Source organism: Metopolophium dirhodum, chromosome 1, assembly GCF_019925205.1.
Source record: "Metopolophium dirhodum isolate CAU chromosome 1, ASM1992520v1, whole genome shotgun sequence".
Lineage (NCBI taxonomy): Eukaryota > Metazoa > Arthropoda > Insecta > Hemiptera > Aphididae > Metopolophium > Metopolophium dirhodum.
The window spans coordinates 144,342,216-144,486,394 of NC_083560.1; the positions used below are offsets into that span (position 1 = coordinate 144,342,216).

At 31.3% G+C, this 144,179-nt stretch overlaps 12 protein-coding genes and 2 pseudogenes across 12 annotated transcripts; 6 read left to right on the plus strand and 8 right to left on the minus strand.

Moving 5' to 3' along the window:
• Positions 1-11,734: 11,734 nt before the first annotated feature.
• On the plus strand, positions 11,735-12,991 carry LOC132937100 (uncharacterized). The gene is made up of 4 exons (XM_061003928.1): positions 11,735-12,073; positions 12,149-12,207; positions 12,479-12,678; positions 12,747-12,991. The coding sequence occupies exons 2-4, from the start codon at positions 12,160-12,162 to the stop codon at positions 12,901-12,903; spliced, it is 405 nt and encodes a 134-aa protein (XP_060859911.1). The 5' UTR covers positions 11,735-12,073; positions 12,149-12,159; the 3' UTR covers positions 12,904-12,991.
• A 4,152-nt stretch (positions 12,992-17,143) lies between these two features.
• On the plus strand, positions 17,144-18,028 carry LOC132933076 (uncharacterized). Its single transcript, XM_060999406.1, has one exon. The coding sequence runs from the start codon at positions 17,144-17,146 to the stop codon at positions 18,026-18,028; it is 885 nt and encodes a 294-aa protein (XP_060855389.1).
• A 3,029-nt stretch (positions 18,029-21,057) lies between these two features.
• On the minus strand, positions 21,058-23,019 carry LOC132933077 (uncharacterized). The gene is made up of 2 exons (XM_060999407.1): positions 22,954-23,019; positions 21,058-22,029 (listed from the first exon to the last, which is right to left on the minus strand). Exons 1-2 carry the CDS (start codon positions 23,017-23,019, stop codon positions 21,058-21,060), a joined length of 1,038 nt encoding a protein of 345 aa, XP_060855390.1.
• Positions 23,020-23,327: 308 nt separating this feature from the next.
• On the plus strand, positions 23,328-24,271 carry LOC132933078 (uncharacterized). Its single transcript, XM_060999409.1, has 4 exons — positions 23,328-23,427; positions 23,482-23,714; positions 23,776-23,941; positions 24,069-24,271. The coding sequence occupies exons 1-4, from the start codon at positions 23,328-23,330 to the stop codon at positions 24,158-24,160; spliced, it is 591 nt and encodes a 196-aa protein (XP_060855392.1). The 3' UTR covers positions 24,161-24,271.
• Positions 24,272-30,166: 5,895 nt separating this feature from the next.
• Positions 30,167-31,590, plus strand: LOC132936242 (uncharacterized). Its single transcript, XM_061002934.1, has 2 exons — positions 30,167-30,550; positions 30,620-31,590. Exons 1-2 carry the CDS (start codon positions 30,205-30,207, stop codon positions 31,456-31,458), a joined length of 1,185 nt encoding a protein of 394 aa, XP_060858917.1. The 5' UTR covers positions 30,167-30,204; the 3' UTR covers positions 31,459-31,590.
• Positions 31,591-36,607: 5,017 nt separating this feature from the next.
• On the minus strand, positions 36,608-37,528 carry LOC132933079 (uncharacterized). Its single transcript, XM_060999410.1, has one exon. The coding sequence runs from the start codon at positions 37,526-37,528 to the stop codon at positions 36,608-36,610; it is 921 nt and encodes a 306-aa protein (XP_060855393.1).
• Positions 37,529-38,713: 1,185 nt separating this feature from the next.
• Positions 38,714-43,158, minus strand: LOC132935915 (uncharacterized). The gene is given in 9 exon segments (XM_061002555.1): positions 38,714-39,744; positions 39,808-39,856; positions 39,858-39,974; positions 40,175-40,368; positions 40,436-40,603; positions 40,701-40,914; positions 41,290-41,454; positions 41,635-41,786; positions 42,207-43,158. Coding segments are annotated over 9 exon segments (1,620 nt in total). The 5' UTR covers positions 42,277-43,158; the 3' UTR covers positions 38,714-39,253.
• A 14,729-nt stretch (positions 43,159-57,887) lies between these two features.
• Positions 57,888-60,352, plus strand: LOC132933080 (52 kDa repressor of the inhibitor of the protein kinase-like). The gene is made up of 7 exons (XM_060999411.1): positions 57,888-57,985; positions 58,061-58,176; positions 58,276-58,635; positions 58,732-59,225; positions 59,352-59,510; positions 59,585-59,680; positions 60,239-60,352. The coding sequence occupies exons 1-7, from the start codon at positions 57,888-57,890 to the stop codon at positions 60,350-60,352; spliced, it is 1,437 nt and encodes a 478-aa protein (XP_060855394.1).
• A 6,139-nt stretch (positions 60,353-66,491) lies between these two features.
• Positions 66,492-67,137, minus strand: LOC132933081 (uncharacterized; annotated as a pseudogene).
• Positions 67,138-74,995: 7,858 nt separating this feature from the next.
• LOC132933083 (uncharacterized) lies at positions 74,996-76,597 on the minus strand. Its single transcript, XM_060999412.1, has one exon. The coding sequence runs from the start codon at positions 76,595-76,597 to the stop codon at positions 74,996-74,998; it is 1,602 nt and encodes a 533-aa protein (XP_060855395.1).
• Positions 76,598-91,074: 14,477 nt separating this feature from the next.
• Positions 91,075-96,071, minus strand: LOC132934241 (uncharacterized; annotated as a pseudogene).
• Positions 91,519-94,790, minus strand: LOC132936746 (zinc finger MYM-type protein 1-like). Its single transcript, XM_061003500.1, has 6 exons — positions 94,679-94,790; positions 94,230-94,304; positions 93,906-93,980; positions 92,980-93,773; positions 92,406-92,805; positions 91,519-92,300 (listed from the first exon to the last, which is right to left on the minus strand). Exons 1-6 carry the CDS (start codon positions 94,788-94,790, stop codon positions 91,519-91,521), a joined length of 2,238 nt encoding a protein of 745 aa, XP_060859483.1.
• Positions 96,072-99,821: 3,750 nt separating the features above from the next.
• Positions 99,822-101,840, minus strand: LOC132933084 (uncharacterized). Its single transcript, XM_060999413.1, has 3 exons — positions 101,799-101,840; positions 100,191-101,135; positions 99,822-100,142 (listed from the first exon to the last, which is right to left on the minus strand). Exons 1-3 carry the CDS (start codon positions 101,838-101,840, stop codon positions 99,822-99,824), a joined length of 1,308 nt encoding a protein of 435 aa, XP_060855396.1.
• A 20,475-nt stretch (positions 101,841-122,315) lies between these two features.
• Positions 122,316-125,617, plus strand: LOC132933491 (uncharacterized; the record flags this gene model as incomplete). The annotated part of the gene is made up of 5 exons (XM_060999762.1): positions 122,316-122,431; positions 124,254-124,364; positions 124,568-124,824; positions 125,241-125,400; positions 125,517-125,617. Coding segments are annotated over exons 1-5 (717 nt in total), but the record flags the coding sequence as incomplete, so codon positions are not given.
• Positions 125,618-144,179: the final 18,562 nt, after the last annotated feature.

Below are 144,179 nucleotides of genomic sequence, written 5' to 3' on the forward strand. Positions count from 1 at the left end.
CTAATTTAAGTGTTTGCAAACAAAGATCTCTAAAATTTTCAAAAACGTCAGCAAGTAAACATACATCAGTGGCTAAATATAAATCACTATATTCTCCTAATGTTTTTAAATTAAATCTTTTCCAAATCTTATGAGCATGGGTATAATCTTCGTCACTAATTTCTTCGTCTCTTAACGAATTATAAAAGGATTTTTTTGGTGGCAAACATGTTTCATTTAATTTACTAGGATGATCAATATATTCATAAGGAAACACACCTTTACGTGTAACTAAATTTAAAGTCGACAGAGAAAATATTTTTAAGGTTTCCCTAAATCTAGTTTTATCATCAGATAAATTATCGGCTAATGAACTAAGAGACTCTGACATAAAACGAAATGTATCAATAAATTTTATACTAAATTTATCTTGAATTGATTTACTAAACGATATATATTTTTCTGATGAATTAGGTATTACATGAATATCATTTTCATTACAACCAAGTTCACGAACAATGAAATGACTGTCATAGGCTAAGTTATGAAAGTATATCGGTAGAAACGAAACGTTACACAATTCAAAGTTACAATTTAAACAAACAACTGATCTAAAACGTCCTGTAAAATGATTATGATCTCTTAATTTAATTAATTTATTTTTTTTAAATGATTTGGAACAGCATTCACATATTTTTGCATTTTGAAATTTAAGCTCTTCGTCATTAGTTAATTTATTCATAGGTATATTTACTTGATAAAGATTATAAACCTTTGTACCTATATCTATCATGGTCTTTAAGAAATGTTTTGCAGCATTTTGATTTCTGTAAACATGAAGTTTCGTAGGAATTTTATATTTTTTTATTAAATATTTAGGTATAATATTATAATCTATTTTCACGTAATATGCATAACTCATTGGTTTATGTTTATGTGTTATCAGTGTTTTAATTTTACAATTTTGTTTGGTGAATTTAGGTTTTAAATAACATTCAAAGTCAGAATAAATTACTATTGGTATTCGTTGCGTTCTTTTAAAATTTTTAAAATAAATAAAATCATCATCATCGTCTTTAAACATTACAGGTCTTCCTAGTTTGTGCTTTCCACAATTTTTTTTATGTTTTTTTAATCCATTAACACCCCACAATTTATATTTACAAGGAGTATTACTAAAAACTGTAAAACATCTTTTACATATAATTAATTTAGATTTATGTTTTGTCTTTTGACTACGAATAAGTCTGTCGAAATTATTAATAAAACAATAATGCGATGTTTCACCACGATTAATCAAAAGCAGATCGAAATGATTTTTACTTTCTACATTATTCATATATAATGGGAAAACAACATTTGTATCATCTAAACTAAAAACATTAACTGACACATAATTTAAACGTTCAAATATTTTAATTTGTTTGACTGGTGTCGGATAATCGATACAGTGAAAATTTAAATCACTTTTCTTTTCAAGCATTTTAAAATATTGTTTGTTAAATTGACTTTTATTTGAATGATTATTAAACTTAGATAAAATTGCATATTTAAAACATTTTTCATCATTGTTTTTTACATTTATAACAGCTTTCTTATTACGTATTGAGTCAGGTAAAATTAAATAACTAGATCCATTTAACGGGTTTACAATATTAATTCTTAACTGTAAGACATCAATTGAGTCTAAACTCCAACCACTCCCTCTAGTGACAAAGTCAGATTCTTCCTTAATAAGTTTATTAAACATTTTTTTTTAATAAATTTTCGAAATTTGAATTTGTAAACGCTAACATATTTTCTGTTTTAAATGAAATATCTCGGCGTTCCTGTGTTAACACATGCACGTAAACACAATCAAGATACAAGTTAAATTTAATACTTGATTGCTGCGTCATTTTTTTTAATTTACAAATTATCATATCAAAACCGTAGTCAAAAAATTTGATAAAGTCTATAAAATTATAATCATTTTTTAAGACATAAGTTTTTGAACATTTTTTAAACCGATCTAACTGAATGAGTCCGCTTCCAATTATGTTCATGCGTGTTTTTTTTGTTACTAAATTTCGCTGCATTTTACTGTAATTAAATAAGAAAAAATTACATATAAATATTTAAATTAAATATTAAATAGTATATGATTATAATTACAATAATTAGCATTAACCATTGAAAGATTAAGGTTTTTTATTAATTTTAAATTAATTTTTTCAGCATATTGCATGTTATTACAAGTCATAATCTAATTATAAATTATAATGTGACTAGCTCTAAGTGAAACTCTGGGAAAGTTGGACTCGCTGAGAGTGGGTACCAATTTTGGAGACAATGTCGTTGGAATTATAAAAGTCGCAAAAGCTGTAAGACGAAAGTTTAGGATTTCTGATAAGGATTAGTGATATGGATTGGAGATAAGGCTTGGCGCTTTGGCGGGAATGTTTAAAAGTTTGAGCGTCTAGCAATCCGTCACGAACGTTGTAAATGGATAGGCTGGATACGATCTCCAGGATCATCTCCCATTTCTCCGCTGCTTTTGGTTGTTAACATTGTTAAAAAGTGTAGAGTCGATAGGTTTATCAATGTCTAGCTATCAGTTATAAAATCACATAGGTAGGCGATCCGACTGCGTCGGATCGCGGACTATATGCGAAGCGTATATCACCAGGTATGCAATCCACCTGCGGTGGATTGCGGACCCCGTTAGTTGCGTAGATAGGTGAATAATCGAAAAAATAGTTGGACCCCTTGACCGTGTTAGTTGTAAGTGAGTACCGATTTTGGAGACACATTCGAATTATAAATGTCGCACTTACACATTAGAAGGTGATAAGAATTTCTGATATGGCCTGGCTCTTTGGCGGTCTCGTTTCGAAGGTGGGAACGTTTGAAAGTCAAGATTCAGTGTCTAGAAATCTCCCATGACCCATGAAAACCGGCAATTCAATGATGATACTACCCCCCAGCGTATGTCCGGTGCTTTTTTTGTACGTGTAAGAAAATGTTAATTCGAAAATCTGCATGTTAGAGTGTCCAGCAAATCAGTCATTACCCATCTAAGACAAAACAAAAATAAGCAATCCACCTGCGGCGGATAGAGTGGTATGTGCCGTCGCATGTCCGGTGGCTCTTTCTTATGTAAATAGTGTAAAGTCAAAACCCGAGTTGGATTGTCTAGCAAGTCAGTCATCTCAAGTCAAAATCGATTAACATCCAATTAGCCACCTAGGTAGGCAATCCGAATTCGTCGGATCGCGGACAATGTGCTACAGCATATCAAGTAGGCAATCCACCTGCGGTGGATTGCAGACCTGACGTTGGGCGGCTATAAGTGAAAACCCTATCATACAACTTACGAAATAATTTAGGAAAAATACAAACTATAACTATAATAAATTGTACCTATTTATTATAATTCATAAAAAAAATAACATATAGATACATAATATTATATTAACCAATACAATACATATAAACATGTACCTGTAATGTATATATAATTATATCAAAAAAAAAAAAAATTCAAAAACCTGCATGTTTAAGTGTTAAGGAAGTCAGTCATCACCGTCTAAGACGAAACTAAAATGAGCAATCCGTCTACGGCGGATTGAATGGTAGGTATGTGCCGTCGCATGTCCGATAGTTTTTCTTATGTAAAAAGTGTAAAGTCGAAAACCGTGTTGGAGTGTCTAGAAAGTCAGTCATATCAAGTCAAAATCTATTAACTTTAAAGTTCGTCAGCTAGGTAGGCTATCCGACTTAGTCGGATAGCGAACAATGTGCTGCAGAAAATAAGTCTAGTATATAGCTTCTATAAGTGAAGAGAAAAAATAGTATTTTCCAAAAACCCAATCACACAACATTCGAAATAACTTACGAAAAATAAAGACAATTTAAAGAAAATAATATGAGTTAAATTCCTAATAATTTAAATAACATATAGGTACATAATATATAATATACAGTCATATAATGTAAAATTAACATGTATATTATTATATTATTTATGAAATATAAAGTGAAAAAAAATGCGAAAAAGTCAATCTTCGGGCGGCCGTGCCATAGAATACACGGTACAGTCGTTGCCGCCCGAAGAGAGCTACGACGGTTTCGAACCCGGACCTACCTATCATCCCATGTTTGGGGAACCTACGCCTAACCTATCGAGCCACAGTTTGTGATGCATATCATGGTCAAAACTTCAACAATTAAGCTGTGTGTATACGGAGCGACGTAAACCAATATATTCGATATACATAATTCTACACACTGTTTAAACTTTAATTGTATTTTATTCACTTATCTGACCGTTATTATGTATGCTTGAATAATACATTTATTTGTGTTTAATAATACATTTAATTGTGTTTACGTTAAGCAATATACCAGCTACGTTATTACGGACCGAATAATACGTCTACAATCACATAATGCAATATTTATTGAATCAAAAACAAAACAAAAAAAACAGTATATATTTACTGTGCACTTGTGCGTTGGAACGAAGACCGACTGACATTTCGTGAACGCGAATTTTTAAGTGTACAAACCGCATATTCACGGGGTTCAAAAGAAATAAACTTAATAAATAGAGCACAAACGGCAATTGAAAAGACGAAACGAAAAGCGATAATAACGACCTACGCTGGCGTCGATTGCGATGGCTATGGACCGATATCGCGTACAAACCACGCGGCTTTTAAAAGAAACGAACTATATGTGAAAATGTCTAAAAGTCGAAAAACAGCGTAAAAAGCGTAACGTTTTTCGAAAACGTTTAAAAACCGACCGCCGCCGCCGCTGCGAAGGTACGCGATTGGTCGCGCTATAGGGAATCGATGGGATGGGTCCGGCGGACTGGGGAAACGGAGCGGTGTTTAATTTTTTCAACCATGAGATCCTCCACGAATTCCCTATAGATCAGCTGTTTTTCTTGCGATTTTATAGAATAAGATTTATGATAGTGATATTTATAATATATTCATGTTAAAATATTAAGTTAGGTATAACTCTATAGATAAAGGTTAATTTTCAATTTTAAAGTGCAATGCATACTTTACTTAAAATTTTCTGATAATTATTTTTTGAACATAAGTAATTGAAAATACATTTCGTTAATATTACATCATTAACTGCGTCGTGTATAAAAGTAATATCATGGTTAAGATCACAAATTAAATCATGAGTTTCTTTCAATGATAAATATCTGCCATTTTTATTTATATAACCTAATTTATAGCTTAAAATAGTTTCATTACTTTGAAAATTAACTAATTTTAAATAAAATATTTTATTATTATCAGTATCGTATGCAGTCATATTCAACATTATATAGGTATTAAGACCTAATCTCAATAAAATATTTTTATCTGAACTACCATTCCATAGTAAAATAATTGAATTTTGATTTTTAAAATTAAGATAGTTTTTTAAATAGTTTTTGGTTAAGTTCGAAGTTTTTGTTTCCATAGCTAAATTTAATTCATTCAGTATAGTTTGAAGTTGATCTGGTTTCTTTTCAAAAATGTTTAGTAACAAATTTCTAGTTTTCAAATAGGTATAATTATTCATTAATGTTATTCTTCCATCAGGCGATATTATCAAAGGTCGACCTCGCATACGTTCAATTTTTGATTTAATATGAGTCTGTGATATTGCTGCAGAAATAAGTATGAAATCAGTACGCCGATAATTTGTGAATTCAAAATCAATAATTATTATTTTATTTTTCAGTTTTTGTCTGAAAATATAAAACATTTATATTCAACATAAGTATTTTATATTTTCATCTATTTAATATAGTATATAAAAAAGTAAAAACACAAACATAATATTTATTTTTTTATTTGTATTGATTAAAATACATTATAATAATTTAGTTTATTTCAATTTATACTCGGTTTTTATGTATGGTCTCATACCAGTTACAGTAGTTAACCTATAATATATTATTAAAAAATAAAATAATATTTTTTACAATAATTTTCACATTTTTTAAGTTTATTTTTTTTTTATACTAATTTTATTTGAAATTGATCATGATATAGACACTGAATTATTAATATTTTTATTTTATTCAAATTTTATATTATTAAAAAAAATTAATATTATGTTATTTTATATTTTATTAATCATTTAACATTTAACTTACATATTATTGTTGATATGATTCATTTGATTATGGTACAAATCTTCAATTGTTAATGTGTGTTCAGTTTGTCGACGTTGATTAGGCTGTAGTAAAAATAATGAATTGACATATACATATATATGTATATATTTGAGAATTAGTTATATTTTATATTTCATTATTAATCTGATTTTTTATTTCACTGAAATTTAAAAATTATGCGTTAAACATATTTATTTTTATTTGATTCATAACTTACTTATAATAGTAGGTATTAATCTACTTGTTTGCTGAACAAATCTTGAATTGCACGTTCACGTTGAATAGGTAGTAGTTAAAAAATGAATTGATACATAGGGTAAAGTGTACAGTTATTGGCACTGGTATAGTTATTGGCACTACGAAAGTATTTTATTTTTAATTAATGAGCATTTTCACTTTTAAATGATTTTTTTTTTATATATCTGGCTAAACTGATTATGTCGTGTAATCAAATGTTCCCGTCGATAATAATATATCGTTAATTTAGTTATTATTAAAGGTTTCAATCGTCTCAGAGATCTCAAATATTTGGTAAGAATTTACTGTTTTTATTAGTAGACTATACTTAGGAAATAAGCTCTAAATTAAGTTATAACTACTCTAAGTATTAGCATGATGTATATTTCAGTTCCTAAGAACATTTTTCATCAATCAATACAATATTCAATAATTTATTTTTATTATTTTTGAGAAAAATTGGTATGCCAATAACTGATATGTATATATTGGAATTTTTTGTTATTGGCATAGGGTGCCAATTATTGAAATGGACATAAAATGTATTAATTTATTTATTGGCACTTACTTTAAAAAGTATAGAACCTGAGTAAAATTTAACTTGACTGGTCATTAAATATTGCTTATTCTTAAACAATAATGTGTTATTGTTATTTATAGAAATGCCAAAAAAAAGAGAACATTTTTCTCAGTCAAATTTGACTGCTGCTGTTGAAGCAGTAGTTAATGAAGGTATGTCGAAAAAGTCTGCAGCAAAAAAGTTTTCTGTATCAAGATCTACATTACAACACAGACTTAAAAATCCTGATCAAAAAGTGTCATGTGGACCAGCTCCAGTATTATCCGAGGAAGAAGAAAAAACATTAGAAAAATGGATACTGGAAAGTAGTCGAAAAGGATTTCCTCAAAGAAAAGATGATCTTTTAGTTAGTGTAAAACAATATCTGGACAAAAATGAGCGAACTACTATTTTTAAAAATAATTATCCTGGTAATTTTGTGATTTTAAATAAATTTTTATATTATTATCACCATATTCTTTTTATAGGTATTGGATGGTACAAATCTTTCATGAAGCGTCATCCAAATATATCTGTCAGGACAAGCGAACATGTGACAGCTGCAAGTGCCTGTATTAGTGAACAGGATATAAAAAAATGGTTTGAAGGTATTAAACAGTATTTAAAAGAAGAAGGTTTATTTGATATATTGAGTGATCCAACAAGAATTTTTAATGGCGATGAAACAGGATTTTCCTTGTGTCCCAAAACAAAAGCAGTTTTAGCTCCCAAGGACTGTAAAGATGTATATGAAGTCTCAGTAGGGAATTCAAAAGAAAATTTAACCGTTATGTTTGTATTTAGTGCAGCTGGAGTGATGTGTTACCCGATGGTTGTATATAATTACAAGAGAATTCCTCAAAATATTTTGAACTCAGTACCGTCTAACTGGGGAATTGGTCTGTCTGACAGTGGTTGGATGAAATCAGAAACATTTTATGAGTTTATTGCTAATATTTTTCATCTTTTTTTACTACAAAATAACATAAAACTACCTGTAATTTTATTTGTTGATGGCCATAAAAGTCATCTCACATATCAACTCAGTACACTTTGTTCTGACTTACAAATTATTTTAGTTGCACTATACCCTAATTCTACTAGGATATTACAGCCAGCCGACGTAGCTGCTTTTCGCCCACTCAAAGAAGGTTGGAAAAAAGGAATATTTGAGTGGAGGAAACAAAATTGTTCAATGGCGGCTGTAACTAAAGTAGATTTTGCTCCAATTTTACAAAATGTTATTAAAGAAACCATTACACCAGACATTCTAAAAAATGGATTTAGAGCTTGTGGACTATACCCATGGAATCCAAATAATATAAATTTTGATAAATGTCTTGGCAAAAATCTAGTAGCTGCAGTCGATGAGCCTTGTTTGACTGAAAATAATTTGAACTTTGATAAATTGTGTGATATTATTGGTCCAGAAATTGTAACAAAATGTAATACTATTAATGACTCTATAGAAATTACACCTATATCTAAAGAATTGCAAGCACTAATTAATGTGTACAATTTTTTAAAAGAGAAGTCAAATAACGAAGGTGAAATTAGTATTCAACATCAAGGTGATATTATAATTGATAATCTACATCAAGATCGTATTATAATTGAAAATCTACATCACGATGATATTATAATTGATAATCTACATCAAGATCGTATTATAATTGAAAATCTACATGACAATGATATTATAATTGATAGTCTATTTCTAGATGACAGCAATCACGATAGTAATATATTTTGTGTAGATCAAAATGATATTTATGTTGAACAGAGTACAAGTGCAGTTATTTTACCAGAAAATAATAATATTGATATTTCAATTACAACTGATAAAAATGTATTGCAAGAAGACAAAATTATCACACCACGTGCTAACATAAAAAAACTTCAGGTGTCTCCAATTGACACTTGTCTAATATGGCCAATAACTCCAGAACGTAAGGGTAAGAGAAATACTGAGCGGGTTCCATTTGTTATTTCTTCTGATAAGTGGCAAAGACTGTATGAAAAAAAAGAACAATCAAAAAGAAGCATTATTGAACAAAAAGAAAACAGGAAAAAACAAAGACTGGAGAATAAATTAACTAAAACTAAAATTGTGCCTGTAACTAAAACTAAAATTGTGCCTGTAACTAAAAACATTTCAAGAAAAAATGTTGTCAGAAATATTTTTAAACCATTGGCTTCAAATAAAAAACCAGCTGAAACTATCACTAGTGGACTTTTTGAAAATTCTAAGACAAAACAATTTTCTGATGTTTTGACGTTAAACACAGATGAATGTAGTAATAAGTCAAGTTCTTCTAGTGTTTATAAAAATACTGGACTGTGTTTTGCATGTGGGCATAGTTTAAATGATGTTGAAAATGGTTTGACTTGTGAGTTTTGTTCATACATTTATCATCTAAAATGTTTAGATAGAAACGAAATCTGTAATGAAGGATTAGAGGAATCAATTTTATTTATATGTAACTCCTGCCAAAAAAATTTAACCATCACACCAATGTGATTTATATATTTTTAGTTTAATATATTAAGATTTTTTATTCAGTTCTATACTGTCAATATTTTTAAATTTTGTTGAGTAGGTATGAAACTTAAATAATTTAATTGTGTTTAATTTAATTGTTGACTTTTAAATTTAAGAAAATGTTAAGACTTAAATGAGTGATAATAAAACATAAGACTGTTTTAATTATAATTAGGTAGGTAAATAAATATTTTAAACTTTGTACCTAATGTATTTTATTATTTTTTATTATTATAATCAAAAACTTTGTTTTTTTTACTTTATTAAGTTCTAAACTGTTAATATTTTTATATTTTGTTATACAAATTAAATCATGTAATTGTTTTTAGTTTATTAAGTCCTATATTGTTAATATTTTTAAATTTTGTTAAGTATGAAACTTAAATAATTTAATTGTGTTTTATTTAATTGTGAACTATAAAAGAAAATGATAATACTTAAATGAGTGATAATAAAACATAAGACTGTTTTAATTATAACTAGGTAAATAAATATTTTAAACTTTGTACCTAATGTATTTTATTATTTCTTCTTATTATAATCAAAAACTTTGTTTTTTTTACTTTATTAAGTTCGAAACTGTTAATATTTTTATATTTTGTTATACAAATTAAATCATGTAATTGTTTTTAGTTTATTAAGTTCTATATTGTTAATATTTTTAAATTTTGTTAAGTATGAAACTTAAATAATTTAATTGTGTTTTATTTAATTGTGAACTATAAAGTCAAAAGAAAATGATAATACTTAAATGAGTGATAATAAAACATAAGACTGTTTTAATTATAACCAAATAAATATTTTAAACTTTAAAATGTATTTTATTATTTCTTCTTATTATAATCAAATATTTTAACTAAACTATTAGGTACCTGCTTATTAAAGTTGTTTAGCATAATTATTATTGCTGCTAGATGTACTAATTTTAGTTTTTTATAATAGGCATCTGTTTGATTCCTAACCACAATAGAGTACTACATATTGTGATTAAATAAAATGTTATGAATTTTAGAATGAGTTACCTAATTGAAGCAAATAGGTAGTTAAATAATAAATTATAAAATATCTTTACAACACAATTAATTAGTTCATTAGTTGTTTTATTAAGAATTATAAACTAAATATGTATATTTTTCTACAGTTAGGTGTAGTTTAAACTTTGTTTGGTGCTTATACCTATATGTGTTTTCTAATTATTATTTGTTATACCTAAGTAGTAGTAACTATCTATCTAAAATATAGTATAAGTAGGTAGTTTTATTTATTAATTTAACCAAATGAATCGGTAAAACTATTAAATTACATACATAATTTAAGAGGATGCCAATAACAGAAATTATAAAACCAATAACACAATTTTAGGTGCCAATAACTATAATTTTTAGTTTTTTTATACTTGATGGTAAATAAAAAAAAAAGTATTTAATATTTATATATAATAATCATAAGGTAAAATTGATAACAATTTGCTAAATCATTGAAAATGATAATACAAGTTTTAACTATGTTTAAGTCTGAAATATCATGGAATCAAATATACACTTTTCTCAAGAGTGCCAATAACTGTATACTTTACCCTACACAGATTATTTAAGAATTAGTTATATAACTGTAATCATAGACCTAACAAACTCTAGAGTTCAATGAAAAATGAATCTATATTTATATATACTATCATATTTATTGAAAATATACAGAACATCATTGAACCACATTAGCACTAGTTAATAAATTTCTAATATTAGATGACATGCTGATGCAGTTATTATACATAGGTCTTGATGTTTTTTTATAAAAAATTGGAATTAATATGTAGATAAAAAGTTTACAAATATAAAAAATCATTACTAATTATTGAATAAAGTGGGTAATCTAATCAAATGATGACAATGTGCAACACAATTATACATTGCATTTATTTTATTTATACCTAATTAATCAGACCAGTTTACCTGAAAATAAAATAACCATGCAATATTACACCACATCATAATATTAGACTGATTATAAATTTCAAACAGACATTTTTTCATTATATGTATATTTATGCAAAAGTTGTTTAAAATTATAAACTAACATAGGTAATCTGATAAAAGAACCTTTATGTTCAATTAAATGTGGAAAGCCTAAAAAAAATGAGTACACTGCATTTATTTTATTTATACCTAATTAATCAGACCAGTTTACCTGATAATAAAATAACCATGCAATATTACACCACATCATAATATTAAACTGATTATAAACTGCAAACAGACATTTTTTCATTATATATATATGTGTAAAAGTTATTTAAAATTATAAATTATCATAGGTAATCTGGTCAAAGGACCTTTATGTTTAATTAAATGTGGAAAGCCTAAAACAAAATGAGTACACTACATTTATTTTATTTATACCTATAATTATCTGACAATAATACATAAACCGATGATCACTTACACACTCATACAACCTTATTAGATTGTATATAAGCAGTCGGCATGCATTGATTATAGACAGTGTTAAATCTCAACATCATTTACTAGACTTGATGCGTCGTCGCTTCACAACATTACAAAACCGCTACAAGACTACATAACAAGTAATATATTTTGATCTGGTACAAGTTTTAAAAACTAGTATATTAAAAATCTTAACTCGTAAATTTTTATTAAAGGTAAAAATACAATGTCTTCATATACCAATGTTACTGACGAAAGCTCATCAAATGAAGATGTAAGTATTCCCATTTGATTGTGTTTGTGTGTGTGTGTGTGTGTGTGTGTGTGTGTGTGTGTACATTTATTATAATAGATACAAAACATAATTTTATATTTATATTGATATTTTATTAAATAATAGCAGGAAAGTTCATATTCAGTAAAACCTGTTAAACCAAAAATCAGTAAATTCTAAAATATTATACACACATACACACACACACACACACACACACACACACACATTTTTAATATCAATTGAAATGTTACTTTATTTCATATATCAGCAATCGGAATCATACAAGGATATTTTTATGGATTTGATATCAAAAGGGAAAGTTGAAAATGATGTATTGAACACATTAACAATGAAGGAAGGAAATAATTCATACACTTTTAAATGCCCTGTTGCACCACACTGTGAAGACTACTATGTTATTCAGCATTACAAAATTAGTACAATTCAAGATATTCCGTCAGATGAAAGGTTAGTAAAAAACTATGGACTATAACATGTTTAAAATAAAAAATATAAAAAGTGAATTTTTATACTAGATGGAAACATGCGGAAGCTAGTATTAAAATTCATACATCTACTAGAGATACAAAAGATTCGAACATTTCAAACAAAATCAATGACGTTGTTCGTGAAATATTGGACCGGTTTTCAGCAGATCCTAAGAAAAAAATTATTAAAAATACTAAAAAATAAATTAACAACAATTTAAATGTATATACTATATTATCAATATTGCAAATTATAAACATTTATAATTTAATGATTGTATAATAAAAATAGTAACATTATAATAAAATAATTAATCTTGTTTCTATTTTTACAATAATATTGGTAATTTTTATTTAGTATTAATGTAATATTATTAATAGTATAAAGTTTAAAGAGTAAAAAAAAAAAAAAAAATAATGTTAGAAAAGTATAATGTTATGATTATGTGCAATACTTACAGAAATAAATCATAGCACTAAAAACACAAAGGTTGTCAATATAAAAATTAATAATAGTCATATAATATAATATTGTTATAATATAACAATAGTCAGCAGCTGTATGATCGCAACTCGTAAACAACCTGCTGCTGCAGCTGATGATAAAGCAGTCGTAGATCGCAACGTTATATTTTAATATCATTTAATATTATATCTGATGGTGAATTATTGTGGAATTGAAGTATTTCATACATAAAACTAAAATCCTCGTTCTGTACAAAATAATTGCTAAAATCAAAATTTTGTATATACTGGTTTGTAAAATCATTTCGCTGACAAGATAATGGTAGAATATTAATGCTTGATTTAATTAATGAATACACTGTATCAAAAGTTGACTTATATGAAACCAACTTTTTCTGCTTTTCAACAATATACGAATTTATACATTCTTGTAATTCTTTTATTCGATGTAGATCATTATATGATAACGTGATAAATTGGTTATTAACATACAATTTGATAGTAAGCTGATTTAAATTAACTGAATAATACATGATATCTGTTATTTTTATACGTTTACAATTATTAGTATGTAGATTATTAGTTATTGAGCTATAAATTGAATCCGAAATTAGTGTATACCACTGTATTAAATCGACCATTATCATTTTTTTTGTGAAATTACATTGGAGTAATATAATAACATTAAACATATTTTTATCAACCAAAAATCCAACAGTTGCACTTTTCTTGCTAAGAGGTCGTATATCGATTACTGACTTTGAAACAACAATTGGAATCATATTGTACTGCTACGTGTTCTTTCTGATATAGTCGATTTTTTGATAATTTTTTTAAAAAAACGCATAAATGTAAAAAATATTTTAATTTTAAATAACGTGGAATAAAATAACGGATGATCCTTACAACACACATATTTGAAAACTGAGTATATTACTTGAATCCTGTATTATTATATACAAAACTTATGTGGTTGAAATTGATATAAAAACTAAAGTGACCATGAAACCAAATCAAATAACGCGTAGAGAGGGGATACTTACCTGGATCTTTGAACCTGTAACTTTATTGAATTTTAAACCTACTATATTTAATTATGACTTGACGCATTATTCTACTCGGCTACAGGTCCACGACATATAAAATCAATTATTAACACATTTAAGTTGATTAATACAATATTTATTTTTTAAATGATTACAATTTATTGAAGTGTAATTAATTTCTTCAAGTAAAATAACATACTATGAATAAGACTGATTACAATCACAAACATGTGTAGATTTTAAATATTCGTTTTTTACATTTTCTATAAATTCATAACCCTTACAAAGTAAAACAAATATACATTTAGGATTCCATTTTGCGTGTTCAACAAACGGAATGTCATCTTTGGTCCATTTTTGTAAGACCAGTCCACAACAAAAACATTCGACAATGTCAGCAGTTCCTGAATACTTAAATCCGGCCTCAGATAGCGAATATTTATTTTGACACAAAGTAGGTGGAAATGAATTATACGATTTTAATCTCGATAAAAATGTAGTAAAATCTGAATGTACTGGATACGAATTATGTCTTATTAAATAAACCAACGAAGGAAAATCGTTAGAAAACTTCTGTAAATTCATGGTTTTTAATAAAACTAAAAATAATTGGTTGGAAAAAAAATCGAATGAATAAGATAATTTACTAAAAAAAAAAAAAAATAACACAACTTGATTGTACAACGGTTCGATAATAACTGGCTAAATGTTTTCAATAATATCTTGTCTGCCAAATAAAAAATCGTTTTGATTTTTTCCCAAGAAAATTATAGGGATATTGGTTACACTGTAAGGCATACATTCCTGGTTAAACGTTTTTCATCTCCCCGTAAAAATTAACTCAGACTCCCCAACCATACATATTAGAATTTTTAGGTATACGGTGATCAAATGTACTGCAAGTGGGACTTTCCTCCTTGAACATTTTTCATATCCCCGTAAAAATTAACTCAGACTCCCCAACCATACATATTAGAATTTTTAGGTATACGGTGATCAAATGTACTGCAAGGGGGACTTTCCCCCTTGAACTTTTTTCATCTCCCCGTAAAAATTAACTCAGACTCCCCAAATTACTACTACTTTTGTGTTCATTTAAAGAGTAATGACGATGTTTGAATTTAAATAAAAGTTTAATAATAATTATATTATTATAAGTACCTACTTGTTTTTGTATTCACCTATAAGCTCGCCTATAAGTTATATAAGCTTATATTATAATATAGTATAAGCTTATATAGTATATTATAGTAACGTACGGTAGTGTAAAGTGTGCTTGTTCGATTGATATTCGAGTATACAGCAGCTGATCATCGACGTAAGTACTTTTGATATTTTATAAATTATATTATTATATTTAGTTAAATACTTATACCACGTTTATATACTATATAGTATTCCCAGTAAACACAGCACGTATAATATACGTGTATACTAAGGATAATGTTGGTGTATATATATTACGTGTGTACGTAATTAATATTCGTATAATATACGTTGATACTACGTGTAATTATTGGTTGGTCGAACTTACATCGATTTACGTGTAAGGATATACGATTATATTAGGTTTAAAATACGTTGATGCATATTCGTATATTTTCCGTGGTAAAACTACGTTTAATTAACGTCGATCATACGTGTAATATTGGTTGGTCGAACTTACATCGATATACGTGTAAGGATATACGAATATATTAGGTTTAAAATACGTTGATACATATTTGTATATTTTCCGTGGTAAGACTACGTTTATTTAACGTCAACAGTACGTTTATAATTGGTTGGTCGAAGAAACGTGTAAATAGGACGAAAAATATTCGTTTATTTTTCGTTTAAGATAGGTAGAGCTATATTCGTTTACCTTACGTGGTGTATCTACGTTTATTTAACGTCGACAGTACGTTTATAATTGGTTGGTCGAAGAAACGTGTATATAGGGCGAAAAATATTCGTTTAGTTTACCCACAGTGGGCAGTGGCGTATTTAGGAATTTGTCATGGGGAGGGTCCAGATCATTTTCAGAACACAGAGCCGTGGGGAGCTTATAAGTCCATGTAAAATGATTGAGTTTTTAATCATTTAAATATATAAAATCTCGTGTCACGGTGTTAGTGTGTGAAACTGTGAACTCCTCTGTAACGGCTCGACCGATTTGGGTAAACATTTTTTTGTACATCTGGTAATTACTCATAGAACAATATAGAAGCGAAACTACGAAACTCGATCAGCTGATTCGGTTAAATTTACGTTTACCTATGATCTGAATTCTGAAACATGATGTCAGATCACGATTTAATAGTGTGTCAGATCCTTGTTTACCCGTAATCAGACAACGTTTACTTCCTCGTAGGCGGGGTAAGCTACGCGGGGTCCGTCGGTTTACCCGTCGTGTGAAAGTACAACTAGTCCGCCGACAGCGCTGTCGGCGTAGAATATTCTAGAAGCAACTACCTCCCCGCTCACGCCTCACAGCATCTTTGTTCGACGGTCTATCGCCTATGCTGATGTACCATGTACGAGCCGTTAAAGCCGTTGTATTGATTTGACTTTTGGCCGTTGGCGTGACGAAGCATTTCGTCCATACTCCATCGTATTCGTTTATAAATTATAAGAGACGCTGTTTGTTTTTTGTGCTAATCTGCCCAAATTGCCAGTGCCATTGGAAATTCACAGCTGACTATACTGCACTTTACTATACAGTTGTAAGTACCTATATTAATTATTGTTTGAATATATTATAGTTATGTATGTATAAATATTCTAAATACTTATTTATATAGAATTAAAATTTTTTAAATTTTGGTAAAGCAGTAATTAAGTAATAGAACTATAGATTTTTGAAGTGCAGTACGATAACAATTTTTACATTACACTAACAATTTAACTGCTATGTAAAACAAATATATACAATCATGATATTAATATCATAAAATGTACATAACATTATTGTCCACTCCTAGATCAAATAACATCAATATTTTATCTATTGGAGGTGGTCAGTACATTGATTTTGGTATTGTGCATGGATTAACTAATTTATATAAGACTGAGCCAAATGTGAATCAATTATCTGTAATTGAATTATGGTTCAATATTGATGGATTACCAATAGATAAGAAAGGATCCTCATTTTGGCCAATATTGTGCGGTCTATGTATAAATGACTCTATAAAGCCTTTTATTGTTGGTTCATATTTTGGAATAAAAAAACCTTCTAGTGTAAATGAATATTTATCTGAATTTGTTGAAGAACTTAATGAAATATTAACAAATGGTTTACAAATAGATGATTTAATTTTAAATGTCCGCATTAAAGGTATAATTGCCGACGCTCCTGCTCGTGCATTTATAAAACAAGTAAAGGGACATTCTGGGTACTTTGGATGTGAAAAGTGTGAAGAAGAAGGTGAATATTTATCAGGAAGCCTTTCTTTTCCTGGATATAGAGCTCAATTACGGACTGATGAGTCTTTCACAAACCGTTATAATGAAGAGCATCACATAGGAACGTCCCCATTATTGAGAATAATTGGTCTTGGACTTATCTCTTTTATTCCACTGGATTATATGCATCTGTGTTGCCTTGGGATAATGAAAAAAATACTGCAGTTTATTCTTAAAGGAACTCGAGTGGAAGATGCTTGTAATTATATTAAGTTGTCTAAAGACCAGGTTATATCAATAAATCAAAAAATGAAAATTATTAAGAAATGGATCTGTTCAGACTTTGCTCGAATTCCAAATGATTTAAACAATTTTAATACTTTTAAGGCTACAGAATTTAGACAAATTATGCACGGGACCTTACCTTTTTAAAGACATAGTTAGCATTCCTGTTTACAACAATTTTTTTATATTCCATGTCATTATGCGTATATTAAGCTGCAAGACTACAGTTTATACTCAAAATGAGTATGCTGATTCTTTAAGCAAGCATTTTGTAAAAACATTTTGTCTGATTTATGGCCGCGGAAATGTCTCCTATAATGTACATTCTCTTATTCATTTGTCACAAGATGCCAAAAAATATGGGGTTTTAGATAACTTTTCTTCTTTCCCATATGAAAATTATCTTCAACATATAAAAAAAATAGTACAACCAGGTCGATTTCCTTTAACCCAACTTTATAATCGTATCACTGAAGAACGTGCATGTGAATCTTCTATTTTTAAATCATTAGTTAATTATCCCATTTTAGATGGTTATCATTTTAATGGTCCTTTACCTGAAGATATTTCTTGTGATTCAGTTAGTCAGTATTCAATTTTGTTTATTAAAACATTTACCATACGAATAGAAAATATAAAACGTAGGTCTAACAAACGAGATGATTGTATTATTATGGCCTCAAATAAAGTGGGCCTAGTTAAAAACGTCATAAATAGAAATGGTGACATATTTATAGTTTGTTCTATATTTGAGAAAGTTGTCCCAATTTATAATTTACCATGTTCATCTATGTTTGTTGGAATGTATGAATGTAGCAAATTATCGTCTACTTTAAAATTATATCATGTGAATAGTATTAAATTTAAAGCCTGTTATTTTCCAACTACTAATATAATTCCACATTCAACTTTCAATGTATGTGCATTATTACATACGAATTGTTAATCAGGTATATTTAGTTAAGAATAGAAATAATGTTAACATAATATTGTGGTTATAATGAATTAGTTTTTTTAGTAGTTAATTATGACGAATGCCATTTTGTACTTTATCATTGTTTCCCCGGGTAACAATGAAAACATCCTAACAATCGTTCCAAAGTCATGGATAATAAATAAGGAGTCAGGAATCCCTGTAGTTGGAAAAATGTACGAATGGTATTGGCCAACTGAACATGGAACTAAAAAAGCTGAACAAAATGTTTAAGTCGATTTTAATTGGGATAAAAAAATTGGACAGGTTCAAGATATAACCGGTAAATTAATTTTATTATTTTTATGATAGTTTTATACATTATTTTTTGATGATGAATTATTTGTACAAAAATCATATATTTTTAGTGTACCTATGTTTATTTTCTCTCATATTTTTTAGATTCCTATTTAGAAGCAAATTGTATTGTAATCAAAATTAAAATCAATCAAAGTAAATTTGCCATAGTTGAATTTTTAAATGAACAATCTATTGAAGTGGTACCTTGTAGTTGGATTAAAGTTGATCATATATCAAAGCGTTTTATTTGTTGTTGGCCTGGTGGCAAAAACATGTCTAAATTTGCTTTATCACAAAAAAAAACCTTTAAATTCGTGGGAAGAACACGACTGTCTGCCACGTAAATTTTTCGGTTGGTTATATTATACAATTATTGTAATGTTTAATTTGATAAACTATTTTATTTTACTATTGACAGAAACTCATGCATTGGCGAAGAAAAAATTATTAAATTTCTGTTATACCAGCTCAACAGAAATAGAAGAGACAGAAAACCGTAGAAAACATATAAAGAGGAAACGTTTTAACTCATATAGCAGTGATGAAGACCTTAATAATGACTATAAAAAAGAAAAAGAGAAACTGAATACCCATTCAAGTAAATTTTTTTTATTGTGTTACAAATATTACCTATATAGTTAAAGGTTAGGTTTAATTGGTTTATTACATTTTTAGGTAAAAAGAAAACACAAAACAAAAAAGTAACTATTGATTCAAATTATAGTGATGAAAGTGACTCAATATTCAACACCAAATTTAAACATGTAGATACAGTTCCACAACCAACAGGTATTGTGAAAATAATTACCGTAAAATAATATATTTTTATGTTTTTAGATTCATTTGATTTATTCAATTGTGATGAATCTGCTAATGAGTTGGAATTTATATTAAATTCATCAACTCAAATCACTGTCTTACCAAATGTGGAAAAATTAGTTGAAGATAGTCAGCCATTAGTAGAAGATTATATACTCCGACCGGAATAAGAACGTACCTCGTCGCGCAGGCGGCGACCGGTTCCCCTCCACCACCTTGTCTATATTGGGTGCCGACGATATTGCATACAAAGTGATGATATTAATCAACTATTAATTACTGTAATTATTATACAGGGCGCTCAAGTAATGATGCATAGGTGTATAATGCACAACAGTTTTTTTTGTTATCTGCCATATTATAACTTAATATTATAAACATATTATTAAACTAAACATATTATAACTTAATATTATTATTTACTTTATTAAATATTTTTATTGTAATACATATATAATTATATAATATAATTTAATACAACTACATTATGTAATATAATATACTATATATTAATTTAACATGGAATGCACTAATTAATGACACTATTAAAGACAAAAAAACATTTCAAATAATTTTTTTTAAGAAAAAATTAATTTAAAATTTATCAAAAAAATAAATATTTACAACAATTAATATTCTATTATTCTAAAGAACAACAACCGAGATCGTTGTCCTCGTCATCGGCATCGTCGGATGAGTCGGACGTATCGCCTATGGTTAGGATGTAATTTGGATTTGTCTCAAGTTCATCGATCATCTCGTCACATATAAATTCCATACTCCATAATTTTTTTTCTTCGGTTATCACGTGAGATATGAAGTTCTGCCAGTCTCCCGGTGTTACCCTATCTAAGGCTTGGTAAAGCAAATTCTTTACATCAGTTAATTTAAAAGTCGTGTTGTTGGCTTTGACATATTGCTTCACCATCGACCAAACCAGTTCAATCGGGTTTAATTCGCAGTGTAGGGGGGCAGTCTTAATATTGATTTTTTGGCTTCTTTTGCAATATCGTCAATTACGTAAGTGTTATACCTAAAAAAAACATTAATTAGCGTTTTTATTATTATTTGATTTGTTTTATAATTACTTAGGTTTGAGACGTTTCACGATTTCTATGAGGTCGCTTTTTGCCTTATTGGTGATATCAATTTCTTCATCTTTTAATAGTATCCAGTTAACAATATCTGCCTTTTTCCAACTCATATTTGGAACCTTTTCTGATTTTACCGAATGATATGGTGCGTTGTCCATCACCACAACGGCGTTATCCTTGAGTAGAGGCAATATTTCTTCAAACCATTCTTTGAATGTCTGCCCGTTCATTTCGTCATGGTAATCGGACGTATTTTTTTTAGATTCAAAACATAACAATCCACGTTGTAAGAAACCATCGGTAGACCCTATGTGAAGGATGATCAAGCGTTTCCCTTTGCCTGTTGGATTTGGTGCACCGGTCGACAGTCCCTCCAGGAATGCCATTCTATGTGATGTGACCGTTTGATCAACCCACACTTTGGTGCTACAGTCCCCAACATTAATCCACGTTTCATCCAAATAATAGATTGGTCTTCCTTCCTCTCGAAATTGACGAATTTGTAGCAAATAATTTCTACGCCAAGCAACCAGATCACTTCTTTCTAAAAGGAAACTATTTCTTTGACGTTTAGTATATTTAAAATTTAAACTTTTAAGCACTATTCCTAAAGAAGTCTTTTTAATATTTGGCAAGGTTTCGTCTTCATTTATTGCCGATAATAACTTTGGAATTGTTGGCAGTTCTTTGTTGAACCAAAATGAATGAACTTTTCTGCGTATTGCGTTCTTATCAAATTCATCTATTTTGTCAACAATACCAGGCTTTTGTCTTTTTCGGTTAGGTGATTTCACACATTTTGTAGTATTGTATTCTGATATTGTTTTACGAACTGTGTGGTAACCAATACCAAGATTTTCAGAAATGTGAGTGATGAGCTCACGAAACTTCATCTTGCCGCTATTGTTCAATACCGACTTGTAGTGGTTGATAATGATCAATTTCTGACCACTACAGACAGGCTGAAAAGTAAGAACCATTATTTAATTAATATTATTTTTTATTCAAAAAGATAAGTAATATGTTTGTTATTCTATAATAAATTGAAAAGTGTTCATAAATACATCTCTTTTCTCTATACTTGTTTTACAAGCGTGTAACGATAAGTTTTCGACAAAATAATCTGACTAAAAATGATATAAAAAACTAATATCGATAGAAATACGATAATTGAATGAAAAATTTCGCAAACTTTCAAAATATATAAAGGCTTAATTAATATACATTAACAGGGATTTTTATAATTTTTTATAATTGTCAAATAATGCTGAAACATCCAGTGTACAGGGTGTAACAGGTCTATTTGATTAATGCATTAACTTTTTTAATATTCAATAGTTTTAAAATGTTTTATTATATTATTATACATGAAAAAAATCATGTGGAATCGTGTATACTTAAATGTAATATGTGGAATTTTGTAATAGCCGTTTCATGCAGGCACGTACTGAACACCTGTATCTCATAATAAGAGGGGTCATCTTAACGGTCGAAAAAGGAATGTTACGAAACCTATTGTATTGAAGGTAAAGCAAAAGAAACGGTAGAAAAACGTACGTTATATTACACCATGTAACCATTTTATACGATTTAGATGAACATCGTTTAAATGAAATATATAAAACTCGATTTACACTTTTGATGTACCGATACTATTTTGAATGATTTGATTAATATCGCAAAAGACACACGTTTTATTATGGTAGGACTTAATTCATACGCGCTAAGCTTTTCAAAAATATTTTATATGCTTCTTGTGAACCGGCATTAAAAAAAATATATATTTTATTGCTAGTTTAGCTAGGTTAATGGTAGGTTAATAGTATGTGATAATTTTCTTGTAAAAATTTGTAATAATTAATTAGAAAAAAACAATGTTAACTTACTTTTCCTTTAGGATTCTTTTTCTTTGGAGTCATAATTTGTGGTGTTTTTTCATCTGAAGAACTCATAATGATGACAGTATCACTTCAAATAAACAAATCGTAGTATAAAATAAAATCAACTAAATAGCACTATAGCAGCAAACGTTGTATGCTGATGAGCAGCTGAATCACTACAACACGGTGTATTATGTGGTAATTTGAGACAGCGCTGTATACCGATGCGACCGTAAATGTTTCAGCCAATCAGAGACGACCGGCGCACTACAAACCTGATTTAGTCCGCCGCCCGGGTACGTTCTTATTCCGGTCGGAGTATAGTCAGCCATTAACTATCTGTGGTAATAATCTATATTATCATCATTAATCAATTAAATATGTTCAACAACTGTATTTTTGATTACTTACTATTTATAGATGATCATGTACCAGACACTACTCAAATGTTGATGAATATTGGTCATGTCTTAAAAAATGGTATACATCACAGTTTAAATTATATTTATTTTAAATACAATTTGTTTTATTAAGCTCTTTTATCAGTTGCAGGACAGATAAATGTATTAAAAAAAGACAACGAAACATTAAAAGTAGACCTTGCCAAAAACCAAGAATATCTTGTTGATTTAATCAGAATGGTAAATAACAAAGGATTTAATAATGAGGATAAAAGCTATTTTGATAGATCTAATTTAAAAATACCAGTAAAAAATTTTGAAGAATTAAAGGCACTGGAATCAAATGATGAACAAAAAAAAATTCTAGTAAGTTTAAAACAAATATAACATTATTATTTTATTGAACAGTTAATTAATTATCAAATAGGCTCAAGTACTTCGCAGAAATGGGAAATCATTTGATTCCAAGCGTACTACTTATCAAATGCTAAAAATATTAATGGACAATAGAGTAGCTGAACTTTTAAATGTCGATGGCAAAAGGGGCATAAAGTTAGCATTTGTTAAAATGGACTTGTACACTATTTCAATTGGTAAGTTAATTAATTTATATTATTAAATTAATACTATATACTGATCAGATGATTGATCGATGTCAAAATTATAAAATCTATTCAACTTATTATACATTTTTCATCTCTATATACAATTCTGTTATAGATAGTGTGAAACACTTATTTCCTGATGAACCTGTACCACTCATAAAAAACCAAATTAGTGATTGGTTAAAACAAGCACCAAGGAGAAAGTGATACATAATATTGTTTTTTTTTTTTTCATTTATATATAATATGTAAACATATCCATATAGGTATGGAATAAGTTTTTTAAGTTTTTGATTTTAATACATTTACTGTATTGCAATATACAGTGAAATACTTAATACGTAATTATTTATTTATTTATTAGAATCCCTTCTGTTTTAATATCTATGTGTATCAGACATGATATGCAATACTGTATAATATTTTACTATATATAATGTATACAACATTATTTAATATAATATTGATTACATAATTTCAGATTTGGTATGGGTAATATACATTTTGTATCTATACCAGTTTTATATGCAAAATATACGTGTAAATATTTGAATCTATACCAGTTTTACACGGAAAATATACGTGTTAAATATTTGGATCTATACCTCTTTTAAACGAAAAATATACGTGGTAAATATTTGTATCTATACCAGTTTTACACCGAAAATATATGTAAGAAATGTTTGTATTTATACCAGTTTTACACGGAAAATATACGTGTTATATTTATATATATATACTGATTTTATACGAAACATATACGTCAAATCTATACGTAGGTTATACGATCAATAAACGTATAAACTTAATGTTTATTAAACGTATAATATTCGTGAAATATCTGTCTTTTGACCCAAAATATATGCCACAATTAAACTATTCTTAAACTAAATATGTACGTATAATATACGTAGGGTTAGTTTAATGTATACGTATATTATACGTTTTATATTCGTATAAATGTTTACTGGGTTACCCTATATAGGGTAATATATAAGACTATTCTGTGTGTGACAGCACGCAATGTACTCACTGCCAATAAAGTTAGTGTTATACCTACCCATTGTAATTATTAAAGGTGGGATTGGAGTTAAAATCAATTAAATATTATCGAGCTATCTAACTACATAGTTAGTTTGGTACCTATTAGTTTTTATGAAATTTTAATAAAAACAAATGTATTTATACAATTATAATAATAACTATTTTATTGTTACTTATTTTAAGCTGAAAACAATTATAATTGTAGAAAATTGTTATGCTATAAAATATATAAACAATTTTAAATAAATTCGTGTAGTACATAATTTTAAGACTAAAACAATAGTTAAACAATTTGTGTGTGATGTATAAGTGAGCGAGTGAAGTAACTTTGATAGTTATTTTAAATCATTGAAAGAAGTAAATGCCCATAAATATAGGTAGTAAATTAGAATAATATATGTACCTTCTAAATGTTGTCCAATAGAAACATGGAAATCAGAAAATGTTTAAAATATGTTAGTAGGTACTCATCATTAGTTAGGTAAAATATAATTTATGTAGGTAACTTAACAGTTTTTAAGAATATTCAAAGACGTTTGTTTTTAAAAAACAAATTTTATTATGTTTAAAAAATAATATTAGCCTTTTTAGTTAAGTAAATTGTTGTATTATTATTATATTATAATATGTATATTATTATTTATAAAGAATACCTAAGTCTTTTAGCCAATTATATTTACCAATTAAGTTAATTAACAAGCTAATTCTTTAAAATCCAATTATTACAATCAGTTTTAATTTCTCTGTACACAGAATTTAAATTTTTTCTAACAATATATTATTTAGACTTCTAATAAATAACAATACCCATTTAATTAAAGTTAAATCTTATGGTATTATATACCTACACAATTAAATAATAGGTATGACCGTAAATTATTTTATTTTTTTTTTTTTTATTAGCTATATTATTACAAAACTATGGATAGCTCTCAACAATTAATAAGTTATGCATGATACAAAATTATACATTACATTTTAAAATTATATAATAAAGCCAGCGTCCAATATAAAAGAAATTACAGTTTTAATGGCATTTTTTTCTTTTGTCAATAAGCAGTATTAAAAAAGCAGTATTAAATATTAATCCATTTTATATAGAGCCACATTTTTGTATAAGTTAGAATTGAAATAAATTAAGCTAAATAAATAATTAGTTTTAGTAATTATTCAAATGTTTGTTTTTTGATCGATTCATTTTATTTTAAAATTTAAGGAAATGCCCAAAATTGCTTATAAGCCCAGTAGCTGCTTATCACAAGTTTCTAAAAGACGGAGAGAAAAGGTTGTTGAAATCAATTATTTAGTCAACAACACAGATAATGTTATTTCTATTCAATCCAAACAAGTCGAACCACCTGAACAATTTTCCCAAATAGATTCAAGCCTTAATACGTTACCAGGAGTTATCGAACGTTATTCTAATAATGAGCCTGAACCATGTTTGGAACTTAGAGAAATAAATATTCTTCAACATGTACCCGATTTGAATACTTTTGATTTAAAACTAGCCTCGTTAATAACTAATTCTAGACTTCCAAGAAGTCGTGCTTCAGAATTATTAAAATTATTGAAATCTGTGGATAATTTGGAGAGCTTAAAATCATTGCCAACAGATTCCAAGACCTTATTAACAACTCCCCGATCTGGAAGTGTAGAAATAAAAACAATCACTGGTGGTCAGTACATCCATTTTGGTATCTCCAATGGATTAAAACATTTATTAAATAGAGATCCACACGTTCGTCAACTAACGGTCTTTGAATTATGGCTCAATATTGATGGGTTGCCAATTGACAGAAAGGGCAAATCATTGTGGCCTATTTTATGTGGTATTTTTGTTGATAATTCTATAAAACCTTTCATTGTTGGTTCTTATTTTGGAGAAAAAAAACCATACAATGTTCATGAATACCTCTCTCTTTTTATTCTTGAACTTAATGATCTCATAAATAATGGTTTGCAAGTTGATGATAGCAATATAAGTGTACATTTAAAAGGATTAATTGCTGATGCACCAGCTCGAGCTTATATTAAACAGGTTAAAGGGCACTCTGGATACTTCAGTTGTGAAAAATGTATGGTCGAAGGAGAGTATTTGCATGGTAGTGTATCATTTAATGACGAAACTGCTCAAGAACGAACTGATGATTCATTTTTAAACCGTACTAATGAAGAACATCATGTTGGAATATCTCCTTTATTAGATATTACTGGTATCGGGCTTTTCTCAAATATCCCTTTGGACTATATGCATATTTGTTGCTTGGGTATTATGAAAAAAATATTACATTGTATTGTAAGAGGGTCTAAAGTTGTTAATTCATGTGGTCAAATTCGACTTTCTAAGGATCAAATCATCTTAATAAATAATCGTTTGAAAATTATTTCAAAATATCTATGTTCAGACTTTGTTCGTGTGCCAGACAACTTAAGTGACTTCCATACCTTTAAAGCTACCGAACTACGACAAATAATGTTGTACACGGGACCATTTTAATTTAAACATATAGTTAGTTTACCTGTGTATAACAATTTAATAATGTTTAATATTGTCATGAGAATTTTGAGCTGTAGTAAAACTGTTTATAGCCAAAATGATTATGCCAATGCTTTAGCTAAACATTTTGTAAAAACATTTTCTCAAGTATTTGGTGGAAATGTTTCATACAATGTACATTCGTTTATTCATTTGGCAAATGACTGCAAAAAATATGGTGTAGTAGATAATTTTTCAGCTTTTCCTTTCGAAAATTATTTACAGCATTTGAAAAAAATATTACAACCCGGTCCTTCTCCGTTAGTTCAACTTCATAACCGTATCATAGAAGAACGTGTATGTAGTTGACGCGGCTACGACGGTGGTGGTAGGTGGTCCGCGGAGAGCCGGTCGTTGATGGGGTAGAATAGGTGGTGTTATAGGTTTGAAACGAATATGACAACACAATTTCGGTGACAAGATTTGTATTTATTGACGTATATAATTATAATGAATATATGTATACGAAACGATATTGACGAAAAAAGAAACAAGAACCACAGACGGCGGCTATATGAAATAGGTATGTAGGTTGTGGTCGTTACGTGTGTCTTTTTGACTAGAGACTAGTCTACGACGGCCGGTACTCGTTCTACGCGACTCGCCTTCCCGTCCCACCTTGTGCCTTTGTGACGTGGTGGGGGAGTTGGCGTTGTCGCGCTGTAGCCCGTAGTGGCGGTTGACGAAAAATGTAGACTGGTCGCTGCGGTACCTGTACTTTGTACTGGTGGCCGCTGCGTACCGTGTCATACTCCCCCGCCAAACCGTCACACGGCAGGCGCGGATCCAGTGGGGGGCGGTAGGGGCGGCCGCCCCCCCCCCGTCAGCCGTATCAAAATGTGTTGTATCGAATTTGTTGTACTATTAAATTACATTATTTTGTGTTATACCATTCTAACGTATTGTTAATTGTTATTGTCACAAATGTTTGTCTTTTATTTTTATAACATAAACATATGACAACAATATTATTGCGACCGTATGAGCGACGACAACCACCAGCCGGCCAGCCCAGCCGAATCGTAGAGTTTTGTCCTAAAAATAGTATGAGATTACATGTTTATTTTGTTTACAGATATTAAATCTTCCTTATTCTCGACTGCCTGAAATATACATATTTATAATACAGATATCAATTTATTTCTAGCAGTACCTATAATAGTAATAATTGTTGTGTTGACTGTTGACATTAGATTAGACACTCTTTAGTCTTTAGTTTGACAACCGCAGATATACACGCGTACTCGTATTACGTATAATTTCCTTAATAATCGAAATTATATTTCTCGTAATACGCCGTTAAAAGTGACCGCGATTTATTCTTTTAATTTAATTGGTGACGTTTGTATTATAGTTGTAAGTTGTTATACTGTAATTATTTCATTTTATTCGTTTATTGAACAAAAACATAATGTCTAAGAGGAAAAATGTCGATATTACACATTTTTTTAAAAAGAAAAGTGCAACTAGTGCAAGTACTGTGGAAAATGATGATCGAACAACTGAGGAAAATAAAAATCGAATTGCAGTGGATTCAAGTGAGTCGTCTTTATCATCCAAAGAAAAAATTGAATTAAATATTTGTCAACCACTAAACACTGAAATTAATTTAAATAAAAAACTAGATATTGGAGATTTTTTAAATTCAAATTTACACATTAATAATATTTTTAAAAAACAACTTCTTGAAGATCATTGGAGACCCCTAAATAAAAATAATTTTCCCTTTTCTACTCACAAAAAATGTGGTAGTATAGAAAAAAGATACGTAAAATTAGAGCATTTGGAAAAATATTTTTGGCTAGTGATATCAAAATCTATGAATGGTTTATTCTGTGTTTATTGTTCAGTTTTTAATCACTCTAATACTGGCACAGGATCAAAAAATACAATGCCTCTTAAGTGTCTAGTAACCGAACCTTTAACCAAATTTGCTAAACTTCTTGGAAAGGATGGTTACCTAGAAACTCATAGTAGAAATATTTACCATAAAAACGCCGTTCAGGATGGAAAATCATTTTTACATATTTATAATAATCCACAAAATAAAATTACCAATAAACTAAATACAGCTCATTATGAACAAGTTAAAGAAAACAGATCTCGGTTGAAACCAATAATTGACTCGTTAATATTTCTTGGTAAACAAAATATTGCTATTCGAGGACATCGCGATGATGGCAGTATATTTGACGATTCTCAAAAGCCTACAGAAAATAATGGAAATTTCAGGGAATTATTAAATTTCAGAATTTCATCTGGTGATGAGATTTTAAAAAATCATTTATTAAGTTCCGAGTCTAGAGCCACTTACATTAGTAAAACGACACAGAACGAACTTATTTGTATTATAGGAAATTTGATACTAAAAAATGTGTTGGAAAGAGTAAAACAATCAAAATTTTATAGTGTTATTTTTGATGAAACCACCGATGTATCAAATATTTCCCAGTTAGTCACTGTTATTCGATATGTCCATAAAAATGAAGTGTATGAAGATTTTATCGGATTCTTAGACTGTCATAAAGACAATTATAAAAATACTGGAGGGGAAGTAGAACCTAAAATGACTGGTGAAATTATAGGAAATTCAGTTTTGAGCATTTTTAAAAAACTTGATTTACCATTTGAAAATTGCGTCGGAATTACAACAGATGGATGTAGTGTTATGCTATCCGAAAAATGTGGAGCAGTTAAAACACTTAAAGAAAAAATGAAAAATGCAATCAAATGCACTTGTTTTAGTCATGCCTTAAATTTGTCTATTATGAAAGGGTGCAAAATTAAATTTGTAAGAAATGCTTTCGGAATAATGAAAGAAATAATTAATTTTTTTAATTCATCAGCAAAAAAAAACTATATTTTGAAAAATACTTTAAAATCATCATTACATTCATTATGTGAGACAAGATGGGTGGAAAAACATGACTGTATTTTACAATTTTTCACTGGCCTAAGTTCCATAATCGAGGCATTAGACAAAATATCAGATTGGGATGATATAAATACCGCAAGTAAAGCATCTTACTTATCTAAATCAGCATCGACTGGAGAATTTATTTTGACATTAACAACTGTTTCAGAAATTTTTACTTTAACATCTCCAGTAAGTAAATTATTGCAGTCCAAAAGCCAGGACAAATTTTCAGCTACTACTATAATTAAAAATGTAATTTCTATTTTGAAAAAAAAACGAGAAAATAGTTCCAACTGTTTTAACAAAATATTTAAAACCGCTGAAAATCAGATGGCCAACTTGGGGATTTCAATCGGAATTAACAAGCCAAGATTATCTGAAGTAATGAAAAACAGAGAAAATCCTCAAACTCAATCTGTTGAAGAATATTTTAGAATAACTCTTTTTATTCCCTTTCTCGATAATTTACTATATGATTTAGAATCTAGATTCGATGAAGATTTAATGTCAGTTTTTGATCTAGACGTAGTGTTGCCCAACATAGTTAAAACAAAATCCATTTTTGATGACAAATTTAAATTAGAAAATAAAATAAAAAACGTGATTAATCAATTTGGTGACTTAGTAGCTCATGAAATAAATATACCTAGAGATATTTTTGAATCTTCAATAATTGGTGAATTTGAACTTTGGCACAATTATTGGTTGCAAGAGGAACAATTACCTTCGTCACCTTTAGAAGCTATCAAACAATGTGACCCGGACCTTTTTTCTGGAATAAATGTATTGTTAAAAATACTTATCACGTTACCGGCTACAGGTGCAACAGCTGAACGTAATTTTTCATCACTACGACGAGTCAAAACATGGATGAGGTCGAGAATATCAGAGGAACGATTAAATGGACTGGCATTATTACACGCTCATCGAGATGTCATTATAAACCACGATGAAGTTATAGATATATTTGCTCAATCTAACAGAAGATTGGACTTTGTAATTTGATTCATAATTAAAATGTTTTAACTTCAAAATTGTTATATTATATTTTATTATGAATTTTAAAAGGTATTTTAAAAGAAAAAGATAGATTTAAAAATGTAATTTAAATAATTAAATAAAGAAATAAAGAAATTTAATGCAGTTTATGTATTCATTATAAATTTATAAATAATCAGGAATTGCATTCTGTACTATTGCATTTATAACTATTTATATATATATATATAATAATAATATAATATACTCGTATTTAGCAGTAGGTATCTAAATATGTATACTTATTTATAATCCGCCCCCCCCGTTAAGGTAGGCTGGATCCGCGCCTGTCACACGGGGTACACTTGTACCGGTGTCTGTGTGCCTTTATGGGACGGGGTGGCTTGTACTACCTCTGGCTTTCACTTGAGGTAGACTTGCCCGCGCCCGTGTGTGTTACTGGGGGTGTTTTGGGGACCCTACCGGAGTGTAGAACGAGTGAGTGTCGTCCAACTCCGGCATCCCCTCGAACGCCACCAGGCAATCTGCCTCGGTTATGTCCACCGTGGCCTCTGATTGGTCTGGCGACTCCTGGCTGGTGGGCTGTCCCGGCTCCTCGGACTTGCCGTCCTTGGATGCCGGTTTGTCCACCTCCATCGGTGTTGGTTTGGCCGGAGGCGTGCAGGCTGCTTCCGGGTCTGAGGTTGGCGCGGGTTGCTTGGCAAGCCGACGTTGTTGGCTTGCCTCGCTTTCCCTGGCCTTCCTCTTTTCCTTCAGCTGCTGGAATTTACGGCAGTTCCGTGCCTGCTGCGCCTCCGTCCTCACCCTTCCCGTTGGGCCGGGGAGTACCCCTGTTGGCCTGGGTACCGGTGCCGGCTCCGCAGGTGTTACGGGGGCAGGTGTCGTTGCTGGGGTTGGTGGCCTTGTCAGGGACGGTGTGCGGTTACCGGGTGTTGATGTTGATGGTGGTCGGTGTGGCCGCAACCTCCGCTGGATGTCCGTCGTACGTTCCTCCCAGCCCCGGTTGCAGATGGCCGCCCGCACTGGGTCCTGCAGGAGTTGGCGGGTAGTCATCCTCGCGCCCTGGGCGGCTGTTCGCGGCTCATCCTGGCCACCGGATACCAGCCCCAGCCGTTGTATGAGTTCGGCAACCTGCTGCCACTTCTCCTGCTGTTGTCCGGTCATGTTGTCTGTAAATGATTGTTATTACAGATAATTGTTTATTTAATGTTGGCCTATCGGTGCCCGTTTTAGGCATGACACATGTATTTTCCGCGGCGGTTGTTGGTCGGTTTGGAAGACCCCTTTCCCGACCTGTATCGCCAGTCTTACCGGTCCCCACCACTTTGGTGCGAAACCGGCGTGAAAATCTTTGTGTGCCTTAGATAAGTGGTATGCTTTGTAGTAGACTACGTCGCCCTTACCGAACTTCACCGGTGTGCCGGTGTTCGTGCTTGGTTTTACCACTACCTTTTTGCCTAAAATACGTTTTTCCCGCTCTACCCTCTCTTCATGTGTTTTTTCGATGTGTACCGGTGCCGCTTTAGACAGCGCCCAATCTCCGGGTCTCTTGCACTCTCTGCCGAGGACAAGGACCGCGGGTGGGTAGCATGTCTGTTCGTTGCACCTGTTCCGTATCGAAAATAGGATTGAGGGTAGTTTCGTGTCCCAAGATTTATGTTTGCCCGTTACTAGTTGTGCGCGTAACCCTTTTTTTAAATCTTGATTACGGCGTTCGACTGGGTTGGCCCTCGGGTGGTAGACTGGGGTCGTCCAACCCTGTGCCCTCCAGCGTTCTAGCGCGTTCATCATTTCGTTTGACACAAACTGTGGGCCGTTATCACTGGGACACACGCGGGGGTAACCGAAACGCGAAAAGAACTCGCGTTCTAACGTTTCGATTATTGTTTTAGAGGTTGCTGTTCCTAAGGGGTAAGCCTCGGTCCACCTACTAAAACAGTCGGTTGCTACCAGTATGTACGATTTTCCCTTACCAGAACTCGGGTATGGGCCCATGAGATCGACACTGATAACTTCCCATGGTTCACGGGGGGTTCTTGGTTGCATTGGGTCGTTTGGACGTGAGTTTAGTGGTTTCGTGCACGCACATACGTGGCACGCACCGACATATAACCTGACGTCGTTTTTTTGACCTTTCCAATAGTACCGTTGTCGAACCGCCCGGTACGTCTCTTTCCAACCCGGGTGGTTGGATAAGACGTGATCGTGACACCTCCAAATGCATGTTGTGCTTTGGTTTTTGGTATCACGACGGGTGTGTGGGAGCCTACGTTTACGCGTAAGAGACCTTCGGAAAAAACGTATGCGTTTGTTCCCGATTTTGTGCTCCTAGTGTTCCGCGCTGGCCCGTCCCACCTGTGACCGGCGACTACTTCGCGGATTGTGGCGTCTTCGGACTGCCACTTTCCGAGAGTCGTCGCGGTGATTGGTGTGTCGTCACTAACGTGGTTATCGAACATGGAAAATATTCGGTCAGGTTCGAGGTCAACACTGATCTTCGTCTACGGGTGTGCCCGGTGCCGGGTCACGAGATAACAAATCTGGTGCTTCGTTTTGTATTCCCGGGACGTGTACCGTACTAAAATCTAAATTAGCTAGTTGTAGTGACCAATGTGTTAATTTTGAATTTTTGTCTTTAGCCCTGTGTAACCATGTTAGTGCCGAGTTGTCGGTTAGGAGTTCGAAACGTCGGGTTTCTAGGTATGGACGGAATTTGTCTGTCGCCCAGATTATCGCTAGGCACTCGCGTTCGACCGCGGCGTACCTTGTTTGCGTTTCGCTAAACTTTTTGCTTGCGTAGGACACTATGCGTCTTTCCTCCGGTCTGTCACCCCGTTGGAAAAGTACCGCACCGGCTCCTATTTCGCTCGCATCTGTTTGCAGACAAAACGGTTTGCTATAATCGGGTGGCGACAATTTTGGTGATGTGACTAGCGCGTTTTTTATTGTTTCGAACGCGCGTTGTTCTACCTCTGTCCATTTCCACCGTACTCCCTGTTTTAATAAATTAGTGAGTGGTGCTATGGTATCCGCGTAATTATCTACGAACTGGTTGTACCAGTTGCACACGCCCAAAAATTTACGTACGTCCCTAACCTTTTTGGGAACCGGAAAATTGTCAATGCATACCAATTTTTCCGGTTGTTTTTGTATGCCCTCCGAGTCTACGATGTGCCCTAAAAATGAAATTTCGCGTAGACCGATTTTACATTTTTTTTGTGTTGCACGTTAGTCCAAACCTCTTGAGCCGCTCGAGAACCTTGTCTAAGTGGGCCTGGTGTTCGTACTCGTCCCTTGAAAATACTACAATATTATCCAGGTAAACTTGTACGAAATCATCCTGGTACCCCCTCATGACCTCGTTCATGAGTCTCATGAAAGTCATTGGACTATTCTTTAGACCGAAGGGGAGGACTCTGAACTGATATAGACCTCTACGTGTTCGGAATGCCGTATATTTTCGTGCATTTTCGTGTAGCGGAACTTGCCAGTACCCCGACTTAAGGTCAAAAATGCTGAATATTTTCGCGCCCCGCATTTGCCTAATCATTTTGTTGAGATCTGGCATAGGGTACGCGTCGGATTCCGTAACGTCGTTAAGCCTCCTGTAGTCGACACAGAGACGAAAAGTTCCGTCTTTTTTCTTTGCCATTACTACTGGTGCGGCCCATGGTGAGGAGCTTGGTTCTACGAGCCCCTGGAGTTCCATATCGCGTACCATATCGTCGATAGCAGTTTGCTTCTGCTGCGGATATGGGTATGGTTTGAGCGCGATTGGGGACGGGTCTTTTAGCAGAATTTCGTGTTCAATTAATTTGGTACGTTCTACTTTTTCGCTGAATACTACAGCGTATTAATTTAAAATCTTGGTTAGTTTCGCGCGTGTTTCGGTGTCGTTTCCGAATTCTAATTTTGACAGGTCGGGACGAGTGGCGGGTGGCTGAGATTTCCCTTTCCAACATGTCGACGTACGAATTTGCTTACCCTTGTGAATTGTGCACGCGGCGTAATACCAAGAGACTTCATTGTTAACAAGAAAGTCGTGTCCTAGTAACGCGTCGCAATACAAATTGTCTAGGATGGTCGCTTCGAATTTTATATCGAGTGCACCTATCCTAGCTTCGAATGTGGAGGTGCCACTGATTGTTGCAGTGCGACTGTCCGCCATCCGGACTGTGTTTGTTGGTCCGTGGGTGGGTGTTTTGCCGTATTTACGGGCTACTGTCGGGTTTACGTACATTTTTTGTGCCTGCGAATCTAATAGGGCTGTTACGAAACCTGACGGAAATTCGAGTTCGACCGAGGGGGTCGGAATTTTGTCTTGGCATGTTCGCGTACCGTTATTAGTCGTATTGCAATTGGTCGAGCGGGACAACTGGTTCTGAACCGCGATGGAGACTGTCTGGTCGGTGGTGTTAACCGCCATGACCACACGGAAAAAAAAATACTGTTATAATTATCAGAATATGATTCATACTACCAGAATTTTTGGTTGCACCCGTGACAACAATATGGTCAGTTAATATTACAATAAATCTTTGGTTAACTGTATTCGATTACAATTACCAAATCAGTTGTTAAAATTACAATACAATATTATGTATCCATTACTTATATAGTTGCTGCCACCACAAATAATCTCTGTTATAGATAATAAGTAGTTTGGTTGAAACAGTTATATCTAGTATGATTCTAGCAAATATTTCAGGGACTATAATAGAAGGCCATATAGTAACAACTACAAGAATAGTTGTTGATATGAAATTACATTGTGTTCCAATGACACATAAATATATGTAAATTTTACTTTTCAATCTGTAACTTGTACAAGGTATATCATGTAGTTATTACAAATTATTAGGTAGGTAGGTCCTTGTAAGTAATTGTAGGAAATGCCAAATATAATAATATGCACTTGAGTACTTCTAAAAGTGATGAGTAGGTAATTAAATCAAGTAATTAATCTATAATAAATGATTTAGAGAACAAGAAATTAAATTATACAATTTTTATTTAAGATAGCACATTACAAATAATACATATCAACTCATATTTATAAATATGTTAATATTAGCATAATATACATAAAATATAATTTATACAATTTCATGAACATATAGATAATTAATAAATAATGAAAATACAATATAACAATCTAAATGCTGCTTCTTAGAGTTACATAACTACGTCCATTTGGTAATACACTGATGTTATTTGGAATATAAGAAAGCAATGCATGGTGATACACAAATGTACATTTATCATCTAGTTTTACCTCATATGAAAATACATGATCATCAAATATAACAGTATTAATGTGCTTACACTTAAAAATTATCAAAGTATCATTAAATAAAAAAATGTCTTCTATTATTCCAAATATAGGAAGATCATTTTCATACATATCTAATGTAAGTACTAGTTTTGGCTTATATTTGGTGCCTTTTATAGATATCCAAGGACACTTAACAATGGACTCTACGGAATTAAATTGAAATTTTTTTTTTAAAACTTCCAATTCCAAGTCACTTAGGATATTAGGAGGACCTGTTTCAAAATGGGAAGGTAATGAACCTTTGAAAAATAAATTGTTTAATTGCAACTGATGTTTGATTGCCAAGGTTTTACATATGTTTCGTCTATTACTAGTAGTGTTCGCAGCTATTTTTGATATTCTATGTTTTGCCTCAAATCTCATTGACCATAATGCTACAAGGGGGCCAAATTTTTTTAACATTGTATGGTAATGTAACATAAAATGATGTTTCGGCTTAAGATTTTGTTTACTAAACCTAAGATAAAGGTCATGGTGTTCAGTTATTAATATTTGTAAGAGTTCACACGAATCTATTTGCAATGACATAGATGTAACTAAATCAAGAATTTGTCTTAAAAGTATATATAAGTGCCACACTGGATCATTTTTGGGAACAAAATCTCCAATTAATAAGCCAAAATACCGAACTAATACCAACATTTCAGATGCAGACAGACGAATATTATTTTTATGAATATTCTCTATTTTTAACACGGGGGGCTTACTGCTACTATCTGGCCCATAATCAAAATGAATCATTCTTTCATTAAAAATTTGTAAAGAAAAAATTTTTAATTCATTAATATAATAGTTTAATAAAAATGCCATATCAAACTTGCAGACCCCTTCCAATAAATCATGCATAATGTCCATACCACTTTGATCCAACACATTGAAACCACATACATCATGCCAAACACATACGTCTTTAATTCCACTAGTTGTAACATCACATTAAAAACATCTAGGTTATATTGCTCCAAATTCCTAATTAAATTAATATCAGCGTAGCATTGTTTTTTCATATCCTCTTTCCTTATTTTACATACCCTGCACGGATAATTCGAAGAAAAACTTTCCACAAATCCAGCAATGCTATGAATACCAAGATTATCTCCGACAATTAAACCTAATTCAAATTTAATATTGCCTTCAAACTCGTCAGATTCAATCTCAATACCAGTTTCCTTTAAATAATTCAACTCATTGATAAGGGGCCTAAATATTATATGATTTCCAAATTGCTGTCTGTCGGATGAATGAAACAATAAAGCTAAAAAAATATTGCTCAAGGAAGATTGTAGGTGAATGGGTATGCAAGGAACAGTAAAGTAGACAGCTCCTAATTTGTGTATACCTGAATGACTACCCAAGGGGTTACCCACCTCATAATCATCAAAAAATAAAAATATAGGCAAAACAATTTGATTTTCATCATAATCTTTCATTTTTTTTTCCCAAACACTACCTTGAATAAAATTCATTAACACAGCATCGCAACTTTTGGTTTTATTTACATAGTCAATTGTATCTTTTAAAATATCTTTTAGTTGGAAAAATTTTTTCAAAACATCACGCATAGGAATAAATTGTTCAGTACAATGAGTCGGAATGATGGAAAATGTATTGTTATTTCTATTTTCATTCAGTCTTTGTCCTATTATAATCTCAATGGGCGAAATATAAGAACCACAATCTGTATAATATTTTATTCGCTTATATTCAGTATTCAAATTTGAAAAACGACATTCAAAGTCTTGAAATGTAGTGTTAATATGATCAGAAATATTTGGAGGAATTCCTGTAGCGCAATTCACCAATGACCCTTTAATACCTCTTATTATGTCACTTACACCTTCAGTAACTGTTTGTACAACACTACGTGGAATTTGAGAATTTGCATATAACGAAGCTAAAAATTGTTCAATTTGGTTACTTGGCAAATTAGGATTATTAAAGTTATCAACCGATAAAGACTGTATAGGTGGCATTTCAATGGAAGTAGGTGTATTGACAAAACTTGTTGGACTATTAAATGATGCCAATTCATTACTATGAAAACTAGTCGTAAAAAGGTTTTTTGGAAGTTTAGATGTTTGAGAGTAATGAGTTGCAGCAACATGTTTTTTAAATGAATTTAATAAATGAAATGACCGGTTACAATGATTTTCTATACAGATATATTTAATGAAATCATGCTTAGCGTGCTTATACTTAAAATGTTTACATAATAACCCAATATTAGGTGACTTTTCTTTACAAATAAAACAATAAGGCATAATGTAAGTTTTAAGAACCTACAGGTATATTTAAAATTTAAAAATTACAATTGTATAACTTCATGAATGATGTTATTAAATGTAATAAAAGCACATTGATTTATTTATTTAAATTTAAAAATTAATATATGAATAATGAATACAAGAGTTATTGAACAACATAATATGTAATTGAATACAAATTACAAGGAATAATGAATACTGATTATAAAACATTAGTTATCCCTATATCACTTATAAGTGAATTTACTGATACAAACTCAGTGTCCCAAACAGTTTTAATTTTAAAAAAAACCTTTTGAATAAATGTCCAAAGTTGTAGGCATTCTAATGGATATTCTAAATTTAACGCATGAATAACTTTGAAACAACAATCAATTGCCCCAACAATTGAGTTTAGAATATAATAAGTGTTATCAACATAAACATAAAATTGTGCAATTTCATTGATGCTTGGGCCTACAATTACGATAAAAGGCTGCAAGGTGCAACCAAGTTGAGCATACTTGTTTTTTCTTCTTGTTACTGTTTCCTGTAATTCACTGTAGGATTTTAAATGTGTTATAAAACCATCTTTCATCTCAATCTTCGAAGGTTTCCATGAACTATTTTTTCCTTTCTTTCTTTTGGTAGAAGCTGGACTGAAGAGAAATGGCAAAATAGAAAACGTGGCTATAGCTGATGCTTCTTCGCTTGCTGAACAAAAATTAATGATTAAATAATAAGAAACTACTTAAAATTTAAATTTGCTTTATGTACCTAATGACAAATCAATATGTTCATTCAAAATTCCTTTTATGGTATTGTCCTCTTAATTTTAACAATGCAGTTTTTGCTAATTCTAAAATTTTTGTTTTATACAATGGAAATGTTTCATAAAGGCTGTTTATTTTGTCAGGATGTATGAAGTTAAAATCATCAATCAACTAAAAATATAAGAAATATTTACATGAATACTACAAAATATAAATTATTACATTTATTAAGTACACATTTTATTTAGACTTTTATAATAACATTATTCATGACCAATATTAAAATGTTTTAAATATTGATCATGAAAAAAGCAATTGCAATAGATTAAAACAGCATGTGAAAATTTATATTATAGTTGATTAAGCCTTACAAGATTATATCCTGCTGGTTTTTGTAATGCTGGATACTCCTTCATGTAATCACCTATGGATATCTCTTCAGAATTTGAGTCCAAAATTTTTTTTAAACGTGTGGCTCTTGTAATCGACCAATGTTTTACAACAAGATCCCATGGGTCAGAAGAATTGTGGAGCCACGATAAAGATTCATCAACATTTTCACTATCTATATATGTATATAAAAAAATGTAAAAATAAGTATTTTGTTTTCTATAAAAAATTGAAATCTTTACCAGTATAAACAACTGGTTGGGTACTAGCTAGTAGTAGTGCTGATTTTGGGAGTGAATGGTCTGTATGCTTAGGAGAGTTAGCAATTAATCCCACTTTCTTATATTCCCTCCTCCTGTTGTTAAAACAGTCTAAAAGTTTCCCTTTAGCAGACTTTTTTAACATGGGACCTGTTGAATAAAATATAAATTTAAAAAATCAAGTTAAAAGGTACTTAAATATATAAAAATATTTTACCATAATTTATGTATGGAATAAAATATGTACTTATATGTTCGCCTGGAAAAATTTTAACGATTTCTTGTGAAAGACTCAGTAAACGTGGAGTTTTAAATTGTTTTTCTGGGTCGTCTTGTAGTTCCATTCTTACTATAATACTGCACAGTTTTCTTCTGGCAGCATTGTCCAGTGTCGTTTTATTGGATGCCAAAATAGCACGACCTTCAGAATTTTTTTTTAAATAATCTAGTAGTGGAAGACCCTTAACATTTAATAATTGTATTAAAACCTAAAGAAGTAAATCAATGTCTAACTTCAGGTTAATAAAAATAAAGATACTTTTAAAAACAATTTTTTTTAGAACAATTATACAACTAAGATACAATGATATTATTTAATAAGAGAACTTCATGACTTTGAAATTAAAATATCAATAAAAGGCTATGAAATGACAAATTTAATATTCTAATACTTAAGTTGTATAATAGATCAATTCACTGTAATATTAAAGCTAACAACACAAATGGTTCTGCTAAACTCAAGTCTGGTATGTACTAATAGTAGGTACATTTATAATATGGAAACAACACATACTCTACATAGGTAAAATAAGTAATTCAAAAAATATACTATCTACCTCATCTGTTTTACTATCTATAGAAGAATGTGTTGATGTTTCGCTATCCAAAACTACAGATTCATTATCAGTGTTTGTAGTTAAAATATTTTCTTCAAATTCAGGAATAGTTAATGGTGGTGTAATACTTATATTTAGATCTTGAGGGTAATCATTTGAAATATTCTAATAATATAAATGAATACATTTTTAATGAGTAGCAAAAACAACATATAAGTACCAAAATAGTTAGAAAAATATATGGAAATATTACAGGAAACTAATAAAATAACTAAAAAATTCAACCATGAATTTAAAATGTAGTAATTACTAAATTGCATTAAATAGAAATAGGTATTAACTTACCAAAAAATTTACTTTATCATTGGTCATATCTAATATCTTACGCCAATCATTAATATTTGATTTTAGCTTGGCTCTATCGCCGATTTTTGGAACTATTTCTTTAAGCATATTTTCGTCAAGCATACTTAAACAAGATACATCTATTCCATGATCTAACACATAGTTAAAGTAAATTAAAAAATATGTTTGGTATTAGTAAGTATATCAAAAAATTGTAAATTGAGTTCAGAAAAACAAGGTTTCATATTAGACCTAACAATTTATACCTAAAGGATTGCTGTTTGGCAAGTTTATGTTTAGAAAAACATAACTTACAAAAGCTGGTGTAACAATCAGTTTTAAATATTGAAGAAATAAGTAATACCTACATAGTACTTATTAGTCCTATTCGGGGTCCTATTATATAACAAACAATTGTAAATACACACAATTTACCAACAAGGTAAAATAGATCACTTATACAGTCCAACTAGGGTATATTCCTATATAGGTAGTCTATATTGCGTCATAAAAAACAATGGGTTTTTAAAAAGCCAAAAGTGTTGCATTAAATAAGATTATATAAAACGTACCTTTAAAAACATCAATGTAGCTTGACAATCCCCAAGCATGAAGCATATCGACGACGTCGGAATCAGCCATAATTATTATATTAGTATATTAATATTATAAAATATTAAAACGGCAATACAATTTAAGTAGTGTGTGGATTAACGAGTGATGTGGACACAGAACAGGAAAAAAAATAATGTCAAATGTAAAAAAATTTTAGTAAGTGACTACAGTGAAACGTGTTTGTCGTTTACTCAATGGACAATATTACTCGTTTGAATTTTGTCTTTTGTGGTTAGCCTTAGCACAGCGCTGGGTTTTCCACATAATTGTAGAGATAACGAAAACTAGGTAACGGACAATCCAAATAATGTTATTTTTAACGCGCAATTGTTATTGGCGCAATTCGTTTGGTTAATACAACCAAACAATAGTGAGTACAACATTATTACTCTCAAAGTTAACAATACATTGAGTTTAAACAACTAGTGACTATTAACATTAACATTTTCTTATGTAAAGTATACACTATACAAATTACAAACGTTTGCAACAATAATTGAGTAAATACAACATAATAGATGTTTCATTCAACTATAGTATTATATCAGCTCCACCACAAAAATGTCATATGTTACCAGTACGATAGTACCCTAAGTGGTTGGTAGTTTTAACATCACACTTGGTAGTTTTTACAAAAAGGAATAGTAATTGCTACATAATCATTCATCTACGTTTACACAATTATTATATTTACTTTTTATTTTGTAACAGCTACATAATTATGTGTTATTTTAATCATGAATATGGTTATATCAGAATAATCACGGTTAACAAAATTAATTTTGTTGCAGTTGTTATTCACTTGAGTATATTATACAAATTTTTTTGTTCTATCAACTGAATTATGATTAACAATACCAATCAATACTTAACATAACTGTTTTGTTGAAGCTCACCTAGTTATTTTTTTCCGTGCATACTGTCAACATCGGTTGCCTCGTTGCTCGCCTGTTGCCTTACGTGCGCAGACTGACCTAATGCGGGGATAAGCGCGGTCTGTGTGCTTGTGTCTCCGTCACCCGTGCGGGTGAACACCCGTGTCTCTGTTGCCTTTGTCCCTACACCTGTGGCTGCCCCATGAGCCGGTTGTTGTTGAACACACGTGTCACCGTTGAGGTGAGTGTGTTCAATGATGGGGTGGTGTAGGTTGGGGGTCTGTGAACGGGTGCCGAGTGGTGATTGGACGGAAAAAAGGTTCGTAGTTGGTTGTTCTGTGTGTTGAATTACCGAACTACGCGCTTTTCGATTACGCTTATTTTTTCCGTGTGTACTACCGAGAGTGGGTGGTGATGAGTCGATGAGGGGGACTAGTCCTCGTCGACTCCCCCGCCGTTTCCCGACGTGGTCGGTCTGTTTGGACATTTACTGTTCCAATGGAGTTCCCCACAATATCTGCACGGCCCCGGTGGTGTATTATCAGTTGCTTTCGCAAAAAAAATTTTTTTGACCGGGGGGGCTGTTTGTGGGGTTTCCACCCCTTTTTTAGGTTCAGGGGCCCATTGTTGTGGGGGCGGGTTGGTGTTGTCCGTTACCGGGTCCAAAACGCCTGCGATGCGTCGCAGCTCGCTGAACGTCAATGGCCGGTGTAGACGTATGTGTGTACGGAAAGTGTCACGCGTTAGTCCGGCGATAATACCTACCAACTCCGATTCGGATAGGCCAGTATTTACGCGGCGCGCCAGCTGGTTTTTAATCAGCACAAATTCCATTAACGACTGTCTGGGCGTTTGACGTGTTGACACGATGTCGGCGCGCAATCGAGACTGAATTTCGGCGTTATTGAAATTTTCATAAAATTCCTCCCTAAATTCTGTCCAGGATAGGTCGAGTGCCCTGATAGAATTGTACCATGTACTCGCCGTTCCTTTTAATTGCGGCTCGACCACCCTGCACCAACCCGATGGGTGTATACGAGCTTGCGTCAAAATCGACTCGGTATTGTCTATAAACCGTACGGGGTCCTCGGCCCTAGTTCCTGTGAACTCGGGTAACGAGGCTCTTGCTGTACGCAAGTCCTCGTACGGTATTAGTACCGAACGTTCATGTACGCGTGCTTCGTATGACGCGTGTTGTGACGCGCGTGTGGTGTGACCCGTATAGTCGTGTTGACTGTCGCGCGTGAAGAACGGTCGGTTGTTCGTGGCGGCAGTGTGGCTGGCGCTCGGCTGAGCGCCGGCTTCGTTGCGCTCATACGACCTACCCGACTGGTAACTATCGTGTGTACGAGTTGTTATGTGTACGGTGAAGGGTGGTTGGTGTACCGCGGGACTGCAAAGTCGTGTGGCTGCTGCGTGGCGGTCGTGCGCGATTCCGTAAAGAACCGCGTCATGCTTGCCTCGAGCGCCATTAGGCGTGCCTCGAACGACGTTTTGTCGTTCGTTTGTGGCAACGCCAGTTTTAACTTTTGCAGTTGTTCCGCTGCGGTTTCTAAAGTGTCGGTATTAAATGGGTGTGCGGACTGGCCCTGTTGCATGGTCAGCTGGTTGTCGCAGTCCTCTGGCCGATCGTCCGTTGGTCCTTGACTTGCCGTATGGCTTGTCGAGATACCCCTAGCCGATGGTCCGAAAATCTGACTGACGTCCGTGCTTAACAGCGTTGATCGAACGTGTGGTTGTTGTCGAGTACCGTCCCCCAGAGGCGGCTTGATCATGCATTTTGTGGTTCACTGAACCACCAAAAAGTTTGGGGTGGGTGTCATTTTAATAGATGGGTAGGTACTTGGTCTTGTTCACCGGTGGTAATATGAAAAATGGTAATTTGATAGCCATGTCAATGTTAGCAACAATGAACAAATAAATACAATCATTAAAGACTGAATAACATAGATTAACGATTAACTTATAAACAGCTCTATAAGTTATGACGAAAATAAAGTCACGTTTTGTATGCAATAATAAGATATTATTTGATTATGTGCAAATCGCAATTAATCCTATGTTAGAATTATCATTATTATCGAATTTCTTTCTAATTCAGGACATTTTTATATTATAGGCAAATTCTAAAAATTATTTTATTGATGATAATATTACTATATAGGTAATATTATAATATATATTATATATTGTTTAAATTTTAACTGACTTTGGTTTAAACCAAAAAAAAAATAATTATAATTATATATCGGAACTACTAGTAAAGTACCTAGTAACTAATAAAGTAATAATCCGAATCCCGATTATCAAATACCCAACTACCAACGTTTCGGCCGTTTAGCTGATTCGCGATAAAACGAAATCGTATTTCAATAGTTCAACTATCATTAATAACAATACTAGAATGGGAATATATAATGAATAGTCATATTACTATATCAGTGAGATAAAAATAGAATTTCGTGCAGAGCATCGGCTGAAAATGTGTGTGTGTGTGTGTGTGTGTATGTATGTTGTCGTATGATTTATTGATTTACAAAAATACTATAAAATATTATATACAAATAGTATAACATGATATGAATTTAACAATTATTATCGTTACTGTTTAATCCTGCTTTTCCTATTTTCTGTAATTCAGTCACTTGTCAGGCGTTGTGCCGTTGTGGACGTTATTTTAGTGAATACTGAATTGTTAAAATTATTTTACTACGGTCCGTAATACTGTTGGTTCATTTTGTAATATCTTTAATATGAAGTGCTCACATTGTGGACGTGAACGGGATTTAAAAAAAATTAACTCCACAAACTGGAATCGGCATGTTAATTCATGCAAAATGAAATTTAAAGGGGCTAATAAAAGCCTGGACACATTAAATTTTTTTATTAAATCAAATAAACCTTGTACCTCAGGTAAGTGTCTAATTTATAATTTTAATTTTTTTTTAAATATTTAAATTTTAGTTTACAAATTTTCTGAATGACTGAAATAAATTCTATTTTTCTAGTACTTACCTATTAAATTTAGTTAATAAAAATGTATTAACCTTAACCATAGTTATATTATGTACTTAGTTTAGAATTATGTTAAGAATATAAAGTAAATTTATAATTTTTATTTACTGAGTTATATGGTCACTTAAAAATCAAATCAAAATTTTTCTCATTTATTGTTAAATTTATGAATATCAAAATATGTATTCTAAAATAGGTACCCTACATGAAATATGGTTTATGTATAAAGGTATTTATTCACATACCTAATGGTACCTAATGGCTTATGACCTAATATAACTATATTTATTATTCATAAATAATAACAATTTGTAACCGTTATATATAGTGTGTCTAAAAGAACCAGATCCCGATAGCTGTATGGAAGTTGAATATTCAAATGTAGATAACCAAGATCCAGGGAAACCGAATTTACCAGCTATACTGAGTTCTGACAAAACAAGTATGCAACTGTGAATGTTTTTTTCCTATAATTTTAAATTAATGTCAATAAGTTATTAAGATCTTTAATTATCTAATAAACTATTACTTATAGTGTCCCTATTGAAACCAGATCCTAAAAGTTGTATGGAACTAGAATGTCTTGTTGATAATATGGAAGAGGAGCCAGAGAGAAAGAATTTACTGGTTTTACCTAGCTTTGAAAAAGAACCTAGTATGATTATCTGTTTACTTGACAATATATTATATTTAATAATTTTGATAGTTAATGGTAATTTTAAATGTATTAGATACAAGTAGCTGTGATGGAACTAAATATTTAAACACTTATGTAGGAGATAAGGAGAAATTAAATGAATTTACGGTACTTAGTGTTCCTGACAAAACAGGTATGTTTATAGTTATAGTATTTATAAATTATATTCTTTAAGAATTAATAAACATTTTAAATTATAATAATCAGACAGTTAAAAAAAATATATAAATTCAATTTTGTGGATATTGAAAGAGCTTAGTGAAACTAAACTATATACAACTATTATGATACCTAACTAATAATATTGTATAATTTTAGATGTTGAGTCTCCTGATATCTATGAATCTGTTAATAATTTACAATCAGTTTCGCCAATGTTTAAAAATGATCCAGTTTTATTTATGAATAAATCAATCACACCTGGATTAAAGTTAATTCAATTAGAAATGGGTCCATGCCAACCAGTTGTTACCGATTTACCCAATGGTAAATTTCCTAAAGATGAATCAAATCCACCACGTTCGTTTTCAACATCATATTATACAAAGTTGGTTAATGGAAAGTCTGAACATCGATCGTGGATTACATACTCGCCTTCAATGAATAGAATTTATTGCTGGACATGCAAACTGTTTGGTTCTATTAGAGCTCAAAAAAACTCTTTTGTCACTACAGGTTGCAATTCATGGGGACATTTAGGTGGTTTATATGGTCGAATTCATTTACATGAAACTTGTAAAGATCACTTAGAAGCTGAATTAAATAAAATAATGTACATAAATAATAATCGTGTTGATATTCAGTTAATGAATTCTAATAATAAGCATGTTGCAATGAATAGAGCAGTTGTGCATGTATTAATGGATATAGTGTTATGTTTATCCAAACATAATGATGCATTCAGAGGCCATACTGAGTGTTTAACTAATGGTACAAGTGGAAAATTTCTAGATTGGGTCAACGTTTTTGCCAAACATCATACAATTTTAGCTACACACTTGGAAAATATTAAATCATCAACAAAAAAACAAAGATTGACATTTCTATCTAAATCATCACAAAATTCTATGCTCAACTGTATTGCTGAATCGATCCGTGAAACTATTTTAAAGGAAGTGAAAGCGGCTGGAATGTATTCACTTATACTGGACTCTACAACGGATGTGTCAAAGCTCGACCAATTTGCTTTTGTATTGAGATATTGTACAAACGATGGGCTTATAAAAGAGCGATTAATTTGTGTTGATGAAACAGTAGATTCAACTGGAAATGGGATGTATGAGTTATTTTGTAAAGTATGTGACAAATATAATTTAAATTGGAGGCATGATCTGATTGGACAAGCTTATGATGGGGCATCTAATATGCAAGGAGCTGTAAAAGGATTACGCTCATTAATACAAAATGAAAATAAAAGTGCACTACATGTATGGTGTAGTGCACATTGCTTAAATTTAGCGGTTGTTGATTGTTGTGAAGCAACTGAATGTGCACAAGACTTTTTTGGTACAATTAGTAGTTTGGTAACATTTTTAGGTGCCAGAAAGAGAACCGCAACATATGTAGAGTTTCAAAAACAATTATATAAAAACCAACGTATTCGTAGGTTAAAAAGTTTTTCTGCTACGAGATGGACATACCATGACCGTTCTTTAGAAGTTATACAAATAACTTATAAATCAATTATTTTAACATTAAAAAAAATTAGCCTTGAAGAAACTGACAAAAAAAACAGACATTTAGCTAATAGTTTTTTAAAGCAACTTAATTCTTTTAAATTTGTTCTTACAATGCATATGATGCGCAATATATTCTCAATAACTACACCTTTATCAAATTATTTACAAAATCCTGCCATCGATTTCATTCAAGCAATACATTTAATTAAAGTGACTCGACAACAAATACAAGATTTACGAGCAATGAAAACTGAATCTGTATATGAGAACCTATTTACAGAAACAAAATTATTTTGTGAAGCACAAGACTTAGAGGAACATGATTTAGCAGAGGTGCGTACATCTCGCAAGAAAAAAATGAGTGGAGAAATAAGTAGTGATGAAAGAATAACTTCAGCAAATTACCGCTATGTATGTGAAGTTTATAGATGTTCATTGGATGTAATTTTATCTAAACTAGATGATAGATTTAGTGGTTCTGAAAATATCTTCAAAGAATTTTCATTACTACTACCTGAACGCTTAGAGTTAAACAAAGTCTCCCCAAATAAATTTGATTACTTGGTAAACTGGTTGTCTGCAGATAGAATTAACAAAATTGGTTTAAATGTAGAATATGAATTATTTGCTTCTAATTATAAAAACTTTATGAATAGTGCTACAGCAAATGACATAAAAATGCAATCTAAACATTCTAAACATACAATTAATACAAATGATTTAAGTGATCAATATGATACTGACAGTGATGATTCCGAAGAAACAATACATGTTACTGCCATATACTCTGCACTGTGTAAAATGGGAATGGTGCCATTCAAAACTTTGCCACCAACATCAGCAACTGCAGAACGATGTTTTTCCAAGCTTAAACTCATTAAAACAAAATTACGCTCTACTATTGGAGAAAAAAGGTTAGATAATTTAATGTTAATTTCTTGTAACCCTGATATAGAAGTATCAATTGAAGATGCTATTAATAAATTTGCTTCAACTTCCAGTGTTTTGCAAAAAGCATTAATGTATTGTTAACACTTAAAAAATGATGTAAATATATTGACTTTCATTAATTGTATTAAAATGTTTTAATAAAAAAAAAAAATGTTAAGTGTATACCTGCCTACTTTTTAAAGAAAACAATGAAATACAATGCCCCATGATTAATTTAAAGTTAATTAATCATGCAACATGCTGTCCACTAGAATACTAAATTAAACTAATTTTATCTTATATCTTTAGGTTTGTAATATCAAGTTGCTTACTTGGTTATTTAGAATTCGGTACTTAATATATCAATTATCAAAATTAGCAAATTTTAGTGTAAATAATAATAGTAAAAAAAAAAAAAAATGATAAAATTAAGTAAGGTTTTGCAGTGTGACTTTTTGGTGGGTGGGTGGGTGGTTTTAACTATTCTTGAACCACCAACTGAAAAATTTCAAACCGCCTCTGCCGTCCCCTAATCCTGTGATTTGGGGCTGCACTGGTTCAAACCTCACGTTCTCGGGAACTAGTCCGCTTTCCCTAAGGTGCTCCTCTAGCCTGACATACACATCCGACTTCGACCCAGACACACTGAGTCCGCGGGCCGAGCACTCGCTACATAGCTCCGCCGACGATAACTGTTGTAACGTTTTACCAGTCATTATGTACGATTAAATTACAAATGCTGTCGTTAAGCTGTTGGTCGGTGGGGTAGCTTGTGTTTTGTGTGTGTACGTGGTTAAGAGGCTTTTTTTTTTTTTTTGACGTAAATATTGTGCGCAGTTTACGGAAGTTTATTAGCGATTACGTTAATTGGTCAGCTGTTAACGGTACCGCCGTTGCGTTCCCAGAATAGCCGAACTGGGTCGACGTACTTGGCGGCGGCAGTTGACGGCTGCAACGGCTGAAACCTGTTTTGGCCTGCGCGCTGTGCTGTTATCGACGGTAATGTCGCGGGACGAATGGTAGGCGTTGCGGAGGGGTGGCGGTTGTTATATAACTACTTCCCAATCCGTATCACGGTTATGCACGGCTGCGCGGGATTCCCTGTTACGTGCTAGAAATAATTCTTACGTAATGTTCACTGGGAATCCTAGCTAACCGGCAAACACACTCCTGGCTAAAAGTCTTAATATTAACTTAATAAGTAATCTACCGAGGTATGTGTCAGCGTGAAAAACTCTTACCTTTTCGCTGGCTTGAGGCGATGATTCCTCTGCGGGGAGCCAATTTGACGCGGCTACGACGGTGGTGGTAGGTGGTCCGCGGAGAGCCGGTCGTTGATGGGGTAGAATAGGTGGTGTTATAGGTTTGAAACGAATATGACAACACAATTTCGGTGACAAGATTTGTATTTATTGACGTATATAATTATAATGAATATATGTATACGAAACGATATTGACGAAAAAAGAAACAAGAACCACAGACGGCGGCTATATGAAATAGGTATGTAGGTTGTGGTCGTTACGTGTGTCTTTTTGACTAGAGACTAGTCTACGACGGCCGGTACTCGTTCTACGCGACTCGCCTTCCCGTCCCACCTTGTGCCTTTGTGACGTGGTGGGGGAGTTGGCGTTGTCGCGCTGTAGCCCGTAGTGGCGGTTGACGAAAAATGTAGACTGGTCGCTGCGGTACCTGTACTTTGTACTGGTGGCCGCTGCGTACCGTGTCATAGTCATACTGATATTTCTGAAATACCACTGTACCCATTGTTCGATGGTCATCATTATGAAGGTCCATTGCCAGAAAATATACAGGCTGAATCTGTCACTCAATATTCTATTTTATTCATGCCAACATATACTCTACGAATTCAAAAACTTAAAAGAAGAAGTACCAAAAAAGATGATTGTGTGATTATGTCATCAAATGTTATATGCATTGTTAAGAATATTGTTGAACGGAACGGAGAAATTTTCCTTGTATGTTCTACATTTGAAAAAGTTGATCCTTTTTACAACACCCCTTGCTCTTCTATCTCAGTTGGAATATTCGAATGTAGTAGAATATCATCTACAGTTGAATTGTTTCATATTAATAGTGTTAAATTCAAGGCTTCTTATTTTCCCTTTTCCGATAAAGAATTACAATGGGAACAAAATACATTTTATGTATGCTCATTGCTTCATATATATAACTAGGTAACAGTTAATTATATTTAACTAATTTAAAATAAGTACTAGTTTGTAATAAATAGGCATTTATAATTACAAGTTATTTATGTATTTTATTTGTTTAGTATGGAGACCAAGTCTTATTGTATTGTTGTTGCCACGGACAACAGAAAATTAACAAATTCTATTCCCATAACATGGCTAAAGTTAGAGATTGGTGATCCTGTTCCTGTTATTGGTCAAATATATGAATGGTATAGACCATTCGGCAATACAAAAAGTAAATCTGAGAAATATGTTCAAGTAGATACACTGAATTGGATGACAAATGTTGGACGTTTATTGGCTATTGAAAGTAATTATACTTTAGAGTTTAGACATAATGAATAATTGGCTATTTTGTAATATTTCATATATTAATTAAAAATTTTTCTGATACTTGTAAAAATATAGATTCATATTTGTCAGCAAATTTTGTATCTATTGTTGAAAATGTGAAATTAAACAAGTTTGTTATCATCGAGTTTTTGGAGGAGGAACAGTGTATTGAAATAGTCCCGAGTAACTGGATCATTGTTGATGATAAACTACAAAAATGTAATTGTAGATGGCCTGGAAGTAATAATGCTTCCCGCTATACAGCCTCTCAAAAACCACCAACAAGTGTATGGGACAGATACGAATGCATTCCACAAAAATTTGCTGGTTTGTGATTCAACTTTAAGCATATTATGTTTAATACTAAAATATTAATAATAAAAACTTCTTATATTCATTTAAAAACTTTCAGAATCATATGAGGTAGCAAAGAAAAAATTATCTACGTTTTGTAATACTAGTACAACCGAGGTGGAAAATGTGGATAAACCTAGAAAACGCAAAAAAAACAGTTCTTTGATTCTTCTAACAAGAACGATGGAGATACAAGGGATATTGATTTAAGTCAAAGCTCGAGTAAAAGTAAGTTCAGAAACGTGTAATCAGTTGTTTTTAAAACTTAATTATTAACAAAATCAAAATAAGTTATGTTAATACATGTATATATTTAAAAAGTTACACATATAATGCATGCTTACTACTCAGATTGATTTTTTGATGACACAACATTCAGTTTTATAAATGTATTAATTTTAATATTTTTCTGGTATAAAATTAAAAAATATTTAAAAATTAAAAGTTGTTACTCATTTGGGGTAAAATCAAGGTGATAAATATCATACTACTGAAGTAACCAAGATTTAGCTATTTGAAAATAATTATATTCCAAAAAAGTTAATACTTTTTAAAAAAATGAGTGGTATTTAATTAAAAAATCACCTTGTATATTTTTTATTATGTTTGTTTAATAAAATATTATTGATTATTTACAGCATAACTTTTAGATAATAATTCATTTAATTGTAATCTAGGATTAAAAAAGAAAAATAAACAAATCGATTCAGACGGAAGTGATTCAATACTTCATCGGAATTACTATGTATCGTCCTTGCATTTGAACAAAGCTCCAAAACCTTCTGGTATTTCTATAATTTAGTTTTGTATTGAATTTTTTTTTTTTTAAAGACTAAAAAGGGCCGTTCTTATTGTGTCTGGTTAAGTGCTGGTAAGCACTATAACTGGTAGAATTTAACTTGCAGATAACCACCATGGTACAATTAGTGCTAACCGCACTATACAACACATTTTAAAAACGGTTTTAAGCATTAAAATGTTAACTAATACTCTCATGAATCATGGCTGTCAACAAGACTAAAAAATGTTCATATAAGCGTTAATATTGAGTTCTAAATTCTAGTTTTCTGATCATGTTGTTTATGTATAATGGATAAATGTATTTGCAATTGTCTGAAGTCTTAATCGTCGAAAAATTATATTTTTTTTTAATTTGAAATGATGTACCCCAACAATGAATAATGTTAATATTAACGTAATAATTTAGTTCTAAATTCTAGTTTTTCTGATCATCTAGATAATGTATAGTGGATAAATGTATTTGCAATTTTCTGAAGTCTTAATCGTCAAGAAATTATATTTATTTTTAATTTGAAACGACAACTAATCTATCTATAGGTGACTAATGTATTTGCAATTGACTAAAGTCTCATTCATCAACTTATTATGTTTTTTATAAATTTGAAATTATGTAACCCATAGTCCCTAGTCCAAAGGCTGTCATACGATATTAATACAAAATAAGAAGAACTTGTTTAATTTTCCTAAATGTAATGTTTATGTTTATTTATGTTTTATTTATTTCAAAGCTATTAATAGTAATGATAATAATAATAATAATTATAGTGATAATAGAATTATTAGGTACTACAAATTACTACAACTGAATTTATTTTTAGGCTTATTTGATATGTGCAGGAGTAAAGAAAACTCACCTGATATAGTGGAGCAATCAAACATAAATTATGATGAAGAAAATTCTGAACAATATACTGGTAAACTTGATTATATATATATATATATATTAATAATTATCATAATAATATTCTTATGTTAAACAGTATTGTCCCAAAATTTACAACAAAATTTAACAAATACAAATCCAACATCTATATCAAGTGATAATAATATGATGGATAAAATGCAATGTGTCTGTCATACAGTAATGAAAGGTAATAAAAATGATTGAATTAGTTGAATCAATAAATCTTCTGGACCTTATTTTTGTATTAGAATATAATTTGTATACAATGAAAACTAATTCAGTTGTTTTGACTTTATTTGAATAATACAAATACACAATACACAATACCTTCAATTTTAATGTAAATTTAATATAATATACTACTAATAATCATATTGTATTATAATTTTATTGTAATAAATATAATATTTTTTTAAAAATCATATGTATGTGATATTTACAATATTATATTTAATTTTGAATTACTTGATTTGAAGAAATTATAGCTCTATTGTATAGTTAAAAATTAAAATAATCAAGTAGGAAGTAGATGACTCTGCTGTCTGTTAAGTATTTTGGGACGATTTTGAGGAATTGGTTGAGATGAATCAATTGCAAGGCTGATTGGGTGGTTACTTAAGGGTTTGTGGTTACAAGTGTAAAATTTTGTGGTAGATTCTGCAATTTTTTTATTTGTTTGTCTGTGTGAAAACATAATAAATTATATTCATAATAATTCATAACTAAGAAAAAACAAAGAATTGCTAAATACATTTTCTGCTCTGTTTAGAATTTTAAAAAATTGTAGATTATTGCATTTTCAGTGTTTAATCAAATGGTTTCCCTTCAAAAGGATGTAAATGTTATAAAAATTGATGTGATGAAAAATCAAAATTTAATAGCAGAAGTAATTGACAGACAAAACCACCAAACAACTCAAAATCAAACAGTTGAAAACATAACTCGGTCATTATTGATTTACATTAATATTAAAACATGATTTTTAAGATTATATATAAATACTAATATATTTATATATTTTTTTTTTTTTAAGGCCTTTGCCATAGAACAAATCCTTTCCCATTCTTCTCTATTCTCCGCTACTTCCTTCCAGTCCCTGTGATCATATTCCGCTCCGCCAGCACTTAGGAAATCTTTTTTTATTCCATCTTTCCAGTGTAGCCTTGGTCTACCCAGTGGTCTTTTTCTCTTTGGGTTTTCTTGGAGTACCCTTTGAACCATTAAATCTTGCTTCCTAACTGCGTGTCCTGCCCATTCCAACTTACTCCGTTTGATCTCGTTCATAATATTTGGTCTATTGAAAAGCTCCGTCAGTTCTTGATTATGTCTTTTTCTCCATCCTTGAAGCTCTTGATCATATATAGGTCCATATATTTTACGAAGTACCTTCCTCTCAAAAACTGCTAATCTTTCCTCCTCAGTCTTTCGTAACGTCCAACATTGTGAACCATACATGACTATTGGTCGTATGATTGTCAAATACAGCTGAGTTTTAACCTCTTTTGACATGACTTTCGACCTTAGTAGTTTGCCTAGTGCATAGAAGCATTTATTTCCCATTTTTATTCTTTGTTGAATTTCAATTTGACATTCATTCTTCTGCGTTACAATCGTGCCCAGGTATTTAAAATCTTCTACTCCTTTGAACTCGTACTGGCCAACTGTTATGGTTTCGGTTTCCTGAAGGTTATCTAGTTCCCTACTAACTTTCATGTACTGCGTTTTCTCTATGTTGAGATGTAGCCCTACCTTCTTTGCCGATTCTATTAACCTGCCGCATAAACCTACCACTTTATGTTCGTCTTCTCCTAGCAAGACTATATCGTCTACATAGGCGAGCAGACTGAAGCAAGTTCTATCCATTCTTACTCCTTCATCTCTTCCAATATTTATTTCTCGGACCACCTTCTCTAATACTAAATTAAAGAGTACTGGCGACAAGGCAATATATTTATATATATAACTAAATATTAATTATCTACTACAATACTTCTATATAAATAAAAAGTGCATTATATTCTACATTTTCTACTGACACCTATTTATGAATCTATTTAAATTTTGAATTTGAATCCATGTAAATTGTAATATTAAAAATGTACATAATATAAAGTTACTACCTAAATATAAACATTGCTTTTACATTTTTATCCACAAATTTAATACTTAAGTACATGTATATGATATACGTATCATATCTCAAATTTGAAATTCATACTACTATTATACTACTAGTATACGTATTTTAAACGTAATTTATATGTTGCTGCCTACACCAAATATACTCGTATATAAACTAAATATACACGTGATATTTACATGTTAATCTACGAAATTTATACTAAAATACACGTATATGATATACGTATCATATCCCAAATTCATACTTCTATTATATACGTGTTTTAAACGTAATTTATACGTTGCTGGCTGTACCAAATATACTCGTATATAACTGATTATAAACATGGTTTTTGCCACTAATATATACGTATTTATACGTATTTAACGTTGAATATACGTTAGAATTTACGTTTATTACACACATAATATACGTTGAATATCTATCTTTTGACCCAAAAATATCCATGATTTCTACCTATCATCAACTAAATATATTCGTTTATTATACGTAACTTAGGTTATTCATATCCGTATATTGTTTAATATATGTATATTTGTTTACTGGGTTACGTTAAGTTATACGATGGAACAAAAAAGGAAAAACACTTTTGCATCTTATTTTGTCAAAAAAAAACAATTCATGTGATAAAATTGTAGTTGATGATCATACCAAGGTGAGAATGACTAAATTATACCTACTCAATAATCTATTTTCTAATTGCTTGGATGTGATTATTATTTATTAGATAATAGATTAATGAATGTTTTTTCCAGGAAATTACTAAGTTGATACATGATACTTCTTTAAATAAGGCAAGAATTTAATAACAATTAATGCAATTAATATACTTAGGTAATACAATATTGTAGTATAAGTACATTATCAATTAAATTATTCAAATTGAGACAGTATGTATGAGTATGAGCTTATATGAGTTAGGTATTGTCTACTGGTGTCTGGCTTACAAATGTAACAAATACATTTTTGACTTTATATTTATTATTTGATTTAGAAATTTGTACTTTAATTTGAAAATGTAATTATTGCACATTCATACCTATGTAGTATGTAATAAGTAATAACCTATTTATTTGTATTGTAAATTACATATTTTTAAGATTGACAGCTTAAACACACTTCATTGCTTCAATGATATTGGTTACTTTGTGAACCAAATTTATTTGTCTGATGCTGATAAATATTTAGTAAGCTTGCTTTAAAATTCTCTAAAAAATTAAAACTACTAGGTACTACCCTAGTTGGTAGTCTTTAATAAAAAAAATAATTACACAAATATAAACAGTTACAATTTTATTTTATTATAAAATAAAATTGTAACTGTTTATATAATAATGTTTATATTATAAGCGTCTTATTTTTGTAGATACTTACAAATTTGTGGGTACCACCTTCAAATTATACTTTTCCATTGAGTCAAAAAAAATGAAAAGCGTAAGCTGCAATTTCAATTTAAATGGCTTTTGGAATTTAATTGGTTAGCTTACTCAGAAGCGAAAGGTGGAGCATTTTGCAAGTATTGCACGATTTTTGTAAAAGTTGGTGGAAAAAATAGGCAACCTTTAGGAAATTTTGTGAAAACACCTTTTGATGCATGGAAAAAGGCAAAACAGGTTATTATCTTATTTCATTTATACTTGTCGTAAAAATAAAATATGCATTGCATTTAGGCCTTTCGTGAACATTCAGAAATGATCTACCATACATCCTCTACTCTGGATGCAGATCATTTTTTAAAGGTGTACTCCAAACTTGAACCAACAATAATAAACCGAATGGATTCTAGTAGGTATGTCATATAATTTAATTGATGATAATTGATGATGTATAGATAATTAATTATATTTGTAAATGTCTAAATTAGAGTAGAGCAAATCAAAGAAAATAGAAAACTTCTTATTCCCATAATTGAATGTATTATTTTATGTGGCCGCCAGGAAATTGCCTTACGAGGTCATAGGGATGCTGGCAATATTTTTAGTTAGTAAATTTTATCTAAGATTATTAATAATATTAATAACCCTGTATGTTTCAGTTTGAATATGTTAATTTTATTTTTATTTTTAAATTGTATTACAGCTTATGACACAGCTAATCAGGGAAACTTCAGGTCAATTTTGTTGTATAGAAGTAACGGTGATGAACATTTAACCAGCATACTTCAAACACCTGGTCGTAATAAATATATTACACCACAAATACAAAACGAAATTATTTCATCTTGTGGAAATATAATATTACAAACCATCTTAAAAAAAGTTAATGACTCTCAGTGCTTCTCGGTTTTAGCTGATGAAACCACAGATATATCTGTGACTGAACAGCTTGCTCTGTGTGTTAGGTATATTGATAAAGAAAACAATGTTAATGAAAGCTTTCTTAAGTTCATTCAAGTGCATAGCTTATCTGGAAAAAACTTGGCAGATTCTATTTTGAATGGTAAATTGTATTTGGGATTTGAGTTCATAGTATACCTATTACCTACTTAATGTTCTAATTTACTAAAATGTTACTGTTTTACAATTTTATATATAGGTTTAATAAGTTGTGGAATAGATTGTGATTTTTTGTATGGGCAGGGTTATGACGGAGCAAGTAACATGTCTGGTCAATTTCAGGGTGTACAAGCACATATAAGATCCAAATACCCTAAAGCACTTTATGTGCATTGTGCAGCCCACTCTCTAAATTTAGCAGTTTCAACTGCTAGTAATATTAAGCCAGTTAGAAACTGCTTAGGAATTATTGAAAAATTATATGTATTTTTCAATACTCCGAAACGAAATGCAGTACTTTTGTCAGCTATTGAAAATAGCAATACTGATCAAAAAGTTAAGACACTTAAAAGGTTATGTGCAACGCGCTGGGTACAGAGGTATGATTCTGTTCATGATTTTATTGAACTTTTTGAATTTGTAGTAAACGCTTTAGAGTGTATAACTGAATGGAATGATTCTTCAGCTACAGATGCAACATTACTTTTAAAATCATTTGACTCAGAATTCATTATTTCTGTTAATATTGTTCAGGTAAAAAAAAAAATATTTTATTTATAAGTATTTAAAATGAGACATTATTTTGGTAGTTTAACCTTGGTACCTAACTTTATAATAACATAAGCTTTAAATTAATTTTATTTTTCATAATTTTTTTAGCTTATGTTTTCATTCGGATTACCCTTATGTAAACAATTGCAAAAAATAAATATTGATTTAAAGGAAGCTATCAATTTAGCACAAGACACTGTTGATGAATTTAAGACAATTAGAAATAATTGTGATGATGAATTTAATAACATATTTTCAAAAGCAAAGGTAAATATACAGCGCATTTGTTTAATGTTTATGGTATCTACTATGTGTTTTATTTTATAATCGTTTTTTTATAGAAAATGGCTGATAAGGTAGAGGTAGAGTTAAAATATAAAAGATTGGGGAAAAGACAAACCAATCGAGCTAACCCATTAACTGATCAAACCATAAGTGTAAATGATTATTTTAAAATAACTGTGTTTGTTCCATACATTGATTTTTAGTAAGTCAATTAACTGAGCGATTTTTATCACATTCCAAAGTATTTAATGGTAAAAATTCTAAAATATTTTTGAAATTGTAAATTTACTAATAATATTTTTTTATCAGGTTTTGGATGTTTGTTTTCAAGTAATGAGCATTTCACAGAAGATCATCAATTACATTTTACGCAGTTAGTTGAATTTTATTCTCCTCAGGTAGACAAAAATAATTCATAAACAGAGTTAAGACTTTGGTGAACAAAACTCAGGAGAACTAGCTGTATACCTAAAACTGGGATTGATGCACTTACAGAATGCAACAAAGAGATATACCCTAACATTTATTTATTATTAAAAATATTGTGTACATTACCCGTATCTAACCACTACTCCTGAACGTATGTTTTCAGCTCTAAAAAGAGTTAAAACATACCTACGGAATACTATGACTGAAGTAAGTTGCTCTTAAAATTTGATTTATATTTCAAATTAATAATACTGACAATTAATTATTTAAATCATTTTTAGGATAGGTTAAATGGGTTAAGTATGTTGGCGGTCCATAGAGACATTAAAGTTAGTCCTGAAGATGTATTAGATGATATTGCTAAAAGACCAAGAAAATTGGATCTAGTTTTGTAAAATTATTCAAGCTACCTAAAAATATCATAAATACTTAAATTGTATATTGTATAATATATTAATATAGTTATAAAATAAATAATTTTCTAATAAATTGTATTTGTTAATAACTATAATAAAAAAAAAATTTGTTCTGGTGGGGTGATGGGGGGGGGGGTTACTGTATGAGGTGTACAGATAATGCTAAAACCTATTATCCCCCCCCAAACCAAATTCCTAATTACGCCACTGTATAAGACTTATTAGTAGTAAGTTTTTGTAGTCAAGAACCTTATTGAATTTTGACAAAGTTGATGATAAAAAATTATATCAGTTAAGTTAAGTTAATAGTAAATAAACAATATACTAAATAATAAAATGCTTAACTCAGTTAATTAATTAATTTTTTATCACCACCAAGGTGTGAGTTAAAACTGTACTATTGATATGCACATAGCTAATAAAAATTAAATAACATAATATAAGGAATAAAATTATATATTTTATAATATATTATGTATTATATTGTTTTATTAAGTCTTATATGCCATGTACATAATATGCATGGGGGGGGGGGGGGGTGTGTGTGCTGTACCTTCTCGTGGTCCCCCCTGTCTAGTAGTGTTGTTAATACCTGTAAATCTGAATGCCTACGCCCTAAGATATCACAATTATGACAACACGAAGCCAAACAGCACAAACCAGGCGGCCGAACGTCGAAAGACCTCCCGGCCTTATTGGTGAAAATAGCCCTTTTCAGGGCTACCCAACTGACGATCGTGGAACACATGTGGTAAATCGAAAAAAAAAACTCAACAAAAAAATGTACAAAAAATCCAAAAAACACAAAAAAATACATGACAATCAGCCACGCTGTGATACTGCAGGTACTAGAACGGTAGAGAACAATTTCAAGATAGCCCAGATTAACGTGGAAGGCTTGACTCGAGCCAAGGCTGACATTTTGGGAAAAAGATTTGCCGACATGGACGTATTGGTGTTACAAGAGACCCACATACCTGATGGTGAAACGAACCGCCTAAAAATAAATGGTTTCAATCTGGTGCATCACATTGGTCATAATAAACACGGTTTAGCAACATACGTAAGCCAAAACAAATCGTTCCTAGACATTGAACAAGTGACCAGTAACGAACATGCGGCTGGTATCCGCATTGGTAACCTAACCATCTTTAACGTCTATAAACCCCCTCCCAGCAAGTGGGCTGCTGCCGTTTTACCAGTCAGTGAACACCCTGTAATATACATCGGAGATTTTAACTCCCAAAATACTGAGTGGGGATACTCCACCAACAATGAGGAAGGTGAAAGACTTTCGGACTGGGCAGCAATTAACCACCTTAAACTGATCTACGATGCCAAACAAGGAGGCACTTTTAAATCTGGTAGATGGGGCACGACGACGTCGCCGGATCTCTGTTTCGTGTCCGAGGACTCTAAAGGGCTACCCCTAACTGTAAACAGAGAAATCAAAAACTCTTTCCCAAGAAGCCAACACTTGCCAATCACCGTGACCATCGGTCTTATAATCCCAACCATAGACAAACCTTCTATGCCTCGATGGAACCTGCGCAAAGCAGCATGGCTAGAATTTTCAAAATACGTTGATGATAACATCAACCGTATTGACCCCATTCCGGACAACTATGGCAGATTCATCAAATTAATAAAGACAGCTGCGAAGAAATCGATACCTAGAGGCCATAGACATAACTATACCCCCTGCTGGACTAAGGAATGCGAAGATCTACTAAAAGAATATGAAAGGGATGGAAATGAAATAAATGCCGACAAACTCATCGCCCTACTTGACGAGGAGCGAAGGAACAGATGGACACAGGCTATGAATGAGATGGATTTCACCCACTCGAGTAGGGAAAGTTGGTCTCTACTAAGGAAACTGGGGGCAGCTCAAACCTCATGGAAAGCTAGCAAAGTTTCACCAAACTCCATCTCAACCATTCTTCATAAGACCGCTAATATAAAACCCAAAAAACCCGATAAGATGAAGGTGAAAGCCGATTACAAGGAAGAGCTTCAATTATGTGCAGAGAAATCCGAAAACATGAAGGACTTTGGAGTGGAGGAAGTGGAGGCTGCCCTAAGACTCCTAAAAAACGGTAAAGCTGCAGGCGAAGATGGTATACTTCCGGAATTCCTTAAACACATGGGCATTAAAGGGAAATTTTGGCTAACAAGACTTTTTTCAACAGTAAAAAATAACAATACTCTACCAAAACAATGGCGGGAAGCTAAATTAGTTGCAATATTAAAACCTGGTAAGCCTGATGATGACCCAAAAAGCTACAGACCGATCTCACTGTTATCCGTTGTATACAAGTTATTTGAAAGAGTACTCCTAGTAAGAATCCAAACGAAAATCGAAGAACACCTACCAGCAGAACAGGCGGGATTCAGACAGGGAAGAAGCTGCAGTGAACAAGTACTATCACTGACGACGTTTATAGAAAACGGGTTTCAAAAGAAACTAAAAACGGGAGCTGTTTTCCTAGATCTGTCTTGCGCCTACGATACGGTGTGGAAACGTGGTTTACTTTTGAAGTTAGCCAAAATTCTAAGATGTAAAACAGCATTGCGACTAATTGACAATATATTGTCAGACAGAAAATTTAGAGTACACCTAAATGGAAAGGTAAGCAAATACAAATTCTTTCAAAATGGTCTCCCTCAGGGCTCAGTACTCTCCCCCATCCTGTTTAATGCCTACACAGCAGATATCACAAATACCTCGTCACGCAAGTTCATATACGCGGATGACGTGGGGTTAGCAGCTCAAGCTGAATCATTTGAAAAGGTTGAGGATATTTTAAACGAAGACCTAGTAAAAGTACAGAAATACTTCAAATCCTGGTTCCTCACTCTTAACCCCAATAAAACCACATCCATAGCGTTCCACTTGAGCAACAGAGATGCTAACAGAAAACTTAACTTGACAGTTCAAGGAACCAAACTAATGAATGACGATGCTCCAAAATATCTTGGGATCAAACTGGACAGAACGTTAACCTACAACCAACACCTCGAAGATGTAAAAAATAAACTGAAAACAAGGAATAATATTATTAGTAAACTTGCCGGAACAAGCTGGGGCTGCCGAGCAAATGTACTACGCATATCGGCCCTAGCCTTGGTATACAGTGTCGCGGAATATTGCTCCCCCGTTTGGGAGAGAAGTGCACATACAAAAAAAGGTTGACACCCAGTTAAATAATACTATGCGAATCATCACAGGCTGTGTCCGGGCTACCAACCTACAGTGGCTTCCAGTCCTTTCGAACGTAGCTCCCCCGGCGATTCGAAGGCATCTCTCAACTGTCAAACTGTCACAGAAAATCAATAAATTAGTGAATCTCCCTGTATATAACGACATAAACAACGCACCATCTAAAAGATTAAGATCAAGAAACCCAATCTGGTCAATAGAAAATAGTTGTGATATGTGGAAACAACACTGGGAAAAAAGTAATGCAATAAATAGACATCTGATAAGCGACTCAACCCAAAGAGTTCCAGGATTTGACGGCCCGAGAGCCTTGTGGACCAACCTAAACAGGATACGAACGGAGCAGGGTAATTGTAAATACCTTCTACATAAGTGGAAGTTAAAAAACTCTCCCTTATGCGACTGCGGGCAAATACGATCCATCAAACACATTGTGGAGGAATGTCCTCAAACTAAATACAAGGGAGGAATAGAGGGACTTCACAAGGGCGATGACGAAGCAATGGATTGGCTGTCTAAGACCAATGTTCGCCTTTAAATATATTATGAGCTCTTCTTATTATTATTATCTTTGTTATTGTTAATTTTATTTATTAGTTTATTAGCTTATTGTAAATCTATCTACTCTAGTACTCGTTACTTTGCTAATTTAATGTTTAATGTTTATTTAGTTTTATTTTATGTTTATTTAATTTTGCTTTTCACCAATAAACCTACGCCATATGCAAGAAAAAAAAATAATATGCATATTAAACATAGTATAGTTATAATTAGGGCACGGATGATGTTGCATTTGCAACTTTTTTTCTACTTTTTCAATTAATTGCTAAGTAAGTTTTAAATACGTTTCATGTAAGTACGAATTCAAATCTAAAAGTTTTAAGTGCAATTTTTTGCAATTTTTGGGATTTTTTCAATTGTATTGCAATTTTGTCGAATTTACTCATTTATACAACTATTTTAGCAATATTTTACATTTTTACACATAACGGTCGTATGGATAAGATTATACCATAATATCTGCAGCCATAAAACCCAATTAGTAGTATAGTATACACTACACAGTAATAGTGGTATCTTATCGAAATAAAGATAAAATCAAGTCGATAGGTATTCAATATAATACAAAAATAATTTGTGAAATGTGACTGACTGTATAATCTGTACTTCAGTCACTCCGTGAATTTTGAACGATTGTGTTGTTACAGTGTTAAATATGCCGAAAATTAAACCAACTATTTCTACCGTTGTTAAAAATTACGTGTTAGAATTTGGAGAAGATGTGTTTTCGTGTGGTGAATCTGTACTTTTTTGTAAATTGTGTGAAACAAAAGTAAGTGCTGAACGGAGGTATACAGTTACACACCATATTGAAACTGCAAAGCATAAACGGGCAGTTAATCGAAAAAATAACACCAAAACCTCTACATCCCAACTTCAAGTAACGTCATTTTCCAAAAAATCAACATTTAATAAAGATTTGTGTAAGGCAATGTTATCCGTCAATATTCCATTACATAAAATCAAAACGAAGATTTTCGTTTATTTTTGGAAACATATATGAAAAGAGACATTCCGAATGAATCTACATTGCGTAAAAAATACGTGAACGGAGTGTACTCAGATACGTTAAATAAAATAAGAGACAATATAAAGAGAAACAAAATTTGGGTCTCAATAGATGAGACCACAGATGTTAATGGGAGATATGTGGCTAACGTTGTGTTCTGAACACTCTAAACTGACCAACCAGGAAAAGTGTATTTATTAAATACAGAAGTTCTCGATAAAGCAAATTATTCAACAATTACCAAATTATTCGATGTGCAATGATAATATAATAAATTTATAATGGCATGATTGTAATGTAATATATATATATTTTTTAATTATTTAGAATTTTAGATTATAATTTATAACAGTAAACTTAAAACATTTATAACAAAACGTTGTTATTTTTTAGTGCATTTTTAATATTTTAAGTGCAATTTTTGGTATTTTTTAGTGCAATACTGCAATCAGTTTTACTATTTTTTTAGTACTACAACATCCGTGCCCTAGTTATAATATAAATACAAACAATAATAACACATTTCTTTGCAAGAATTAAGGCCGGGCGCACACTGATAGAGCAAAACTGTTCCGAGCTATAGTCCGGCTGCCGGTAGAACGCTACTCGCTTGCGCATCCAAATGATCGAGCTCCGCGGTTTCATACCCAAATTTATCCTACTCTACCACCTAGTCGCCGCCGTAAATTCCCCCACTCAGTACGCAACGACCGGTGGCTAATTTCACAGCCGCCGCCGCTGAGCAGCAAACGGTGGTTGTATACACCTGCACAAGTAACACACTATGAAAAAAATAATACCCAGTGTCAGGTGTACCTAATCGCAATACGAGTTTTTATTGTCTTTTGCGTATTCGTTAATCACGTATTTGTCGTATGTATCTTTTAATTTTCTCACTTCTTTCATTAAATCATTTTTGCAAATCGGATGGGTAACAATTTCACCTCTGCTCTCAATCCAATCTACGATTTTTTGTTTTTTCCAAGACTTGTTTGGTATTTTACATTTCTTCACCGAGTGACACGAGGCATCATTCATCACAATTATGGCATTTTCTTTTAATAATGGCAGAATACGTACAAACCATTCATAGAATGTATCACCATTCATTTCATCATGGTAGTCTGTAGAATTGGTTTTCGATTCAAAACATAAAAGGCCCCCCGGAATAAAACCATCTGACGACCCGATGTGTAAAACGATTAGACGCTTACCTTTTCCGGAGGGTTCCTTTTGTCCTGTAGTTAGAGAATGCAACACGTGATGATTTGACCGTCGTGTCGAGCCATGTTCTGCTGTGTGTCTCGCCTGCGTTAACCCATGTCTCATCTAAATAGTATATCGGTCTGTTTTGTGCTCTGTAATGCTTTATTTTGGTTAAAAAATTTCGGCGCCAAGTTATTAAATCCTCTTTCGAGAAGTGCGCTATTACGATTTTTTTTCAGGTATTCAAATTGCAAATCTTTTAACACTGCCTGGAATGACGTACGTTTCATATTAGGCAATGTTTCATCCTCATTAATGGCTACCAACATTTTTTTATTTGTTGGTACTTCACGGTTCCTCCAAAAATTGTGAATTTTTTGCATAATTGCGTTTTTATCAAATTCGTCTATTTTTTCAATTATTGTAGGTCTAAATCTTTCCTTGGAAGGCGATTAAACTGTACCTTGACTTTTGTACTCCGACAATGTGGTTTGTATTGTACGTTGTCCAATACCCGACGATTTTGAAATTTCTAATAACATTTGTTTGTAGGTCAATCGGGGGCTGTCTGGATTTTCAGACTGTTTTTCAACGAAATATTTGTACAGATTAATAACAATTTTCCTTTGACCAGTCCCAATATACTAAAGAAAAAATATATATTTAAAAATTAAAAATTTTCAATAAGAAAATAGTAATATAAACACTTACTTTTCCTCGTGGATTTTTTTTAGCTGGAGACACAGTTACATGTTCGTTGTCCATGTTTTATTTTTTAAAAAACGTAAAAAATAAAAATAACGGTTTGCTAAAACACGCGAAAACTGTGTAAAAAACTGTGTGTCCGAAAAAACAAAAATGTTGTGTATCGTGTATGTATTCAATAACGTAAAATATCGGAAACACTATGAAACGCTCTGTAAACAAATACTGTCACCGTTTCCCGGTCGGCGGCGGCGTCGGTGGGCGGCAGCAGATGCGCGACGGTGGCGGTGACAGCGTCGGCGGCCAGCGTTTTGGATGGTTCAGTGGTGGGAATGCGCGAGAACGGAGGAATTTTTGTCATCGCCCAGTAGCGTTCTACCGGCGGCCGGACTATAGTCGAAACATTTTGTTCCAAACAGCTCCGGAAAAATTTCATTCATACTGACAAAACAAAACCGAACAAGACAAAATAATTTCCGATTCGTTTTTTGTTTTATACACCAGTCGTTGAGTTCTGATGAAGATGATGTTGTTATACCGCTTTTGTGGCGATTTTTGTTAAATAGTGAAATAAATGAAAATAATCGTAAACGTAAAATTTGGGTGCACGAAATAAATAAAAACGTACATAAAATAATACAATTTTTAACTTTTTGGCTGAATTGCGTAAAGATGAGTTAAAATTTAAAAATTTCACTCGCATGAGTTCAACTTTTGACTTTATATTAAATGAAATTGGTGAGGTAATACGATCACAAGACACAAATTTTCGTCAAAGTATAGCTCCTGCTGAAAAATTGTTAGTAACCTTGAGGTGAGTTCAAATAATAATACTATAATTATATACTAGAAATATTTATTAATCAAACTTTAGTAAGTAAGTGAAGTAAGTGAAAACCAAATTTGTACAATACAATTTATAATTTTTTTTTATATGGACGAATTAGGTATTTTTAAAGAATCCAATTTTGTAAAATGGATATCCGAGAGAAGTTCATGAATTATTTCAATTCAGACATTGGTTCAGTTCCATGGCAAAATATGTACAATTTATAAGTTTTAATATAATATTTCTTTAAATTTTAAAATTAAACAAATAAAATATTATAAAATTATAATACTATAAATAATTAAATAGCTCAAAAATGTAAATGTATAAGTAGTTTGACTATTGATTTAATTTTGATTTATATTACAGTTTTGAAATATAGAAATACACTACGTACTCATGTAAAAAGTAAAATTATTTTAAATTTAAATGTTTAACTAACCCGATGTTTCCATTTCTGTGCTGATTTCATTCCATAATCTGTCTTGGATGATTCTATTGCTATGCTCTTTATCGGTAAAATCGTAAATAGATTTTCTTAATAAAACAAGATTGATCAATTTCACTGGATCGCATCCCATATTAAAATAATTATGAAATATTTATGAAGTATAGTATTAAGTATAAAATCATAAAAATCTGCGAGTAAATTATACTGATGTACCTACTGATACACTAAACAGTATTATTAAATAAGTTTATTTTTCTGTAATTGAACAAAGTTAACAAAGAAATCGTTGATGATCCTGGTCAAACGTCTAATGATCAATTTCCCGCATCATCTTCAAATATGGTACCAAATACAACTCCAACTACAGCTATTCAAAATACAACTCTATCATCATTTTTCAAAATCCAACTTCATCAACATCTATTCAAAATTCAATAGTTCATATTCGCAAAAGAAAATAAACTAATATTTTAGAATACGTACCAAGAAAAGTGACATTCGACAACAAAAGAAAATTGACGATGTCCTTATCCAAACATCACTAAAGATTTTCAACCATTGAAGATGGTCGAAGACGAAGATTTTAGGCATTTTGTTCATCTGCTAAAACCTTCATATAAAATACCAAACCGCCATACATATATTTAATGGAACATAATTTAACAATATTTTAATAACATGTTACCGTTTCATATTTCCTAAAACATCTTAGAAACATGCTTCTATAATATGGAAGAAACTATTTATTTTCAATAATTGATAGAACATACGTTAACAAGGTGTTCAAAATATGATTTCATAACATATTTCCAAGAACACTTAAAACACATATGACTAAAATGTGCACATGTTCTGAATGCTGTGTGGGGCGTCCTGACCAGGGGCGTGCTCATACGCCAGGGGCGAGGAGTCCGGCCCTGTAGCTGGGGCCGTCCAAGAATTCAGCGACAGTACTCCCTGCTTGTCATAGGAGGTGACTAAAAGGGAACTGGCCAGACGGGGCCAGCATCTGGGACGCGAACACACCGAAACCTTCGGGGACTAGGGTGTTGGAGGTTCTGATTGCGGTCTCAAGAAGAGCGAGTTGATCGCCTCGGTGATGCCTCTGGGAGGCGTGTTAAAGGCTACCGAGCCTCTAACTCGGGGGTCATGACCGCCGCTGGTAAGGCCCCACCGTGAGCCCGTGATGCACGATCCGAATCTCGGTAGGACCACAGCTGAGGCTCTCAGCCGACGAAGCTCGGTCCGACCATCCCACCATTGATGGGCCCTCCTAACGGTGGTGTAAATGGTACTTCGGGACGTGGGGGAGCCCGACAGCGTTGAGCAATTTACGCCGTGCCCTCGTACGTTTCAACCAACCGCAGGAAACAGAACTATGCAAGGAAACAGAAAATCCAAGGACTCAAAGACAAGTTACCCGAGAAAATCTTCACTATAGAAGTGATGAGACCATAGAAAGCGCCAGAAAGTCAATCTGGTCGGATATCGTCAAGAAAAATTCAGCTCCTTAATTCACTGGGCAGAGAGTAATTCAGAAAGGAGACAATAAAATCATACGAATAGTAGCAGGGGATACATGCTCAGCACTTAAATCCATCACGGAGGAAAGATCTGATATTCAACTTCAACCGAGTAAACGTCCGATGATTTTGATCTACGATGTTGATAAAACACTCTGCCTGGAGGAGATTTCAGCAAATATACCATCACAAAACACGGGTCTGGGAAGCATGTTAGGCGCAACAGCTACAAATGCCATAATACCATAATTTAAAAGAGGACTAAGAGAAAAGGAAACAGTGTGGTTAGGCCTGGCATACATGCCAAACTGCTAACAGCAGGAAGAGTGTACATAGGCATGTCAAATTGCAGAATCTCGGAATATTTCGATTTTCAGAAATGTTTCACTTGTCTAAAGTATGGTCACTCAGAAAAATTCTGCAAGGAAACAACGGAGACGTGTGCCCACTGCGGAGCCAAAGGACACAAAGACACGGCTTGTAATAAAAAAGATGACCCTCCTGTTTGTGCAAACTGTAAGGGGAATCACGTAGCTCACTCCAAATTCTGCAGAGAAAGGAGAAAAGGAGAAAAGGAATTGACAATGTCGTAAGAACCACCTTTAAGAGGTTGGCATATTCCTGGACTAGACACTGTCCCGATTGGAACGATAATGGGAGGGGACTCCGATTCAGGTGCCGCTATCATTGTTTTTAATCCGGATTTGGAACTACTTCTAATCTATAAATTATCAGAAAATAACATAGTCGTCGCCACAGTTAAACAGAAAAACAGATAATTCAAAACTTTCATTTCGGCAAATTTTAAATTTACATAGCTATCTCAGAATTCATTATAAAATTGACTAACATATTGTCAATACTAGAATCTGGAACTATTACAAGAGTCGATTCTAACGCTCATTCAGACATGTGGCATAGCCAAGGAAAAAACAACATGTGACGTACCGAAGGTAGAAAGGTTGAGGAAATGATCAAAGACTTGTTCCTCATAGTACACAATAAACCTAATCAACCAAACATTTACAGCAGGACAGATATGGGTTCATCAAAAATCCAGTTTTTGAATCTTGCATGTACCTACCTATAATATATTATACATATAATACTATTTTATTATAAACATGGTTTCGGGAAATTATGTAATATACTTGTAGAATATTAGGTACTTGAATAATTTCCTTAAGTTGTCCAAACATGTTTCACATTCTATTTATATTTTATTTAAAAAAAAAAAATTTTAATTATATTTCCGTTTACAGTTGATGTCAATTGATGATAATTGCAGCATTGTGAAAAATGTGTCACCTTATAGAAGAAATAAATATACCCACACAGCACAAATATATTTGTTTAATGTTTATTTAACATTTAAAGTTAATTAAGCTCGTTTAATAAATATGAAAAATTGATTTAGTATATACTGTTTTAGGTTGGTAAAACACTGTATAAACATTAGTTGAACAGAAAAAAAATGTTGATATTAATTTTCAAAAAAACCTTTTATGAATATTTACAACCAATGTTGATTAAATGTTAATAATTTATGTATTTATTTAATCTTATAAATATTGAATCGACCTTGATGATAGGTTAATTATTGGCCACAGAGTGTTGGTTATAAATATAGGCCGTATACCTACAGCATAAAAACAAAGAAATAAGTTTTAAATTAATACATTATATTCTTTAATACTGCATTATATTAACCAATATCAAACGTACCTATGTTATTTGTATTAAATTAACTGTATTGGTGTCAGGGGTTAAAGTGGGAAAAAATTCCAGAGGGGACTAATGTCTCCACATGGTTTTAAGCGTTCCATTTATATAATTTTATGTATAATGTCTAATGTATAAAATCCCAATTTGTTCACCAATGAGTTGGTGAAATAAGTATACATAATTTTAGCACTTTCTAAAATGTAGCACTATTTGCATACCTATAAGTATTTACTATATTTCTTTGCATTTTTACTTGTTTTTTAAATCAATACATTTGTTTAAATTATGAATTAAATAAATTATACTTAGTGATAGGTATGTTTTTAAATTATAGTCTGTCACAGTTACGTGTCAATGTATCATAATTCGATTCAATTTCAACGAAATATAAATTGTTACACTGTTCACTGCAGCTGTGGTGTCGTCTTGATTAAGTTTAGGTAATTAATTAATTATTTTTATAGCCCTTCAAGATTCCAATTTTCGGAAACCTATGTATTTTAACGAGTCTTAAACGATGGTTTAAACCATCGAGTTTAAACCACCGAGCCACCAATTTGAAAAAACATCGTACAGTGATGCGGTGCTAGCGGCACTCGTCGCTACGCTCCTCGGCGCCGTCGCTCCGCTCTGCAAATCGAAAACATCCCCCGATTTGCTGTGCAACACCTCCCCAAATGGGTCACAGGGTTGAGAAAATTGCATTTTTATTGCACCGAGCCACCGAGCGGGGTCACTCGCTCACTACACTCGCTCGGACAATTAAAATCGAATCCTCCACGCGGCATTATAGTAGTGTTGCGCGCATGCGTATAAACGTAAAATCGTTAACTTTGGGAGGCTATAACTTCCAAAATAATGGTTTCCGCAAATTTCTTTTTACACCATCGTTTAAGACTCGTTAAAATACATAGGTTTCCGAAAAAAAAATCGAAAAATTCAAGTGGCCGCTAAACTAGAATTATGCCCGTAAAAATATGTAAGCTCTTTATACCTATTGTCTTGAGTTTTTCAAAGGGGGGGGGGGGGGGGTCCAAATTTTTTTTAACATGGAAAAAGTATACAATCAGTGGTTTGCACCTTAAGGATTTTAAATTCTGTCAATAAAATGTATGGGGTTCCAGACCCCCCCACCCTAGTTTACACCACTGATGTAGCAACATAATTATATAATATATAAATAAGGTATGTAATTATGTAAGGTGCATATAGTGTTTTCTGCACTTCGCGTCTCTGCGCTATCTTGGCCTCGGACGCACACGTTTCTATCAATAGATATGTATAATATTATTACAGAATAGATTAATCATTGATGATATTATTATAATTTAATATCAGACAAAATACGGAAAACCCCGGCGTCAATATAATTATGTAATAGGTACGTATATACATTATACGCGGCAATACCAACATATTTTCCTCATTGCCCATTGGATGTGCTGAACAATGAACTTATTGATAAAATATTTTATATCCCCGAGTCCGCGAGTAACGACAAACGAGAAACGACCGCTGTCACTGCGTTATGCACTTATGCCAGTAATAGCTGGTATACTGTATACGTTTTTGTTTTGTACGTCTTGTGTTTTTATGACTGTAGTTTGTGTAATTGTAGGCAGGTGACAACCATTTACTTATATTCAAGAAGAACTTTAAGCAGTCTGCACGAGTAACGGTAATTAATGCAATAAGTATTATATATATATAGGTACGCAGTAAGTACCTATACCTATACCTATGCTATTACTTATTTTTAATTAAGAGGACATTCGACAGGTAGGTATTTGTTTTATCCGTCTTACAAGTGCGGATAAGAGAATATTTCAAGCTCAGCAATTGTAAATTGTTTGTACATCTTAAATACTCATAACTCACTTTAAAATTAAAATATAATAAAAAGCCTATGAGATGCCCTAGATAATAATCTAACTTTTAAATTTTATAACAGGTCAATTCACTCTAATTTTTAAACTAATGGAGGTAAACGTGATCTGCTAAGTGTAAAATTTGCTACATGATACGCACTTATAAGACGGAGACAACAAATGCCTGTATAATGTTCTCTTAAGTACATATAAATACACTATATATACTTATAGTATACTATATAATATTATAAATAATAAAATACCTAAGAACATATTGTCTAAACCGAAATGTTAAAAACTGAAAATGTAGTCTATATTGCTAATGCCTAATACATAATAAGCAAAATTGGAGGAAATTATTCTTAAGATGTATATTTACAGTTTTATTTATTTCAAATAATATTTTGAATTTGTTGGTGAAATATCATGCAACATATGTTTTCAGATTCATTTATCCAGAAATATTCTTATGTTGGTTTCAAAGGTAAAAACAAATTTTCTGGACTGAACTGCTGCAAATTACTATTTGGTAAGAATGGCCTACAGATACTTATTTTGTCTGGTATAGTGCATCAATATATATTTATGAAATAATTTTATATGGTTTTTCTCCTACACGGCATGTCAGATAGTACTATTCCAACAAATAAGGATAATAATTTAAAAATCTAATTCATAAATTAATGTTTTTGCTTCCATCAAATTAATAATAATAATGTTACACATTTTTATAAAAAAGTATTTTGTTCATAGAAGCCATACGGAAAAATAAGAAATTTGAGTTATTGCCTGATATGGATATTTCATCAGCCGTTTCAAAGTGGATGGCCCAAGCTGCTAACCGTATTAAAAAAAAAGAAGAAAAAATTAATAACTAACATTATTATTTAATTTTATTTTAATTATTACATATTGAATGTACTTATATTGTAACATCTAACAGTTTCGTACTTATAAGTATAATTATTATGTTTTTTTTTTGTTTTATTATGATGGAAATGACTATAGTAAAATTTTTTTTATGGAAATTGGCCATGAATTTTCTTTTTAGTTTTGATTAACCCGGCGTTAGTCGCACTAGTGTATATTGCGTAGTTAGTCGCACCGCGGTCTTTTCGACCGCGTTATAATTTTCAAGTAAATAATTATAAAAAAACGTTGTTTTATAGGTATATGTTTAGTAATTTTATTGAAACAAATCAATTTTCATATAACTTTAATAACCTATGGTTTTATTTATAAAAAAAAAATCAAAACTGAAAGTTATTTCCTTGTACATAAATTAGGTACCTAATTTTAAAAAAGTAATGTATAAATTGTATTTAAATTTATATACTATATACTATGTATGTATGAGTTATTTAAATGAATAAATGAAATAAATAATAATAACATAAATAAATGAAAAATATAATAATTGTATTAATATTCTGAATTATCTGATGAATGTTGTGCATCTTCGCAACATTTCTGGCAATACGTTACGGTATGTTCCTTACAAATATAATTTTCACAGTTTTTACATTGCGTTTTTTGTTTTTCTATTTTTTTTTCGATCACAGTAGTAACATCTTCCTTCACGAGTTGGTCCAGCGTTAGGTTGTTCTATGTATTTTTCACGCAAAATTGAAGCAATTTTTCGTTTTACCTCTATTGGTAATGTCTTGATATTTATACGTTGTTGTAAGTAGCCCATTGTAAGTTGCTTACCAAGTGTTTGTAAGAACTCACGTCTATTTATATTACAATTATTGTTCGCTTTGTATATAAGTTGGCTATTAATTCCTGCGATATTCAAAAGACTGTAAAAAATTGTAAGAGGCCAACGACGGCTTATTCTCGCAACTGAATAGTCTTTTAGGTCATCAACTACATCTACACCACCTTTTGTCATGTTATAAAATGTAATAATTTCAGGTTTATTTAAATTGGAATCTATGGCATTATCATGGTGCATCGTAGACAGCAATAACACAATTTTACTTTTTTTGGGCACGTGGGAAACTAGTGTCATGTCTTTAGTAAATCCAAACATATTCGACTGTATAATTTTACCACGTGTATTACAAAAATTTGGAGGTATTTCCCTTTTGTTTTTTCTTATAGTCCCTACCATGGTTATTCTGTGTTTTTTCAGTAATTCAGTAGCTAGTGGTACTGAAGTAAACCAATTATCACATGTGACATTTCTCCCTGTTTTTGAAATTGGTTTTATGAGTCGCAATACAATTTCTTTCCCACTATTTACAACTTTATATGGTCCTTCTTCCTGCTGTCCACAATAAATTTCCATATTTAGGGTATAAAAAGTACGACTATCAACTAACGAGAATATTTTTATACCATATTTCGCTGGTTTATTTGCAATATATTGACGAAACCTACATTTTCCTCTGAACGACTCGAGCATTTCATCAACTGTTACATATTCACCAACTGTATAATATTTTTGACAACGATCAACAAAGCCATCAAAAATGTTTCTTACAGGAGCTAATCTATCGGTTTTTATCCGAGTATTTCTAGAATTGACGTCATCAAATCTCAAACATTGTAATATAAACCGAAATCTTCTTATATTCATAGTCGCGTGGAAATAATCGACACCTAATCCATCAGTCCTCCACAAATCACATAAATTTTGATGGGACGATCGTAAAGAACCAGATAAATATAGTAAACCTATTATTGCTTTCATCTCTATAATATCGGTATCTTTAGCATCTCTAACTCGTGAATAATGTTCTCTTATTTTTTGAATTTTTATGTTTGTAAAATTGACTATTTCTGATATTACCTCATCGGGAAAAAATAACTGCCAAGAATCAATTATAGTTTTTGAATTTTTTGCAACACCTTTGACACCTGGTAAATGAGTTACCAAATTATGTGACCTAGTTCTACTATTTGAAGGCGGCATTTGTGCTTTCCACTTAGTCCCATCCTTTCCTAAATAATTCTGATCACTAGATTCATTTTCATCACACGATAATCCAGACTCATCGGTACATGTATCATGTTCACTTTCCACGACAATATCAGAATCTAAGTCACTGTTACTAAAATCATCATCTGATAATATTTCCTCGTCTAAAGCATCAATTATAAATTGTTGATCCATATTACAATCAATAAAAAATTACAAATATTTTGAGTATGTAAAAAAATATGTAATACGCACTAGAAAATCACATGTATCGTGTGTCACGTCCAACTCATAAAAGAAAAATATAAACCTTATGTCTGTGTATGAACTAAAACTGATACTTTTGATAAGATAAATAAAAACCCGAAAATTATTTCTACCTTCATAACCAGACTGGCAATGTTAGTCGTAATAATAACCTAACCGGCAATGTTAGTTGTAATAATAAAGATAATAACATCATTAGTCGCGATTCGGTCGAAATGACCGCAATTTATGATATCTCACTTTTATCTTAGTTTATTTTATATATATGGAATTAAATGTACTTAGAATATTATTATATTATTTTAAATAACATTATTGAAAGGTATACTGAGTATCAATGGTTGAAATATAAAATATAAATGTTTTATTAAGCATGTAAAAAAAGTGCGGTCATTTTGACCATAGTGCGACTAACGCCGGGTTAATACACCCATATTGAGTATATCATTATCATATCATACTATTATAGTGAAATATAATGGTGTCTAAATAAAATATACAGCATGAAATCATTTTTTTTTTTGTTTTGGGTTACGAATGATGTATAAACAAATCATTGTTTTTTCATAAACTTATTCAAACATATTATTATATAAAATGTATATAATAAAATGTATACATATTATATTATACAAAGCTAGCCGTGTATATTGTAGCTAGGTAAGTAATATAAAATAGGAAGCTAAATTAAAAGATTATTTAAACATTGTGGACATGTATGGAGGAAAATATTCATGAAATATATGTAGGAATAATATTGGAGAAATATATTTCATAAAATATTTAAAACAAATTGTCACCAAATATTTCGGCAATATTGTAATTACATATCTTCAAAATATGTTAAATATATCATTGTAACAATGTGAATTTGAACATATTGTCTCAATGGTGGATTTTTCTGCCATTTGGTTATTGTGCAAACATGGTGAGAATATTTTAAACATCAGAAAATCGTCATAAACACATATTGTTGCAATGATAATCTGTTTTCAACAATATTTAATCAATATTACTGAAATATGATATTGCTATCTGGGTTATAATATTACTAACAGTGCCTTGTCTGCATTGTTAAAGTCTTTAAAATCACATAGGTGTTTTAGTAATATTCCAATAGATGCTAGAACTATACTAAAAAATAATAATTCTAAACTTCCAACGGAAATGCAATCTGTTCCCCCGGGGATTTATCATCATTTTGGTATAGCTAAAGGCATAAAATATTTGAGTAATTATGTGCAGTTCAATGATGAATCAATTAAAATATACTTATAGGTATTGATGGGTTACCTCTTACAAAGAGTTCATGTAGTGTATTTTGGCCTATTCTCGGATGTGTTCAGTTGTTTAATTCTCATTATGTTTTTATAATTGGTCTGTATTGGGGTTATGAAAAACCTCTAGAAAGTAATTTATTTTTAAAAAGTTTCATAAATGAACTCAAAGAATTGTCTATGAATAGTATATTTACAAATTTTGGCCAAAAGCGCATTAAAGTTCATGGATTTTGTTGTGATGCACCTGCTAAAAGTTTCATTTTAAAATGCAAGGGTCACAATGGTTTTTTTTCCTGTACAAAATGTACTACTGAAGGTATTTTTTTTGAAAGAAGGGTTTGCTTTCTTGAAACAAAATTTATAAAAAGGACACACTTAGATTTTTTAAACCGAGTTGACGAAGAACATCATATGACAGATAAAATATCATTAATTACTGAAATTCCTAACGTTGATATAGTTAATGACTTTCCACTTGATTATATGCACCTTGTGTGTTTAGGAGTAGTAAAAAAAACTTATTTTATTGTGGTTAGGCTATATGAAAAATTCTCCCTTATCGGTACGATTACAAAATATAAAAATACAAACAATTTCCAGTCATCTTTTATCAATAAAACCTAATATGACTTATGATTTTTCTAGAACTCCTAGAAGTCTTACAGAAATTCTAAGATGGAAGGCTACAGAATATAGGTTATTCCTTTTGTACACTGGTCCGGTTGTTTTAAAAAATATTCTTAGTGATGTATGTTACTCACATTTTATATGCTTACACATTTGCTTCAGATTTCTTTTAACACAAAATGTTGACATAAAACTGATTAATTTTACAGAAAGATTATTAACATATTTTGTAGATAAATTTGGTGAAATTTATGGAAAAAAATTTATGAGTCATAATATCCATGGGTTGTTGCACATTGTTGACGATTACCGTAAATATGGATCGCTTGATAACTGCTCATGTTTTCCCTTTGAAAATTATTTAAAGTCTTTGAAAAAAATGGTACGTAAATTTGAAAAGCCTTTAGAGCAAGTTGTCAATAGGTATGAAGAATTTTTAACCTTTACTGAGCCTAAAATTTCATAATTTTCAAATAAAGAAATAGTGTTCAAAAAACCTCATAATGACGGGCCATTAGTTGAGGATTGTTCTGGGCCTCAATTTAAATTATGATCATTAAGCATGAAACTTGTTGTTTTTATCTATTTTAAGTAGGAATTGATAAATTATACAACAATGGCATCCTACTCAGTAGTACATTTTATTAATGAAAACTCGGTCGAAGCAGTACCAAGCACATGGATTAAGAATGGTAAAAAAATTGGAGTTAAATTATGTGCTTGGCCCAACAATAAAGCTTGTATTATGAAGTACATTCAAAATAAACACATGCCTAATGAAATTGATTTTAAGTATTTCAAAGTACGAGTAATGAAAAAAAATTTAGGTAACTTGTTTGAAAATATAATTTCAGTGTTTAAGTTTATTATTTACTAATTGTTGATCGTATAATTTTATATAGAGTCACTAACAAAGGCTAGATATATAGCAGATGGTGCTAGATGTAGGTCAGATTTTACAAATACTGATGATGATGATTTCCTTAACTTCAGCATGAAAAATAGAAATATTATGAATTCGCCTGCATCATCAACTTCGTCAATGCCTATTTATGGTAAAATAAATATATGGTAAAATAAATATATGGTATACATAGGTAATAGTTAACTTTTTTTCAAGCTATATTTTATTTTGTATTAAGATGAAAAAACTGATGATAAAAATGTTCCAAATAACGATCAACACTCGCCATTAAAAGACTCACCAATACAAATAATTAAACACACAAAAACTAAATTGCATTACGGATGGTCACCAATTAAACCTCTATCATCTTCAAAAGAACATGAAGGTAATTTGTATTTTAAATATTATTTAGCTCATTTAAGTACTGTATTTAAATTGACCTAATAGTTCTTGATTTTTCAACATATTTTTGAAGTTTCAAAACACAAATTAAATGAATCTACTGATCAAGTTAACCCAAGTATTTATGGCTATAGTTCATCCAAAAATCCAAAAGGTAATTATTAAATATTAAAAGTATATTCATAATAAAAAATATGTACATATATATATTTATTTTAAAAATGCTATTAATATTGCATATTTTACAAAGAAAAACAAAATCGTGAGGCAACTTTCCTATTTCGATAAAACGCCCACTACAATAAAAAAAAAATGAACAAACGTCACGTGAGTTGTTGTTTACTATATAACAATATTTGTACCTTACTATATATAATATAATATTGGCTAAATGGAAAAATGTAATTTTAAATAATGATCTACAAGTAGATTTCTTTTACTTTTTTTATGCATATAATTCAATACTATGATAATTTTATAATATATAGGTACCCCTGTGTTGGATCAGAGTGCTATTTTTGATGAATTGGAAGAACCTCGTGAAGTTCATACTCTTCATAACACAAGTAGTGGTAACTTTCTAACATAATTATTTTATATTATTTAGTAATAGCTAATATATCTGTACAATATTTACAAAATGTTTTCAATAGTTTAAAAACATCATTACTAATAATTATTTTAAGTATTATTTATTATATAATATATGCAAAATTAAATTTAAAAATCAATGGCTTAAATTGTTTATACACTTCATTTTTAAGAACAAGACTATTTATAATTTTGGATTGTGTGGTTGATTACAGTTTGATTTTGTATAAATAAGTCTTCTGTAAATTGATTTTTCATTACTTTTTGATAATTTTAAAGTTAATAAATTTATAGGTATTTTTTTTTTAATATCTTTTTTTTAGATAACCAACCATATGTTTCGAAAATAAGCGTTAATGTTTCAGAAGGCTTTTTGTCAAATTTCAATTCTAATACTGGCAAACAATCTGTAGGTAATATATCTGGGCCTTGGGTCAAAAAGGGCCAATGTCACTTTTTTGTGAAAATGAGTTATATGGCCAATCATATAAAATTTTATAAGCTTTTTCTAGTGGTAAAAGGGCTTATCTCAATAATCATTACTATGAGATTTGAGAAGACCAATGTTGTTATAAAAATTACTTATGCAATATCAAAAAGGTCCAATCAGACTTCAGCCGTTATTGATATAACAAAACTTCAAAATCTATAGGGCTAATGTAAACATTGGCCCTTTTATAATTTAAAAAAAAAAATGTTATTTTGTAATTGGCCCTACTGTATTTTAAACGTGATAAAAATTATAATCATTAATAGGTTATGTTACAATATTATAACACCTAGTTTGCCGCTAAATATTGTTTATTAATTATTATCAATTATCATAAAATAACATTAAACAATTAAACCAATTAAATGTTTTATAGTAGGTAGTCTAGGTAGGTATTGTTAATTTATAGTATAAAATGTAATTATTAAATATAGTACAATGAATAGCAGATCAAAACGGCTTGTAGCAATGTGCAAAACTGTTAAAGGTATATTATTATTTTAAAAACTATGAATTTACTTAGTGTATAATATTATAGAAAATTATATTATTTTAGTTACCTACCTATTTATAATGTTTAATGTAGTTTCAAGTCCAGAACCATTAAATGATTCGGCTAGTGATAGTATTTCTATTGAATACGATGATTCAAGTGATGAATATAGGCCTATTAGCACAAAATTTGATAGTGAAAATTCTTCCAATGAAGGAAGTCATGATGATAACCGAATTAATAGCAATGGTAACAAAATGTAGCTGGGTTGAGTAACTTTGTAAACAATTAATTTTGTATTGAAATATTCTTTAGATTTAGCAGAAATAAATCCTCAAGATGTATTGATGAATATATCTGACACCTCAATACAGTATGAAGATAACAATAATAGAATTGAGGAAGTTGAAGTAACTTATGGGTCTAATTCTGTTGTACAATCTAATGTTCCAAATTTAAAAGGTGGAGGTAGAAAAAAAGTTGAAGTGAAAAGCAGAAAACGCAAAAGAAATCCTGAGTGTTGGGTTAAAAATATCAGGAAAAAATTAAAGATCCAAGGTAAAGAATATACAACTATAAAAGGTAAAGTGATTCCTGCTAAGATGATGAAACTACCATGTTCATGTAAGCGAAAATGTTTTGATAAAATAAATTATGCTCAAAGATTAATCATATTTCAAAATTACTACTCACTGACATTAGATGGCCAAAACCAATTTATATCAAGTTCAGTAGAAGATATTAGTAAAAAAACTGAACGTATTAAAATAAATAATATTCCCAGCAGAAGGCAATTTTCAAAAAAATATTTCTTGACCAAAGATAATGAAAAAATTGAAGTATGTCAAATAATGTTCATGAATACATTAAATGTTAGCCTAAAAAAAATAAGGGTTACTGTAGCAAAAAAATCTTCTACTGGTTCTGGTGTATGTTTATCCGATGGTAGAGGACATCATTTGAACCATATTAAAGCTCCTGATGAAGATAAAGACATCATAAGAAACCATATCAAAATGTTTCCTGTTAATAATAGTCACTATTCAAGAAACCATACTTCTAGAAAATATTTTTTGAATCCTGATCTATCAATAAGTAAAATGTACCAACTTTATAAGACCCATTGCATAGAAAATAACTATAACATGCTTAGTGAATTCATGTATAGAAAAATATTTGTGGAGGATTTCAATTTGGCGTTTAAAAAACCTAGCAATGACACATGTCAATTATGTGACAAATTAGAAACCATAATCAAGTGTTCGGCTGTTAATGAGGAAGTACAAGATGCAATAAAAGAAAAAGATGAAGATTTAAAAATGGCAGATATGGCCTACCGGCTCTTTCAGTCAAGAATCACTAATAGGTAGGAGCGATTTTAGTGGGGCAGATAATACTGCAAAATTGATATTTAATTGTATACGTCCGGCAGAAGGTACTAATATCGGTTTTAATGTGTTTTTTCACTAATACCTACTTAATGTCTCTTATTGTCAATCAATATAAATGGTTTTGCAGTATATTTAATTGAATAAGGATACCTATTGTCCAAAGTGTCTTTCAATATAAATGCCCATTGTGGCTATCAAAAGTGTTCTATATATGTTATTTAGATATTTTAAAGGTATAATGACCGAGTAGACGTCAGTTGTTTTTATTACTAAAATGCATGTCTTAAATGGGTGAAAATAACATCTAGTACTCAAGTGGTCGGGGTGGCCTAGTGGTAATTAATTCGCGTTGGAGCTGGTGGGTCCGGGTTCGAATCCCGGGCGGTAGTTTTGCAGTTTTTTTCACGATAACGGAAAATTAAATGATATCAGTGATAATAATCGTTAACATGTGATAAAATATGATAACGTGTGATAACAATAATATAAGTAACGCACGTACGCAAGCAGCGGGATGAGGATAAGGGTGCGGGCGGTGGAGTGATGAGAGATGAGGTATGAGTGATGAGAGATGAGGGATGAGGGATGAGTGATGAGAGATGAGGGATGAGGTTTTAGAATCGGCTAAAATATAATACTCTAATGGAACACTTATTTCAGTACCTGGTAACTTTTTTAATTCCGGGACATTTAAAGTTGAACGATTATCTGTCAACCATAATTTTCCAAAATTGCTATGTGAAAATATACCACCATCGCTATTGTGTCCGTACGCACCTATATCTGTCATAATATACTTATAATCCGCATCAACTACTGCCATAAGTACGATTGAAAATGTACCTTTATAATTAAAATATAAAGAACCCGATTTCTTTGGACAAAAAACTGAAACATGCTTTCCGTCGACAGCTCCAACACAATTTGGAATATTCCATTTAGAATAAAATTGATGAGCTATTTTATTCCAACTTTCTTCGGTGTTAATTTGTGGCATAAATAATGGTTTGAGTACACTTGAAATGGCATTACATGTTTCTTTAATAATATTACTAACGGTTGATTCCCCAAGTCGAAATCGGTATGCTAAATCCCGAAATGATGCACCGGTTGCTAAATATCTGTAAAACGAAATTAATAAAAGTAAATTAGGAAACCAATCAATATAAAAACATAATAATTTATTTATATGTTATAATAAATTGTAGATGTCAATACAGTAAAAAAGAGATGGCGGTCATTGAGAGATACTTTTATAAAAATGCATAAAAGTCAAAAGCAACCTAGTGGTTCTGGAGGAGGGAAAAAATCGAAATGGTCATATTATTCACAAATGACATTTTTGATTCCATATATAGAGTTTAGAGAGTAAGTTTATAATTTTTTTTTTTTAATTAAAATTTTTAAATTATTTTGCGTAACAATCAAAATTATTTTAAATAATCAATAACTTCGTTATTTTTAATATGTTATAGGACTATTGGGAATTATTCAAGTTCTGAAATATGTAATCAACAAAGAATTAACAGTCCGGAAAGAGAATCAGATATTATTAATGAAGTGTCAACAACTCCAGAACGTTGCAATGAACAAATTGAACATAACATTAAATTACGTATAAATAAATGTTCTTCAGCTACTAAAAAGCGTAAAAATGAAGCACCAGAAGATAATATTGATGAACAAATTTTGAATATTATTTCCAAAGAACATGATGCAGATGAACAATTTCTATTAAGTTATCTTCCGACATTAAAACGTATGACACCAAAACAAAATGCTATTGCAAAAATAAAAATTCAACAAGTTTTGTTTGATGTTGAGTTTGGAAATAATTATTCAAATTCGCCTTTTTCAAGCAACTCAGGGCATTCCACCTACTCGTCTGTTTATGCACCGATTTTAACTCCTCTTAACACAGCAAAATCAGCAATTGATTATTCTCAAAGTAATATGTCGGTCGCGGACAATGGGTTTCATGAGTATAATCATTATTCTTCGCAAAATTAATGGGTACACTTCTATTAATTCTAATAAATTTTTATGTTTATATAATTATATTTAATATTAATCATTATTTAATTTTTTTTTATATATAAAAATAATAATAACTAATGACCATGGACGATTTATGACGAATAAGAAAATAATGTACCTATATACCTACAACTAATGTATAATAAATTAAAAATAAAATAATAAATACGTATCTTACCTTAATGTGACTACAAGTCGTTCTTTAGCGGGTATACTTTTTCTAAAATTTGTATCATTTTTAGAAAGCGAGTTTTTTAAAAGTGTGTATAATATATCGAATTGATCTTTGTTCATTCTGAAGGTATTGAAATATCGATCTAGATATAATTCAAGTTCAACACATAATTTTTTGAATTCTCCGTTTTCTGATCGTATTCGATTCATAGAATGTACCCAAAGTCTAGTTTTCTTTAATGTATATTTTTTCTTTCTTCTTATTAATAATAACAATGCCAATAGCCGTTTAGATCGCGTACATAACGTCATATTTATATTATTTATTACTTATATTTACTTTAAAAATTTAATTGAATAAACTAAATCTTAAGAAGTTAAGACACACACAGAACACGTCTTACCTATTCAAAAATATCTGTTTAGTGTTAATACTAAAAGTAGTGACTTGCATGCAATGGTGATGGAGCAAACAATCAGATAAAGGAATATAGTAGGTAACTGCAGTAATAAGCCAGTAATACATTGTACATTTTGTAATCAAAAGTTGATTTGGTTAGATAGAAATAATTATAATTTATAGTTAGCTTTTAGCTGACGGATAACCAATAAACGCATTTAGTGTGGGACCTGTGTACGTTGCGTTGAACGTATACTTTAGACGTACGTCATCGCAACGGACGTCGACGTATTTAGTGTGGGAAGGTCTTTAGTGTCGTCCGCCACGGAACTGCAGTTGTATACGGAGTGAGTTGTATTATCACACTATCAATTGTTTAATTCCACTCGCGCGTATACGTTTACTCTTGCAATTATCACACAATATTACATTAGTATGTTTTATTTACTTATAATTTTATTCCTTTGCGAATTATTACCTTTTTTGTTTGTTCATTTTGTTATTGTTTAAAATCCGCGTAAAACCACGATGTTTTTATGAATCTCTGTATGCTCGGCGGCCACACCGGCGCCGTCGATCAACGACGGTTTTCGATCACTGTCGGCCAATCACAGAAAGGAAAGAGATCGTCTAGGGGGGCAACTGTCGGGCAGAGATTCGGCTCACGCCGACGACGGCGACTTGTGTGGTGAACTGCCCAGCGTGGGGCCCGGGGGGTACAGACAGCTGGTTTGCGATGTCATTAAGTTAATCAATAATCATAAAGTTATTTACTTCATGCACGTCTTCTAATCAAACGGTTTTTCCTGTGCAAGTGCAACGGGCCCCGATGTCACCACTTCGCAATTATTATATTACCCGTAGTACTGTAGTAGGTAAAGACCACGGTTTAAGATATACCATGAATATATCTCAAATCAGTTAAACCGTGTTATAGACATATAATATAATGTCTATGCTTTATCCAGTATATTATAATCCAGCGACACGGTAGTGTCGCGAGCTAAGTAAAAAAAAAGGAAGGCGAAGCACTCGACCGTGTATATATACAGAAACCTAAACATTCCCATTTAATACGTGTTAATATTTTGGTGTTCTTTATTATTTAATCATTTATTAATAAATGGACCAAATAGTTAGAATGAGGTATCAATCGATCGAGAAAATCATAGGCTACGTGCTTTTATAATTTCAATAGAATCGGTTGAATAATATTTTAGTTATGATCAAAAAACTGTGGATATTTAAGTGATCATTTTATATTACTTTCGCCGCCGGCTGCCGTATTAAACGCGTCATGTGGACGGAGACGGGTGAGGGGATTCTTGCGACGGCGGCGTGTGTCTCCCACTACTATTGCTTCCCACCACCGCTAGACACATACAACACACGGACATAGTTCACTATCGCTTATCGGTATCGGTGCATTCTGTTTTCGTAATTTCGTTCTTTCGTCTCGCGTCCTGTGTACGAGCTTGTTGTCTGCGTTATTGTTTCTTATTCAATCCACGTGGTATCACCTAACCTAACCGTATCGATTGTCCGTCATTCAATCATTGTCCATTAAATTTGTATATAATATATTGTATTAGTATATATATATATATATATATATATATATGCGGTTTCTTGTTATGCAAATGCATCTTTGCAAGTAATTTTCAATTGTACTCGCATACTAAATATCTTAATTAATTCTTTAGAAGACACTGTACTAAAAAAACTTGCATACTCATACACATCACAAGTATGTCAACTAAGTGCATTTAGTATAAGAAATCAGATTGGTCATCCTTACGTTAACATAGAACAGCAAGATGCTGCTGAATTTATTAGTGCACTCATATCTTTATATGAACCCTTACACAATTCTTTGCTTCATCAACTTCAGACGATATTAAAATGCTCTAGGTGTAAAAAGAGTAGAGTACATATTTCAAATAATTATATAATTCAACTTAATGTACCAAATGATACAAAAACTGTCACAATGCATTCTATGTTGAATGACATGTCTAAAGAAGTTACAATAGAAAATATAACTTGTAGTGCTTGTAATACTACTTCAAACCATACACAGACTACAAACATACTCAATACTCATGAATATTTGTTCTTTCAAATTCAACTTTGGAGTAATGTGAACACAAAAATTACAAACTTGCAAATAAATTCATTACCAACCACAACACTTACAGTGGATAGTAAATGTTACACTTTAAACTCGGTCATTTGCCATCATGGTCAATCTATGACTGAAGCCCATTATACAGCAATAATAAAACATCAGAATAAATGGGTAAGATGTAACGATACATCTGTACAGTTTGAACGGTGGCCTCGTGGTGCAAAAGATGTTTACATCATAATAATGGAAAAAAAATAAAAAATATATTGACCCTAATAAAAACTAATGATATCCCAACAAAAACACTCCGTCAACTCCGTGTAAAAAACGCTAAGTAAAAAAAAAAAAAAAATATAAATGCCATAAAATGTGTGATATAAGGTAGAAATCTAAGTAAATGGTCTAATGTGTAAAATGTATTTATTAGTAATTAATTCAAATTTAATAAAATTGGTTATTTATATTAATTTATAATATGAATTATTTTAACTAAAATTTATCCAAATTTAGTTTACTTGGCCGGAACATTCAGCCTAAAAATGTATAGTCAAGTACTAAGTTTATGTAATAAATAATGCAGACCCCATTAAGATAAATAAAAATTTGTTTCCGACCAAGTAAACTAAATTTGGATAAATTTTAGTTAAAATAATTCATATTATAAATTAATATAAATAACCAATTTTATTAAATTTGAATTAATTACTAATAAATACATTTTACACATTAGACCATTTACTTAGATTTCTACCTTATATCACACATTTTATGGCATTTATATTTTTTTTTTTTTTTACTTAGCGTTTTTTACACGGAGTTGACGGAGTGTTTTTGTTGGGATATTATTATCCATGACTATAAATAAGTTAGTAATTTAGTCATGACTCGATTTTATTCAAGTTAGCAGCAATTGTCCAATCTATTTCGGTAGATACTCCGATAACGATGGTCACTGTGTTCGGGGAGACAAATGACGATATAATTCCAAAACGACTGACAATAACAAGTCAATAACGATATGACGCTTGGCTTTGTATAATAAATAATAATAATATGTTACGCAATAGAATACAAAATACAGAGTTTACCTGTTTACATTTGTGTAGATATTATATAGATAGGTATAAATAGTAAAAGAAGAAAACATTTACACAGTAGAATTATTTTATACGCAATTGCGAAATATTTAGGTAGCGAGTACTAATAAATCGAAATTAGACATTTTAAAGAGGAAAAAATGGGCTAATATTTTCCACATATTATTTTATACATTTTGCAAAAAAAAGAGCTACCTCATACCAGTTATGAGCGTTGAAATTTTACGACATAACATTATAGATGTTAATCCATACGATTTCTCATGGAACGATTTCCTTATTAAAAAACTGCGTCGTATAGTTTGTATAAGTATTATGTAGTAGAACCTAATAATAAATTTAACGTAAAAGAATTTTATTACATATTACCATTTCGTATTAGTACGAATGCACATATTATGTTGATATACTTCAATTAATTTAATTTAATTTATCGACACCAAATGTTTACATTATAATTTTCTATAGGTACATGATAAAATTACAAAATACTTTGATTCTTTTTGGGCAATTTTTTTTATAGATATTAGAAATTTCATATTATTTTTTTCATTTTTTTATACATACATTCCAATAGGTCAAAAAGCTTGAAAATTTAATAAAAGGTTCCTCATATTATGTTATATAAAATTATAAAAATACATTGACATGATTTTAATTTTTTCTTCTATGAGTATTTAAGTTCAAATTAAGACATAATGCATCAAATTGAAAATTTGGAAATATTATTTAAAAATGTATAAAATGTTCAATTTTTTTAGCTATAACGATTATCTAGTACAAGAACTACATTATAAATAATCACGTAAAACAAGTTTGTTTTACCTAATTTTTAAAATATTATTTATCTAGAATCTTGACATTTTAAAATTATATTATAACTTATATTGTATTCGTGCAGTGATTATATTTTTAAATGCCATGTTTTTGGCAAAGAATACCTACATTGACTCGCTGCGATATATTATGTATATATGACGTACGTCACACCAGCCCCCCCATTTTCAAAATACCGAAATTTGATTGTTCTATCTTTTAGTATGCTATTTGTACGAATTTGTAAGCAGTGTTACAGAATTTGTATGACCAAAGTGGCTCAGATATATCAAAAACTCGTCGGGGGGCTGGCGAGACGTCACGCCAGCCCCCGACATAGATAAATCGAAATTTTTTTTTTACCATCGCTTTGCCCTCTATTCGTACGTATTTGTACGCGCAATATAAACATTCGTAGGTACGCTCTTCGTTCTGGAGGGGGATATCGATAAACGCGTCGAGGGGCTGTCGAGACGTCACGCCAGCCCCCGACATAGATAAATCGAAATTTTTTTTTACCAACGCTTTGCCCTCTATTCGTACGTATTTGTACGCGCAATATAAACATTCCTACGCTCTTCGTTGCGGGGGGGAAAATATAATAAACTTATACTCTATAGCAGTTGTTGCCTGTATAAGCTGTAATCGATGTTTATAATCAGTTAAATAGAAAATAATTTTAACACAAAATCGTTTATTTATATAATTTATAATGTAACACGTTCTTCTGCTAAGTTACTTCTAAATAATTAACGTACCTAGTTACTCTTGCGTTTCCCAAAAATAATAATAACGTAGTTACCATAACGTTACTGAAAAGTGTAACTATGTTAATTAAATAGGTATGTCAGCCACTCGTGAGTCGTGATATGCATGTCTGTGAAGTAAGCATTTCCTACAAAAATTGTTACCTAGTTGAAGTTCATATTATATTCTATTGGCAATGCGTGTTTGTATAAAGTCAGCTAACGGAATAACATTATTATTGTTTTTTTTTTATCATCCGTACTAATATCAAATATGAGTACCTATTAATTATTAAACTTATAAAAGTATATAAATATTGTACATAAATACCACATACTTTTTAAACATTTTTGTTATTTGCCTTTGTACATATGATATAGGAATTGACAATTGTAAGGTAACATATTTCAAAGTTTTGGTTTAAAATATTATAATTATTAACTGGAGATAGTTTCTTCACAATAGTTACATTGTTGAAGATGTCTTTCAAATGAATACATTAATCTACTATGTATCTAAAATGTTAAATTACTATACATTTGTGATGTATTTGTAGGTACCTACACCATTAAATTTACTGGTAAAATGAAATACTTTATTGTGAAGTTATATAATATTATGTTTGAATAGTAATTATTGCTATTACTACTTTGTGGAAGCAATGTAAAATTAATATACAGATAACAAGTTGACTTATTTTTGTGTAAGATAGGTATTTTTTATATTCAGTAATTTGAACACTGTACAATTAATTTGTATCATGGTAAAAAATAAATCCTTTTATTAATTACAATGTTTAAGATAAATCAAAAATAACAAAATATTTCAAATTGAATACACTAAATATTCACATGGGGCGACAGTTGAATTTTTTACAGGTTTTGTTTTGCTCCTTGTGTCATCAAATAGCTTCCAGTTGTTTGGTCCTCGTTTTCCATAAGCATAATAATGCCCTACAGAGTTTCTCAATCTACTTAACCCTTGTTGATAGCAAAATACACCCAGTGCCGCAACTACACATTACGGGGCTGGTGTGCAAATCTTAATTTGGGGGCCTAAATATTTTTTCAAAATGAATTTACCTATTGTTAATAAAATATGATAGCCGGCGTTTATATTATGAAAGGTTAATATTATAAGGAATATTATGGAAATTATTAAATTATACAGATAATGGTTGTATAATGTTGTATAATTACATTTATAATGGTTATAAACATAAAACATTTGTAAAATTATAGTATAATTTTAACACATTTGAAACTTAAGTTAAAAGAATTGTTTTTTTCTCGCTTTTGCATATGCGAAGTTGTCAATTATTTTCTCTATATCTATATCTGAAGTTCTTCTTCTTTCTATGTTTAGTATAGAAATTCCACATAGCCGTTCTTGACCTATGGAATTGCGCAAATAATTTTTAATTAATTTAAGCTTAGAAAAACTCCTTTCTGCAGATGCTACCGTAACAGGAATGGTTAAAAATATAAGACATGCAGCTAAAACATCAGGAAAACTTGTTGATAAATCCATATCAATTATATAAAAAGCCAAATTCTGTATGGTCTTAAGTTCCGATACAATAGTTTTATCAATTTTTGTAATATGTAACTTAAGACATAATAATTGTCTTGTAAGATCACATGAAACATCTTCTGTATACGAATTTATAAAATCATATGATGATTTTATAATATAATCTTCATTTTGTTCAATAATGGTTAATGGCGATAGAAATTTAAAATTATTTACTATAGTAACCATTCCTTCAAATCGACTATGTAATTGAAACAGTATAGTATCCAACACAGGTAAAAATACTTTTATTTTAAAATTTTCTTCATTAATATCAAGTCGAAAGTCACCATCAAAATCATCAAACCTTTTATTTGCAAATTGTTTACGTACTAAATGGAATAGCACTGTTATGTTCCATTTAGCACATAATTCTTTTGATTTACTTAATATCCCATCATAATTGTTCCTTAATTCATTGATTTGAGTAATTGATTGATTCATAAGTGTAGAAGCCATCTCAATGGAATGATTAACTCCTTGTAATAATTTTGATACGAAATTTAAGATTCTCAAAATATTTTCCCATAAACATAAAATTAAAATAAATTCACTTGATTCCAACTTTTTTTTTAAAGTTAAACTTGAGTTTCTTTCATCTGTTTTCTTGGTAGTTAATGATATTTTAGTTAAGCACTTAACAACATCTATGAACCTCTCTTGTAAACTGAATACTGCATCATGCCTTACTTCCCATCTTGTTGGGCATACTTTTTTTAATGTTTTCTTAGAAACTTTACATGCTTGTTCATCACCAAGAGCTAATAATGCCCACCTTGGTGCACTAGACCCAAAGAAATTAAAAACATCTTGCACTATACTAAAAAATGAAACAATCTTTTGTGAAGTTTTAGCAGCATCAGAAATTACTAGGTTTAAATTATGTGCACAACAATGGACGTAAAGAGCTGTAGGCACAATATTAATAATTCGTTTTTGTACTCCAAAATGGGCACCACTCATTACAGAAGCGCCGTCATAACCCTGACCACGACATTTTTTTATATCTAAACCAAACTTAGTCAGTATTTTTAGCAACAGTTCAGCATAATCAGATGAACCATGATTTTATAATGCAAAAAATCCTAAAAAAGATTCCCTTATATCTAATGTGTGATTTTCATATTCAACAAAGACATACCTAATAATCACGCTCACTTGATCAATTTTAGTTATATCTTGGGTAGAATCAAGCATAATTGAAAACCAAGAACACTTTTTAACCTCATCACATATACTATTACGTACATCTGATGCTAAAATTTCTATAAGCTCGTCTTGAATTTTCCAACTTAAGTATTTTACATGTTTTTTTGAATCATTTAATAAATTATGAACAAAAGGATCAAATTTTGCAAGTAATCTAATAGTACGCATAAAGTTACCTTCAATTTCTTGAAGATTACCTTTCTTCCCTTCGTTTCCTCGGAGGGCAGTATTACCAGATGTAAGAGTTAAAATTACATGAATAACTCGACGAAGAACATTCCTCCAATACTCTGCTTCTTCAGATATTTGTTTCTCTAAATCTGTATCTAATGTTTTATTTTTTTCCCAATATCTTCTAATTTCTGTTGCATTTATATGTTGAATAGAATTTTCATGTTTAGAAATTTGTTGTGATAAATGTTGCCAGTCGTCAACGCCAGAAATCCATTCATATTTAAAATGCTCATATTGCCGGTTAGCAAAAAGCCAACAAAACTCACAATATGCTTTATCTAATATTAAAGAATAACATAACCATTGCCGTGGAATTTTGATACCTGTTTTAGTTGTTATATAGTAATAACCAGTAGAAAAACATCTATTAACATGGTTCCTAGGAAATTTGATTGATGGTTTGCATTGTCCGAATAACAAAATACTCTTTTTTAATGATGTGCATACTTCACCTTCAAAATGTCCACGATCAGTTGGATACTTCAAAGTTAAATTTAGGCCTCCAAAATCTGAAATATATTATGAAATATGAAAATGAAATATATAAGTACCTATAATTTACAACTTATTTGTGCAATATTTATTGTTTTTTTTTAAATAACATTTTTATTTATAAATATACAGGTAATCAATAAACATACCTTCCGAACTATCAGTCTCTTTTATAATTTCATTTTGTGGATCATTTTCAACAGCATCTGAAGTGTTGGATACAACTGAAAAATAATTAGTAAAAATGTAATTAAAAATTTCCACATTCTACAATATAGGTGTCATAATAATGATAATACCTAATAGACTAGTTTTACATTTTTTTTTTTTTAATACATGATATTCTAATAATATAAAATAAAATATAGGTATAAGTACCTACCTATAATTTACAACTTATTTGTGCAATATTTATTGATTTTTTTTAAAAAAACATTTTTATTTATAAATATACAGGTAATCAATAAACATACCTTCTGAACTATCATTCTCTTTTATAATTTCATTTTGTGGATCATTTTCAACAGCATCTGAAGTGTTGGATACAACTGAAAAATAATTAGTAAAAATGTAATTAAAAATTTCCACATTACACAATATAGGTGTCATAATAATGATAATACCTAATAGACTAGTCTTACATTGTTTTTTTAAATACATGATATTCTAATAATATAAACTGAAATACATAAGTATACCTATAATTTACAACTTATTTGTTCAATGCCTATTTAATAATGGCTATTTAATGTGGTTTTTTTTTTTAATAAATTTAAAAATATAATAATATAATCAATAAATGTATATTATATGTTATTTATAATATAATTTGAACATTTTTTTAGATATTCACTTAACATTTCACAATTAACAAAATTCTATTTACTAATATACCTTATACATATAATTTACAAATACTTACCTGATTTTTTAATCCACGATTTCATAACATTTGCTGCAATATTGTTTTCGTTCTGTTGTTTCATTTTTTTTTTGTGCTTATCCCAGCCACTCACATATATACGTTTTGACATTTTTAACAAATTTAAAATACTATTCAAAAATCAAAACATTATATCAGAAAAAAATCACTCAAAATCACTTTCATAATAACACAATTATATGTTAGACGGTTAAAATTCTTACAAGGTACACTGTACAGTTACTGTAGGTACAGTTTAGTGTAATAGTGTACTATATTACAGTAAATATAAATTTTACAAGTAAAACCACGTATAGATCGTACAGACAAATAATGAACAATCAATAGACAACAATTAAATGACAAATGTATGTTTTCACTTCTACAGATATTGTGATTACTAAATCGTGAATCGTGATTACCATCTTCCCCGATGTCCCGATATTGTACGTATACAAATTAAAAACCCATTGGAATGATCTATTTTTATATACGATTAAATGAGCTCACATTGGTTGAGTGGTTAGTCGCCTGATAACGTAGACCACGGGGCATGGTCGCACGGACCCGCATTATTATTATTATTATTATTTCTTATTATTATTATTCTGTAGAAGGTATTTCGTACGATTAATTGTATCGCGTATGGCCCGTACATATTATACGTATGGCGGTATGGGACACTTATTAGAACTAGTATTAGCGTATTAAGTTTGGCTTTGGCCATTTCTAACATTTTAACAAGTTAACAGTTTGGCTGTTATAGGTGATGTGGGGCCTATAAGGGCTTGGGGCCTTGGGGGCCGACGTGCAATGCACACCCGGTAGTTGCGGCACTGAATACACCTCTCAGTTCAAATGCTTTTTCATTTATAATAAGTACAGGTGGGATATTTGATAACTTTATTTTAGGGTGAGAAGCTGCTTCGGTGCTATGCTGGCTGCTATTTATTTCATCCTCTACTGAAATAAAACAGATTTTACTTATAAAAATAAATGATTAGGATAAAAACCATATTTAAAGTAATAAGATAAATACAAAATTAATACCTATCCAATTGAGGAGCTCAATAAATACATGCATTTGTATTGTAGTTGTCACTGTTTTGTTACCAGTGCACGGTGTACTGTTTTTTTCAGTATGACCACATATTAAAGTATTAGTTCTCATCCTACTATTTATATCCTGTTGTAGCTAACTTAAATCTCCATTTGTAATTTGAATATTTATATAAGGTACAGCTATAGGGGTTAACATTGTTTTTTTACATATTAGATTTGTACACTTTATAATGTCTAAAGCCGATGGAAGATCATTAAATAATTGTTTAATTATATGTCCTATTGTGGTATCACAAACTGCTAAAGTAGTTTCATATTCTAAAAATTCCATATGTGGTTCAAGTTCACTTATCTGAAATCAATATACAAACATTATAAACTATACAATTAATATACAAGATGTTAAAGTATGTATTTCAATATAAATACCATTATACTAGCTCTATCTGAATAAGTTGATGATGTAATACCTTGTTTTACAATTTTTGATACAAATGAAAAATATTTACTGTTTTCCAAAAAATTGTTCAATTCTTGACTGTATTTGACACTATCACAATAAGCAACCATAATAATGGAGGTAACCGTATCAAATGCACAAGTGTTGCTCATAATTACTTTACCAATGCTTTGAACAACACAACTTTTTAGTTCCTCTGCTCGAGATCCATTTTTTAATAATGGCAATGATAGTATATTTTTTGAGGTATTTATGTCCAAATGCCTTAAATGAGGATTAGGAACAAGGTATGATGTTGTAGTCCTTTGTTTTTTAGATTTACGCTTCCAACTTTCTACTGCTGTTTTTTAATTTTTAATTTTTAACGAGTCATATAAAATAAATATTTTATAATAACGTTTACGTATTTATTTCTATTTAGGTCATATTTTATTGATACTAATGATCTATTGTATTAATATAATTCAAATTTCACATTTAGTTAATATAAAATAGTGCAGTGAAATACTATGTCATTATAGTTTTTATTTATTTATTTATTTTTTGATGTTAGGATAAAAAGTAAGAATAATCAATTATGTAATTAAAAAATAAATTAATTTATTGACTAAATAGATAACTACAATTATAATTATATTATGACAAAATTATCAATTAGTTGTTAAATTATTCACATTGAACTTATTAAATAATATTAAATTAACTATAATAAATTAATTTTTAATAATTCTTGAAGTTATTTTTATAAAAATCATGTACCTAAGTAAGTCCTACTTTGTTTTTTTCCATGTGCTAAACATTTTATTTTTTAAAAGTATTATATGTTATAGTAGCAAACAACTTGAAGACAATTTATGAATTGATAAGTGTCTACATTTTGTGTCTGATATTTATCAGAACTGTTGTATATTGTACATTTGTACGCCTGTACGGGTGATACCACAGAACTAAAATTGTACTTATTAAATTTTTCAAACTATTTAGAGAATCATAATTAGTGGAAAATTAAAAAAGAAAATTAAGTTACCTTTCTATTAAATTAAATAATATTTTACTAGGTATATTTATGTTACTTATATAGGTAGGTACCTAATGAATAATACTAAGGTAGGTACCTGATTTCATGAGCCGTACTGCTTCAAATTCTCTGTATGTTTCGCTAGATTTTCCACAATTTACAATAGCCGACACCACATCAATTTTAGCTTTCCCAGTTAATCGTCGTTTTTTAATTATATTATGTGGATCATCAAACTGTCCAGTGTACGTGCATTCCATAAGAACTCTTTTATAACAAATTAGATAGGTAACAGTTAATTGCTGTTATTATTATTTTATTGTATTTCCATTGTTATGAATAAAACGTTTAAGGATTTATCCAAAAATATATAAAAAATAAAAATAACAAGATACCTAAGTAATTAAATTATATATATATATATATATATATATATAATATATATTATATTATTATATATAGGTATCAATAATATTTCAAGTTTTATAATAGTTATTAAATTTATTTTATAACTATAGATTTATTAGTCTTTAATTAATTCATTAAAATACATACCTAGAATTTTCTGATGGTCTTTCAAATATAACTCCTTTAAAATAAGAATAGCATATTGAACATCTTCCATCTATTACAATAAAATGGTTTCCTTCATCTGTAACTTTAGCTCTTCTAAAAGCAATACAGCAAGGTAGATTTGTATGCATCCATATATGTTCAGCTAAAATATTGGTCCACGATCCTTTCGGTAGTACCAAATAAGAACGAAAACTATTTTTATTTTTGTATAGAACTTCATTAGGTTCTATTTGCTTCCATTCATCAACAGACAATGTAATAGTAAAATGTTTAGATGGTACATTTTCTACATTGTCACCACTGCTATCACTAGATTCATCTATAAATATTAAATTATAAGTACCTACCTATATTTCATAAAATATTAACCAATAGGTATGTAATTTAGTAAATTAATAAAAAATCATAAATATTCTATATTAAGAGATTTAAGACACATTGTTTTTTAAATTGTATTTTATTTTTGAAAATATTTTATTGTAATTTTATAATATTACCAAATTCAACGATAGGCTCAACACTTTGGACATTATTTTCAGAGTCAAGTCTCTTGTCTACTACACCAATTCCAAGCTTTTCATGGATACCATGGCGTCCTTGTTGAACAAATATATAAAGAGCACTTTTGCTAATAGATCCACCTAATCGATTACTTATATCTGACCATACATTGTTTGATGCTACAACAATTTCTAAAATAAAGTTTATAAGTAAATTAAAATTCATGAATTAGCTTGAGAAATATTAAATACTTTGATTAAATTGGTTTATTTTGTTTTAAATTATGAAAAAAATTTAACATAATACATCACTTCACACCTGATATATTGTATCACATTATTCACATGAAACAAAGATTGAAATTAACCTTATTTAGGTACCTATTGTTCAGAGATCTAGCTAACTATACTTACTTTTCATTAAACTAGGTAGTACTGTAGTAATAGGTACCTTTCTATCGTTGAAAATATTTCATTCAAAAATTAATTTTCTACAGAGATTTTTTTTTTTTTAGAATTAAAGATACTAATATACTTATAATCTACAAAATGTCTTTATATTAATACAATTTTAAATAAAAATGTAGGTAGGTACTTACTTTTTCCACAATTGTTTTCTTCAATTACAGCATTTTTGTAATAGAGTACTGCGTCTATAACCCTTAGTGGATCCACTAAAGGTTTTCTTCCAACCATAATATTGTATTGTAATAATAACTTACTAGCTAATAACTACTTATTACTAATAAGTAAGCAAATTAAAAAAATAAAATATAAACTACGAAAAACGGTTTTGTCTCTCTCAACTGCAAGTATAACACTAGGTATAATATGATGGTCGTCTGTCAACTGCAGAATCGTAGCTAATGAAAAGTGCCTAATATTTTAAACAAAATTACTATAGGTACCTATTTTTAAACAATTGATTGTTTCTTTATAATATTATTCCACATGAACACTATTTTAAGAAAAGGCGGTAGTACCGGAGTTAGAGAACATGGACGGCTGGCTTTGTCGGCTAGCGCGTGGGTAACAGTCAATAGAAATAAAAATATACCTATATACTCCGGCCCACGAGAGTCCATACGTAAACCGCGCATCGATACTGACGGTCGCGACAGCTGCCGGCCGAATTTTCTCCCACCATAGTGCTGTTCCCACCACTCGGCAACGTGAATACAGCGGGTCATAAAAACACAGCTAATTAATTGCGTCGCCGCGGCGTAGCATATTATAATCGGTATTCATTTTTATAAATTTAATATAATATTATGTGAGACATCATCATTTTTTTTTATTTAATTTACTCATTACCTTATTAGGTATACCTGCTTGTTTATAAATATACGCACATACATATATATATTAAAAATTTATATTTATACAACTGAACAATACAAATAATAATCATAGTAAAAATAAATGAGCAACAATTTTTTGTCTAGTTTTTTATTAGATTTTAGTATAACTAAAATTATCAAATTGAACATAATTATTTACAGATATTATAATATTTAAAAAAAATCGTCAATCACTTGAATCAGAAGTCGTCAATCCAGTAATAGTTAACACGTGCGATGTCGGTTCTTCGTCCAACATCTCATCAGAAATATAGTCTATCTGCCACAATTTGTCCTCTTCTTTTATTGTGTGTGAAACAAAATTGGACCACATTTCAGGTGTCACTTTTTGTATACCATCGTTTAATAATTGCCGAACGTCATTTATCTTAAATGTTGTGTTATTTGCCTTCACATGTCCTTTTACTACCGACCATGCCAACTCAATGGGATTGAGTTCACAGTGGTATGGAGGTAAACGTAGAACAATTTTTTTTTGTTTTTTGGCCTCTTCATCAACCACGTACAAATTATATTTGTGTTTTATATTTCGAACAATTTTTAACAAATCAAATTTGATCATGGATGGGTTGGTCTCTACGCCTTTGGATTCAAGCCATTCAACTATGGCAGCCTTTTTCCAAGCAGAGGTAGGTGATTGTTCTGTTTTCACCGAATGGTACGGTGCATTATCCATAACTATTACCGAATTCTCTTTTAATAAAGGTAAAACGCCACAGAACCATTCGAAAAATGTATCTCCGTTCATTTCGTCGTGGTAGTCAGATGTGTTTTTTTTTGATTCAAAACACAAAAGACCACCTGCGACGAAACCCTCAGCTGACCCGATGTGAACCACAATGAGCCGTTTGCCTTTTCCTGTTGGATTACGTGACCCTGTAGTTAAGCCTCTGAGGAAAGCATCTCGGTGTGATTGTATTGTTTGGTCGACCCATACTCTTGACGAACAATCTCCAGCATTGACCCACGTCTCATCCAAAAAATAAATTGTTCGGCCTTCCTCTCGATAACGTCGAATGTCAGAAATATAACTGCGCCGCCAAGTAACAAGATCCTCTCTTTCGGTAAGAGCACTGTTTCTGTCCCTTTTTGTGTACTCAAATTGCATGCTCTTTAACAATCTTTGGAATGACGTACGTGTTAGATTTGGAAGATCAGGATCATCGTTTACTACTTGTATTATTTTTGTTAATGTCGGAATTTCTCGTCTGAACCAAAATGCATGGATTTTTTGACGAATTGCATCTTTGTCAAAATCGTCAACTTTATCTATTACAGTAGGTCTTTTCTTTTTATTCATTGGTGAGGATACTTTGCCCGTACGCTTGTATTCGCTGATTGTGTTTTTGACTGTTAGTACTCCAATGCCACATGCTATAGACACCCTTTTCACTAAATTTTCATAAGTAATATCGGGTTCTGTGATGAGGATATCCTTGTATACATTTATAATAATTTGTTTCTGTTTGGTATGCACAACCTAAGTAATTATAAAAAAAAAACAAATTTTAATGTATGTACATCTAATAACAAATAGTTCAATAACATTCCTTAACATGTAATATCTCGTCATTGACACGAAAAAATCTCCCTTGTGCTTAAACCTAATTTTTCAGGAGAGACGAAAAACGTTTTAAAAAATCACAAATCATCAATGATTAATGAAAATACATTTAAAAAACGTAATAAAATATACATTTTTATTCTGAAAAAAATTGAAGTAAAAAACTTAATATAATATATTATAATATGTATTTATTGTACAAATTGTCAATATTTCATCACATAGGAAGTTTTTTCGTGTCAACGACGATCTATTAATTATAAAATAGTAATGTATTTAGTAGGTACAGGGCTTTTTTTTTACAGAATTTGAATATCGGGGCTTTTTTTCCGATTACCATAAATAATAATAATAATTTGAATAATTCAAAAAATACGTTAGACATTTAAATATTCACTGGGTGACACTAATACAATTTAAATTTAAATAAAATATTTTGATGTTTAATGTTAATATGACGAGAGTACCTAATTAAAAAAAAAATAATAAATAACGTGAAAAGTGTGATTAAGCAGCCACCCATTAGTGAATATTGGCAAATAAAATATAAATATTATAAATATATATTAAAATGCTTACCTTTCCACTTCGATTTCGTTTTGGGGGTGTAACAATCTCCATATTGAATTTAAAAAAAATTGGAAAAAAAACGCAAAATAATACGTTATGCAATGTGAACAATTAAATTTTATGGTATCACGTAAACACGCGTTTGCTGCAGTCACTCCGTAGATACGAATGTCAACGACGGCTGTCGGCGATCGTTGCCGGCCGGTTTCCGATCGGTATGATTCGGCGTATGGAAGGGGAACCGATGCGCAGCGACGGACGCGTTCTGACATATGGACTCTCGTGGGCCGGAGTATAGGTAATCTATTCTAAATTTAAAACACACATAATCATTTTCAAACTCATACAGCAGACTTATAATAAATTGTCTTAATTATTATAGTAAATATTAATAAATAATGGAAGTCTAAAGGTATATTCAGAGTTTATTTCAAAATATTTTACAATACCTAATACTAAAAAAAATTTAATTCGCGGACATAATATAGTATAGTACCTACTATAAAGTCTATAATATAATGACCACACCATTTTGTTTGAATCTAAAGAAAAATTAACTAAATAATAATTAATAAAAGTATTGGAAATAATAAATAGTACAGCAGTTTGATCAGAAACTATCCACCATCTCGTCTAGTGGATACACATTGACCATAATATAATACTAGGTAGATGGTAAATAGGAGAATAATATAATATTACGTAGCTATTTTCTTTTTTAAATGTCGGTATTTGTATAATCAAATTTTTTTTCAAATACCTATAGATTAATATATTACAATACATAGGTAGGTACAGATTGTATTGGTGACCGTGAAAGTTTTTCAAATTAAACAATAACGTTAAGTACCTATATGGACTCCTAGAATAATAGGTATATAAACTATACCTATCTATGACCATATATCATGTTCAAATAAATCCAAAAGTCTCAAAAATACGCTAAGTATGTTCAAATAATTTTAATTTTAGAGCTTTGATTGTATGCATTTGAAATTTCAAATGACCTATGTCGGGGGCTAGCGTGACGTCTCGCCACCCCTCCGCCCCACGGCAGGGTTTATTGATATCCCCCCCGCAACGAAGAGCGTACGAATGTTTATATTGCGCGTACAAATACGAACGAATAGAGGGCAAAGCGTTGGTAAAAAAAAAATTTCGATTTATCTATGTCGGGGGCTGGTGTGACGTCTCGCCACCCCCCCGACGCGTTTATCGATATCCCCCCCGGAACGAAGAGCGTACAAATGTTTATATTGCGCGTACAAATACGTACGAATAGAGGGCAAAGCGTTGGTAAAAAAAAAAATTCGATTAACCTATGTTTAATTAACCACCTCTCCCACTCCCAAAAAAATTAAAAACTACTGAATCCGCCACTAACTATAATTATTTATGTGACGTATGTGTTATTATTATATATTTATATAGTATTATTATTATTGTATAATACATATATTATAATTAATTTTATATATATTATATCAAAATAAATCAATATGTATTCATATAAAGTTTATTTTTATACACAATAATAAGTATATTATCATATAGTATATTGTACATAATATATATATTACTATATTATTAGGTATAGGCATCAATTGTATATATTGACTGAAAATAAAATTCATAATGATATACGTGTTTATTAAGTTTCATTAGATATTATTAGTTTCTAAAGATCGATTCATATATTTTATTTTACACCATTTTTTCTAATGTTTAATTTTCATTGAATTTTCAGTGTTTTATTTAGACATATTGCTTAACATTTCATTATAATTAATTTTTAACATTTTTTTCTAATTAAATATTAGTTAAATTTTAATGACTTATTTTTTAATATATTATAAATACTAATATATATTTTAATTAAGGTTTTAAAAAATAAAATGTTAAATCATGGTTGTATAAGTGTTTGATTGTAAACATTTAATTTCCAGCCAAAATTAGACATTTATGAAACATTTATGATTGGCAATTGTTGTGTGGGTATTGTACTTTCTCCTAATAATTTGGCAAGAGCAAGAAAAAACAAAAAAAGAAATTTATCTGAATCTCCTAGAAAATTACATCTATCTCCTGAAACTTTTCAATCATGTATGTATACAGTATACCTAACCTAATAATTAGTTCTATTAAAACGCATTTTTTCTATCTTATGAAAAATGAAACATATTTTAGATTACACTCAAAGCATAGAGAAAAAAATTAAATCAGCACCTCTTATTAAGATGACTAAATACCATTGTTAGTATATATACATAATATGATTTTAAGGCTAGTATATAATACGCTGATATGTAGTCTTACAAACGTTTTACACTAACATTTGTTTTAATAGCTCTTTCACAAGAAATATATCCTACTATTCAGAAGTATTCACCATTAAAAACATATGGTAAAATTATTAATAGTGTTTTTTTTTAAATTGTACTATACCTATATAACAAGAAAAGCATTACATATTAATTTGTATTTTTAATATAGCACAAGCATCTGCGGTATCCAGACAATTATTTATACCAGATAACTTAAGCCAACCATTGACTACTTGTTAGTTTAAAAATATAATATTATAAAAATATATAACTATTCAATGATTACAATTTACTAGGATTATATTACTTATTTTATTTTCTTATATTATGTTGCAGTATTAGAAAATAAACAAAAAACGCCTCCAAAACCAAATAAATTAAAAAATTCTTCAGGTATGTAAAAATAGTAACCTTCTAATGTTTTATTTTTAAATGTTTTAATTATGATGTATAATTTATAATTTCAGAAGATTAATTTAAGGAAATCATTTTACACAATATTTTAGTATTGAAACACAGCATTAGAAACATCAATGGAAAATTTACATTGGTTGTCGAAAGGCAGATTTTACACAATTATAATGTTGAAGAATCTAATGATCTTACATTGGAACATTCTTATTTGAACTGCTTATTACTAATTGATGAAGAAGATACATTAGACAATATAGAAGAGCAGTTAGCTCTTCTATATTGTCTAATGTAGAGAGACATTATTTTAACGACATCATATCTTTTCAATACCGTCGGACTGGGTAAAGTGAACCTGCTGGTATGAAGTTGCCCATTTTCATTTTTTTTAATGTTTATCAGCATAACTTTAACATTGTTTCATCAAAATTAGTTTAATAAATTCTACCTCCATAGCAGTATGATAACGAACAATGTTTGATACTAGTGATAACAATACGAACAAAATATGTTATCAAAATTATTTTGATAACAAACCTCATTTTTTTGTTTTTATATGATGGTCATCAAAAAGTCAAAAAAATCTCAAAAGTAAGTACCTAAATTGAAAATATTCATACTTGATAAATATTTCAATAAGTTCATATGAATACATTATTTCAATCCTAATTGTAAATTTATTATTATTTAGCTTTTAGTGAAACAACTCATAAACATTTTTAAACCCATAGGCTAAAGTGGTCCACCATCCAAAAAGTAAAAATGCCTAGAAACCATAAAAAGAACTTCACAGGACGTTACAATTTGAAGTACACCAAAGAAAATTTATCTTTGGCTGTAAATGCTGTAAAAAGAAAACAATTATCCCTATGAAAAGCTTCAGAGCAGTATGGTATTCCAAGAACAACTTTAAAAAGAAAAGTAAGTGGTACTCATACTCATAGTTATGGAGGACAAAAAGTTTTAAATGATCTAGAGGAAACTAAGTAATGTGAAGGTTTATTATTGTGTGCTAATTGGGAATTTCCTATGACAAGAAAAGACTAAAGATTAATAATTAAAAGTTACCTTGATAAGATAAGACGAATGAAAAGCGATTCAAAAACAATTTACCTGGAACTGATTTTGTAAAACATTTTTTAAAACGTCATCCGGAGTTAAGAAAAAAGGTTTGGAGAAAATATTAAAAGAGCTAAGGCTAATATAACTAAAGAAGTGGTAAACAATTATTTTGATAATTTATCACAGTCACTTGAAAATGTTTCTCCTTGTAGTATTGTAAACTACGACGAAACAAACTTCACTGATGATCCGAAAAAACAAAAAATTATTACAAAAAGGGGTTCCAAACACCCTGAAAATATTTTAGATTCTTCAAAGACTAGTATATCTGTGATGATGGCAGGAAATGCTGAAGGTGAATTATTACCTCCGGACATTGTTTATAAGGCTGAGAATTTATATCCTACTTGGAAAGAAAATGGACCTCAAGGAACTAGGTACAATCGAAGTAAAAGTGGTTGGTTCGATGAAAGGATTTTTGATGATTGGTTCCATTCCCTTGCTCTACCATTTTTGAAGAAAAAACCTAGTCCACGTGTACTTATTGGTGACAATTTATCTAGTCATGTTTCCATTTCTGTCATAAATACTTGTATAGCACATTATATAAAGTTCATTTTATTGCCACCTAACACCACACATATATGTCAACCTTTATATGTGGCATTTTGTGGGTCCTTAAAAAGGAAATGGAGAGAAATCCCATTAACTTGGAAAATTTCAAACAGAGGAGTTATACCAAAAAGTGAATTTCCTACGCTTCTAAAGTCTACTATTGATGCACTGCAATCAAAAAGCACTAACTTAGTTTCTGGGTTTCTGCTTGTGGTATATGTCCTCTTGATAGATTACAAGTCCTTAAAAAGTTACCAGATTCAGAATTAAGTTTAGAAAGTTCTACAATTTCATGGTCCAGTTCCATAATTGAAACTTTGAAGACCCTAAGGTGTTCTGAACAAAGAGAAGGTACTCGTGTAAGAGGTAAAAAACTAAATATTGAACCAGGTAAAAGTGTTGGTGCTGAAGAAGAAGAAAGTGATAATACATCTATTGAATCTCTTGACTCAATAAGTGACATAAGTTCTATTGAAGAAACGAATGCTGAAGTTGAGTATTCAGATTTCACAGATTTCAATGACAATAACATTATAGCTTCTCTGCCAAGTAATAAAACGGTTTATTTAGTTGATGAGTATATTATGGCAAGGTTCGAATCCAAAAAAAGAGGTTTATTATATGTTGGTAAAATTTTAAATGTGAATGAAAATATTTTATATGTAAGTTTTATAAGAAAAATTACAGGGAAGAATAATATTTATTTTGCTTTTCCGAATATCGCTGATGAATGTGAAATTGACTATAAAGATGTAGTATGTAATATTTATGAACCAGTAGACTTAAGAAGAAATAGGTTTGTTTTTCCTAATTTACATTTAGATTATGATCTCCTTAACTGATAAGTGAATAAACTGTATTGTATTATATTAAATAGTGCCTATAAAGAGTAAATATAGGTACACTTTGTTAACATGTTTAAGATTGTTCCTATTGTTTTCTATACTTAGTTATAAGTTACCATTTGTTGAAAGTTTCAAGATTGTTATTTTATTTTTATTTTTAAGAAGTATTTTTATTTTAAAAATTATTTTATAATAATAAGGACAAAAGATTAATGTAAAATTAAGACTGATAATATAAAAATATCATTAATCAAAGTGATGTACCACTAGTGTTATTTTTTTTTAAAAAAACATAAAATAGGTGTCCACTTCACCTCTCCAACTGTTTAAAATGGTTTATAACGGTAATAAGACACCCGGTTCACTTCACCCCACATATGTGGGTAAAGTGGACCACTTTTTAGAACAAAAAAAAAAGTATATAAAATTGAAAAAAAAAAAATCATAAATAGGTAGTTGTATTCATACGTATAGATTATATATTCCAAGTTTCAATCATTTTGATCAAATAGATTCTTCGGAATCTTAAGAAATATACCAAAAACTGGTCCACTTCACCCCATCGTATGGTAACTTGAACACGGCGCGTTGCTTACTTTCTTTCCCCTTAAACTTGAGAACGTCTTCAACACATTTGTTATATTTTTCAGTACTCAAATAAAAATTGTTGTCTTCTCTTTTTGTACTTAATATAGTGTTAAATTGTTCGTAAAAAACTTCTCGTATGTTCTCCATTATACACGTGAACAATTAGTAGGTAACTCGAACGTATAACAAATTCAATCAGTCACAACAGTCTACCTTTTCGTTCGTGTAAGTAAGATAAATGAAATACATCGACACTGGTCGATATAAACGTATTTTTCATCACTACTAAATTAGGTACGATGACTGACGTATCGCCAATTATGCGATTAAGCAAAAGCTTAGTGTGTGTGAGAGAGAGGAGATAGGTAGTGGGTACAGGCAGACAGACAGATACCGTGACGTTAAATGCCTAAATGTCTATGATAATATTATATAGATCATTAAACACCGTTCGATTAAATATTATGTGAACAATATCATATCTATAAACATTTACTATCTTAACGTATGATACGATAACGTATATACTCCAATTTTAACTAAAAATGTCTAACATTCACCAAAACTTAATTGTGAATGTCAATACTCACCGATAATCGTTGCAAATGTTGACAATCACCGGCGACTGTTGGAAAATTTTTAATATTCATTCAAAATGTTGACATTCACCAAAAACAGCAGTGAATGTCAACATTCACCAAATGTCGTCATTGACCTTAACATATACACTACACAATACGACGCGGCGTACGTAAATACATGCGTACGTGTATGGTATATAGAATAAATTATGAGAATAAATGTCGAGTTAAATAAATTAAATATTCTTAAATGATATTAGTAATTATTGAATATATATGAATAAAGAATCAGGTAATTCAGATATTGAAAGTAGTTCTTCGGATGAATCGATAGGACAAGTTAAAAATAAAAAATTAGGAAAAGAAACAGTAAGGAAAAATAGCACGGTAAAAGAGGAATTTTTAATAGACACTACAGAAATAGTAGAAGGTATAGACAACGTTACTAGGAAAAATTATTTTAGGACCTTAAGTCAAACAGAAGAGTTAGGTAAGGTCCTCACCCCTTAGAAAAGTGTAAAACAAAAATTATCGGGTAGATCAGGTTCTAGATCTGATCCAGGTGTAAAACACGTTCAATTAGAACAAATAACTAGGAAAAGAGTAGCGAACGTAAAATATAAGATGGATTTAGATAAAGCAGTTTCTATGATTCCAATTTGCACGGCTAAAAAAGACGTAGGAGAATTTATAAATACATGCGAGATAGCACTCAACGATATTGCAGAGATAGACAAACAACTATTGTTAAAAATTATAACTTCTAAATTAACGGGAAATACTTTGGAAGTAACTAAATATCGCACGTTAGATTCTTGGGAAGCAATAAAATCAATTTTACAAGGGGCATTCGAGCATAAAATTTCGGAAAGGGCTTTATCAATAGGTTTAAATACGGCACGTATGGCAGAAGGGGAAAGCGTAGCGAAATTCGCGAATAGAATCGAGGAATTATATTACAAATTATGTGCAGCCAGTACCGTATGGTTGAACAAAGCTGAGGAAACTGTAGTGAAAAACCAAACGAAAAAACAGGCTATGATTATATTTATGACAGGGTTACCAAATCACTTATATATAGTACTGAAAGCAAAAAGTCCTAAGTCCTTAGAGGGGTGTATACAAATGGCTCTTGACGAAGAAATCGAATATAATTCTAGGATGAGTATAGAAAATTTGCAGAATAATGCGGAAAATCAAAGTTTTAGTAAAAACGAAAATCAGGGTGTAAATGGGGATAATACAAAGCAACAGAATAATAATGGTAAAAATAATACATTTTACCGCAGTAATAACGGGCATATGAATCAAAACGGTAGGAATAATAATTTTAATAATCGAAATGGTTATAGTAACGGATACAATAAATTCAATAAAAATGTTAATCGTGGAGGATACAGTAATTTTAATAATCGCGGCGGATATAGTAACAATTATAACGATAATAATAATCAGCGAAATAATTATGGTAATAATCAAAATAGAAGTAACACTGGTTGTTACACGTGTGGGAAATCAAATCATTTCAAAGTTAAAAAGAAAGAAAAAAAAATATATGCATAAGAAATAGGAAAACATGTGGGAAATAAAGATAAAAAATAGAACTAAGTTAAAAAGAGAAAAAAAAATATATATATTATGATATTAAATTTATTAATTAATATTGTTAACACCTTGTTGAAGATGAAATACATAAGGAAAGTATATATATTATATATATTATGTAAACAAAAGAAAATATTGTAATAACTTTAAGCATTGATAAAAACTAACACTACAATAAGTGATATTGTGAAAAAAAAAATATATATATGTTATTAGCATAAACTAACATAGATAATAATTAATAATGATACATTGTAATACTAATTGTAATCTAACAAAAAGTTAACAAATGATAAATGAATTGTTTAAATATTAAATTGTACTTTATGTTGAAAATCAATGTAACAAAAATATATTGTGGATTGTACGTATATTTTTATTTTATTTTATTTTATTTGATAATTATACGCCCCGAAGAGCATTTGGTTAACAAAAATAAGCGAAGTAGGTAAATTACATAAGTAGAAAATAAATTGACAATTATATATAGATAACAGGTAAAAAGTAAAGTGGTAGGACTAAAGTTGGTTTAATAGGTGTAACATTCTGTGGAGAGGCTGGTTGTGACCATACGAGGTGAGATGGGTAGGGATAGAGAAAAGAGAATGGTGTCTAGTAGAGTAAGAGGGAATGCGAAATGAAACAGTGGCTAGTAGGTCGGGGGAGTCGATGGTACCATTGAGGAGAGACGAGATGAACATGAGATCTGCGTGTTTACGGCGAGATGTCAGAGTTGGGATATTGAGAATGGAGCGTATAACGTTATAATCATGAGCTGTGTGCTCAATATTTAATAAAAAGGCAGCAAAAGACAGGAAACGATTTTGTACTCGTTCCAGACGCAATTGATCACAGGCCAGATAAGGAAACCAAACTACCGATCCATACTCGAGGATGGAACGGACAAGGCTGAAGTAGAGGGTACGGAGACAGGTGGCGGAGGTAAAGAGGGATGTGTTTCGTTTGATGAATCCGAGGATCTACAAGCTCTTACCAACAGTGACATTTAAGTGGTGTTTGAAGGAGAGTGTGGGCGATAGAAAGAAGCCTAAGTCTTTGATAAGATGAACGCGAGAGAGGGGGGAGCTGCCAAGGTGGTATGAGTGTAGTAAGGGGCTACGTTTCCTAGAGAAAGTCATAGCGTGACATTTGTCCAAGTTGAGGGGCAGGTTAAGGTGTGACGCGTCCAAACGAAGAAATCATCCATTCGGCTTGTAATAAAAGGCAGTCAGAGGGTGAGTCAATTTTATAAAAAATTTTTATGTCATCCGCAAATAGGAGAACCTTGGCAAAAGAGAAACACTTATCTATGGAGTTTACAAATATTATAAAAAGAAGAGGACTCAGATGACCTCCCTGTGGAACACCAGAGGAAATTACTGACAACTCTGAAACGGCTCCTTTTAGTTTAACAAATTGTCTACGAGATGTTAAGTAGGATGCGAACCAGGAGATGAGTGGTTGGCCGATACCGAGCGAGTCAAGAGTGGCAATGAGAAGTCCATGGTCTACTGAGTCAAACGCTTTCTTGAAGTCAGTAAAGATTGTGTCAACTTGACTATTTGCTTCAAAACTGTTTAGTATGTAGGTGGTGAAAGAAATGCTACTGGTGATGGTTGACTTGCCAGGACGGAAACCATGTTGAGAGTCAATAACTATGTGATTGAGGCTTCTTTTAATACAGGAATAAACAATGGATTCAAGGAGTTTGGCCAGGTGAGGCAAGATAGAAATGGGTCTATAGTTGGAAACGTCAGAGCGGTCACCAGCCTTGAAGATGGGGGTGATAGAACAGGTTTTCCATATATCGGGGACAATGCCTTCGTCTAGGGAGCGTCTGAACAGGATGAAGACTGGAGCGGCAATAGCATGCCGACAACTATATAGTAGACGATCAGAGATGCCGTCTGGCCCGTTAGAATTATTATTTTTTAGTGAAGCAAGTGCAGAATGGACGTCATCAAGACTGAAGTGGCAGTTTGACGGTAGATTATATGGGTATAGATTATCTAAATGGGTACTAGATGGTGAGGGGAGAGGAGGCTTGAAAACGGATAGGAAATATTTAGAGAATAGATTTGCTGAATCAACAGGGGAAGAGGCTGATTCGTCATGGAGATGAACAGTAGAAGGGATTGGAGGGTTAGATTTTTGATCTTTAGTAAATTTCCAGAAGTGAGAAGGATTGGTTGAGATGGCATTTTCGGTTTTTTTGATGTAAAGAGAATAATCAAATTTGGACTGACGTTTACATTTGGCGCGCAGTTGAGAGAATATCGTATAGTCAAGAGCAAGGTTGGAACGTTTGAAGGTTATGTGAGCACGTTTCTTGGTTATAATCATGTTTTTGAGTAATGGGGAAACCCAGCGAGGAAATTTAGGTGTTTTAAACAATTTGAGTGGGACAAACTTATCGATTGAAGTAAGAAGAGCGTCATTAAAAACGGATGCGGCATCGTTAATGGAGTAAGCAGAGAAAGTAGACTTCCAATTAAAAGAGTTGAGAAAGTGAGATATGGAGGTGTAATCACCAGTTTTGAAGTCGTAAAATGAGTGGGATGCTTGAGCAATGGGTTCGGCATTGAGAGATAGACTAATGAACAAGGGAGGGTGGTAAGTGTCCGGGGCAAGGACGGAAGTATGAGCTCTAACAACTGACACTTTGCTAGAATTAGAAAAGACTAGGTCTAGAGTGTTGCCCCTGCTATTGAAACAGTAGTTGTGTTGGAAGAAGTTTAAGAAGGAAAAAGAGTCGGCAATTGCATTAGATAAAGGAGATGAGCAACCAGAAGCAGTGAGACCAAGATTGTCGGACGACCATGAAACCTGAGGTATGTTATAATCACCACATAATATAATAGTATTAGGCTTGAGTGTCGTTACTAGATGTTCGACGCTAGATAGGTGCAATTCAACTATAGAGAGTGGGGAGAGCGGTGGAAGATAAGTGGATCCTATTAGTATAGAGGTTGAGTTAAGAGTGATTGTAACAAATAGTTACTCTATATTATTTACGTTTAAGGCCACAGGGAGGGGGTTGAATTTGGGTTTGATGGCGATGAGTACTCCACCTCCCCGAGAGTGGGGGCTATTTTCAATGTTCCGGTCAAGTCTAAAAATGTGAAAGCCAAATAGGCCAAGCTCGGAATCAGAAATGTCGGAGACTAGCCAAGTTTCGGTGAGGATAAGAATATCGTAAGAGAGAATTAAGGGAAGGGAGCTCCTAAGATTAACCAACTTAGTCCTAAGACCACGAACATTCTGGTAGTAGATGTTTAAATTAGACATATGAATAATGTTGCTGTTACATAATAAAGGTGGGGTAGAGACATTTTTTTTTTTAAAAGACATAAATTCATTAACAAAGTTATCACAAGAAATAAAACTATTATAACAATTAGAACAATTATTAGTAAAAGAAGAATGGAGTCTTGAGCATGAGGGAGATAAGTAAGCAGGTAACTGGTGAGATAAGGCAGGGCGGCAATCAGTTAGTTTTTTGGCTTGGATTTGACAACGGAGGGAACACCATTTATGTAAGAGATACAGAGGTCTGACTCCCCGGATTGTTGACGAAGTTCTAATTCGGCGTGGGATGAGCGGAGTAGTTGTCGCTCGAGAGTTGTCTTGTCACGGACTATGCGAAGGTTGTCGGGTAACTTTAGGCCAGTATTGATCGCCGAGCGGTAACTACGGAGAAGACTGGCGGCTTCGTCTTTGGTAGAAAAAATCATTTTCAGAGGCCTTGGTTTGCGCGAACTGGGACCACCCAAACGAAATACCTTAAAGTTATTGGACACTGGTAGAGAAATGGATTCCAGAACTCGAGACACCTCGGCGCTGTCGTCAGCAATTCTTAGCGCAGCAGAAGCAGAGCGCGATTCAGTAATACCTTAGAGAATTGCACTGAAAGCGCATTTATTGCTCTCAGAGTTTTCGCGAAGCAGTTGAGCAGCGAAGGCGGTAGTTGTTGGGGTGGTGGATCCGACATCAAGGTTGTCGAATTTAGTTTTGAGAGAGGAGAGCTCAGCGCGAAGGGAATTATTTTCTTTCTGGAGGTGAGAAACATCATGAGTAAGTTTAGTGAGGCAGCCGCGAAGTTCTTCGAATTGCGTTGATTGAAAGGTTTGAATGTTCAGAATGGCGGTCATCAAGTCACTGTTAGAAGGATATGGAGGTAGCGGAGCAGACGACGAGTTACTACGAGTATTAGGTTTTGCAGCGGTGGTGCCCAATTTGGATAATGGAGTTGTTTTTTGAGATGTAGGCATATTTGTTTAAGAGGTGACTATTGAGGAGTGGCGACGTGGACGTAAGTAACAACAGGCGAAAGAGATAGGCAACTAAATGAGCGTTGCTGCGCGGGCAAGGCGGGCGTAGCAGTAAGGCAATATACAACCACCTCGGTAAGAGTTAAGGAGCAAGGTAGGCAGCCAGCACCGCACCCGACAAGTTGAAGTTAGAAACGATTTTGCCAATATGGGGAAGTGATAACCACGTGAAGAAAAAGCGCAGTAGGTACTCACACGATTGAAGCGAAGTCAAAAACTGCAAAATTGAAGTCAAAAACAGCAGGCTCAATAACTAGGCTGGATAACAAGTGCAGGTGAAGTTGCGATAGAAACAGCGTGGTAGAATGGGTCCAAGAAGGTGAAGAAGGTTGGAAAGTAATTAAATTACAACTATGAAAGAGAGAGCACTTTTCGTGTCTGTTATCTATAATATTATTAATATTATTTTTGAAAACAATAAGAGAATATTTCGAAATAATGTAACCAAAATATGTAATTGTAAAATGATAATTATTGTAAACATGATTGTAATAACTTATGAATGTAAAATTGTAAATTAGGGAAGGTGCTTGTACTTAATATTAAGAAATGAGCCACATTTTAATGTTTAGACAGTAAAATATGACTTTAAGAGGGGAGGTGTAACGAACCCAATAATACACATAATATATTATTGTGATCGTTCTGCCTTCAGCTACATTTGGCAACATAAAAACTAGATAAGCAATGGCACATTAATTCGACTAGATAAATCAGTCATATAATATGCGAATAGAAAACCTATGGAAAGATACCGAGAGGGCACAATGCGAATCTTGTTATCTCATTACTACAATCTCAACTTAAATTATAAATGTATGAATATAACAATTAAATGTTATCTTGTTATCTCATTGCAATAGGTACTACAATCTCACCTTAAATTATAAATGCATGAATATTGTTATGGAATATGCATATGTATATGTATATATATATATAGTAGTGCATAGTATCTAGAATGTAACGGATGGCGTATAACATATATTGCAAACACGATAACAGGATACGATTCTCGGAATAACCAGACGTGGAAATGTATCAATGATTAATTGAACAACGTCCTGTGAAATCCGCAGATAAGTCGATCGACTAGGGGGGAAGTAGGGGGGCAGGAGGCCCTATAAAACCAGACCCGAAACGGCCTGTAGATCAGACGTGTAACACCACAGTACAGGCGAGCACCTTTACGAATGACAACGCAACAACTTGTCAAATTGTACTTAGAGTATTTTCAATAAACAACTTACTTTCAACCAGTCTAAATTATTTATCCTGAAGAAATCCTCTACAATCGGTCTTGCTACCTGCAACTTTATGAACTAAGCAGTTAACCCAATTGCTAGATCATAACACTTCTTACTATCTATACATTTATTGTTAGTTGGACTTACGTTAAAATACAATTAAAAATATCACAAAAAGGATATCCCAACTATAGAACTGACTCAATATTTGAAAAAATGGACTTGCGTTAGTTGACTTCTGTGTTACAGAAATATATATAGCTTTTATTAATTGAATGATTTTAAAGGTTAAAATTAAAAGATTTTACTAAAGAATAAAATGTTTCGATTTAGAAACATTAAATACATATTACATTAGGTATATCTATATATTTTTTTATCAAATTCAAATTATTAACTGGTTATTATATTAATATTTTATTATTCCTATTCTACATTTTTTTAGTAAGTCCTTAACTTTAGTAACATGTAAATATATTTTTACTATAGATATAATTACTATATTATAATATACATACTTATAGTAGTATATGGAAGGTTTAATATTTTATAACATTAACTTTATTTTTTTTTTATGACATTTTAGACTAAACAGTTAGCTGGACTTGGCGGAAAAAGTATTAAAATCATGGTCAAAAGATTCATGGGATTCTTTTAATGGCAGAGCAAAAGTTATATTCAGTAAGTTATATGTTGTAAATACATTATTTATTTTTAGGTAATATGCAGCTTGTATTACTTCTCTTATAATATTATGAATAGCTGGTAGTACATATTATAACTAAGAATTTGTTATACTCTTAAAGTCTTATATAACAGTTACCTTTTGTAATTAATAACTTTCATTATATATTTTAGTCAATAAGTTATTTATGGAAGTTAATAATTACTAATGTTCAAATACAAAATGTTTAATTCCAAAACAACTATTTTAATAATGCTATAATTATGATTTAATACTTTTTCTTTGATTCAAGCAATTTAATCATATGTATTTGATATATATTATTATATCTAAAATAATAATTACATATAAACCCACATAGCATTCTGTATGATGATGGCATTTTAAAAATATATTTTAATCATCGTAAGGAAAATATTTCCTTTAAAATATTTTAAAAACATCTTAAAAATATATTATATTTAATATAATTTTTAAATTATTTTTAAAATGCATTGAAAATGATTCTAGAAAATATTTTAAGATTATCACAAAATATAGGTTTTAATGATATTATTAATATATCTGATGAAAATATTATCAAAAAGTTATTTCTAATTTATTTTAAAAATGTTTACCGGGTTTTCACATAAAAATCGCTTTTTTTTTTTATTATGATTTTTGAGTAATTCTCTAATAAAAAATTATAAAATACATTATTTTTGAGGGTTTGATATATATATATCGGCTAGGTTGTATTTTATTTATATTATTTGACTTTGAATTCGACTTACAAAAAAAAAAAAAAACTTTTTTTTGAGACATTATTTATGCGAAGCGATATTGTCATACATATACATACACACTCATCATACCTCAAAAATATATTATTACTCCCTATAATTTTTTTAATAGGTGATTTTACTCCATGATGATTACTCAAAAACATTTTTAAAAAAATGATTCTGCATAGATATGTACGTTTTATCGATATTGTTGCGCGTGAGCTGGAGGGAGAAAACAAAGAGTAGGCACTAGGCATCTTTTCTTAAGAGTTTTCATATTATTATAAAAGCGACAGAGTATAATAATTATCATACTATTACAATTTACAATATATAATAAAATATTATATTATTATTGGCAAGCTAATAACCTTATTTGTTGATGCTGTGCCAATAAAAATAAAATATATTACCTATATGATATAATATTACTGTTTTTATATTATATATTATATACATTTTATATACCTTATAGTGTGTCTTTAACTAATAATATAGGCATATTAGTTAAAATTATAATGCGTATTTATATATAATTATTAGCGGATTGGTAACTGGTAAGTACCAGTGGCGTATTTATGGGGGGGGGGGGGTGGGGGTTTCCACACCCCCCCCCCCACAAAGGCAAATTGAAGATGTCAAATTTTAAACATATTATCAATAATATAATAATAAAATTATTTCACTATTATGACACCCCCCCCCCCCCAAAAAAAAAAATTAGTTTGTAAATACGCCACTGGTAAGTACTAATAAGGATCGTTAGTACACAATTATTGCTATAATTTCTATAAACATTAAACACGCTATTCGTATTATTATTTATTAGCATAATTTACATAGGATTTGGCACTATATAATAATAATAATTGTATCTCTCGTTGATATTTTATAGTACTTATTTTACAAATAATTTATAAAAATTAAAATGTATAATAATTATGAAGTAGGTACGTAAACAGTAAACACTTAGTGGAAATAAAATAGTGTACTATAAGAATTATCGGACGACCGCGGACCGCGGGCTTCAGACAAAGACGCACAAAGGTTTAGCCTGGTTAAACTTAATTGCAGATTTTCGCAGAATCAGTCATCCGTCAAGAACCAATCGCATATCAGAAGATATGCCTGCTAATACCGCGGTTAAGTGTGCACGATAGAATAGAATCTGCGCTGTTTCGCTCGAGGTTTTGCCTAGTTGTTCATTCCGCAAACCGCGACTACTTTATTAAAAGTTCACTGTTCACTCTCATAATATATTTCCTTTAGTGGTCTAAAACTAAAGACAAAAGCTGAAATATTGTTTTCCTGTTCGTTGTTTTGTTTGTAAATATAAATAAACCAATTTTAACAATTTACCAAATTGTTGGTGACCTACGTATAACATTTCTGTAAGTATAACATAATATAAATTTATTTATGTATGTTTTAATTAATTAAGTTCAAAAACGACTTATTAATATTATGTTAAATTATTATTTAATACTAATCACAACAAATTTTCAATTCAATGTAGTAATAGTGATTAATATTATTATATATTATTTTATTATATTGATTAATTAACCATTTGAGTGTCTAATTAATTTTTACCATTTTTAATTTTTTCCTCCTGGACATAATTATTATTTTTTATTTTTCGTGTTTCATGATTTTATTATTATGGATTGCATAAATTACTAGGTAATTAGTGATCAAAAATAAATAAAAATGTATCCAATATTTGTCCAATATGTTAGATTTAAATATCAGCTATACTAAAATTAGCAGTCTGCAGATACTTAAATATAAAATGTAATTATTTAAGTAGAATAGTAAAATATTTTATGGTGTGCATTATTTTATTATACAACTAATATTTTATAATTTTTTTTCATTTCACTATGTGTACAATAAGTTATATAATATATATATTATACATACCTAGTTACTTACAACATTTAGATAATATTATTAGAGTTTTAAATTTATAAGTAGCTGATCATAATTTTTTTATAATAACTTTAACTAATAATCATAATAATAATTCTTTATTCATGGAAAAAAAATTCCAAATACATAAAATAAAATATGACAGAACTGTATACATGTATATAAAACAAGTAATTTTATATTAGCAATATGTCTATAGAAAGAATAAGAGACAACTTAAAATAATAAATACATATTAAATAAATATGTTTATATTAAAATATAATGTGATAGGTATGAATAACATAATTAATTATGAGAACAATATAGAGTAATATATAGTAAGAGAAAGAAGAATAATATGTGTCAATATTAACAAGAATAATTATATGAATCTATCAAATTCATTTTGAGGTACCTACATTGCCTTCATTAATAGTAATACTGATATTTTTCATTTTTATTTTTAAATTTAAACATGAAAATCAACATAGGAATTATGGCAAGTAAACGAACAATACAAAGGCGTGTTAAGGAAGAGCTAGACTCTATACTTGGATTTGACACTTATACTAATAAAGTAGTAGAATTTAGACCAGATGATATAATGCAAGTAGATAATAACAATACAGAAGAAACTATTCCTGAAAACTATGCTCAAGAACTTTTAAGTGATAGTCCTCAGTTAACTCCTGATCACACATTATTCAAAGTATAAATGCAGCATATTATTTAATAATTATTTATAAACATTAAAATTTATAAGGGCTTACATTATATATTTTAGGTTTCTGAAAATATATTGCCCATATCAAATAAACCAACTGATGTTCTTGATGAATTTAAACATAATTTAGTCAAATGGGTAACAGACTTTAATATTTGCCGAAATGCTTTGGATGGTTTATTGGAAGTTTTAAGAAAAAGTGCCAGTATTATCAAAACTTTCCAAGGATTCTCGGACTATACTACAAACAAGAACAATGAATGAGACAGAAAATTTAACTACGATAAAACCCGGTCAATATTATCATTTTGGCTTGAGTAATGCAATTCAAAATCATTTCAAAATAAATTCCACAAGTAATATTGATATTATTAAAATTGTTATTGGGATTGACGGTTTACCAATCGCGAAAAGCAGTTTAAGCCAGTTATGGCCAATTTTAGGATACATACGCCCTAATCGCAACTCGGTGTTTCCAATTGGAATTTATTGGGGCTACCAGAAGCCAGATGATTCTAATGATTATCTAGATCAATTTGTGTCAGAAGCTAAGTTATTATTAACAAATGGTATCAATATAAATGGATTAATTATGAAAGTGATTATAGATGGGTTTTCTCTAGATTCTCCAGCAAAATCATTTATACTTAAGGTCATGCAGGTTTTGATTCATGTACGCGATGTTTGGAAGAAGGTGAATACCTGAAAAATCGAACATGCTTTCCATTTACTAATAGTAGTTTAATAAAACGTACACATAATGACTATGTCACCAGAAAATATGAAGAACATCATACTGGAAATATAATTTCTATATTATCTGGTCTACCAAATATTGATATTGTTGATACATTTGCACTGGACTATATGCATCTTGTTTGTCTTGGTATAGTGAAAAAGTTAATCCATTTATGGCTTGATAGAGGTCCTTTAAATGTAAGAATACAAAGTTCAGTATCAAAAAAAATATCAGAACAACTTATATCTTTGAAATCAAGTATACCTTGTGAATTTGCACGTAAGCCAAGATCTTTGAATGAATTAGCAAGATTTAAGGCCACTGAATTCAGACAAATTCTATTGTACACAGGGCAAATTATTTTCAAAGGTTGTATTAAAGATGAATGTTTCAAACACTTTATGTCACTAAATATTGCTATGACTATACTATTGAGTAATAATATGGAAATTAAGTACATAAATTATGCAAGAGACTTACTTAAATATTTTGTACAAAATTTTGAAATAATTTATGGAAAACATTTTATTTCTCATAACGTTCATGGCCTTCTACATATTGCTGATGACTACATCAATTTTGGTTCTCTGGATAATATAAGTTTCTTCCCTTTTGAAAACTTCATGAAATCACTTAAAAAGATGATAAGAAAGTCAGATAAACCACTTCAACAAATCATAAAAAGGAATTATGAACACAACGAACATAATAATTTTCAGCATAAAAATATAAAAACAGAAATCACTTTAAAAAAAAGAACACTCAAATGGACCTCTATTAGATGATTTGACATCACTACAATATAGAAATGTGCATTTCAAAAATATGAAAATTAAGACAATGTCCACAGCTGATCGCTTTATATTGACCAAAGACAATAATATTATGGAAGTTCTCAATATAGGACATACAATGAACACAAATGAAGTTTTTTTGATTGGAAAGTTATACTTAATTAAAATACCATTCTATGAAGAACCAATAAGCTCAACTATCTTAGATATATACATAGTTAAAAATTTATCAAATGAGCTAATTTGGATTCCTCTAAAAGATATTAAAAAAAAAGTAATGCTTATAGAAAAAGATGGCCAAAACATAGCTCTACCAATAATACATTCAGAATATTAAACTAATAAATAAAAATAATAATTATATAGGTACATTTATAAACTGTATTTAATAATAAAATATAATTTAAATAAAATATGATTACAAATTATATGGATTAAACATAAATATAATTATTTCTAACTTAAATTTTAGTGAAATATATTGAAAAATGACTTTTTCTGTCGTTGTATTTAAACATGAAAATGTTGTTGAGGCTGTTCCTTCCAATTGGCTATCAAAAGATGGCATTAAGTGTGCTTGGCCAAAATCAAATTTTAATCCTCAAAAACGGATTGAAAAAATGATGCATCCCAATACATATGAGTACAACTGGTATAATGTACGGGTTTTGGCAACAGATATTAGTAAGTAATAATGTTATAGTTAAACACATCAGTTTATTATACCTACATTTGTTTAGTGTTTTAAATATACAAATTTAAATTAATAGAATATTGATTATAATATAACAATTAATTACTAATCATTGACAAATATCTATATGAAAAATATTTTAAAGTTATACCTACCTAATTTTTAGTAAGTTTAAAAGAAGCTAAGATGAAAGCTACTAAAGCAACATTTACATCAGACTTGTCATCATCAAACGAAGGAAAAGAAACCAGAAAAGACAGGTACAAAAAACAATTTAACAGCGATAATTGTTTAAATACTTCAACACAAAAGACTAAAAAAAACAAAACGTTAGAGGCCGTTCAGCAGAAAGTACCAAGTCCTCCCAAGTTTACAGAGAAAGCTGGTAATACAATGATAAACTTAGTTAATTATTTTATAAGTACTTATCCAATACAATACTCGTATTAGATGTTACAGATACTGATGATTTGGATACTGACATGATATATACTCCTCAAAAACTTAAAGGTAAGAAAAACTAGTGAAAAATGTAAGAAGATACTTTAAGTAAACTATGTCTTCAATAATATAATATGTACTAAAAATAGGCAAAAGAAAATTGCCAAATACGTCATTTGATGATGAATGGATGAGGGAAAAAAATTGCCGAATAAATGACAAACCAAATTTGTTATGTGAAGCAATTCAAAAATCATCTCAAAAACAAACTTTTAGTGGTATGAAAAATATAAATTTAAATCTGATAACTTACAAATATAAGTATTATAGACCTGAGTATAGATTAGTAGTTCAGGGGCGTTATTTGAAGTAAAAATAAAATAAATATGAAAATATTTAGTTTATATTAAGTATTTTATGAATAATTGAGGATTTCAAGATTTGTTTTATGTACTTGTACATTACATATTTACATACTATTAATATAATTTAGAATTCCTGGGCTCAATATTTTGAGAAAAAAAAATACAATATTTGTTTTTACAATTGTGTCTATATATAATAAGATTATTACATGGACAACATATAAAGATTTAAATAATTGTTTGTAATAAAAATTACAATACATAATATTGGTCTGCAGAAAATTATTTTGGCCTTCCTAGTTAGTAGCATACCTTTCAAAAAGTTGAAATAACACCCCTGTTGTAGGTACCTTAGTACCTATCGACTATTTTAGTACCTACTTAATATTTATACCTACTTTTTAATAACCTACTAAAATTAACATTAAATACTATGAGTCTTAAACAATATAATTTTGTTTAATAATATTTGATTCAGAAAATAATGTGACATTAATGAACTCACCCGCTGGCATGTGGAACATAACTGATGATGATGATGATGATGATGGCAAAAGCATGACAATAAATCATAACGAATCTTATTTCGACAACAAACTCGACAAAATACAAAAAGAACTTAACGGTAAAATTATTGTAAAATATTATAATATTTTATACACCTATCTACGGTATTAAATATTTATGTTTATAATTTGAATAGAAATATAGAAATACTCAAGTACTAACATAAGAAGTATAATATAATAATATAGAAATACGCTTTAGCCTTTAACGACCTAAACGGAACGCCAGACAACAACAATGACTAATGAGACACGTGCCCACGTGGGTTTGATGTTATCAATTGAATTGGCGGTTTTATTGTCACAACTTAAATAATTTGTGAAAAACAATCAATTTCTATGACTTGATAGATAAATATTGTTATGTATTGTTATTATATAATTATAATATAATATAAATATATTATTATAGATAAATAATAGGTATATTACATATAATTATATAATATATTAATACATAGTAATGTAATTATAATAGTAAATTTTATCAAACATTAGGTAATACAATTGATGATTTGAATAAGAATATTCACATTTCTCTTTAATCTTTTACAAAAATAGAGTAGGTACCTACCTAGTTATTATGAATTAAATATACAGCTATTATAGTCGGTAGCAAATAATAAACGTTATGTTTAAAAAAAAAATATGAAACTATTGTTTTCAAATTTTCAATTTAATTTAGTTTTTGAACCACTATTTTTTTTTTTAAATCGTATCAGTTACCGAGTACCAAGAAAACTTTGACGTGTTACCTATATTATACTTATACTGTTATACTATACAGCTATACTATACTGTACTATACCTATATTAGTATAATATGTAATAAGAAATACTATTTTAAAATGTACATGCTACCTAAAGGTCATTACTATATTGAAATACTGTCAAAATATTACTTAAAAACTTAGAAAGTATTGAGTAGGTGGGTAAATTGAAAAATTGCTTATGAGTAGACTGAGATAAAATATTATGTGTTCCTCTCATATTATATTTTGAGAAAAATGTGCACTAATTTTATGCTTTCTCACTAATTATTGTTAATTTAATATTGTAGATTATATATATATATACCTATATATCACAGCGTTAAATAGGTACCTATATTATGGTATACCTTGTGTCCTTGTATTATATTTTTGTGAACGTATGTTTTTTTTTTTAAGATTCAATTAACGAAATTAGTATTGTTTCACCATCAAAATCAAAAGGTAAAAAACGATTACATTTTGATCATACACCAACTCAACCAACGCCTCATAATTTGAAAGATCGAGGTAATAATAGTAAAAATAGTTTGTTAAAATATCTATGAATTATAATTTACCATATACCTACCTAAAAACTATATAATTACCTATATGGCTATATCTAATACATTTTACATATTTATACATATTCCTAAATATTAAATAGGTACCTATAAATACTTTATACTTTATACGTTTTAAATAATATAAATGATGCACATATTTTTCAGAAATTGTCATCAATATTCTTCGAGGAATGACAAATATGAAGTATGAAATTAGGGAAAACACAAAAAAACTCGACAGGATTGAAAATATGTTAAATGATATTATGAAAAAATCAAATAATCTTTTATCTTCATCATTACTACAGACCAACAATGACTATTTAATCGATGAAGATTTTAATCAATTTCCATTAACCAATATTGACGAGTTAACTGTACTTGAAGAGAAGTTGAAGGATAATGACTTCCGACTAAAATTGGTAATACTTATGCAATTTGAATGGATTATACTTATAAGTTATTTACTATAATATTTTGTTTGTTATACTACTCTTATACAACCTATAGCTACCTAATTTAAGTAAATGCATACTTACTACTTAGATATACGATGCATAAAAAACTTAAAATGTTTACGCCAATATCAATAAAAAATTCAAGTATCTACAACTATGTAGATATCTAATTTTTAATTATGTATAAAGTGTATAAAATGAATAATAATTGTGAAATTGATTGTTAAAAAATAGCAATTAATTCCTATACATCGAACATTATTCATTAACATTATCTTTACTCAAAATTCTCTGAATATAGTGTAAAAAAAATAACTTTTTATAGCTATAATACAAAATAAATATTAAACAATAGACAATAATAAGTATTTGTTTTTCAGCAAACATATTTGGCAAGACTGGAACGGCCATCGGTGTCTGATATGACTCGTCAGATAATGGCGAAAATGTTCCACAACAACCTTTTAGCACAGTTTTCATACGCTGGCCAAAAAAAGAAAAATGTATTTTCTATACTTAATTCTTGTTCCATTATTTTTGGTAATTATACAATTCGTAAAATTGTTTATAACCTAATACCTATAGTACCTGCTAAAATAATTCTAAATAACAAAATAACATATCTATATCTTAAGTCTATTTTTTGAACGTTTCAGCTACTGTACGAAGTATACAAGCACACAGAAATTGTACGGATATGGAAATTTTGAAGCCGATGAAATTTTTTATGGCAAACGCGAAATTTAGAGAAGAAAAAAAAAATCTAAACAATAGTTCATTCAATTAAATTTTTAATTCACAACTGTATTCTCATAATTATATATAAATAACTTAAAAATTCAGTATTACATAATTTAAAATCAATAATTTAAACTCATTACTCAATAATATTATACACTATCCCCTATATACATACCACACTTATATACATATAAAATAATATAAACACGTGTATGTATACTATGTATAATTCAAATACTACACTATTGTAGTATATTACACACACTAGCTATATTTCTATAGATACCTTTTAAATGTGTTACCTATAATTATTAATATATTGTCTATAAAAATAAAAATAAAAATTACATTAAGTACCTATTAGTAATAACAAATGTGTTAATATTTATTAGTGAATATCAACTACCTTTTCCTATTTCCTATTATTATTTGTTTTTCTTTTTATATTTACAAAAAAAGTATATCTTACAGCAAGTATAAATATGGTAATATAAATCTTTTTATATAGGTACTATATAGGTATTTTTTTTTATTCAAGTTTGTAATTAGGTAATTATAATATAGTAGGAAATTTTAATTTTTGATCTTTTGTACATAATTTATTATACTTGTCATGGTATAATATAATATATATACATAATATATTATGCACTATAGCAGTTTTTGGGAAATAATTTTTTTTATGTATTTATCAAAATTATAATGGGTCTCTTTAAACGTTTAAACATAATATATAAGTTATATTATTATATTATATTGTCATATTGATTTATTTGATGGCCAGAATTAAACGGACTAATAAGAATATATTGCAAATATTTTTAAAAAATATTTTAGATACATACATTACATATGTTTTCAAAATATAATAGAAAATATTTTTGAAATGATTAAAAAACATTTTGATGATTTTTTTTTCGCGACAAAAAATGTTTTAAAAATATTTTTAAAACCTAGGTTGATGATTAGAAAATGATATTAAAATGTTTTTCGTTTTCTAAAAGATATTTTGAAAATGTTTTTAAAATGTAATTTTGCTATGTGGGAAGGTCCGCTCAAACCGAAGCGGTAGCGGCAGCGAAATTTAATGTCCATACGTTTTAATACGAACGCACTCACTATCGCGAAATTAATAATGCGGCAAAAATGTTACCGCAAGATTGAGCGCGATATTTTTATTTTTCGCTGCAGACACTATATTTTTTGCTTACCGCTACGATAATCAGTTGTAAATTCCCAACTGTGAGTTATCTACATTTTATTATTAATATATTAATATTATAGAAAGCTTATCATTACATTGTATGATATATTTTGACTTTATATTCAAACACGTATCTATACATCGTAATCGTCACCTTGCAGTTGAATCTAACGTCGTGGTGTTTGAATGTATGAACGATTCTCTTGTTTAAAAATGATTATTTATTATTTATTATTTTTAATAAAAATGACCAATAAAGTTGAACAGTTGTTGCGGACCTAGTGGGTGCCACGTGGGTGAGGGGAATTGAGGTAAACAAGTTTTTAATAAATAGAAACACAACTTTTGAAGGTGATGGTTGACTTTATTCGTTCAATTAAAACAAAAAAACGATTATGGCAAGGGTTATCAGCCCTGTCGGTAACCGTTACGAGAAGAGGAAAAAAAATAGAAAATACGATTGGCCGGGGACGTGTGTACAAGCGTCTAGAGACAGAAAACGCCGAATGGCTGCAAGATGGCGGCCTTATGCTCTTATCAATCGTACCTCTTATCTTCACAAATATTTATCAGTAATATCACAGAATTATAGTATGTGATATTATCTCAAGAGATTATGAAATATTACAAACATTCATAGTTCATAAAAATAATTATAATTTATAATATCTATTAATTCCTAACTATATTTCAAATGTTCAATTACAATATCAAATCAGGTAAATAGTTATAAATTATAATTAAATGTCAATATTCAAATTGTTAAGTATAATAATATAGTTAGGTTCACATTAACTGTCATAATAATAATAAATAAAAATATAAGTGTGTGAGCCCACCATTACACTCTGGGGAAGTAAAACTTCTTTCATAAATATTGGGACCCTTGAAATTATAAGGGAATTAGGGAGAAAGTGAGAAAAATCAATACAATAAAAATAAACGTTCATGCTGCCGCCACCATGCATGACTTGCAAAATAAATAAATAAACAAACGTGTCGTTTCATTTTTCATTACAAATTTTTTTCCAAGCATACCTCAAGAAAGAAGTTTTACTTCAATAATAATTACAAAATAATAGGTATACACAATACACGTCATAATACACAACAAACAATGTCTTGTATAGTTACAGCTAAATAGTTATAAGAAAATGTCAACATTCAATATTCAAATATTCAATGTTCATCAATAATAAGGATGCACTTATATTATTCTTTTCGATTTTGTTCGGTACTGAAATAGTTGAAGTTTTTTTGTGTGTTTTTGTCTTTTTAGTAGAAAAAAATCGACGCTGATGTATAATTTTTTTCTTTTTTGGTGAAATATTTAATGACATTTTTTTAAAAGGCTTTTTATTCAAATGTAGGTTGTGCAGACGACAAACATTTCTTCAATACATCAAGTTCTTCTAAACTTGAAACAGTATGTAACATTGTATCAAATATGTTTTTAAATTTTTGTTTTTCATATTCTAAATTGTTTACTTATTGTATTACTTCTGTATTATTCAGTTGAGATACAATACTAACAGTCTCATTTTTTTTATTATTGTCTTCCAAACTTAGGTTTTTTGTATAACTATTAGTATTTATATTTTGTTATATTTCAGATAGGCTATGTGTAGTGAAGATACCTTTGTACTTCTATGTATACACCTTTGTACCGTACCTTTGATCTATACTACCAAGTCCTAGGATTTGGGAATCATAAAACTGATAAATTTTTCATGGTAGGACTCTAATCTTGGTAATAAATTAGATAATTAAATACTATACTGTATAATTTCATACACCTATTTATAAAACATTTATTAGGAAAATTTTATAGCTCCATAACAGGGGTATGCAACTTTCTTATGTCAATAGCCAAAGAATAAGATAAATACAAGTGGTGGGTGTATAGTTGGGTTATAAACAAATCAACAATTTTTAGCATCATAATCTTGGCAATTAAATAGGGTTCTTAATTAGGTAGGTGTGAGATGTTTCTAAAATTCTAGAAGTTTCTAAAATCACTAAAAACTCTACATGTCTTTTAAGCTTATATCATACATTTTATTAATAAGAGGTACGATTGATAAGAGCATAAGGCCGCCATATAGCAGCCATTCGGCGTTTTCTGTCTCTAGACGCTTGTGACGTGTGTGTCTTCCGTCTCGTGCGGGTCGTCGAAAACTGATCCGTCATTACAATCCGGTTCACCAAACGCCCGGCCGACGGTTCCTGGCGCGGGTGTCGCGTGCCGGCGTCGTCCGTCGTCATGGCGGTTTGTTTGAGAAGCACGGCACGGCTTTCTGCGTAAAAGACTATTTTAATTCAAACAGCTATTACGCGGGACCACGTCATACTCCCCCCCCAAACCGTCAACGGCGGTGGTGATCCGGCCGTTGCCGGTGTTGTCAAGGTGTGTGTGTGGAGGGTGGTTGTGGTAGACACCTGTCCGTGGGTACGCTTTCCGGCTGTGTTCAGCAGGCGTGGTCCTGGTGGTGTCTAGTCATTTTTGGGCGACGTGGGGGGACTAAAGACCTCCATTTCCTCGGTGTCAGCCATGCCTGCGGCCGTCTCTCCTAACAGGTCCGCCTCCTCTTTCGAGGATATTTCCATATCCACGGTTTGGGGGTGTTGTTCCCTGGCTCCGGTTGCTCCGTTAGTGTTTGTCACTTCCGGCACCGTGGCCACGGCGAGGTCTGGTGTCACTGGTTCTGACTGTGACGGGGCGGGGGTAGCTGTTGGTGCCGGTTTTTACAGGAGGTGTTGCTGGGACGTCTGCAGGTGTTTTACTTTATATTCGCGCATCCGCTGCTTATTCCGGCGTTGGCGGGCGTTGAGCGTGGCCGGTGTTGTCGTTTCGGTGGTGATATTCGGCGCTGGCAGCGGGTTTGTGGCCGTTCCTGATGGTCGGATGGTTGATGACCTCGGCGCCGGTATGGGCCGCTCCATCTGCAGTGGCGGTGTCGGTCGCTGTGGTGCCCTTGTTTTCGGCAGTGGTGGTGCCGGTCGGGGGTTAGCCGCTTGTCGAGTCACCCGTCTGGGGCTACGCGCCCTATTGAGCCGCATTGCGGTTGTGGGTTCGCCTTTTGTCGCCCTTTTGAACACGACGGTGCAGTCTTCCCACCCACGTGTGTAGGCGGCCCACAGTACCGAGTCCCGCTGCAGGTGCACCGTGGTCATTTGGCGTACCCGTGCCGCCGTGGTGGTGCTGGTGCCCTCCTCCAGGCTGGCCGGCCTCAGCAGCTGTTGGCTGCGTTCCAGCAGTTCCACCGCTTGTTGGAGGGTGCTGTGAATCTTCGGGGCTTGTCGCTCCATTTGGTGGTCCTGTGCTGTTCCGACTGAAATTATGTACCTTAAATGCTAATGTGGGTTTTATGGTTGGGGGGATTGGGTGGGGGGTGTTTGGGGCGATTCGGTGTTCGCCCGTTTGAGACAGGACACGTGTATTTTGCGTGCTGGCTGTTGGTCTGTGATAAACACACCTTTGCCTACGCGTTTGTGCAGCTTTACCGGTCCCCACCATTTCGGTGCCAGCGTGAAATTTTTTGTGCGCCTTTTAGTACACCATGTCACCTGTTTTGTACTTTGTGTCCGTCAGGCCACCTGTTACCGGTGGTGCGGTTAGTACATTGTTTTCGCGACTCACCCTATTCATGTTTATTTGTTCGATCGGGTTGTCCGCTGTCCGTGACAGTATCCAGTCCCCCGGCCTTTTACCCTCTCCCCCGAGGACGAGTATCAATGGTGGATATCCTGTCCGGTCGTTACGCCTGTTCCTGATCGAAAAAAGAATGGGGGCTAGCTTGGTGTCCCAGGTGTTGTGGTTGCCGTCAACGAGTAGCGCGCGTAGACCTTTTTTAGTTCCTGGTTACGGCGTTCGACTGGGTTGGTCCTCGGGTGATATACCGGAGTTGTCCAGCCCTAGGCTCCCCACTGTTCGATCGCTTTACGCATATCGTTTGCTACGGACATTACTAACCACTGTGTGACGGGGAGTTATAAGACCATTCCCTCTGGGGTTTTTACACCTTTAGCCATATGTCGCGAGGGCGGCTCCTTCACGCCTTTGGGTGACGCGGAAACATCCCTCCGACGGGTTACATCAGGGCGCCCAGGCGCCAGGCTGACGGTCCCCCGCCGGCTACTCTCGTTCGAGATAGATCGGTGGGTTTCGTATAACCGCGTCGGCGAGCGCTGGATTCGACCCAGTCAAATAGCTCCCCTTCTACTAAGGCGCTACTCAAGACAGTCCCCGCGAGGCCATCCACATATGTCGCGAACGCGCGGCCGGCGAGCGCGAGCACACGAGGTACACGCGCGCGTCGGCCGGACGCACGCCACACAGCTCGACGGGCACTGTTACCGTTCGGGCGTTAGCTAGGTCGGGTTTTCAGTGGGGCTGTCCTCGTCGCCCACGGTATGAGATTGAAGGATCCGTTATCCAGAGTACTCACAACGACTCTTTTCCCACTAGCATCGACACCGGGGCAGTTCTTACGCTGACGCGATGCGACCTTTTTTTTGAGTGGTACGGTTTTCTTTTGCCGGGTGCCGTGTCCGTACCGAATGCTCGGGTTTGAGTGCTTGTCGGTGAGTGTCCCCCAGCCGGACTTACACCTTGCACGTGTTCGCACACGAGTTGGTCGGGCCCGTGTGCTCTCAGTCAGGTTCGTGCTAGAAGCACCAGCGCGCTAACGTAGGTCCGCGTCTGCTTCCCTCGTCATGCTCTGGCGCCTCTCGCCCAAGCCCACCGGTTTGTCGCAGGTGGTATAATTCCCCCACTTGGGTAGATGGTTCCCGTGCGGAAAAGGAAGGTGCCCTCCATCACCTCGGTCATCCTTATAAGGGGACCCACGTCGGGGGCTTTTGACGTGCCTATCAGGTCTTCCCTTCCTCAGTGCGTTGATACGCCTGGAACACGGTTATTGGTTTTTCCCGTGAGTCCGCGCTCTGCGTTTCGGTCCGCTCCGATCGCTTGCTCCTTGAGCACGGAACTTTTTCGTAGCTGACGGTCGGGCAGTCGTATGTGTAAGTAGATGCTCTGCGATCCTTGAGGACCTGCAAGCTGCCCATCTCTGGGGTATACTGTTGGAATGGCTGGTCTGCTGAAAACTGCCTAGCCAGTCCTCTTTTCCTTCATTGATGACCCTTCCCCGTCGCCACCGGTAAGTCTCTGAGACCACCTCCAGGTGCTTCCTATTTCCCCGGGAAGCTCGGTTTGGAGATGCGCCCTCCACTGGCGTTGAGATCGGAACGGGGTCCTTAGGTGACCCGGGGGTGCGAAGACGCCTTCCAGCAGTTCGTCATCCACCCAGCCCTGTGCCCAGGCAGGACATCGTCAGCCGCGGTCTCAATCCCGCGGCTCTTTTTCGCTCCGCACGATTCTGCACAATCATGAGTAAGCTTTTCGTGAGGGCGCTCGAGGGTGTAGCCTTGTTCGGGCGCTCCCTCGCCTTCCTACCCATTTCAGACCTTTTGTGACTTAGCGTGCTCTAAACCGTACAGGTGGCCCAGGGAACTCGGAGGTCCTTGGTCATTTCGCTAGCACCAAGCTTGACCTGCCCCGAACCCTTGTGATTACAGTTCAGTTAACTCGAAGCTCTAGGGCTAGCTTCGTTAAGACCGTACCCCGCCTGCCCTTTTCCCGGACCAGATTAGTCAGCCAGTCTCTCAACGTGACTCGTCTTGGCGAGGTCGGTAGCAGGTGTGTACTTGTACTGGTCAGTCCACCCGCCTGACTCGTCGTGACCCGGTTGGGCCGTTCTTGCCAGGTGGGTGGGCGTGCCAGTAAGTCTTCACGGGGTTACCTCGATGCCCTTTCAGTAACCTAAGTCAGACCGCTCCAGGGGCCCGCCAGCCCCTCCCCGACCGGCGGGCGCTTCACCCGTAAGGGCGCGGGAACACCGGCCCGGTGTAACCAGCAGTCCCCCAGACCTGCCCTCATTCTGCCGCCTTCAGAGTTCTAGTGGCCTCGTGTTGTTTGTAGCGGTCGGTTTCCGCTCAGCAACGGGGGATCCGAGCCCGCCGTCGCCGTCGTCACCGCAGTTTCCTTAGCCGTTCTTACGGCAACGATGGGCCTTAGCTCCCTTTCCCTCGCTTCCGCCAACGTTACTAAGATGTTACCTGCCCGTAGGTCAGGTATGTGGTTCCTGACTCCGCCCACTCTTCGGTGATTTCAGTCCTACGGTAACAAATTGTGCTTATTTTGACGACAAACTGTGTTTGCTGGCCCGAGGGCTGGTGCGTTCAAGGTTTTGCCATTGATGGCGCCCAGCCGTCGAGGTTGGTTCCGGTGCACAGCATCGGAGTCCTCCCCCCAAGGCTGGGTCATTTGTAAACTGTTGACTGAATCCAAATCACCACCCCTCCGCCGACCAGGTCGCCAGTACGCCTTCCCATCCACTCGGTTTGATCTCTCCCGCCAGGGACGCATCTTTGCTCATAGCTAATGCGAACCATCTATCGGTCAAGGTACTCATGAGGGATGTTCGGAGAAGTAATCACCCGACGCGACACCTTAAGCATATAGGAGCTAGCGTCGGCCTTCTGTGATTCTCATCTCACGCACTTCAGCGAGACGTTCGTCAGAGACGCCGTGATTGGATCTCGTGTCACCGGTTGATTCACGTAATCAACCGTAAATGGGACGATTGGCTCGGTGTTAGCAAACTTTCTAAGTCAGTATCCATCCGCCGGCGACGTGGACGCCCCGGCCTTCAGCAAGCGCCGCGGTCTGTCAACCCCGCGACACCCAGTGAAACACACAGGCCCCACCTCATTGGCTGTGGTTTCGCTAGATATTATAATTTTGACAATATTAATCAACCAAATCAACACCAGTTTTAGTCCTATTATAGAATGTAATTATATCTGGTTTTTTTTTGTCACTTGTTTCTTCGTCTATTGCATCATCATGATGCATAGACGAGATTGCTAAAACCGTTTTATTTTTTTTTGGACAATATGAAACCAATGTACATTCTTTTTGAAATCCAAATACTGAAGACGTTTCAACTCGTTGTTTGTTTGGTAAAAATTCTTTTGGAATTTCACGTTTATTTTTACGAATTGTACCTACATATGTAAGTTTTTTTTCTTTCAAACTAATAATCAAAAGCATACTGGTAAACCAGTTGTCACCCGTAATATTTCTATTTGTTCCAAAAATAGGTTCAACTAATCGCAAAACTACATCTTGAGAAGCATTACTAATTTTGTATGGTCCGTCGGGTTGTACACCAAGATAGGTCTCTAAATTTAAAGTATAGACAGTTCTAGGATCAACTAGAGCAAATGTTTTTATGCCATATTTGGCCGGTTAACTCGGAATATATTGCCTAAATGGACATTTTCCTCGAAAAGCTAATAGCTGCTCATCTATGGTCACATATTCACTGGGGCAGTAATATTTTTGAAAATGATCAACCATCAATGTAAAAATATCTCTAGGGTTCATCTGTAGGGTTAATTGGACATTTACATAAATATATAAATATATGGTATAAATATATATTTAAATATTTTAGATATTTTTTGCTTTTGGATTGCCTGTGTGTAAACAACTACAGAAAGAACGAATAGATTTAAAAACTACTTTAAGTACTATTGAATTATTAGTTAATACTTTAAAAGAAATGAGACAGGATGCAGAAAAAGAATTTCATATTTTATATGAGAAACTAAAAGTATGTGTATGTTAATATGTATTTAACTTTTAATATTTTAATAGAATTTGGCAAATGTTATTGGCACAGAAATAACCAAAAAACGCACAACAAACAAACAAACAAATAGAGCGAATCCTCAAGTATCCTATGTAGAAGATTATTATAGAGTGACAGTGTTTATGCCATTTATTGACAATTTTATCAACCAACTTACAACTAGATTTTTAAATCATAAATCCGTTTTTGAAGGTGTATATAATAGGTATATTTATTTATCTAGATTCTAGGTTAATATAAAAATTGGTATTAAATATTATGTATTGTATATTTTTATAGGGTTTGAATGTTTATTTAGCTTAACATTTACAGATGCAGAAAAAATATCATTTGAGAATTTGGTTGAGTTTTATTTACCACCAGTTGAACATGATAATGCTTATGTCGATATTAAAATATGGAAATTAAAAATAACAAGTTAAGATGTAAACATCAAAAGTGGGTTAGAAGCACTTTTGAGCTGCCCAAAGATTGACTTTCCAAATATACATTTTTTAATTAAATTGTTTTGCACATTACCGGTGTCAACAGCAACACCTGAAAGATCTTTTTCAACCTTGAAAAGGTTGAAAACATTTCTAAGATCCACAATGAACGAAGTAATCTTTTAATTATTTTGGAAAATATTTAATATCTACTATATAACAATATAACTAATTTATACTGTATTTTTAACTGTATTATTATAATATTATGTAGACGAGGCTAAATGGACTAGCTATGATGTCTATTCATTGGGACATACATCAAGATGTTGATGAAATAATTAATGAAATGTCATTAAGTCCTAGAAAATTGGATTTTGTATTATAAATGTTGTTTGATATGCTTAAAAATAAATAATTAATATCAAAATGGATATATGTCAATTCATTGTAGTAAATTGAATTTCTATATAATAATATAAAATATGGTAAATTTATTAAAAAAAAGAGTAGGTTATTGGGGCGGTGTGGGAGGCGAAGCCCCCCACAGATCTGTATTATGAAAATTGTCTGGACCCTCCCCATGACAAATTCCTAAATACGCCCCACTGCATGTATACAGTTATACCCGATATAAATACTATTACAAAACACATAAACCGGTACTTAGACGAATGTCACGATCGATTAAATTTATCCTGTCTTAACAAAAAAATACTCATTAGATAAATGTAACATAAACAGTCCCATAGAAATAAAAAATAATGACGTAAACAAAACACCGATTATGTGGTACACTCAGTTTTGCCAGGATTGTGAACATCTGTCGACATCCGAGTCGGCATTAAAATCCCACGAATATTTGAACCATCCTTACTGGACTAATGGGGGAGAAGTAATGTTTTGCGACGTATGCGGAACGTATATTAGAGAATATCGTAATATACTAATGAATGAAAACGAAAAAAAATATTTAGTAGATAGACATAAAAAAACAAAATTCCATCATGTAAACAATTTAAAATTAGCTAACCTGAAAAATTATATTGATATGTTAAATTATAATAATGTATCATATATTGACAAACAAAACACGGACGAACTAGAATTTGATATAAATCCGAAACTAACCCAATTATAACAGACACAATTAAAAATAGTTTTAAATACATATAAAGATTGTTTTGCCAAACACTCAATGGACTTAGGGGCGATAGACGTAGGAGATATGCATATACCAACAACAACAGAACCTGTTAATTTACCACCATATAGATTAGCGTTAACAGAACAACAGGAACTAAAGAGGCAAATTAATGAATTATTAAAATACGGTTTAATAACTCCATCTATTTCCTCATACGCCAGCCCGGCATTTCTAGTGAACAAAGCAGACAGTTCAAAGAGATTAGAGATCGATTATAGAAAATTAAATAAACAAGTACTACATCAAAATTTTCCAATAACTCATATGCAAACGGTTTTCGATAGTTTAGAAGGAGCAAAATTTTTTAATATAATGGACATGCAACAGGGATTTTTGAATATTCTATTAGGAACAACAGATAGATATAAATTAGCATTTATAATACCATTCGGGCTGTATGAATGGACATTGGACACGGTTTCCAATTGGTTATAAAAATTCACCACGACAATTTTCAAAAGCAGTAGCAAAAACTCTCGCCGGATTATTATATGTTGGAACTATTAACTATATTGATGATATTATAAATTATTCAAAAACTTTTGATGACCTATTAATAATACTACAGAAATTATTACAACGAATAAGAGAATCAGGATTTAAATTAAAAACTACCGAGTGTAAATTCGGATATTTTGAACTTAAGATACTCGGGCGAATAGTAAATCAGGACGGAGTTAAACCGAATCCCGAAGGTCTGGCCGCAATAAAAAATTTTCCAACCCCCAAAACAATAAAACAAACACGGAGTTTCTTAGGTTTGTGCAATTTTTTTAGAAAATTTATCCCTCGATTCGCAGAACAAATTTCATCGATAACTGAACTAACGCGGGGACATTATGCCACAAAAAAATCACCCATAAAATGGTCTATATTACATTAAAATGCTTTTGAAAAACTAAAAAACCAACTAACTAGGACTAGACTAGGACCCCTTTTAAAACACTTTAACCTGGATTTACCTATAATAATATGGACAGATGCAAGCAAAATTGGTATAGCAGGTACCTTACAACAAAAATCAGAAGAAGACATACAACTGCATCCAGTTTCTTTTGTCTCCCAACGGTTAACTACGACAGAAGAAAAATACAGCGCAATAGAATTAGAATTGTTAGCGATAGTATTTACGTTAGAAACATTCCGCACATATATATATGGTGTCGAAGTAGAAATTTGGACAAACCACGCCCCACTTAGATATTTAGACAACATTAAAACGCTATCGGTGCGAATTCAACGACTAAAAAGTAAAATAATTGATTTTGACTTCATAATAAAATACCGAAAAGGACTTTTAAATCAAGTGTGTGATGCGATGTCAAGAAACCCGGTGTTTGATCCACCAACTTATGAACAGGAATTGCAAAAGGATAGGGACTTAACCATTTGTCACGTTACCGTTATTAATTTAGCAATAGAACAACGTAATGATCCGATACTTAACAAAATAATACAAGCATTAGACAACCCGGACGTATCGGACCAAGTATGGATAAGAAAATCGAGAAATTACTTTTTACATCAAGAAAATTTTCTTATGTACAAACATATGTCCAAAGGACACAAAGTACATTTAATAGCCTTACCGCCCCCAGAGTCAATGACAAATCGAAAAGTTTAATGGTACTTTAATAGACATGATTAGTCATTTTGTACAAGAAAAAACAAATTGCTGGAATCAATACTTAAAACACGTACTTTTCGGATATAACACATCGGTCAATGAAACAACGAATCAGTCTCCATTTTATCTATTGCACGGTTATCATCCAAAATCAATTTTTGATTATAATATAATCAGCACAGATACAGCACCAGACATTTTAAACGAATTAAAAAAATTAAATAACATAAGAGACGGCCCACATAGCATTTACCAATGTTAAAACTTTGATAAACGTTGAGATTTAATTGAATTTTAAAGGTTCGAAAAATAAGCTTTAATAAAACTAGATAAAGTGTAAATTTTTAAACATTTAAATTAGAATACATTTTAAATGCTTTATAAGCACTTAATTTAGTTTAAATTATAAGTATTAAAAAGTTAATTTCTATACAATGCTGAATAAACGTACAATGAATAACATTTAAATAGAATAACATAACCAATGCTAATTGGACGGTTTTTATGAGAAGGGGCACAAGTCATTTTTTGACATTTTTTTTTTATTCGTTAATTTTGTGTGAAATTTTACGCCAAATCAAATGGTAGCACTGTCGTGGTCGCACGAGGATTTGTTATCACAGTATTTTAAAATGCGATACGACACAAGTCAAAATTAACGATTTTTTTTTTATTCAAAAGGGCACAAGTCATATTATATTAAATTTTAACTCTTAATATAATGTTATTGTATTAGTTTATATTGTTTATAATCTTTTTTATTAGCTAACACAATATCTAAAAGAACACTAAATTTATTGTCTCGTGTTACAAGTGAGTATCTTTATATTATTATCTATCTATATTAGTTCTGTTATACCAATAACTAATTCAGAATAATAATGTAATTTAAAGCTTCAAAAACTAATCTGAAATACTCTGCAAAAAGGAAACTAGATTTTAATGGTCTTCCACAGCAGGAAATCCAAGTAATTAACAATCTAAATCCTAGAATTATTATATTATAATTAAAATTAAAAATATTAAATTGGCTCTTTATAAAATATATAGAAAAATACTATATTATGTTAATAAATATTTATGTAATACAAGTAAAAACACTTGTCATTGTAGACATAGATAACTGAATTATTTATATCATATTATATGAATTACAAGTTTGCTAAAATAAAATTGTGTATTGCTTCTATTAATTATTTAAGTTATCAAGTACCTATTATTAGATTTTTTTTCTTTTTACTTTTTGTTTAAATTATTGTATTTTATTATATCTTACTATATCAGTTATTATTTTTATAAACTTAAATAGATTAGGTATGTTTTAAACTAGTCTTAAGTATATTATACTATTTATATTTCATCTATAATAGTGTAAAAATTCATGCTCTTTCGCATGGGTTTCCTCAGTGGGGATAATTAAAATATAAACAAACCAACTAATAGTTGACTACCTTATAGCTATTAATATTGACACATAGAAATAAAATATTAATTATTATTTTACTTTAATGTATAATATTCATTGTGAATTAAGAATATGTAATTTTATAAGTTAAATAATTAATTGAATTCTACAGGAATGGGTGAATGTCTCACAGAATCATACAAATAATAATGAGTTAGAAGTATATAATAAATTAGTAAGTACTTTATAAAATAAAACAATTATGTTCAATTTATAGAATTTGGTAGTTAGGTACCTAATTATTTTTATAAAACTTGTTCAAATAGTCAACTCAGGAACCAAAAGATAACATTATACATTTGAATGGAAATGATTTTGAAGTTATAACTGAAGATGAATATATGTATAATAATAATTGTTCACTAAATGAGCCTGAAAAGCTAGTATATGAGTATAACAATCATGAGAAATTACATGCATTTGTGTCCAAGGTGATTAACTTATTTTATTAATTTTAATAATTATTAAAATTGTAACTTTTATAGCAATAATGTTATGAAGAATACATTTTTTTAATTTCAGTAGAGCTTATATTTTTATTTAAAATAGTATTTTTGTCTATTCAAATAATAATTTTCATTCAATCTCAACTTTAGGCTGTGAGTAGTGAAGACCGGTTTGAAGAGTATTCTAATCATTCGGACGATATAAGTATTATTCCTGGCACCCCAGAAGATACGTCCTTATTGCAGATCAACAATGATATTCCTGGCACTCCAGAAGATACATTATTGTTGGTTAACAATGAAATTCCTGGCACCCCAGAAGACACTTTATTGTTGACTAACAATGAACAAGAGGCTAATCCGGTTATTGGCAGGAAAGCCAGAGTTAGCATAAAAGGTGAGACTGTTCAGTATCGAAATTACATAAAGACAAACAGGAATTCTGGAAACAAATATTGCACTAATAAAGGTAAAACTGTTGAAAGTAGATGCTCAAAAGAACTACCAAACTGTAGAGCAAAATGTAATTCAAAAATTGACGATGAATTACGTGAGAAATTATTTGCTACATATTGGTCAATGAAAAACCACAATAGAAGAACTTCATATATTTCTGGATTAGTAACTTTTCACAACACAAAAGTAAACCGGAAACGTAGATTGACACCGGAAAAACAAAATAACAGGAATATAACTATGAATTATTTTATTCCTAATAATAATAAACTCTTAGTTCAGGTTTGCAAGGGCTGCTTTTTAAAAATTTTTGGCGAAACTACTAAATTTCTGCGCAATGTTTGCAATAAAAAATTGGAATCTATTGCTAATAATGTGACACCTGATAAAAGGGGTCACACAGAGCCAAAAAATAAAAGAACCCCTGAGGACATACAAGCTGTAAAAGATCATATTAAGAAACTCCCAACATATGAAAGTCATTATTGTCGAAAAGTTACCAGTAAAAAGTATCTACCTCCTTATTTTACACTCCAAGCTAATTACAACGAATATACAAAAACTGTTCCAACTCCTGTTTGTAGAAGCATTTATGAAAAACATTTTAAACTATCAGGGTTGAAAGTGAAAAATCCAAAAAAAGATACCTGTGCTCAATGTGACAGGATCAAAATGCAACTATCCAACAGTGGGTGTTCATGTGAAAAAAGAAACGAATTAAACATTGAAAAAAAAAAGCATCAGGATGATGCCGAAGAAGCATATTCTTCAAAAAGAATTGATTCTTCTACATCTACTAAAAATAAATGCGTTTTATCATTTGATCTCCAGCAGTGCCTCCCAACTCCACTTTTAGAGTCTTCGGTTGCATTTTACAAGCGCCAGTTATGGACATATAATTTAACTGTTCATAATATAAATACTTCAACAGCATCATGTTTCATATGGAGTGAACCTATTGCAAAGAGGGGAGGGAATGATATTGGTTCTTGTGTTTTTTATTATTTAAAATGTCTCTCAACAGAAATTAACCATGTAGTCATGTATAGTGACTGTTGCTCTGGCCAAAACAAGAACAGTATTATGATGGCAATGGTTCTTTGGTTTATGGAGCATCAAGATATTGTCACTATAGTTGATCACAAATTTTTAGTGCCGGATCACACACGAATGGAGTGTGACTCGGATCATGCACGTATTGAAAAAGGACGCAAACGATACCCTTTACCCATAAACCACCCTTATGATTGGACTCAAATGATTCGCTGGGTGGGAAGAGTAAAGTTTGATGTAATTGATATGAAGCAAAGCAATTTTTATGATTTTAACATTTTGTTAAAAACCAAGTACCAAAAAAATACAAAAAATACAAATGAAGAAAAATTTGTATTCCGTGATGTGAAATGGATGCGTTACGTTAAAGACCAAAAGAATACAGTTCTTTACAAGACATCACTAAAAGATGAAGCTGAATTTTTTGAACTAGATTTGACCCGTAAAAATAGTGATGTAAGTAGCTTACCTTTGGCCTATGACGAAGAACTACCAATTACAGTTGAAAAAAAAAAGATCTTATATCACTACTACCACTGATTCCAGATGTGTTCCATGAGTTTTATAAAAATTTAAAAACAAAGAAAAATTTAAATGACCCAGTACTATCCGATGATGAGTAACGTTTAAATGGAGTTACCCTTACAGCTATATTTTATTGTTATGGTGTTTAATATTATTATATATTTAAACTGACTGATGTTTATTAATTTTTAATCAGTATACTTAGTCACCAAAAATAGTGTGCAATATTATTAAATATTTTTATTGATTTTTATTATTTTTTTAAACAGTATATAGTCACCAAAGAAGGTGTGCAGTATTATTAAATATTTGTATTGATTTTTACTATTTTTTTAATCAGTATCTAGTCACCAAAGAAGGTGTGCAATATTATTAAATATTTTTATTGATTTTTATTATTTTTTAATCAGTATCTAGTCACCAAAGAAGGTGTACAATATTATTAAATATTTGTATTGATTTTTATTATTTTTTTAATCAGTATCTAGTCACCAAAGAAGGTGTGCAATATTATTAAAACTTACTTTGTTATCATTATTGTTTAAATAATAAAATTATACTTCATTAATAATTGTATGTCTATTTTATTACTTTTGAGAATATTAATTTATATTAATCAGTAAGCAGTATTATATTAATTAGTATTTTATTTTGAAGTGTATGAAAAAGGACACAAGTCAATATCTTTTTTTTATTAAATGTGCAATAGGGCACAAGTCAATATATGAGAAAGGTCACAAGTCAATATTGTATGTGCAATTGGTCACAAGTCATTAATAACTGAATAATAATGTAATTTCTATAATGAAAGTAAGTTGAAAAAACGTGGACAATTATAAATAAAACATCAACAAAAAAAAAATTTAGATTAAGTAGAAAATAAAAATTTTGGAATGTTTTATGCATCTCCTGAAAACCAACAAAAAATGACTTGTGCCCCTTCTCATAAAAACCGTCCAATTAAGCCTTAATCCGTACATATTTACTATAGGTTACCAAGTTAAGACTGTATACACATTAAATTAAAATTGCGCTGTAAGTATTAAGTGTTAAATAACAATTTAATACTTCTTAGATACTTAATAAAACTTTATTCACATTATTTTCAGTGAAGCTATTTATATAATATAATATAGGTACAGTCGTTGCCAGATAAATTGAGCCGGCGGCGGCGGCGCGATAACGGAAAACCAGTGGTTCTCCGTATTTGAATATTATTACCGAAAATACTTCAATAAACCGACAATTGTTACAAAAAATATTTTACGATATTAATTTAAAATCCAATATTCTGATAATAATCTTTTATTAAAGAACAAAAAGCAGACCATTTTAAAATAATATAAATAATATAATAATAATAATAATAATATGATAAAATAATAACAACAACTATAAATTATACATTATAATATTTTTTTTTTTTTTTTGATCGTAAGCCCGGCAACTATGGCCATTAGCTGTACAATTTTAATATACATAACAATAGTTATGGCTGTAGTGGTGCTACACCTAAATCATCGTCTTCATCTTCAGTACTTGTATCGCTGTCGTCAGTTGTATCTTCTCCGTACGTTACTATTAATTTATCCATTTCGATGTCCATATAACTTTCATTTTTCCACATTTCTGTTTCTAATTTTTCACGTTTGCACAAACTGCTCCCCACTCAGAATTACCCATAGATTCCATTTTTTGTTTACACAGTTCTTCAATTTTTTTGATGCTACCATTATGATTTTGTTTTGCAATGTACTGTTTTACTCGTGACCAAATAATTTCAATGGGATTTAAATCCGGATGATACGGTGGTAGTCTAATAATGGCCTTCTTTACTTAATATACTATCCAAAGAATATTTAATAAACACTTGTTTGTGTTTACGTATTATATCGTAAAGTTGTGGTTTTAACATAGTTGAATTAAAACTTATATTATTTTCGGTTAACCAATTTATCATGTCTTTTTTTAAGCTATTTGAGTTTGGAGCACGGTTAGATTGATGACAATGATAAGTCGCATTATCCAATACCACAACAGAATTTTTACTTAAATTTGGTAGTAATTTTTCTGCGACCCATTCATAATAATTATCTTTATTCATATTATCGTGGTAATCACCACTAGAGCTTTGAGCTTCCCATGTTAGTAAAGCATTAGGAACAAAACCTTCTTCTCCTCCAGCATGAACAATTATTAAACGCTTTCCTTTACTTAAACTTTGTTTTACTGTATTGTCATCATCGACGGAACTCCATGATTTATTAACAACATGTGATGATAATACGTAACTTTCGTCAGTATACACTATTTTTCTACCTTGTCTACGAAACTCAAATATTTTTTGTAAGTACTCTATTCTTTTCAAACGTATATTATGTTTTTCTATCAATAATTTTCTATTAGTTTCAGTTTTACGAAATTTGAAACCCATTTCCGAAATTATTCTGTT

What these genes read in the sequence shown, in the direction of transcription:
- LOC132937100 (XM_061003928.1), top strand. Translation starts at nt 12,160, where the DNA reads ATGTCTTCATATACCAATGTTACTGACGAAAGCTCATCAAATGAAGAT. An exon ending in AAAGCTCATCAAATGAAGAT is followed by an intron (nt 12,208 to 12,478) that starts GTAAGTATTCCC and finishes TTCATATATCAG; the next exon opens with CAATCGGAATCATACAAGGA. An exon ending in GATATTCCGTCAGATGAAAG is followed by an intron (nt 12,679 to 12,746) that starts GTTAGTAAAAAA and finishes TTTTTATACTAG; the next exon opens with ATGGAAACATGCGGAAGCTA.
- LOC132933076 (XM_060999406.1), top strand. Translation starts at nt 17,144, where the DNA reads ATGTACATAACATTATTGTCCACTCCTAGATCAAATAACATCAATATT.
- LOC132933077 (XM_060999407.1), bottom strand. Translation starts at nt 23,019, where the DNA reads ATGAGTTCTTCAGATGAAAAAACACCACAAATTATGACTCCAAAGAAA. An exon ending in AAAAGAATCCTAAAGGAAAA is followed by an intron (nt 22,030 to 22,953) that starts GTAAGTTAACAT and finishes CTTACTTTTCAG; the next exon opens with CCTGTCTGTAGTGGTCAGAA.
- LOC132933078 (XM_060999409.1), top strand. Translation starts at nt 23,328, where the DNA reads ATGTTCAACAACTGTATTTTTGATTACTTACTATTTATAGATGATCAT. An exon ending in TGGTCATGTCTTAAAAAATG is followed by an intron (nt 23,428 to 23,481) that starts GTATACATCACA and finishes TGTTTTATTAAG; the next exon opens with CTCTTTTATCAGTTGCAGGA. An exon ending in ATGAACAAAAAAAAATTCTA is followed by an intron (nt 23,715 to 23,775) that starts GTAAGTTTAAAA and finishes ATTATCAAATAG; the next exon opens with GCTCAAGTACTTCGCAGAAA.
- LOC132936242 (XM_061002934.1), top strand. Translation starts at nt 30,205, where the DNA reads ATGCTATCCGAAAAATGTGGAGCAGTTAAAACACTTAAAGAAAAAATG. An exon ending in GGATGATATAAATACCGCAA is followed by an intron (nt 30,551 to 30,619) that starts GTAAAGCATCTT and finishes CAACTGTTTCAG; the next exon opens with AAATTTTTACTTTAACATCT.
- LOC132933079 (XM_060999410.1), bottom strand. Translation starts at nt 37,528, where the DNA reads ATGATTCATTTTGATTATGGGCCAGATAGTAGCAGTAAGCCCCCCGTG.
- LOC132933080 (XM_060999411.1), top strand. Translation starts at nt 57,888, where the DNA reads ATGATCTACCATACATCCTCTACTCTGGATGCAGATCATTTTTTAAAG. An exon ending in GGATGCTGGCAATATTTTTA is followed by an intron (nt 58,177 to 58,275) that starts GTTAGTAAATTT and finishes ATTGTATTACAG; the next exon opens with CTTATGACACAGCTAATCAG. An exon ending in TAACTGATCAAACCATAAGT is followed by an intron (nt 59,681 to 60,238) that starts GTAAATGATTAT and finishes AATCATTTTTAG; the next exon opens with GATAGGTTAAATGGGTTAAG.
- LOC132933083 (XM_060999412.1), bottom strand. Translation starts at nt 76,597, where the DNA reads ATGGATCAACAATTTATAATTGATGCTTTAGACGAGGAAATATTATCA.
- LOC132936746 (XM_061003500.1), bottom strand. Translation starts at nt 94,790, where the DNA reads ATGTCAAAACGTATATATGTGAGTGGCTGGGATAAGCACAAAAAAAAA. An exon ending in ATATAACTAAAATTGATCAA is followed by an intron (nt 92,806 to 92,979) that starts GTGAGCGTGATT and finishes TGTCGTGGTCAG; the next exon opens with GGTTATGACGGCGCTTCTGT. An exon ending in AACAGATGAAAGAAACTCAA is followed by an intron (nt 92,301 to 92,405) that starts GTTTAACTTTAA and finishes AATTATTACAAG; the next exon opens with GAGTTAATCATTCCATTGAG.
- LOC132933084 (XM_060999413.1), bottom strand. Translation starts at nt 101,840, where the DNA reads ATGGAGATTGTTACACCCCCAAAACGAAATCGAAGTGGAAAG. An exon ending in AACGAAATCGAAGTGGAAAG is followed by an intron (nt 101,136 to 101,798) that starts GTAAGCATTTTA and finishes ATAATTACTTAG; the next exon opens with GTTGTGCATACCAAACAGAA. An exon ending in AATTTGATTTGTTAAAAATT is followed by an intron (nt 100,143 to 100,190) that starts GTTCGAAATATA and finishes GTTGATGAAGAG; the next exon opens with GCCAAAAAACAAAAAAAAAT.